The sequence below is a fragment of the Pteropus vampyrus genome, unplaced genomic scaffold (assembly GCF_000151845.1).
Source record: "Pteropus vampyrus isolate Shadow unplaced genomic scaffold, Pvam_2.0 Scaffold177, whole genome shotgun sequence".
Classification (NCBI taxonomy): Eukaryota; Metazoa; Chordata; class Mammalia; order Chiroptera; family Pteropodidae; genus Pteropus; species Pteropus vampyrus.
This window is the reverse complement of record NW_011888958.1, coordinates 1,172,449-1,298,005: the sequence shown is the minus strand read 5'-3', so window position 1 is coordinate 1,298,005 and position 125,557 is coordinate 1,172,449. Positions and strand designations below refer to the sequence as shown.

At 38.3% G+C, this 125,557-nt stretch overlaps 3 protein-coding genes across 8 annotated transcripts in view; 2 read left to right on the top strand and 1 right to left on the bottom strand.

The window, feature by feature from the left end:
- Positions 1-10,475: 10,475 nt before the first annotated feature.
- Positions 10,476-68,081, top strand: YLPM1 (YLP motif containing 1). Of its 5 annotated transcripts, none has more exons than XM_011370863.2 (21): positions 10,477-11,514; positions 21,309-21,542; positions 22,478-22,657; positions 23,385-24,379; positions 37,117-39,240; positions 42,147-42,267; positions 47,165-47,585; positions 47,698-47,790; positions 48,014-48,209; positions 48,691-48,809; positions 49,691-49,845; positions 52,286-52,348; positions 52,638-52,757; positions 52,993-53,169; positions 53,257-53,340; positions 53,617-53,700; positions 55,839-55,919; positions 59,035-59,086; positions 64,067-64,197; positions 67,162-67,344; positions 67,669-68,081. In XM_011370863.2, the coding sequence occupies exons 1-20, from the start codon at positions 10,642-10,644 to the stop codon at positions 67,306-67,308; spliced, it is 6,450 nt and encodes a 2,149-aa protein (XP_011369165.1). In that variant the 5' UTR covers positions 10,477-10,641; the 3' UTR covers positions 67,309-67,344; positions 67,669-68,081. The 5 variants fall into 5 exon arrangements, 3 of the variants coding, with proteins under 3 accessions (XP_011369165.1, XP_023392846.1, XP_023392847.1); XM_023537078.1 differs by having other exon boundaries at positions 49,682-49,845; XR_002782946.1 differs by lacking the exon at positions 59,035-59,086 and having other exon boundaries at positions 10,476-11,514; positions 49,682-49,845.
- Positions 68,082-86,966: 18,885 nt separating this feature from the next.
- On the bottom strand, positions 86,967-95,381 carry PROX2 (prospero homeobox 2). 2 transcript variants are annotated; one of them, XM_011370862.2, is made up of 4 exons: positions 93,935-95,381; positions 90,044-90,151; positions 88,791-88,985; positions 86,967-87,285 (listed from the first exon to the last, which is right to left on the bottom strand). In XM_011370862.2, exons 1-4 carry the CDS (start codon positions 95,255-95,257, stop codon positions 87,100-87,102), a joined length of 1,812 nt encoding a protein of 603 aa, XP_011369164.1. In that variant the 5' UTR covers positions 95,258-95,381; the 3' UTR covers positions 86,967-87,099. The 2 variants fall into 2 exon arrangements, with proteins under 2 accessions (XP_011369164.1, XP_023392848.1); XM_023537080.1 differs by lacking the exon at positions 90,044-90,151 and having other exon boundaries at positions 94,502-95,381.
- Positions 95,382-111,774: 16,393 nt separating this feature from the next.
- The window catches only part of DLST (dihydrolipoamide S-succinyltransferase), an 18,595-nt gene continuing 4,812 nt past the window's right edge, over positions 111,775-125,557 (top strand). Inside the window, exons 1-11 of the mRNA XM_011370861.2 lie at positions 111,775-111,910; positions 112,479-112,512; positions 115,141-115,189; positions 117,789-117,844; positions 117,993-118,067; positions 118,304-118,359; positions 118,861-118,972; positions 120,444-120,599; positions 120,971-121,047; positions 121,913-122,010; positions 125,247-125,377. Of these exons, the coding sequence (XP_011369163.1) occupies positions 111,848-111,910; positions 112,479-112,512; positions 115,141-115,189; positions 117,789-117,844; positions 117,993-118,067; positions 118,304-118,359; positions 118,861-118,972; positions 120,444-120,599; positions 120,971-121,047; positions 121,913-122,010; positions 125,247-125,377 (907 nt within the window). The 5' untranslated portion in view covers positions 111,775-111,847. The remainder of the gene's footprint in view (positions 111,911-112,478; positions 112,513-115,140; positions 115,190-117,788; positions 117,845-117,992; positions 118,068-118,303; positions 118,360-118,860; positions 118,973-120,443; positions 120,600-120,970; positions 121,048-121,912; positions 122,011-125,246; positions 125,378-125,557) is intronic.

Here is a 125,557-nt window from a genome sequence, read left to right as displayed (position 1 = left end):
TAAATTATACCTCAGTAAATTAAAAGAAAAGGCATGCAAAAGGATATGCTATTTAAATATGCAATATGGAAAATATTGAGGTTTTCTTTGTGGCCTAAGATGGTCAATTTCATGAAAGTTTCATGTATACTTGAAAAAAGTACATTCTCTGTTATCTGAGTATTATCAAGGCAAAAGTTTTTATATTTATTCCTAAGATCTATTTGATTGTTTAGGTCTTCTATATCCTTACTTTTTTATTTTTGACTTTGACCATGTCAGACTAAGGGAAATATATTAGTTTCTTAATATTAGTATATTTTGTCTATTTCTCTTTGCATTTCCAAGAGTTTCCACTTGATGAAAGTTACTACTGTGTTGTTTTGCCCATGGATACTCATAACCAATATATTTCTTGTGAATTGTAGCCTTTAGCATCATAATATACCCTTTTTTGCCTCATTTAATTTCTAAACCTTTGCCTATCCTTTTATTTTGAGCTGTTTTGAATTCCTTATCCCCAAAGTAAGGTGCCCTTGCCTGTTTTATCTTGTAGACAGTATTGCTAGAGACTAGACACTTCTATGTGTCCTTTTTTCTTTCCTTTTCTAAATGGGAGTGTTCACTGTGGTTGTCCTGTTCCTGTCCCACCACTCGTATATTTGGTATATGAGGACAGATAATTTGCCCTCTTGGTGCATAGGTCTCTAAAAAAAGGCCACACCTGATAGTGATACATATACCCTTTCCTGTAGAGACTGCTGTGCTTCACCTAGATATCCTGGACTTTGAGCATGATGTCATAACTGGATAGGACTTTGTGAGAATGTCTACATGGAGGAGGGTGTTGTATATACTTGGCCAGTGGCAAGGAAAGTGAAGTCAACATTTGGTAACTAGAGGAGTAGCTTGTAACAGTTGTTTATGCTGTTCACCAAATATTTCTGGCTCTCTATTTTATGGACTACTGGTAGAATTGCTCTTCCCCACCACCTTTGAAGTTAGGAGTGGCAATGTGAGTGAAGATAACATGTCATTTCTAGGCAGAATCTTTAAAAGTCATTGTGTGATTAGCAATGCTTCCTTTGCCCTGCCTTGACAATCATGAAAACATAGAGATGGAACCTTGCTTTGCCTGGATCCCACAGAACATCCCAGCCTAATGATGGGAACATTAAGGTGAATGATAAGCATTTGTTGGTTTTAAGCCACGGAGATTTGGGTTGGTTTTTTTTGTTTCTTTGTTTGCTTTTATTACTGTAGCATAACTTAGCCTATATCAACTGATAAAGTACATGTTTAAAAGTCTGGGTTAGAACAATTAGACAAGAAAAAGAAATGGCATTTAAATTGGAAAGAAGTAAAATTATTTCTGTTTATAGATGATATGATCTTATGTGTAAAAATCTCAAATCATTTTTTAAAACTATTACAACTCAACAATTTCAGCATAATTTCAGGATACCACAACACGGAAAAATTAATCAGATTTTAAAATACTGACAATGACCAATCCAAAAAAAAAAATTAAGAAAACAGTCCAGTTTACTATAAATCAAAAAGGATAAAATGCTTAGGCATAAAACCTAAGGAGATAAAAGACTTGTACACTGAAAATTACAAAACATTGCTAAAATCAAAGAAGATACAAAGAAATGGGAAGACATCCTGTGCTCGTAGTTAGGAAGACTTAGTATTGTTAAAATCCATGCTACCCAAAGATATCTACAGATTTAATGCAATCTCTGTCAAAATCCTAATGACATTTTTTTTGCAGAAATGGGAAAAAAAAAAATGCTAACATTTATGTGAACAGTCAAGGGATCCTGAGTAGCCAAAATAATCTTGAAAAAGGACAAAGTTGGAGGCCTCACATTTCCTGATTTCAAAACACACTACAAAGCAATAGTATCAAGACAGTGTTCTGACATAAGGCGTGTGTGTACCAATGGAACAGAATAAAGAGCCCAGAAATAAACCTTGTATATATTACCCAGTGATTTTCAACAAGGGTGCCAAGACTACGCAATAGGCAAAGGACAGTCTCTTCAACAAACGATATTGAGAAAACTGGATATCCACATGTAAAAGAATGAAGTCAGACTGTTACCTTATACCATATACAAAAATTAACTCAAACTGGATTAAAGACCTAAACGTAAGACCTAAAACCATAAAAGTAGAAGAAAACGGGGAAAACTTCAGGACCTTGGATTTGGCAACTTCTTTGGTATAACACCAAAAGCACAGTCAGCAAAGGCAAAAGTCAAATGGGAGGGCATCAAACTTAAAATTTTCTGTGCAACGAGAGAAACAACAGTGAAAAGGCAACCTATGGAATGGGAGAAAATATTTCGATATTATGTATCTGAAAAAGGATTAAAATCCAGAATTTATAAGGAACTTCTACAACTCAACAACAAAAAACCAAAAAATTCAATTTAAAAAATGGGCACAAGACTTGAATAGATGATTCTCTGAAGAAGATAAACAAATAGCTAACATGTACATAAAAAGATGCTCGGCATCACTTAAGAGAAATGCAAATCAAAACCATGAGATATCACCTCCCACCCTTTAGAATGGCCACTATCAAAAGAACAGAAAATAACAAGTGTTGGTGAGGATGTCCCAACATTCTATTAATTGGAACACTTGTGCACTGTTGGTGGGAATGTACACATAATGGTACAGCCACTGTGAAAAACAGTATGGTGGTTCCTCAAAAAATCAAAAACAATTACCATAGTATAGCAATCCCACCTCTGTGTACATGTCCAATAGAATTCAAAGCAGGGACTCAAAGATACTTGCACACACATGTTCATTACAGATTTATTCACAATAACCAAGAGGTGGAAGCAACCCAAATACCCACTGACAGCTGAATGAAGAAAATGTGAGATATACATAGACTGGAATATTATGCAGACTTAAAAAAAGAAGGAAGTCCTATCACATGCTACAATGTGGATAAACTTCAAGGACATCATGCTAAGTGAAATAAGCCCACAAAAGGACAAATACTGTATGATTCCACTCGTCTTAAAGTAGCTAAAATCAGAGAAAGTAGAAAGGTGGTAAATTTAATGTGATGGGCTTTTTACTATAACAAGAAGTACATAAAGCAATCAATGCATGGTGAGAAATTAAAGTTTAACTATCAAAAGAAGTCACATACCCTTTAAGAACTGATTTATTGCTATCTTGTGGGACTTGTAGACACAAGGCCTGTTGGCTTTCAGAGCTAGGTGTTTGGGGGACCCACCCCTGGTGCGGGAGCCTTAAAAGTTGGGGCAGTAGATTTGTAGTCCAAATCCTTGGCTCCTCAAGGAGAGCCTAAGAATTGAGGATTCTCTCTCAATTGTGGATTTAAGCTGAGGGAGAGGTTCATGATGAGAGTGTGTCTCAGCCTTTCCTACCCATTTTGAGGTATTTTCTCATTTCACCCAATGTATAGGGGTTACTCAGCTAGTTTTCAGATTTCTCAGGAAATTTGCTTTGTATGTAGCTGTACATTCTGTGTGTCTGTGGGAGGAGGGACATTCAGAAGCCTTCTATGTCATCATCTTGGTCCCTCACCTTGGGAAATATATGCTGAATGCCTAGGTATGAAGGGTCATAATATAGGTAGATGATAGATAGATGGATGATAGATGATAGATGATAGATAGATAGATAGATAGATAGATAGATAGATAGATAGATAGATAGATAGATAAATGATAGATGTGAAAGAAGAAAGGAGAGAATGTAGCAAAACATTAAGTGATGCGCCTAGGCGAAGGGCTTTAGGAGTGTTTTATTTGCTATTCTTACAACTTCCATAGACTTGGTATTTTTCAATATAAAAATTTGATGGAAAAATAAGTGAAACATACAATAGAGAGAAAAGATAACCAACAGCAAAGCGTCAAAAGATGGGATCTAGAGCATAAGGACAGGATAAACTTGGGACAGAAGAGCCACTCAAACTAGAGGATAGGAGCAAGAGTGGCTGCCAGTAAAGATGGATGTATGAGCACAAATTAAAGGAGTTTGTGCCTACTGGTCTCAACTCTGTGAAGTTGGAAGCAAGACCATGTATTGGGGGACAAGGCTTGGGGTAGTGGTGGAGAATTGAAATAGCTACTGTAGTGAGTGGGATAGGTCAGTGACTTATAATGTCAAAGTAATGCTGAGAACCTAGGCAAGATTGCAAAACCTAAATTATCAATGACACCAATGGCATGTTATGTGGTTTCTCCAGAACCTTTTGACAAAAGACAATGAATGGGTGGAATGATCTATAGTTGGTAATTTGCAGGGTAAATACAACAGTAGAACAAGGAATTGAGGATGAAAGCAAGAGAAATTGAGTTGATGTGACATAGATTCAGGAATTGATAGAAAAAGAATTGATAGAAAAGTGAAATCATGAGAGGCATGGTGAACTGGGGGAAGGAGATCAGTCAAAGGACTGAAAGCTCAAGAAGTTTGATGAACATATATACTAAAAATTATGAAATAGGAAAGTCATAGAAATAAAAGATTGAGATAGGTAATTGGAATAAGATATCAGAAGTGGAACTCTGCCAAAGATAAAGGCTGATGTTGCATTATGGGCACCAATCGTGGATAAGGATTTTGAATTTGACATGATGAAAGAACTTTGAGCCTAAGTTGTTCAGTGATTTTTCCATCTGTATACTGAACAGGAGCCTAGTATGAATAGCACATCCATAGGTCAATTCTAAGCGATTCCTTCCATATACACTGCCAAATTGGTACTTCATAATCAGCAAAGTTGACTACTGTTGATTGAGTCAAGGGTAGGGCACCTTACGCACAAACATCCAATCTGTAGATTGGCCAGGCGCTCATGAGGTAGACTGTCCAAAGGAAATAGATCCTATCTTTGGGGAATTTAGATATCAAGACATGGAGAGTTCAACAGCTGTAGCAAGAGCAGAAACCATACATAAAGAAAAGCAGGGGTGCACCTGACATGTGAATACCATGATGGCAGAGTCTTGTGATAGGAATTGATCAGGTACTTTCTAATCCTGAGAGAGTGACTGCTATGGGCCATCCAGTTCCTAGATGGGCCTTCGTATGCAGCCCTTCTTTTGGTGCCAAGTGGGGTTCCTGAGTTTCCATAGGACCAACCTGTATGTCTGAGATTCCTATTTCCATAAGTATCCTTAGAATATGTGTATCTCCATGTTTGTTAGGGTGCTTCCCATGCAAGTAGCAGAAATCCTAATAAGGAAATGCATCTCAAGTAATAAGAATTTCAAAAATAGTGCCCTTTTATGCACAGCACATTCAGGGCTGAAGCTCTATGTCCCTCTGTTCTGACCTCCCTCTGTTGCTTTTGTCATCAAAGCCCCCTCCCCCGCCCCCCAACCAATTTGGATATAAACAGCAACTGGAACAACATACTTCTTGTTCACAATCGTTGGAGAAAAAGAGGGCCTCTTCCCCAACCATGTAATAAAAATCCTCCCCTTCAATATGACCATGCCAACTTTTGGCAGATGCCAATGTTCAGATGGCCAAAGAAATGCCATGTCCTCATTAGGTTAAGATAGAATCTCTAAACCAATCAATGGCAAGGGGGATGATACTATTTAAGTCAATCTTAAATTAAGTGGGACCTACTCTTTGAGCTGAGTGTTTGAGGTGGAACTATACACGTTAGAGCTATGTTTTAGAGTATAGGAAGAGTGAACAGTAGTTTTTCTAAGTTTTTCTCAACTAACCCACTTTAATATTTCTCCATTCCTTTTTAATTTTCCCATATAGAATTTTGTAATACTTAGGACATTCAAAAGTATACATTTATATTAATATTTAAGTATATATTATGTGTTTTTAAATGTATACCTTTGTATGATATATATATGTATAATGTAAAATATTGCATAGAGTATATTTAAGGTATAAAGAATATTACCAAAATGAACACCCTTGCATCCATTATGTGACTTAGGAAAAAGAATGTTACCTATCACTTTGAATCTTTCTCTGTATACGGTAATCCTCTCTGATTACATTCTCTTCTCTCAACTCCACCCCACCTCTGAGGTCCTAGACTTTGTATGTCACCCTCCTGAGTTTCATTATAGTTTTACCCACTACTTGTATACCTTAACAATATGTTGGTAATGTGTATGTTTTTGAACTGCCTATAAATGAAATCATGCTATATATGATCTTTTATTGTGGTAAAGTATGCAAAACATAAAATTTATCATTTTAACTATTTTTAAGTGTACAGTTCAGTGGCATTAAGTACATTTGCAACCATCACCACTCACATCCAACTCAAATTTTTCTATTTTCCCAAACTGATTAAACAATACTCATTAAACAATAACTGCTGATTTCCCCCTTCCTCCAGCCCCTGTGAGTCATGATTCTACTTTTTGTCACCATAAATGTGACAACTCTAGGTACCTCACATAAATAGAATCATACAGTACTTATTTTTTAGGGGGACTGACTCATTTCATTTACCATAATGTTCAAGATTCATCCATGTTATAACATGTATTAGAATTTCCTTTCTTTTAAGGCTGAATAATATTCCAGTGTATGTATATACCATTTTGTTTATCCATTATTCTGGCGATGGACACTGGAGTTGTTTCGACATTCAGCTATTTGTGAATAATGCTGCTATGAACATGGGTACATCTTGTCAATTCTTTCTGGAATATTCCCAGTCTATATAGTCTTTTGCAACTAGCACAAAAAGCTGTTATGTTTGTGGTATTCATCCATGTTAATACGTATAGCTTTAGTTCACTCACCTAATTGCTGTGTATTTCATTGTGTGAATATTAAACAATTTGTTTTCCATTCTTGTATGTTGATCATTTAAGTTGTTTCTAATTTTTGCTACTACAAAAGGGTTGCATTTTTTTTCACTCTAGTCCAAGATATATACTTAGAAGTGAAATTGTGTCGTAAGGCATTGTGTATGTTCAATTATAACAGTAGCAAATTACTCTTTAAGTATACATTTGCACTCCCACCAACAGTGTATGAGAGTTTCTGTTGCTCCATAGTCTCACTAGAACTTGGTATTGTCGGTGTGGTAGTTACTGTCCATTGTCCCCAGCGTCCACTCTCCCTTCCTTCCTTTAATGGTAGATCTCATGTGTTTTAGCTGGGTTGCTCAGGTAGAAATTTTATTTCCCAGCCTTCCTTGCAGCAAAGCATTGCCATCCAACTAAGTTGTAGCCAAAGATGTAACAAAGTCATTTGTATCTCTTCTGGGTCAAGACCTTAAGGCATGTTCCTCTACAGGTCTGCTACCCTAACTCACTCTACCTCTCCACTGGTAAGATGCAGATTTAATGGGAGGAGCCAGAGCAGCCACCTTGAACTCAGAGATGGAAGCTTTATGTTGAAGATGACAGTTTTGGACTCTTTACCTCTGAACTGTTCTATGACTGAAAAATGAACTTTTGTTTAAGCCGCCGTACTCTAGTGTCTCATTGTTTTAGTAGCTTAGACTGCATCCTAATTAATGCATTTGTTCTTCAATTTTAAAGTCATTCCCAATGTACTCTTGCTCAGAAAGCCTATGTTTATTCTTTCAAGATTGTTTGGATGATGTTCTTTTTACATTTGGTCTATACTGCTACACTCCTTTTTATGCCCATGTCTTTGAGCATGTTTGCCTGGAAATGGTGGCCCTTCCTCAGGGTAGTGGGTATGTGTTGTTTTTGCTTGTCCACGTTCTCTCTTTCCTAACTGTACTCCCAGACTTTTTTCTCGGAGTGTTACGCTTTCCAAAATGATATGCAGCTCTCTTAGGATTTAGATCAGAGTGTCCAGCCTTTTCACTATAAAATGAGCTGAAGGGAGCACTAGCAGCTCCTTCTTCCAGATCTTTCCTCTCACCACCACATATATCTGAGAAGGCATTGGGTGACTGAAGGGAAAGAAAAAGAGTTGAACTTTGTTTTTTTACAGCAAGCTTTGATGGTAGAATAGCTCCTGCCTTATCTTTTTAAGTTTTAGCAGTTGCTATGGATAACTTCTAAAGAACTATAATGGATACAATCATCTTTAAGTTCCATGCTCTCCTAAACTGTGCAGCTGCATCAGGAATGTTTGGAAGGACAGACTTCATGCGATTGAAATTACTTATGAACACCTGTAGGTTTCTTTAAGCTAAAATGAGAACATGACTCTCAGCATAAGAACGTCCAAACCTGTAGAGAATTTTTATTTGAGCCCAAATGACAATGTGCTGGGAAGGAAGATCTCAAATGCTCCAGAGAATGACAGTTTTGCAATTTCTTTTATACATTTGGAATTAAGGAGGGAACTAAGGAAGATTACATGAAAGTGAGAGAAAGCAAGGTGCGGAAATCTCTGTGATTGGATTACAGGATAGTTAACAAGATTATGTGCTCTATTGAGGATGGTTATCCTGTTTCTGAAATTCATCTGAGTTGTTGCATGTAGTCATACATAGCTCATTCATTCTTATTGCTGTTTTGTATTCCATTGTATAAATATACCACAATTTGATTATCTATTCTAGTATAAGCGGGCATTTGGGTCGTTTTCCAGATTCAGCCATTAGAAATACTGCCGCTATGAACATTCTTGTACATGTCTTCTGGTGAACATATGTATGTATTTCTATTGGATATATGCCTAGGAGTGGAATTCCTGGGTCATAGGCCATGAATCTGTTCAGCTTTAGTAGATACTGCCAAATAGTATTTCCGAATGGCCACCCCAATTTACATTCCCAACAGCAGTGTATGAGAATTCCACTTATTCCACTCTTTAGCTTGCAGCTAGTTGCATAACTCTAATCTCTGCCTTAACCGTTACATGACATTCTCTCTGTTTGTCTATGTCTTCACATGGCCATCTTCTCATAAGGACACCAGTCATATAGGATTGGGGCCCACCCTACTCCAATATGACCTCATCGTAACTAATTACATCTGCAACAACCTATTTCCAAATAAGGTCACATTCAGAGGTACTGGGGGTTAGGACTTAAAAAATATATCTTTTAAAGAGTGGGGGTACACAATTCAACCCATAACAGATGCAATGGTAGTGGACATCTGTTCTTCAACTTTTCACCATTAAGTGTGATGTTTACTGTAGTTTTTTTAGTAGATACTCTGTAAGATTAAGGAAGTTCCCTTTTAGTTCTGATTTGCTAAGCTTTTTGAAAACCATGCGTGGATGATAAAATTTATCATATTCTTTTTCTGCATGAGAGATTACCCAATTTTCTCCTTTAGTTTTACCATAGGAAAATACATTTTTCATTTTTTCAAAACAATTTCAGTCAAAAATATTAAAAATACAAGTAACTGGGATTTCTGAATTTGGTAATGCTGTTTTTTGATCTGGGTGCTGGTTACACGATTGTGAAAATTCACTAAGCTGTACCCTTATGTGTAATTATATATACATATATATGTGTGTTATGCTTTGATAAAAAGGTAAAAGAAACAACTAAATTCCTACTTGAGAATGAGAAGCTCTTCTGAAGAATACTTAGATGTCCCATTTTGCCCTCACATCCACCTTTTAAGAGAGGTGAAGATCTGAGATGATAATATGGCAGCAAGGTCAAATTTTTAAGTGGTGCACAACTGACACATTGACACACTTAATATTTTCAGAGTTAGGTAATATTTTCATAATTCAGTGTGTTTCAGCTTTGTTTTCCAGTGATTCATTCAAGCCAAAGGAATTCGTATTTAGTATTATGCGGAGAGACTGTATTTTTTTCTAGGTCCTACTCTCTAGACAATCTTTACATCTGTTTTTTGATATCTTTGCTTTAGCTGAGATTCTCTGAGTTTTTATCTGAGTTACTCTAAAGAATTTCGTTTCTCTCCTTTTACAACTGCAGATGTTATTTTTCATATGCCTGCAGAAATTGGTATAGTCTTGCGTTCCGTCTTCAAAATACGTTTCCTCTCTTCATAGATTTGTTCCTAATTGGATTTTTTGTTTTAATTGAATTAAGTCTGTTCACTTAATTTGAAAAGAACTGATATCTTTACAATTTTTCTTCTTTTCATTCACACCATGGTAAACCTCTCCATTATTTCAAGTCTAATTTTACCCCACTAGGATATGACTTAGTATGGTTCTGCAGTTTTCTTTGTATAAATTCTACATATTTCTTATATTTCTTATTGGAGTTGTTTCTACTTGTTTCATCTTTTTCGTTGTTGTTGCGATTGTCGCTATTGTGAATGGAACCCCCCCCCCTTTTTTTTTCATTCAAAAATGAACCCGTGGAGTGATAGGATCTCGGCCACCCGTTTCAGCTATGAGACTCTATGGTTCCTCGGTTGTACGAGAGCGTTCTACTCGCACCTACATTATCCGAACCTGAAGGAAGATGGCAACCGAGAGTCACCAAGCACAGGGTCGCTCTATCTCGCCTTTGTTCTCCTCTCGGTGGCTACTGCGCAGGCGTAGTCGTCCCAGTACCAACCCCGCCTTCCCGGTCGCGGGCCCTGCTCGGTAGCGCCGGCGCACTGGCGCGCTCCGTTTACACGCTCCGGGGCCTGTAGGCGCCGCGAGTTCCGGCTGTCGCCGTCGCGGCCGCAGGTCCTAGAGGTCGGTTGCGGCGAGTAACGGCGCCGGGACGAGCCCTGCGCTTTCTTCTCCGATATGTACCCGAATTGGGGCCGATATGGCGGGAGCAGCCACTATCCGCCTCCGCCGGTCCCGCCGCCACCGCCGGTGGCGCTTCCTGAGGCCTCGCCCGGGCCTGGGTATTCGAGCTCGACGACTCCAGCGGCCCCCTCCTCCTCGGGCTTCATGAGCTTCCGCGAGCAGCACTTGGCGCAGCTCCAGCAGCTGCAGCAGATGCACCAGAAGCAAATGCAGTGCGTGCTCCAGCCCCATCACCTTCCTCCGCCCCCCCTGCCGCCCCCGCCGGTGATGCCGGGGGGCGGCTACGGGGACTGGCAGCCACCGCCGCCACCGATGCCCCCACCACCTGGACCGGCCCTCAGCTATCAGAAGCCGCAGCAGTACAAACACCAGATGCTCCACCACCAACGAGACGGGCCTCCTGGTTTGGTTCCCATGGAGCTGGATTCCCCCCCTGAATCTCCCCCTGTACCGCCCGGGTCCTATATGCCCCCGTCTCAATCTTACATGCCCCCACCTCAGCCGCCACCTTCGTACTACCCTCCGGCCTCGTCTCAGCCCTACTTGCCTCCCGCTCAGCCGTCCCCTTCTCAGTCCCCACCTTCTCAATCCTACCTGGCGCCTACCCCTTCTTATTCTTCCTCGTCTTCCTCCTCGCAGTCCTATTTGAGTCATTCCCAGTCTTACTTGCCCTCTTCTCAGGCATCTCCTTCCCGCCCTTCCCAGGGCCATTCTAAATCCCAACTACTAGCTCCTCCACCACCGTCCATCCCTTCTGGGAATAAGACAACTGTCCAGCAAGAGCCTTTGGAGAGTGGAGCCAAGAACAAGAATGCTGAACAGCATCAAGCTGCCCCTGAGCCAGATCCTTCTAAGATGACTCCACAGGTAAGAAAGCATCTACCTGAGCCGCATCTTTTTACCTAGAGGTCCCTAAGTCAGGTTTCAGGGCTTTAACCATTGCTTAGCCTAATTCCAGCACACCGTGACTAGCTAATTTATACTCCAAAGGATTGCGCAAGAGTCCCAGGTCTGACTTCCCAGCTTTTTCATGAGCTAAGTGGGGATTATTAAAAGAAAGTGTTTGAAGATATTTCTAGGCACTACAGAGTAGTGGGGTGGCTCAAGAGTTACTTCTCAGATATATCCCTTAGTTTCCTTTGACTAACCTCTCAGATTTTGTTGCTGTTGCAAAGGGCTTTGTTTTAACATTGTATTTTAAAACTAAACGTTCCATTGAAGAGGCAACATAAAAAAGAAGCTTCTGTAAGATCTGACACTTGAAATGCATGTAAACTTTAGGACCAGTTAGTTTCTTTAAAACATTTAGGGGCCACTGATAGCTGACAGCTTCTTCAATCAAATGAAGGATGGAAATACTGTTCTTATCAGGAGCATCCTAATCATGCTTATAGATGATATGCAATGCATAGGGGAGTCTACACATTTGACCCTTTTGGGAGTCTATTGGTCATTTAAGGAACTGACCGATACATGCTTTTCTCATATCAGTTAAAGATGTAAGACATGACCAGTTTGCTGCATTGTATTATTGGCATTCACTCCAGAGTAATAGCCTTGGAATTTGGCCAAGGTAAAAAAACAAAACAAACAAACAAACAAACAAAAACAAAAAAGCATGATATCTTTTCATTCATGAGAGCCATTTCTTTAAACTTCTGTTTGAAGCGATGCTTCCCACAGAATGGTCAAAGATTGATAGGATAGCAGTAATAAATGAATTCCTCCCTTAAAAAAGAAGATAGAACTAAAGTAGAATAAGTCATTTCTTATTATGATTTCTTAAAATATACTTTTAGCAATTACTAATCTACTTTAGATTCCCTAATGAAAAAAACAGAATCTTTTAATCTACAAACTTAGATTTACATATAAAAGATTTCCAAAAGATAGGGATGCAGTACTCTAATTTTACAGCAGTTTTGCATTAGAAATTAAGAACATAAGCAAGTTGTGTTAAATAAGCAAGATATTTATGTGGCACATCAGGAGAAAACACTTGAGATACTAGGGTAGAACAGTAGGATAAGTAATTCTGTTGGCTTATACCAAAGTACCATCCCACCAGATTGTTTTACCCAGATTCCTCTATTAGAATTTGCCTCCTTTTCCACCTCATTCTGAAATATCCAGTGCTTTTGTTGTCAAACACTTTCAGAATTAGTCCAAGCTAAAATATGACATTTGTATTTTCATCTTTACTGTACTGTTTTCCTGGTCTTTTAAAGACAAATGAATTGGTTTTGGGGGAGTGAGGGGCAATCAGACCTGTCCTTAATATAAATACCGTGAACACTGCTTTTGCTTGTCTGCTTTTACACCCTCATAGTGAACTTTTTTTCGTGCTTTGAGTATTCATTGCCTCCATTTCTTTGGTGGGAGCCCGAAAGAAAGTGAGAAAGAAAGTGGTAGAAGATGAGGCTTGAGAGGTGTGAATGGGCCAGATCAAGAATGGCCTTGTAAGTCTCAACACTCTTTTCTCCCTTATAGTTATATTGCTTTCAAACTTCTTTTCTCTCTTATAGTTGTGTATTGCTTTCAAGGCACATTTCAAATATTAGGGTCTCTATGAAGCCATGCTAAGCTCAGCCATCTGGCTTAGCTCTGTTTTTCAGATTGTAAGTCCCTTGCAGGCAGGGACTATTTCATTCATCTTTTTATCCCCTGTAGCACCTAGAACAATGCCTTGCAAATTGTAGGCTTTCCATAAAGGTTTGTTGATTAAAAGTAGTCATGTTCTGGTCTTAGGAAGCTTTGGTTTATTAGATGCTAAACATTTTCTTCATGCCAGTGCCAATCTCTGACAATCCTCTGCATATTTATTATTATTTGATTCATATTTTATTTTTGGAAAATGTCTTTTTAAATTTTTGTAGCGAAAGATTTTAAACATAACTGTAGTCCCCCCTATTTGCAGTTTCTCTTTTCTACGATTTCAGTTACCCGCAGTCAACCGTGGTTCAAAAATATTAAATGGAAAAATCCAGAAATGCACAATTTAGCGTGCTGTTCTGAGTGGCATGATGAAATCTTGCTCCATCCTGTTCTGTCTCACCTGGGACATGAACCATCCCTTTGTCCAGCTTATCCACACTGTGTCATCTACTCACCTGTTAGTCGTTAGTAGCCCTCTCGGTTACAAGGTCGACGGTTGCAGGGTTGTGCTAGTGTTCAGGTAACCTTATTTTAGTTAATAATGGCCCTAAACGCAAGAGTAATGTTGCTGGCAATTTGGATATGCCAAAAAGAAGCCATAAAGTGCTTCCTTCAAGTAAAAAGGTGAAAGGTTTCAACTTAATGAGGTTGCTAAGGTCTCCCTTAAGAATGTATCTTCTATCTGTAAAATTGTGAGGAAGGAAAAAAATTTGTGACAGTTGCCGAGATCACATTCCCATAACTTTTATTACAACAATCGTTATAATTGTTCTATTTTATTATTAGTTATTGTTAGTCTTTTCTAACCATGCCTAATTTATAAATTAACTATCATAGATATGTACATGTAGGAAAAAACATAGTATATACAGGATTTCGGTGCTATCTGCAGTTAAGGGCGTCCACTAGGGAGTCTTGGAACGTAGCTCCCATGGAAAGGGGGGACTACTGTACACTAAAGTAGAGAAATGCTATTCCCTTCATATACCCATCATTCAGATTCAACAGTTATCAAGATTTTGCCGTGTTTACTTCACCTAGTTCTTTTTTATTCCTGCTGACATATTTTAAAGTAAATATTAGATCTCGTGTTATTTCATGCCTACATTCTTAGACATCTTTTAAAAAAAGACCTGTTGTTAGGTAAATGTGTTGTAACACCTGACAAAATTAAGTTTCTTTGTATCATCTAATAACTAATCCATTCAGATTTCTCTTATTGTCTTAAACTGATGGAATTCAAAATAATTCCATGATATCCATGCTGAAATTTCCCAATGGATTCAATAATGTTTTGTTGGTTTGTTCAGATTAGGATCTAATATAGACATTTTGGAGCAGGATAATTCATTGTTATTGGGGATGTCCTGTATATTGTAGGATGCTTAGCAGTATCTCTGGCCTCTACCTACTAAATGCCAGTAGCAGCCCCCAGCTCTGACAACCAGAAATGTTTCCAGACATTGCCAGTAATCCCCCAAGGTGGCAAAATCACCTCAGTTGAGAACCCCTGATTTAGATCAGTCTCTCCTAATTTCTTTTTCTATACCATTGAACTTGATAAAAAATCTGTCAGTTGTCCTGTAGAACATCCCACATTCTCGATGTGTGTGCTGTCCCATGGTGTCATGTGACTTGTTCCTCTCTTCCATGTTTTTTGTAAACTAGAAGTTAACTCTGAAGCCTTCTTAGACTTAAGCTCACCTTTCTTTTGGCAAATGGACTTTATAACTTAGGTAGTGCTGTATACTTCAGTTGCATCCCTTCAGGAGGCACTCAGTGCCTGGTTGTCCCACTGTTAGAGGTGCCAAGATTGATCAGGGATGACAGTGTGGTCCCTCCACTGTAAAACTTCCCATCAATCTTGCATCTAATGTTTCATCTGGTGGTTCATCCATTGATGGTCTTTGCCTGAATAAATTATTTCTTTGTGAGAGGTTGCAACGTGGTGATTTTTTTCCTCGCATTTCTTCTACATTCATTATATGGAATTCCGTAAAGAAAACTTTCGCTCACGAACTAGGAGTATTTGATTAGAAATGCAATATAGCAGAGACAGGATAAATGCTTGATAGTCTTCCATTTAGTTTCTAGTTTTCAGAGTTAAGCATTGGTGATTTAATGGAATGTGTCTTTTTTCAAGAATTAAATTTTCTGAGTATTTAATGGACTGACTAGGTAAAGTACATACTAACCTTTTTTTGTGAATTGTGATTTTATTTATCCTTTTATTCTTAAAACTTATTTAGGAAAAGCTGTTGACTTTGATTATTTTTTAGTCATGTATTTAATGTTTATGTATTTATTGAGTAGCAGCTATTTGCCAAGTACTGTGGTTAGTACTGGAGATGTAATGGTGAACAAGATAGACATGGCACTTGCCTTCATTGACTTGTTCTCATGGAGGGGAAAAAGACATTTAATAAGGAAGGGAAGTACAAGGTGCTATGGGATTATAAAATAATCACTAGATTGTTTCATAAGGAATATATATTCATAGTGCCTTGCTCAGGGTCTAGCACATAGTAGGTGAAGAACAAATATTTTAAAAATGATTGATTATAGCTGAGTGTTCTAACCTAATTGAAGAGGGCTCCCTTTGTAAGTGATATTTAAGTGAAACCCAAAGAATGGGTAGAAACCACATAGAGCTCAAAGAATTAAGTTCATTAAGGCCTACTGAAAGTTCAGGGTGACAGTGGTGCTCACAGACCAGATCTGGAAGGGCCTATGTGGACTCTGTCTTGAAGGCACTAGGAAACCAGTGAAAGATTTTATATAGGCAAATGTGACATATTGGCATTTTTAAAAGCTCACTCTGCTTGCTGTGTGGAGAGTGGAATCAAAAGGAGCAAGAGTGATTTAGAGAGGATAGTTAATAAATAATCCAGGCAAGTGGTAATAGTGGCTTGGACTTAGATGGTGATCGTGGAGATGGAGAGAAGTGGAAAAACCAGAAGAATGTTTAGGTGCTAGACTCCAATTGGAGATTGAGTTACGGTAGTGGAGAGGGAGGCCTCGATGGTTCCTGGGTTTCTGGGATCAGCTGCTAGGTAGATGGAGGTCCCTTTTACAAACAAAATAGGAAAACCCAGAAGAGGAGGAAGAATAGGTCTGGAGATGAGGGGGAAATGGTGAGTTAAGTCGTAGACCTGCTGAGTTTCAAGTCCTGAGACATAAGAATCCAAATAGAGATGTCCAATTGGAAGTTAGATATAGGTGTGGAATCTAGAGGTGAGATGGGGGAAGATGTAATAGACTTGTGAGTCATTAGCATAAAAATAGTATTTGAAGGCACAGAAATAGATGAGGTCTCCCAAGGAGTGTGAAAGGTAAGAAGCGAGGTTAATGGACATTGAGCCTAGCCTTGCAGAATCACAGTCTCTAAGGGAACCAATGGAAGTAAAGCCAAATAGGTAGATGACAAATCAGGACAGTATAGTGGCACGCAGGTGAAGAGAAGACTGTTTCTAGGAGGAGGGAGTGGTCAGCTGTGTCACATACTGCTGAGAGGTCAAGCAAGATAAAGACTATGAGTTATCTTTTGCCTTTACTGACATGTAGATTATTGTTGACCTTGGCAGGAGCAGTTTCATAGTGACTGAAGCCATATTGCATTGATTTGAGGAGTGATGGAAGGTGAGGAAATGGGGATGGTGAGTATAGACAACTCTTTCAAGAGGTTTGACTGAAGGAGAGAGAGAATGAGGGTAGGAGTTTGAGGAAGGGGTAAAAATTTTTAAAATGAAAATCCAATACATTATTTTGCCAGGTTCTCTCCCTGACCTCCTTTACTTTGGGATATAAGACATAGTACATTTAGTGTTACAAGCATTTATAATAATCAACCAGGATATGAAAGGCTTCCAAAATTAATCTTTAAAACCTCTCTCTCTCTAGCACTCTCTTGCTTGCTTGCTCATGCTCTTTGGCGTGCATGCTCTCCCTCCCTCCCTCCTTCGCTCCCTTCTCTCTCTCGCCCTGCCTCACTCCCTCGCTCTCTGCTTCACTCTCCTTTATATTTCCTACTTTGAAAATTATTTAGTACCTAGAGCATAACTGTACCAGTAGCAGCAAGTGGTCAATAAATGCTTGATGAGTAAATTAGCACCTTTTTTGGTAATATTTGTGACAAATAGCTCTTATATCCTTACTTTTTAACTCCATTCTCTTTTTGAATGTGACATATGCTGTGATTTTCCTTGACCTGTGAACCAACATCCCACATGAGATGAAGTTGTCTCATATGATGGAACATTCAAAAGAACTGGGTCTTAGTTCAGCTTCATTAGCACGTCCAGGCAGATCTTATTCCTTTCTAAAATAAAGAGAAGAAATCACCCTTCTCATGGTCACTGAGGACCTTTTTGAATGATGTCATCATTATTTATTGTAGAGCTTCAAAAATGTACCGAAGCATAGTCCTGGGGTTGAGTTGGATCTGGTTTCTGCTTATTGGGTTCATATTAAATAGGTATTGACCTGTTACAGTAAACCAGCAAGAACTTGAGCTCCTAACATGGTTCTTAAACCTAGGCTAGGTCTAGGACAAAGATGGGAAGCATGAAAGTAAGGAAGGTGCAAATTGATAAAGAACCTAAGATCTGTATAGGCTTCATATCTATAGCCATTGGCTTCTAGTTTGTGACAGATACTTTGTATCTTTGTATTTTTAAGTGATGCTTTCAATGCAACTAAAAAAAAAAAATGGACACTTTTAACTTCTATTTGAAAGAGACTGAGTATTAACTTTTTTAAGCTGAAAAGTAAACCTGTTGCTATTTTCATTATTTTCCTAAAATAATAGAATAAAATTGAAAATGTTTTAATACTACATAATTGTTGATTGTTGTGGTCAGTGTACCTTTTTTTAATGTTGAATAGTAAAAGTAATTATATCTCAGGAGCTGATGATTATGCGTATCATAATTAAGAACAAAAAACCCGATCATAATTCATACTTCAAGATGGAGTTAATGAAAAGAAATTTATTCTTGCCAGTGGAATTAAGCAAGTTTCAGGTCATAGAAATGAGTGGTCTAGAAGGAAAGTCTTCAGTTGATCAGCAACCATTTAGCGATATCTTACTTTGATATAAGAAAAGCATTAGACCTCTCTCCCCCAAGAAAATTACATTCTGTGAGTGAAAAAACTAACAAAACACTATGTTAAGTGAGAAAGAAGTATATATCATTTATATTTTATACATCTATTTTCATGTGGAAAATTGGAGAGACGTATGCAAAAAGAATACAGGAAATTCTTGTTACCCAAAGATAATGAATCACAGTGAATACAAGTAAAATGAATCCATTTAACATAGCAACTAGAAGTTTATTGTAAAAAGTAAAAAATTTGATTTGGAACACAATCTTGAAAAACAAAGCTCAAAAATCAAGGAACAACTGAGTCTTAGATTGAACATAGAATGAAGTATAGATTAGGTTTCTGTACTATAATTTTTTTGACAAAATTATATGGCAACTTTATCATGTCTTATTTAGTTTTGGATATATGGAAAAAGTATTTTAGGAATTTATCAATTTTCCCAGGGTCTGTTTTTCAACCTTTGATATTCATAACATTCTCTGTTGCAGTTCCTATTATAAAAATTCTTTTAAAAAAAAATTATTTATTTTAGTTTCAAGTATACAGCACATTGGTTAGACATCTATACAGTTCATAAAACGATCCCCCCAATTGCTCCCTCCCTCCCCTGGCTCTCCATCCAGCCAACATATTAATGCTAACTGCATTCCCTATGCTGTGCTCCCTGTCCTTGTGAAAAATTCTTTTTGATTGTTAATTGGTAAGACTTCTGCTAGATCCTCAGCTTTTAGTAAGAGTTCCGAAGTTCTCCAATATCACTTTCATAAAACTCTGCTTCCTTATAATTGTAGTAGGAATATATGCTGTTGTTAATTATAGAAGTATATAGGGTGGTTCATTTGTGAGTATTTTAGTGTTATGACAACTTTTTTTTCCTTATGCAACCTTGTAACTGTGGAGGTTATATAGTGAATACTGGGATAATAACGATCCTGTAGTGTTTTCTGAGTGGCGAGATTTTTAAATTGATTTGAATTAATTAGCTATTGCTTATTTATGCAGTCAGTTTTCTTTATTTGAGGTATTTACGTCAGTTTTCTTTATTTGAGATATTTACGTCCTATAAAGTCACTGAGAATACTGCATTAGTGAACACTGAACTGTTGCTCTTAAGAGATATACAGGATTAGGTTCCTGTGAACCTTTGGTTACATTTTCAACCAATCAATACATAACCTTATTTTATATGTGTTTTTGTTTAAAGACACCTTATTTAATATATATCGTTGATTCATTAACATTAAACTCATAGCCAACAGCTATAACATATGCCCGAATGAAGCTTATCTAACATATTTTCTCTGTAAGGCACATCACAGCCTTCTGGTTTGTAGGAACACTAGACAGCACTTCAGCACTATGCTTGGGAGCCATTTTAAACAGCAAAATCGCCAACAAAAAGCACAGAAATGCAAAAAATATGGCCCTAACTAAACTGTGAAAAGGACACCAATTTACAGTATGAAAGCTAAACAGAAAGATGATCATGGCCATGTTCTGCTTCAGCTAGGAATGTGTAAGTTCGGCGACTCAAATTTTTCACTGCTTTATGCATGTCCAGAAATTAATGCCAAAGCTCCCAAGTATTGATTTTGGAGTAGAAATACATTTTAGCCAGTAGGCAAATTCACAAGTACAGAATCATGAATAATGAGGATTGGCTGTATTTTCTAATTTTTTTTCACATTAAACTTATTGTGACTCTTTTAAAGTGGAAGCACAAAAGAAGCTTCCAGAAAATTAAATTATAGTATAATTTGGAAGGCAGAGTGAGACTTAACATAAATAGGAAATATTTAAAATCATTATATTCTCATTTATTCGTACAGTAGTACCCCTTTATCTGCGGTTTTGCTTTCTGCCATTTGGTTACCTGTGACCAACCATAATCTGAAAATATTAAATGGAAAATTCCAGAAATAATTCTAAGTTTTAAATCTCATACTGTTCTGAGTGGCACGATGATATTTTGCACTGTCCTACACAGTCCTGCTCCGTCCTGCCCGGGGTGTAACTCATCCCTTTGTCTAGCATATCCATGGTGTGTACCCTACCCGTGCCATTTGTCACTTAGCGGCTGTCTTGGTTATCAGATCCCCTGTCATGATATTGCAGTACTTGTGTTCAAGCAACCTTATTTTACTTAATAATATCTCATTCACCTCACTTCATCTCATCATGTAGCCATTTTATCGTCTCACATCATCACAAGATGCGAGTACAGTACAATAAGATATTTTGAGAGAGAATCACATTCACATAACTTTTATTACAGCATATTGTTATAATGGTTTTGTTTTATTATTGTTGTTAATCTCTTATTGTGCCTAGTTTATAAATTAAACGATCACAGGCATGTACGTATAGGGGGGAAAATAACAGAGTAGGGTTTGGTACTATCCACGGTTTCAGGCATCCACTGGGGGTCTTGGAATGTATCTCCTATAGATAAGAGGGGATCGCTGTATGTACCTGGGTATAGCTAGACTAATGATACAACAGGTGTTTAAAAGAGAAAAGGCAGTGGGAATAGGTAGGACTATTTGGTTATATTCATTAATTACAAGACCCCTGTGGCTAAATCTGAACCAACTAAAGAAACGTTAAAAATAAGTGGCTATAAATTTATCAAAAAAGACTGCTCTCACCTCCAAAAGTATGTGTTTTCAAAATAGAGAAGTCTGTTGAATTATTATGTATGCTATGGTTTAATTTAAATGTATAAATTTGGGGAAGGAATTGAAAATCTTGCTTGTTTATTTGCCTTTCTCAGTCCACCTTTGCCTTCTCTTACATATAAACACATGAACACAGACACAAATGTAGCTCTCTGTAAACACCAAGTTGCAGCTCTAAGGATTGTCAAGTAAAATTTTTAAAAATGGTTTCTCTTGTAGGAACAGCAGCAGTACTGGTATCGACAGCACTTGCTTAGTTTGCAGCAGAGGACAAAAGTGCATTTGCCAGGACATAAAAAGGGTCCTGTCATAGCAAAGGATGCACCCAAGCCAGTAAAAGAAGTTACAGTACCTGCCACCAGTCAAGTACCAGAACCCTCTCCATCTGAGGAGCCCCCATTACCACCTCCTAATGAAGAGGTACCACCCCCTCTCCCACCTGAGGAATCCCAGGTAACCATAAAATTACTTAGTGTTTATTAAATTATTCAGCTTTTTAAAATGATTTATTTATATATACCTTTGTCACGAATGGATATATATTTTCATGTGTTTTTTTTAAGTACATATAAAATTCCATTTATGAACTGATCATATATATGCCTTATCAGGTTTAGAAAAGACATTTTTTTCATGGTTTAAGTGAGAGTGAAGAATTAGACAGTTTTGTAAATTGTGTTTCTAAGTACTAAAGGGATGCCAGGATATTTTCATATTGGCAGCACAGGGCAGTAGTTGAGAACTTCACCTTTCATTGTCAAATTGCCCAGGCTGTAGTCCAGGTACTGCCACATATGGTGGTTACTCTGAGCATGTTAGTTAACCATTCTGCGCTTCAATTTCCTCATCTGCAAAATGGTTTAGAGCATTAAATGTGATCATCCTTGCCTCTTAGTATACTGACTGGCACATCGAAGTTCTTACGTTGGTCCATAGGTCATTGTTCTCTCAAGAGCCTTATGGAAACTTTATTAAATCATAATAATTATACTGCAGTTAATTGGTGAAGTGACTAAGGCGAAAAAGAAAGATTTTTTTTTCATTGAGTGAAAAGGACAGTAACTATAGGTTGACGTTGTTGGAGAAATGGTTGTCTTATTAGGAACAGTGAGATTATTATTCCAGTGAAGATTATGGAATTTATAAACTCCTTTGTATTGGTATCCATGATTACAGTAAGAATAGAACTAGATATTGTATTTAAAGATGGGGTAGCTTTTCTCAATCAGCCAGACTTGCAGGGATTCTGGACTTTATAATACAATACAGTATAATACAATACAATATAATACAAGATATACTTGTAAAATAGTATAAAATATTCAGGTTTTTTATTAATTTGATTGCTGTTATGACTTAAATAAAAATGTATCCTCTTTTATCTTTAGTCTGAGGACCCAGAAGAAGATGCCAGGTTAAAACAATTGCAGGCTGCAGCAGCACACTGGCAGCAGCACCAGCAACATCGAGTTGGCTTCCAGTATCAGGGAATAATGCAGAAGCACACTCAGTTACAACAGATCCTACAACAGTACCAGCAGATTATACAGCAGCCACCACATATACAGGTAAGTGTTTTCTCAGCCAACACATGGGAAGTTGCCCTAAGACATTTAAAGGACTTATCATTCCTAAAAGAAAGAAAAGGTATCAAATATTGACAATTAGATGTTTCCCAAGGATTGCCCAAGTAGTTATATGTCATATAACCTGGGTGCTTGGGAAGTATGATATTAGTAAAATGCTCTTGGAAAGGGGCAGGAATAATAGAGTCTGCTTATTGTGTCAGCTCTGGCAGACACAAAGTTCTGTCGGTAAGGGATTTAAGAACTAGGAATTCTTATCCTGTAGCTTTAAGGTAACCTTTGTTTTGCCTGCAAACCGTTATGGTAACAGATAAGCAAAAATCCACCAAAAAAATCAAAGCAACCACCACGAAAAACCTAAGCAAATATACCACAAATGATGAAATGATTTAGATACTTGTATCTTTGAGGTATAACCTTATGTCTATATGTCTATAATAATAGATCATTTTTTACGTTCTTAAAATGATCTATAGTGATACTAAAATCTTGAAAAATACTTATGGCTGAGGTAGGTATTTGCTTTGGTGTGTGGTTGATTTTTCCACTCATTGATAATTTAACATAAATAAGTCAAAGGAAGAAAGAACGATCATCACTTCCGAAGCCTTTAGTGTTTTAATTTCCTGAGACTTCAATTGCCATTGATTCATTAATATTTTAACTTATATGAATATCTTGAAATAATTTTTATCACTTTATTTTGTAGACCATGTCTGTAGATATGCAACTGCGGCATTATGAGATGCAGCAGCAGCAGTTTCAACATCTCTACCAAGAATGGGAGCGAGAGTTTCAGCTGTGGGAGGAACAGCTCCATTCCTATCCTCATAAAGATCAGCTTCAGGAGTATGAGAAGCAGTGGAAAACGTGGCAGGGACATATGAAAGCCACTCAGACCTATCTCCAGGAGAAAGTCAATTCGTTTCAGAACATGAAGAACCAGTATATGGGGAACATGTCAATGCCACCTCCTTTTGTTCCGTATTCTCAGATGCCTCCACCTCTACCAACAATGCCCCCTCCAGTATTACCTCCATCATTGCCACCACCAGTGATGCCCCCTGCCCTCCCCGCTTCAGTGCCACCACCTGGCATGCCCCCACCTGTGATGCCACCTTCTCTCCCAACCTCTGTGCCCCCACCTGTGATGCCTCCATCTCTGTCTTCTACAGGGCCACCACCAGTTCTTCCCCCGCCCTCCCTCTCTTCTGTAGGGCCACCACCAGTTCTTCCCCCTCCATCTCTTTCTTCAACGGCACCCCCACCTGTCATGCCCCTCCCACCACTGTCTTCAGCCACACCTCCTCCAGGAATACCTCCCCCTGGGGTTCCACAAGGCATACCTCCTCAGTTAACAGCAGCCCCAGTTCCACCAGTCTCCAGTTCTCAGAGTTCACAAATTCCGGAGAAACCTAGACCAGCACTACTTCCCACTCCTGTGTCTTTTGGTTCAGCCCCACCCTCAACTTACCATCCTCCATTGCAATCAGCTATGGGCCCATCAGAACAAGGGAATTCTAAAGCTCCTTTGAGCAAGTCTGCTCTGCCATACAGTGCATACTCATCTGAGCAAGGACTTGTGGAGTCTTCTGCTGCTCCATCTCAGCCAATCACTGCAGTCAAGGACATGCCAGTGAGGCCAGGTGGACTGCTTCCAGATCCTCCTAGAAGCAGTTACATGGAAGGTCAAAAAGGGCCAAGGTAGGTCTGCCTCTTTTTTTTTTTTTTTTTTAAGTTTGGCCTTTTTGTTGATTTAGGCTGAATAGGCCTTGATAGTATAAAAAGCCTCATTTATACAATTTTTATATTTTCTTTGTACTTTTAATCTATGTACATTCCTGATTTACAATTAATGTTAGTATTGTTCACTTGTTAGATAGGCATAATGAAATCTAGAAATGGTAAACATGCCCCCATTTCCTTGATGTCACTGCTTTTATCCTATATGTAGAGATAATAGCGCAGGATGAATGTAATGTTTTAGAGTAATGCTTATCAATTTCTTATTGACTTTTCAGCTTCAAAAGTAACCTTTATTAAATTTGTCATTCTTGCTTTCTGTTTATTTGACAAATAACTGAATTGATAACTTCGCTTTGTTAGATAATATGCTAACTGTTGGAGATCAAGATGAATAAGCCGATGTTCTAGTGAAATAAGGCAATGAAATTTAGTGTAAGAGTAAATAGGACTTTTATCCATTTGTTCAGCAAATATTTATTAAGTTCCTGCTCTGTGTTTACTGCAGTGAATACAACAGAACTTATATCCTTTATATATTCCTCAATTTGGGAGACGTTTTTCTTTTGTCTAAACCACATTTTTATTGAGAAATGCACACAAAAATTTACTATTAGTTTCTAAGATTTTTTGTTTACCATTTAAAAAGTGATAAATTCATTTTTCTAAGTTTATAAAAGTATATTTTTCTCCCTAAGTTGACCTAAATGATAATTTTCCTACAGAAAAACATTTCAATCAGATTTTTTTCCAATTGGAAATTTTAATAGAAATACATACTTCTTATACAAAATTTAGACAGCACAAAAATATTGAAAAAAATAAAAGTCACCTAATTCCACTGGAGATTATTATCTGGATATAATAATTTTTTAAATGTATTATTAAAATGGGATTTTATTAAGTAAAAGTTTTATAACTTGCTTTTTCCACTTATCAGTACATTGATTAGTTTTTCATCTTAATGTCAGTGAATCTACATTATCATTTTAAATTTAAATCTGATTTCAACATTCAAGAACAAAATATATCTTTTATTTGTTCCCCAAGTTTATAATTCTGAAAACAATATGGCACAAAACTCCATCCAAAACCAAAGCTAATTAGAGGCAATTAACATGAATTCCTTTGGGCACTAGAAGCCTTGCCCTAGATTTTACATACATTCTTTCATGGAGTCTTCTCAACAACTGTAAATTTGGTGGGTTCATAGCCTACATTTACCCTTTACAAACTGGGGCTGAAACGATTGGGTAACTTGCTCAGGATTATGTCTCTGGGAGAGTAGAGCCTGAGTCTATACCCAACAGGAGCCGAGTCCAGAGAGTCCTCAGAGCAAAGTACTAGTTAAGTACTGTATTTAATGCCATTATTCAGTGATAGTCCTAGTGTAAAGTGATTACAAATACATTTGTAGCCTTTATTTATCTGGTATGTGTATCTTCTTGATTTGAATTCCTACTTAGTTCCTGGATTGGGCATTGCCTTTCAGATCTGGTGACTAATTTGCTATCAGAGAAATACATTTTTAACACCTCGTATTTTCTATCATATTAATGTTTCTCCCTTTTGCCTACCAAATCTTGACTTTGAAAATTTAGGACCTATTTTAAGTTTTTTTCTTGCCTAAAGGTACAGTTAATAACTTCAGTGCTGGAAGAATCTTAGCAGTTATCTAAGGCAATATCCCCTCTACAGCAACTTATATTTGTGTTGCATTTTAGTTTGTCATGTTACATCTACTACCTTATTTATTCCTCTCAGTGATCTCATGAGGTAAGTAGATAAGAGAAGCAGAGCTTTGGAGAGGTTATAAATAAATTGCCCCAAATGACATAGCTAGTGAATTGTTGAGATGGAGTTGGAATCCAAGGCCTTCTTATCTACTTATAAGTTCGTTGTACTTCCTGTGACAGGCATTTGATAGACTCTGCTTGAACATTGACAGTTTTCTAGAAAGTTTATTTCTTACATTGACCCTAGGTATGTTACTGTAACATCTACTTGTTGATTCTATATCTGCCTCTGTGGTATAACACGTAATGAATTATCCTGTCACTCCAGTATGTTCTTGCAGTTATTTCAAGATCACTCTCTTGGTCTCTTCAGTCTTGCCTTATCCAGTCTGTTCTACTATCACACAAACTCAGATTCCTTTCTTTTCACACTAACATTGCTTCTAGCCTCCTCCTGCTATATTGTTCACTGTCCTTTGAAGGGCCTTTGGTTCGTCAGTCTCCTTGAGCATAAACACTTACTTCAGATGCAGAGGACCATAGACCTATTACGAACTTGATTATAAATAGTATACTTGTGTAGCTGAATAAATTACCTTCTTTTGGTCAGCACTTCCACAGTATTGACTCATGTTGAGCTTAACATTAATTTGGCTTCCCAGGTCTTTTTCACATGAGCTGTTATTAGGCCAGTTCTCTTTCATTCTGAACTTGTGCGGTTGCTTTCTATTTTATTTTGTTTTTATTTTTCTAAGATTTTATCTTTACATTTCATCTAGTTAGGTTTGGGCCAACATTCTAGTCTACTGAAATCTTGATGAGTGTTGATTATATTGTTTTTTTTTTAAGTATGAGATATCCCTCCCCAGCTTTCTCACCTGCAACTTTGATAAAGATGGCTTTTTTATTTTTGTCATTAAATTGGATCCTGCTTACATTATCGACCTTGTTTTAAAAGCCTTTCTCCAATCTAGCTTATGTCATTGCCATTTCTATCACCCATCTACTTTTGCTCATTTCGCTCATTTGTAGTTTGTGACTATTGACCAGGAATAGTTCTTGTTTTCTCATGTGTAACTAGGTAAAAAAATATCAGTGGGAATCTGGTTAGTGAGTGAGAGACTGAGGTAAGAATAATCCGTACTGTTAAGGAAATTTGTGAATTTCCTTTATTAATTGAGTTCGGAGTTTGCTATAAACACATAATTGGTATGGTAAGCCCCTCTTGTTTTATTTTAAACAGAGCTGGGTAGAAAAACAAGAATTGAGAACTCAGGTAACTGACTTACCAATAACACTATAAAATTAAAAGAACTGTAAAGTACTTTGAGTTTTTGCAAAATCCAGATTTAGGCTGCTTTCTAAAAACCGAAAGTTTCTAAAAAGTCAAGTGATATAACTGCATCATGTGTAAATAGCATACCACATTGTTGAGCATGCAGTAGCTGTTTTGAAACTGTATATGTGTATGTATGTGTATCTTTGGACTCATGTCTTCTAGAAGACTTCCACTGCTCCAAAAAACTGTCATGTCAGTGGATATTGGTTTCCTGGGACCTTTAATTTTCAATAATAAAACGAACATTAAAGAGTAACATGTAGAGAGATGCACAATCATAAGTGTGCAGCTTAGTAAATTGGTAGACAAACCTGTGTTATCAAGGAATAGAAATTACTAGTGTCTGAGAAGTCCTCCTCATGTCCCTTCCCATTTTCTCTTCATTCCAAAGATAAGCACTATACTGATTTTTTATACTAGATTGTTTTGCCTATTTTTGAACTTTATATAAATGGAATCATACTGTATGTACTCTTTTGAGTTCAGCATCTTTCATTTGACATATTATTGTGGGATTCATTCATGTTGCGTGTAACTGTAGTTTGTTCATTCTCATTCCTATATAAGATTTTATTGTATGAATGTACTGCAATGTGTTTTTCCATTTTAATATTGATGGTCATTTAAGCTTTTTGGTTATTATAAAAAACATTGCTGTGTGTCTTTTGGTGCTGTCTGTGTCCCTTTAGATGCATACACACACATCTGTGTGTGCATGTATATGGTATTTAATTTTGTTTACATATATACCAAAGATCAGAATTGCTTGATCATGAGTATGTATATGATGTTTTGATCTTGTCAGTTTTCCAAAGTGGTTTCAGTTTATACTCTCACAAATAGTGTTTCTGTGTTCTAGTTTTTTTGCATCCTCACCAACACTTAGTTTTGTTAAACTTTTAAATTTTAGTTATTTTGGTGGATGTTTAGTGATATGGCTTTAATTTATATTTCCCTGATGATGAATGAGGTTGATTCCATTTGATTATTGTTCCATTGGATTTTGTCTTTCATGAAATGCTGATTCAAGTCTTTTCTCCATTTTTCTACTAAGTTACGGGTTTGTTTTTTGTTTTTGTTTTTGTTTTTTATTTATAGTTCTTTATATATACTAGGTATCAGTTTTTGTCCAGTATATGTCTAGATTGTCTTGGCTATATCTCACTCTATATCACTTTTTACTTTATCAGAAAAGCAGTCTTCACCATTTACCATCTAGGTCCAATGGACCCTTTTTATTTTTTAAATTATAAAGTAATTTTACAAAAAATTTACAGAAGTAAAAATAAAGGGATATTGAAAAACAAAACAAATTCTAATAAAAAATTTCAAAAACTCTTTGTGTCAAGTAAATTTTAGCACATAAACATCATAAAAGATGAAATAATTCTGTCATATTCTTTTAGCAAAGCAGAATGATCCAGGTTCTTGCCACAAAATATTATGTGAAGTCTTTCCTATTTAAAACTGTGGATGACAATACATTTTCTTTCTGTTTGAAGAGATATTTTGTTCACTCGTTGAATCTTAAATTTGAGAATATTGTCATCTGAAGACTCATAGTTGGAGATTTTTGCCTATATGATAAATTTCACATCTTTATTAGAGCATCGAGCGCTGCTGTCTGTATCTTTTGGTTCACTTAATAATTTTGGTTCAACCTTCTCTGTCACTTTTCTTTGTCATTATAGTCAGGAAGTGAAAATTTCTGAATTCTCGATTGTGCTGAAGGAAGCCTAAAAGCGTGCTGCAGTATTTTGGGTGATGCACGGGTACAGCAGTTTATTTCACCTTGGCTTCATCCTTCTAGGCAATTCTGTCATTCTTTCATGTCTTTGTATTTTAATCTTCTTTGGCATAGTTGGGGGAAATTGATAAGTAATGTTGAGTAATAATGAATTCTAGGATAGGGAAATTGCAAAATGTTTCAAGATATAGGGAAAAAAACGCGTAAGATCTTCTAATGTGTCTTAGATTTGCAAAAGGATCCAATGGAGCCATATGGTAACTTCAAGAAAATGCAAGTTTTAAAAAGTAAATTTTCTTTTTGTTCTTGGGAAGGCCTGTGGGAAAAAAGTCACGAAATAGCAATCCTTGCAAATAGAACTGTTAAAAAAAAAAAAAACTTGAAAACTAACTGGATTCAGTGAACCCTGATGAACCCCAAAGGCTAATGATGTCATTTGATTAATAGAAAATCTTAATTTTAATCTAGTAGTCCTATTTTTTGATCTTTTCCTTTATGATTACTATTCTTTTGTGTCCTGTTTAAGAAATCTTTAGATACACCAAAGCCATAAATAACATCCTGTTTTATCTTCTTTTATTGTTTTGCTTTTTATTTTGAAATCAATAAACCACGTAGAATTGCTTTTTGTTGTTGATGTGATATCAGGTAGGGGGTCAAGAGTCATTATTTTCCATATGGCTATCCAGTTGACTCCAGTACCATTTATTGAAAAAGTCACCCTTTCTTTACTACTTTATAGTGTCGTCTTCATCATAAGTCAAGTGTCTCTGTGTATGGATTTGTTTCTGGACTCTATTCCTTTGGTTTATTTGTCTATCCTTGCACCAGTGTCACACTTTTAGTTACTGTAGCTTTATAATAAATCTTGATATCTCTTAGTGTAAGTCCTCCAGTTCTGTGTTTATAGATCAGAGGTTGGCAGAGTTTCTGTGAAGGACAGTATGATAAATATTTTTAGGCTTTGTGGGTCATGTTTGGTCTCTGTCAAATATTTTTCTTCCTTTTCTATTTTTTTTTTTTTTAACTTTTAAAAATGTAAAAAAAGTCATTCTTAACTGGATTTGGCCCATGGGTCGTAGTTTGCTGACCCCTGATCCAGATTGTCTTGACAATTCTTAGTCCTTTCTATTTCCCATATGACTCTTAGAATCAGCTTGTCAATTTTAAAAACCTGCTAGAAGTTCGATGAGCATTATATAGAATCTACTGACCATTTTGAGAAAGAATTGACATCTCTATTACATCAAGGCTTCTGATTGGTCCCATTTACTTTTTGATTGGTCTTAGGATTGGAATTGTGGACTTCTTCCACTCTATAGCTAAGATTAGCAAGGGACTACGAACACTAGTTTTTCTTCACACTTCCATTTGTTATGGTTGTTCCTGTTTACAGTGTTTACTTCTCTTTGGGAATTTTAATTTTAGGATCTTGGTTATACGTATTAGAAAATAGACATTATTTCACATGAAAACCAAAAGGAAAAGAATTTGATCCCAGAATTTAATATCTCGGAATGCCCATGGTCTGTTCATTGGAGTATGTTTATGTAAATATTGTGATAATCAGATAATACCTTGTTTAAGGGAATTGTATTTCTGCGTACTTCTTAAGTCTTTGTACTCAATTTGGAGTATTTTTTATATAAAAATTTGAAGTTTTTATATCTGATTCTAATGGTTTCATACCTACCTAGTTTTAGAGTTTTTATTTTTTAGAGGTTTATGAAATACTGTATAAACAAAACTTTTCTGAACATATAAACACCAAATATATGTTTTTCTTTTCATCTAACCAATGTACAATGCATGTGTTTTTATGTGATTGTATTTAGTGAATATATTCTATGTTTATTTCAAATACATGCTTTTATGTTAAAACAGTTATAGTATTTTATTGTATTGATTGCTTATTTTTGTACATATTTTAACATGAGTATCTCTTAATATATTTATTCCAAAGGCCTAAAAATTCTTTACTTTTATAAATCAAAACTATTTTGATAGTCTTAAGATTTCATAAATTGTTGAACTTTGAAAATTTGAAAGTGTAGTAATGATAAATAATTGCCATTGATATGTAGTGTTGAAGGTATATTTCAATTGGTTTAACATTTTCTGTTCCCCAAAATAAAAATAAAATGATGACCCTTGGCTGTTGATCAGCAATTTAATCTGAAAGCAAAGCACCCTACCCTGTCATGGAAACCGTTACATTATATATTATACATGCAGGCATGAGGCTTGCAGAACCTTTCCCCCATGTTTTCTTCTTCCTTCTTATCTACACACATTTTAGTTTTCCTGTTTCCTTATCCTTTCCTTTGGCCTTTACATGTATTCTTCTCTTTGTCTGGAAACCCTTTCCTGTCGGTTTTTGCTTTCCTAATTCCTATTTTTCCTGCCCCTGGAATGGCACTTCAGTAATTACATGTTGAGATCCTTCAGTGAGTCAGACATTGGGGATACCTCGATGAGCAAGACCAACATGTCCCATATTTATTAGATTTAGTTCTAGTTATTGATTTACTTGTCTCAATCTTCCTATGGACTGTGAACTCCCTGAGGTCAGGTGTTGGTTTATTTCTAACACTAACACAGTACCTGACAATTAGTAGGTGTTCAATAAATGCTGCTTATGCCAAAATGTCTCAGTTATGGAGGAAATTCTCAAGGCATTCATAATTTAGGAAGGCAGTTCATTCATATTCAGAATTTGATTATAATACTAGATAATGTGTTGACAAAGATTCTTCCTGACTCTTGTACATTGTGGAGGACAAATCTTATCACTTACATGAACTAATAATTACTGAATTGAATACAAAGCAAATAAATGATTTTATGCAACTTTAATGATCTAAGAAGTTATTCCAGGCACTTTGAATTAATAAATACAACTTAAAGAAAAGGAACCAAACCATCACACGCTCTCAAACAGCGTACATTTTGCTCTTTATAAATGTGTGGTCTCCATCCTTAGCATTGCATTGTATGCTTTGACGAGTCTCTGGTCAGTTCCTTTTCCCTTCGCCCAACAATAGCTGTGCCAAGCCTTCACTATTGTGAATAGACCGTCTACCCTACTGCTTCTTTCTCTGTCTCGGCAAACATTTTTATTTCGCTTTATAGCTTTAACTTAGTTTAGCATCCTGCCTCACAGAGAAAATCAAGACTTTCAGACTCAGTAAAACTCACTTCTCACCCTTACTTTTTACCTTACCATCATCTTCTTACAGTCTCAGAAGAAACCTTTCTCCTGGTTAGGACTAATCCTCTCTCGGTGCCATTAAATTTTATGTTTTTATAAAAGCTATACATAATACATAGTTAAGAAAGAAAGAAAAACAGCTGTCCACTGCCCCAAGCCACCCTAGATGTGTTTCCTAATGACATCTTTTAATTCTTCAGCTGTTTCTTCATATCACTAAAGAATATAGTGCTACTTTCTTGACTTATATTTTTTAGATATTATATATTTACTTCCTGTTCTGATAAAAGTTTAGTTCTTATACTACTCTCTAACCCCATCTACCCAATATATCACTATATTTTGATAAATCAGTAAACAGTGTTTGATAAATCAGTACACTGTGGAGGTAAGCAGTGTACTATTATTATATTTTCTCTAGTGTAATAACTTTTTTCAGTTGTCTTCTTTCCAAAACTTTAAAATAATCCTTCAACCCCGGTTCCAAAAGCATTATCTCTCTTTCTCTTGAGATCTCTCTCCCAAATGCATGCATCCATCCTCTTGCTTTTTTCCTGAGCTGGTTGGCTGATAGGTTGCTTGGTTGCTTGGTTGTTCTCAAGATCTGGCTGTTGCTCCAGCATTTCCCTTGACTGTCCTCTTGGATTTGGATACACTGTTTATTGAATCTCATGGCTTCCCCGTAGTGCCTCCTTTACATGAGTGCATGCTCAAGTAACTTACTAAGAAATTGTGGGTTGCAGGTAAATTTTCTGAGTCCTTGCATGTCTGTAAATGCCTTTATTCTAACCTCACACTTGATTAATATTCGGACAGAGAATTTGAAGTTGAACATAATTATCCCTCAAGGTTTTAGGTCATTGTTCTATTTTCTTCTGTCACCTAGTGCAGCTGTTGTGCTGTTCTGATTCTTTTCCTTTTTAGGTGACTTCTCCCTGTTGCCAGAAACTATTTTTTATTCCTGGTATTCTAAAATTTCATAATGCTTTCTGTTTGTTTGTTTGTTTGTTTGTTTGTTTCAGTTTTGTTGTACTGGATACTGAGTGAGCTGGGCCCTTTCTGTCTGAGATTAGAGTCTCTTAACTCTGGGAAATTTTTTTGTGCTATTCTTTAATTTCTTGTTTTCTGTTTTTCTTTTTCTGGAACTCCTCATTAGTAGGATTTTGAACCTATTTTTCATTTCTCTTTTTATTGTACTTTCGATATACTTTTAATCATTTTATTGCATTTTTTGAGAATTAAAAAAATTTTACAGTTCTTCTGATTGTGGTGCTTTTTTGTATATAGCAAATTGTTCTCAATTTGTAGGTATAGATAGTATTTTTATGAATCTCTGAAGATACTAGTTTGTGGTGTTTTTTTCTTTTTAAGTTTTTTCTCTCTCTCTTTTTTAAATTATCTCTGTTTTCTCCAGATTCATGTCCTGTTTATCTTTGGTTTCTTTCTTTCATTTTGGTGACATTCCTCAAATACTAGTGATCCTTGGTTGTCCATTTATATTTAAGAGTGGGAGACGCTGACATCTGGTGGGGCAAGGGGCTTACCAAGTATCACCTATTGCTTTAGGTGATAGGGCAAAAAACTGCTAATGCTAGGAGACTCTCAAATTCAAGAATTTAGAGATATTCAGCTTAGGGAAAGGCTAGTTGATGGTTCTGAATATGGAATTTAATGTACGTATTTTTGACCCCAAGTCTTACTCTTGTCCTTCCCCAATATCCCTGGTATATAGGAATCCTAACCCTGTCTGAGTTCTGTGAACAACCACCTTCATTTTGATTCCGTCAACTTCTGCTACCAGCCCTCTAAACTGCAGCTTCTTACTACTCCAAATGTTACCACTTGTGTTTGTCTTTCAGAATTTATAAACAAAATTCTCATCCGCTGGTTGCCCGCTTTCTGTTTTTAGTGGATTTATATATTTTTAAATTACTTGTGATGACTCTATAAAGTGTTGACTTGCCTGGGCTGAAGTACATTTCCCAGAGTTCCCTTTAACCTTTCCTCATTAGGGCAGGTCACAAGGGAGATTTTTGCACCAAACATTCTAACCCCTTTTTTGTCTTTGGGGATGTCTTCATTCTTCTAGCTGGTTCATACTCCCTCTTTGATATTCTGTAACTTAAATTTTGAGATATTAAGTTAACTATTATTATATTAATATGTTAGATGATAAGGAAGAAAAATCAACCAAAAATATTTGACTAATACATATGTATATATTTCAGCATATATCAAATTTAAGAAAGAAATGCTCATAACTGTTACAGTCCTTACTTCTGCAGCTGGTCATGGAATCACAGTTATTTATAATTACCTTCTCTCACGACCCATTCCATATTCCCGTTATCTCAGCAAGCACCTCTCCTGGTCCTGGTTCCTTGCGTGGTTGGTGATCCAAATCTTCATTCTTGAAAGGTCTGGGCTATTTGCAGTCTTTCATGAATTGTATTATTGTAGTTTTCCATTGACTTTAATCGTAGGACATGGAAATCCTAAGAGGTTGTCCTAGAGGACCTCTTACATTCTAGACATACTCCTCCTTGCCCTCATCATGTAGTTATAACCCAGGTTCCCCTTGAAAGTCCGAGTCAATCAATCTCAGCCAGTTCAGTAACTCTCTTCTTTGTCTTTTGACTCAGAACCCAAGGTGGCCAGGTGGCGGTCTCAACTTAAGTTTAATAGAGTGATTGTTGTGTCCCTGATGGAAGCATTCTTCCCTTTGAAACTATGACTTCTAGACCAGCAAAGCCCAGTGTCACAGGGATAGGAAGTAAATATTTTGCTAAAGCTGAATTTATTATTTACTCTTCATTGATATCCTAAATAAATGAGAGAAAAACCCTTCAATTTATCATTAAGGGCACGAAAGTCATCACCATCTACTCAGTCGCCTAAGCCAGAAATGTTGGAATCATCCTAAATTTTTCTGTATCCATTGTCATTTAAATCCCACCTATTAGAAAATCCCATCCACTTTAGTTTCCTTCACATCTCTCGCTTTCACTCCCTCCTCTACAGCCTCGTATCGGTCACTGCCTTAGAACAAGCTTTACCTTCACTTACCCAAATTATAGAAAAGATCTACTATAACTTTTCCCAACTACCCATCTGTTACTTTTCTGCTAGAGCAGTCTTTTAAAAATCAGACAATATTTAGTGACTCTGAGTGCTTATAAGGTAATACCCAGCTCCTTACCTAGTTGAATTAATTCACAGCTTTAACAAGTTAGAAGTTTATTCTCTCACAGGACTTACGTGATGGCTCCACTGTGTCAGAAATCCAAGTTCCTTCTGATATGTTACTTCACTATCCCTTAGTAAGTTGCTATCATCACGATAACTTCACCATCATGTCAGAGCCAGCGTGAAAAAGGAGATGGTGAAGAGGAGGATGTGCCTTTCCTTTTAAGGGTACAACCCAGAAGGATATGTAAATCATTTTCACTCTCAGCCTACTGGCCAGAAGATGACTACAAGTTCTAGCTGTAAGAGAGTTTGGGAAAGAGTCTTTAGTCTGGCTCGACTTGTGTTCAGCTGAAGCAGAGAGGCTCAAACTGTAGAAAAGGGAGAATGGTTATTAGAAGAGTGCTAGTAGTATCTGCCACACAAGGCACCCAAGGCCTTCTGGACATTGACCCTTGCCTGCTTTTCCATTCCTCCTCCTTCCCCAGCTCTCCCCAGCTCTGTCTCCTCTCTGCTTCAGCCATGCTAAATTGTTTGCACTTCCAAACATGCTATGGTGGTATGTGTTTCTCTGCCTCTCCTCATATGTTTCCTTAGCCCTTGCTACCCACTGCCCTCATCTCCAACACACTCTGTTAGCCCGACCTGAGAGAATTTGCCTTTCAAACTTAATTTAAGCATCTTCTGTTGTATAAAGCCTTTATTGAGCAGCACTCCTCACCCTGGTAAAATAGACCATTCTTTTGTCTGCCCTTATTATATGCAGGTAGATTTTAGTCATTGCACTTTGTGGCACATATTTACATTTAGATCCTCTTTCTCCTCAATTGGAAACCCTTCGGGGACACAGATGACATTTTGTTCATATATCCCTTTGAAGTAGTGTAATACCTGACAGATGGGATGTACACTAGATATTTACTGAATGAGTGAGTGGGTCCATAGCAAAAACATCTCTGTCCAGACTTTAAAATGTCAAGCCACACTCTTAAGAGATGATATGACTGGCTGCTGGTTTTTTAAAACTTTTGTCGATTAAGATGATAATGCTACTTCCAACAATATTTATAATCCTATATTGTTAATTGTTTAGTTTTTAGTTATATTTTAATTCTAAAAGTACTCTCAGTTAGCTGTGGAATATATATTTTTTCCATTAAAATGAGTGGATTTTTCTGTCTACAAAGGCACAACATAATTGTTTTTTAACAATTCAGTATACCAGTGAGTTGCTGCAGGAGATGTGTCAAAGTGAATTAGGTGAAAGTGACATGATTTCCAAAGCCTGTCCTAAGACCTGCTGAGTACTGCCACCTTAACATATTGGTTCTAAGATATAGATATCTCAGGATTGTTTAATGACTGAAAGAGTCATTGTTGTAAACAGATTCTAAGGCAAGATTGCCTTAAATATTCTTACATGGAGAATTTTTTTTTCTGCTTTACTGTCTTGAGTAATATCTTTTGTTTTACTTGTAGATTTGATGGTCCTCGAAGATTTGAGGATTTAGGTTCAAGGTGTGAAGGACCGAGACCCAAAGGGCCTCGTTTTGAAGGAAATCGCCCCGATGGGCCAAGACCCAGATATGAAGGTCACCCAGCAGAGGGCACTAAAAGCAAATGGGGAATGATTCCCCGGGGGCCAGCATCTCAGTTTTATATTACCCCCAATACATCCCTAAGTCCTCGACAAAGTGGACCACAGTGGAAAGGCCCCAAACCATCTTTGGGACAGCAACATCAGCAGCAACCTAAGTCACAAGCAGAACCTCTTTCAGGAAACAAAGAACCATTAGCAGACACCAATAGTAACCAGCAGAAGAATTTTAAAATGCAATCAGCTGCATTATCCATTGGTGCAGATGTAAAGGATGCCAAGGCGGCTCAGTCAAATGAGAATCTAAGCGACTCTCAGCAAGAGCCACCTAAAAGCGAAGTCTCGGAAGGGCCCATAGAGCCTTCTAATTGGGACCAGAATTCTCAAAGTATGGAGACTCAAATGGACAAAGCCCAAGGTGTTACTCAGCCTGTATCCCTTGCAAATAAACCTGTACCCACTCAAACTACTTTTCCGTCAAAAACAGGGGGGATAGAGGGAGGAGCAATAGTAGCAACATCATCATCATTAACTTCAGATAATGATTTTAAACCTTTAGGTATTGGTCTGCCCCATTCAGGAAACAACCAAGATAAAGGGCTGCCTCGGCTAGATAACAGAGATAATAGGTTAGAAGGCAATCGAGGCAGCAGCTCATCTTACAGAGGTCCTGGGCAAAGCAGAATGGAAGACGCAAGGGATAAAGGAGGACTAGTAAATAGAGGTCGAGGCCAGGCAATCAGCCATGGCCCAGGGTTGGTCAAGCAAGAAGATTTTCGTGATAAGATGATGGGTAGAAGAGAAGACAGTCGAGAAAAGATGAGCAGAGGAGAAGGCAGTCGGGACAGAGGGTTGGTGAGGCCAGGAAGCAGTCGGGAGAAAGTGCCAGGTGGTCTGCAAGGTAGCCAGGACAGGGGTAGAGCTGGCAGCCGAGAAAGAGGACCACTTCGGAGGGCCGGCAGTCAGGAGAGAGGACCCCCTCGAAGGGCTGGGAGTAGGGAAAGAGTACCACCCCGAAGAGCTGGGAGCAGGGAGAGGGGACCACCTCGAGGGCCTGGAAGCCGGGAAAGAGGACTGGGAAGACCAGATTTTGGTCGTGACAGAGGCCCATTTAGACCAGAACCAGGAGATAGTGGGGAAAAAATGTATCCGTACCACCGAGATGAGCCTTCTAGGGCTCCATGGAACCATGGAGAAGAGAGAGGGCATGAAGAGTTCCCCTTAGATGGCAGAAATGCTCCAATGGAAAGAGAAAGACTTGATGACTGGGATAGAGAGAGATACTGGAGAGAATGTGAACATGACTATCAAGATGATACACTAGATCCATATAACAGGGAGGACAGGTTCTCAGCGCCACCATCTCGATCTCATGATGGAGATAGACGAGGCCCTTGGTGGGATGATTGGGAGAGAGATCAGGATATGGATGAGGACTACAACAGGGAAATGGACAGGGACTTGGACAGGGATGTGGATCGGATTGGAAGACCCATGGATATGTATGATAGAAATTTGGATAATGAGTGGGACAGAGATTATGGGAGACCACTGGATGAACAAGAATCACAGTTCCATGAACGGGATATTCCATCTCTTCCACCTTTACCACCCCTCCCACCTCTTCCACCTTTGGATAGATATCGGGATGATAGATGGAGAGAAGAAAGAAATCGAGACCATGGGTATGATCGAGATTTCCGTGATAGGGGTGAGTTGAGGATCCGAGAGTATCCAGAAAGAGGAGATACATGGCGGGAAAAGCGAGATTATATTCCCGACAGAATGGACTGGGAAAGAGAACGGTTGTCAGACAGATGGTACCCATCTGATGTGGATAGACATTCCCCCATTGCGGAACATATGCCCTCCTCACATCATTCTTCTGAAATGATGGGGTCGGATGCAAATTTAGACTCAGACCAAGGCCTTGGAGGGGTAATGGTTCTCAGTCAGAGGCAGCACGAAATCATTTTGAAAGCTGCACAAGAACTGAAAATGCTTCGGTAAGTTGACTACTTAAGATCATTTCTTTTAGTCAAAACCACGTTCAGACTGCTCTTTTTAAAGTGATGTGATATATTTGAATGGAATAATTTTAATTCAAGTTCTTATCACATAATTTTAACTTATATTTCTGATCATTCAGTGCTGTTTTGAGGTTAGGATGGATATTTAGGAACTGTTAATTATAAACTTTTGTCCTGAAATGTGAAAATTTGATAGCCATTCTTGGCTTTTATAGATGTGTTGCTGACATGCTATGCCTATGCATATTTCAAGTGTCAAACTTCAACTCTCAAATTTGGTACTCTGGATTTCAGATCTCATATTTAACATTTTTCTTTTTTTTCCCCAGGAGGCAGTTTGTTCTTTGGTATTAGATGTAATAAACTTCATATTCACTAATCTTTGAAATAACTTTAAAAGTGCTATAAGGACTTACTTATATTTTTTCTCTGTTGAAGCTAAAAATGGTTTACCTGGAAACATCCTCAGATTTGTCTAATCAGTGATACTTTTCTTTTGGGGATGTTTTATCTTTCATAACTACAAGCAGATATCTCTACTTGAGGATATTTACTTGTTTCTACATAATCAAGTATTTTCTTTGTGAGATGGAGAATAGAATTTGGATTTCTGGACTTACAATCAACTTACTAATGTATAGGTATCTATATAATGCTTCTCATGTAGTAGCAATAATAACAAAAGGTAACATTTATTGAATGCTTACTGTGTGCCAAGAACTGTACTAAATACTTTGTGTGTATTAATTCATTTCATCCTTAAACCAACTATATCCTGAGATAAAAATTTAGGAGTCATTGACAGATTGTAAGCTTTTTGAGCAATTTCTTAGAAATTAGCAGTGTTTTGAGAAAATAATTAATGGTTAGGTTTTGACATATTTTAATGTATTGTATTTCTTTCATTATTCAATTCTGGTCTATATTTGTGGATTATTCTAATTTATGTTACAATGAAAGCTTCATGACTAGAAAGGTATGATGAGGAAAATTACCTGTAGGAAAAGATGAAAGATCAGGTACCTCAGGCAGCAAACAGATTTCTGTGGTCTGTGGAAGATAAGCTCTATGAGGTTTGACTTTTCCAGATCACTGATGAAGAAGGTGTAGAAAGCATACCCTAGAGTATTTAACTACTATGCAATTTATGTTTAAATTATAGACACCTTTAATTTACTACTCCTGTGTGCTGGGCACTATGCTAATAACTTAGCAGATATTATCTCAATCCTCCTATCTCAAATTCTTATATCTCAAAGGCCTATAAAGTTAAGTTGTATTATCCTCACTTCACAAATGATACTAAGACTAAGAGAGGTTAAGTCCACTTGGCTAATAAGTGGCAAACTCAGAATTCAAACCCAGTTTGTCCAACTCTAAAATCTATTTTGTTTTTGGAGAAGACCAAACTGATTGGTGTTGATAAGCTGCCAAGGTTTCTTTCCTTTTCTTTTTAAAATTTCCTTTCCATCCATTATCGCTTTGCATAGAAATGCTCAATAAAAGGTGCTTCTTCATTATCCTATTTTAAAAAGCTCTTTCTTAGGCAACATAAACATAATTAAAATATATGAAGCGATAGATAAGAGTGGTCATAGTTGAATATAAGTAAGGTATGTTGTGTTGGTATTAAGGCATGATTTACACAAGGCAGAAAATAATATGTATTTTTATATACTTTTCCCTTATTTTGTGTCCATTTGGGTCACTACACTTTACAAAGTGTAGAGAGAAAATTGTTAAAGGTTTGAAGAGATTGTAGTAGATGTTACATGTGTTTAAGGTGCACATCTTAAGGAAAAGTAAAAGGAATTTATTTGACCAGAGATTTAAAGAAAAACTTGAAGAGTTAAGTAATTACTCTTTAGGAATATGAAGTGTTATTTTTAAAGGTATAGACCAACAGTTGTTCTTACCATATACAGCAGTAGTCATAAACTAAAATGCCCATAAGAAGCAGACAGGTAATAAAAATGAGTAAAAGTGGGCCAGTATAACTCTACTGAGTGTGGTGAGAATTGTGGCCAACTGCTTCATCTAAAATGGGCAGCCATTATTCTACTCTGCTGATTGCTGGCATGTGGGAATGTAGGCCATTGTTACCAAATCTCTTTAAAATTTGCATTTCTATATGAAATACTTTGCTTTGTACATAATGGCAGCTAATTCAGATTTTGTAAATTGATGTGAAAGCCAAATTAAAAAAAACTTTCTAGGCCATCTTTGGCCCATTGGCCACCATTTTGCAACCTCTAGTCTAAAGAGTATTGAATAAAAAAAAAAGTAACAAGAGACCTTTTGGTTGGATAAAAGAAAAACATGACAAGTAGATGAGATATTAGAATAGACTAATGAGGCAGGTTGTAGAGCCTGTCTTGTAGATCAGTTTATAATTATAGGTCATAGATGACTTATCAGCCAGCTACATAAAGGCAAGAGAGTGTTACCTTTATATTTTCTTTGTTGACTTATATTTTCCTCTGTTGAAGCTAAGAATGGTTTACCTGAAAGCATCCTCAGATTGGAGCTGCTTTGTGAGCACTTTAGAGCAGTGGTCTCCAACCTTTTTGGCCAGGGACTATGAGAATCTAATGCCTGATGATCTGAGGTGGAGCTGAGGCAGTGATGCTAGCGCTGGGGAGCAGCTGCAAATACAAATGAAGCTTCGTTTACTGGCCTGCTGCTCACCTCCTGCTGTGTGGCCTAGTTCCTGATAGGCCACAGACCAGTACCGGTCCACAGCCCAGGGATTAGGGACCCCTATTGTAGACAGTTTTGGAACAAGATTTTTAGGTCTCTTTTTTTGGATTCTATATTAATTGTAGTCATCTAGGAATGGAATAGACACACCTTACGTACAATGGCAATTTTGTTTGTTACAGGGAACAGAAAGAACAGCTTCAGAAGATGAAAGACTTTGGGTCTGAGCCACAGATGCCTGATCACCTCCCACCCCAAGATTCAAGATTGCAAAATACATCTTCAAGACCTGGACTGTATCCGGTATGGAAAATGTGTGCTCAGAAAATGAAATGATTTCTGCTTTGTATATTTGTTTGTTCTTTGATCTTATTGTATTACAATAAGTATAAATTTCCTCTACAAAATATATACATTTTGGAAAAATAGAAAGCTAATAGTAATTGACTTTTGAAAATCTTGCTAAATATGGTCAAAAGTGTGATAGAAATGCTTTTTCCCCCAGGTTTTGATAAGTACACCAAGCACACCTGAACTATATGGCTTCATGTTCACAAAATTGTAGAATTTTTCTAATAATCCTTTTTGTTCAAATAGTCCTGTGTTCCATCTGGGCAGTGCAAGGGCTCCCCATGAGCCCTGCTCAGGCGAGCCTCTAGTCTCTCTACCTCTTTAAGCTACTAGTCCTTCAGCGAGGGAAGGGATCGAACATCATGCCCCTGTTCAGGCAGTAAAGACGGGTGTTTCTGTTCAAGACTTTTAAGTTCTCCATTTGTTTTGCTTTTGTTTTGTTGTATTTTTTTTTTTTTAAGCCAGTGATGAGCTTTAAAAATGTTATCATGCAAATAACTTTATTTCAACACAGTGAGAGAAAAAAACACTTGAATCATTTCATCAAATAACTCTCTTCCTTCTCATTGTTCCCTTTCATCCTGGTCTAACACAACACTTATAGTTGTTGACAACACTGACCACCATGATGTTGAATCCCAAATCATATCTCCCAACCTATGTATGTATGCATCCATCTGCTACAGAGTTTCTCTCTGTGGGCGTGTCTCCTGTCAAGTTCAGGTCATTCAAAATGGAGCTCATTATCATCTTCCATTAAACTTGTTCTCCTCACCATCACCTAGTCACCCAAACTTGAAACCTGAAATGCAACCTGCCTCTTTCCTCTGTCCTATCCTTTTATATTCAGTCATTCAGTTGATGGATTTCACTACCTTTTAAATATTGTTCAAATATTCTAGCCTCTACTTCCTCACAACTTCAGTTCTAGCTTTCATTAGTTCTTACCTAGATTATTGCAGAAGTATCTTAATTCATCTCTCTCCATTGCATTCCCCTCTGATCTGTTCTCCGTTCTGTTGCCAGTGATTATTTTATTTTTTGAATCAAATTAGGTATAATTTACATATAATAACATACTCGTTTTCAGCCCACCTATTTTAAGCCTACAGTTTGAGTTTTGTCAAATGTATACAAAAAAGATTTAAAAATTGTGTTTGCTTTGGCAGCATATATACTAAAAATGGAACAAAAGATAAATTCCCAACACCCTGAAAAGTTCTCTCATACCCCTACGCTCCACTTTAGGCAGCATTGTTGTGACTTACAGCCGAAATGGACATTTTAAAACAAATCTCACCATGTCACGCCCTGGCTTTAAAACTTTTCAGTATTCCCCCATTGCTTTCAGGATAAAATCTAGATTCCTTTGCATGGCCTTTTATGTTCTTCCTGTGTTGGCCCGACCTCTGCTTATCCTTACTTTCTACTCCACTCGCTTACACTCCACTTTCCTTCCATATGGAGCTTTTTACCATTCTGTGAGTGTGCCAGGCTCTTCTCCATGCTTTTGCACATGCATGTAGTTCTCTAAACCTAGAGTTTCTTTTCTTTCTCTTCCTATTTCCTTCACCAACTAGGTAATTCTCATTCATCTTTTTGAACTCAGCTCTGTACCTTCTTTTCTACTTAAAAGTAAGATAGTTGCCCTCACACGTACCTCTGACATCTCATATGGCCCTCTGTCATAGCCCTTATCGTATGGTATTTTGATTGCTTTCTTGTCTGTTTTTCCTTCTAAACTTTAAAGCCCATAAAGGTAGGAATTATTATTTTTTTTTTATCTTTGTATCTCTTAACAAATTGTAGAAACTCTAGATTATAGATCTCCATTTTTGTTTTATTCACTTAACAAATCATAAATATGTTTCCATACTGCCACATGCTTTATTATTTTTGATGCATACTTTATTAAAACTATTCCATTTCTGTTAGGCTTTTGTTCCTAATCTTTCACTTTTATTAATAGTATAACTTTAATGGATGTCTTTGTGTTAAATTCTTATTTTAGATAACTTCTTAAAAGTAATATTAGACGCCCAAAGTGGGATACTTCAGTTAAAGAATAAGGACAGTTTTAATGATTCTTGTAATATAGCCAATAGCTCTCTGAAATAGTTGTATACATCTATCCTATAACCTTGCAAGCATTAGCTACTTAATATTTTTGGTAAATTTAATAGTTCTAATAAAATATTTTAATACGTATTTTTGATAATTAGTGAACATGAGTATTTTTCCACATTTGTTAGTTATAGTTCTTATAAAAATTCTGTTTTTGTTCTTTACCAGTGTATCTGTTTGACTCTTAAGGTTTTTCTTTCTAATTTGTATTATCCTTCATATAATGCAGATAATCCTTCCTAATATAGATACTATAGGAGTATTTTGTTTCATTTTGTTTTTTACAAATGTTTATGTAGTATGAAGAAAACACTTTGTGTTTTCTTTGTAGGCATAGTCTCAAGTGTTCTTAAGATATTTAAAACATGTCTGGATAGCTGTACTCCAGACATGATAGCTTTGTCCTATATATGCATTTTCTAAACAGTTTAAAATGGCATAACCTAAAATTTACTTTTAGATGATAGCCATTTGTCTTTAACTCTAGCCTGCAGTGGCCTCTAATTAAATTAGGTTTTTTTTTACATTTTAGCCAAATCTATTTTGATACTCAAAGAACACAACCTATATATGAATAAGTACATAAGTTATGTGTATTGTTGGCTTTCCATGGTCTAAAATAGCCGTTGATGAAGAGCAAACAAACCAGAAACAGTGAGCTCAGAGAAATGGATAATGAGTGTTTGAATCAGGCTTGCAAAAATTAAAATGAAATTTGACAATTTGGTTTCTATACTGAGTAGATAGGCCCTATTTGCCAAGAGGTTCTACTATCTTCTTAAAATACATTTCTGTTGACATTTGTTGATTGCTTTGGAAAAAGGAATGTAAACATTGGACACAACAGTGGCACTCCTGGGGAAGATTACTGGATGTCCCATTTGGTTTCTTTGTTTTATTGTTTCCTGGTGCTCATGTTGTATGTTGATACCAGCATTACCACAAATTGCTATTGTCAACCAGATAACTAAATAGAAATGAGGAGGCTAGCTAGAGTTTGTTTCTCCCACTGCAAATTTGCTATTTTTGCAGAGGAGGTAGGTCACCAGAGTGGGAAGATAGTTTATAGCAGAGGTTCTTAACTAAGTGATAAACACCAGATTTACTCATGTAGGGTTTGGTTTTGTTTTTCTTTTAAACTAATGCCAGTATTTCATGCACAGAAATTCAGTAGGTTTGGGGTGGGCCTGAGACATTTATATCTAAGTGGCTAGCATGCTAGTTTTTCTGGAAGAAGAAAGAGTGGTACATTGGGAGAGTGGGTTATAGTGTTGAGGCAGTTTTTTCCCTTTTTAACCACTAATTGAGGTACAGTTTATATACCATATAATTTGCCCATTTTAAGTATGTAATTCAATGATTTTTACTAAATTTACTAAGTTGTACAGCCATCACCAAATCTAGTTTTAGAACATTTTCATCACCCCAGAAAGATCCCTTGTGCCAATTTGCAGTTAATCCTCATTCCTACCCCAAATACTCAAAGCAACAACCAATCCACTTTCTGTCACTACAGATTTGCCTTTGTGAGCATTTCATTTAAATGAAATCATACAATATGTGGTCTTTAGTGTCTGGCTTCTTATACTTAGCTAATGTTTTCATTTCTTCTTATACTTAGCTAATGTTTCCATATTGTAGCATGAGTCAGTACTTCATTTCTTTTTATTGCCAAGTAATAATCTATTGTATAGCTATACTGTGTTGTGTTTATCCATTCACTAGTTGACAGACATTTGGATTATTGAATAATCCTGCTATGAATATTTGTGTGCAAGTCTTTGGGTGGGCGTGTTTTTCTTAGATAGATACATGGGAATGGAATTGCTGAGTTTATGGTATATTTATGTTTAACTTTTTGAGAAACTGTTAAACCATTTTCCATACTGCCTGCAGCATGTTACATCCGTGTTAGTAGTCTAAGAGGGTTCTTATTTCTCTACATCCTTGTTGTCATTTGTTATTATCTGTGTTATTAATTATAGCCATTCTACTAAGTATGAAATGATATCTCATTGTGGTTTAAATTTGCATTTCCCTAATTACTTATTATGTTGAGCATCTTTTCATATGCTTATAGGGTGTTCATATCTTCTTTGGAGAAATATCTATTCAAATCTTTTCTCATTTTTAAGTTGTCTTATTAAGTTTGTAAGAGTTTTTATATTCTGAATATAAGTCCTTTATCAGATATGTGATTTGCATATGTAGTTGACCCTTGAACAACTTGGGCATTGGGGGCACGAGTCCCACCCTCCAGCCTCCACCCCTATATAGTTAAAAATTCACATATAACTTTTAATTTCCCCAAAATTTAAGTTGTCCTTTGGTATCTTATGGGGGGTTGGGGATGGGGTGTTCTAGGACTCCCCATGGATACCAAAATCTCCGAATCTATAGATCAATTCATCTAGTCATCCACCCCACCCCCAACACACACACACACACTTGCACCTGTGGACTCCCAACTGCGGATCAAAAACAGTACAGACATCTGTTGGGAAAAAAATTCATGTGTAAGTGGATTTACACGGTTAACACCTGAGTTGCTCAAGGGCCAGGTATATTTTCTCCTTATGGTGTATTTTAAAGCACAAAAAGTTTTCAATTTTCAGTCCAGTTTATCATATTTTTCTTTTATGGATTGAGAACCAGATTTTCATTTTCACTGATGTGCAAAAACGGTGGTATCCTCATCCACTAAGCTATTTACTCTGTTCTCCAGCCTCCAGGGTCCTATAGACCACCCCCTCCTATGGGTAAACCACCAGGTTCAATTGTAAGACCCTCTGCTCCACCAGTAAGATCATCTGTTCCTGTGACCAGGCCGCCTATCCCAATACCACCACCACCACCCCCTCCTCCTCCACCTCCACCTCCTCCTCCAGTGATAAAGCCACAAACTTCAGGTATGGAACAGGAACGCTGGGATGAAGATTCATTCTATGGCCTCTGGGATACAAATGATGAACAAGGACTGAATTCGGAATTTAAATCAGAAACTGCAACAATTTCATCTGCTCCAGTGTTACCACCCCCACCTGTTCACCCTTCCATTCCCCCTCCCGGCCCAATGCCTATGGGTATGCCACCAATGTCCAAACCACCACCAGTGCAGCAGACTGTTGATTATGGCCATGGCCGAGGTAAGTAATGGTGGCAAGTTTGTATTTGGGATTCTAAAGGAATTGTTGGCTTCAGCTTTGCATTCCTTAAGCTTCACCCTTACAATGTTTTATCCCTGATTTTGTTTACCAGATATATCCACTAATAAAGTTGAACAGATACCCTACGGAGAGAGAATAACTCTGCGCCCAGATCCACTACCTGAGAGATCAACTTTTGAGACAGGTAAGAGTCCCAGAGAGATTAGTATTTTTAAACCTTTAGGGCTTAATTATTACCCGATTGCCTTCTGGGAAGATTATCTGGGCCTCCCTTTAATATAGCTAACAGATTTGTGAGTTGAAATTAGGGCAACTGTTTATACTAGTTCTAAAGTTAAATTTGTACTTTTTTGCCTTCATTTCAGAAAAAGGGATATAGTTCTTATTTTGTACTAATTGTTTTGTAGAGCATGCAGGCCAACGCGATCGTTATGATAGAGACAGAGACCGTGAGCCTTATTTTGATCGCCAGAGTAATGTCATGGCAGATCATCGAGATTTCAAGAGAGATCGGGAGGCACATAGGGACCGCGACCGGGATCGTGGTGTTATTGACTATGACCGGGATCGATTTGACAGAGAACGCCGACCTCGAGATGATAGGTATGCTATGAAAAACATCTTTGCCAGGTGTGCAAATTACCATATACTTAAGTTCAGCAAAAGTCGGTATATCTAAAGGAAGTTTAGTAAATGACATATTCTTCTCATGTGTATAACTTGGAGAGGGAAGAGCAGTTCTGGACCAATTTTCAGGAAACAGATGCTTGAATTTTGCCAGCTTGAATTCCAGAGCATTAAATGGGGGAAGGAGATAGCCAGAAAGGAAAGGAAATTGTATTGTCAATAAAGGTACAATCATTACTTAATTAGTAGGCAAACAATTTATTTTTGCAACTTGTGAACTCTTTAGATGTGTATATGCAAGGAAGATCTAAATGGAAAAGCAAAGTCAAAGTATGAATGTTAACTATGTATAGTAATTACTCATAGAGAAAATTAAGCAGATAATGGTGTTGCATTATATGATAAAGACCTCCAATTATTTTTTGTTTACCATATCGCTTACTGTTAAACCTTCTAGGACTCAGTCATATCGAGATAAAAAAGACCATTCCTCGTCCAGAAGAGGGGGATTTGATCGGCCATCTTATGACCGAAAGCCTGATCGACCCGCCTACGAAGGACCATCTGTGTTTGGAGGTAGAGCCTTATTAGCTGTAAGAGTGTGGAGAATTTAAACTGGAAATGCTTTCCGTTGCAGATGTGGATTTAAACTTTCAGAGTAAAATGACCTTATAGAGATGGCAGCATTGTCATCAAAAATAGAAATGTAATTAATTAATGAAGTAAAACAAATAGCTTTTTATATTATTAAAGAAATTTTGGAAAATAGAAACAAAGTCACTTATAATCCCACTACCCACTAAATCACAACTATTATAATTTTATATATTTCCTCTCATTCTCCACATATATATTAATGAAGTTGTAAATCAAAGTATAAACACAATTTATCATTCTTGTTCCCATTGATATTGTGCCATATATATTTTTCTATATGTAAACTTATTATATTAATGCTCTGTAATATTCTATTGAGTCAATAAAATATAAAACCCTTATTATTGGACATTTAAGTTGATTTTAGTTTTCTGCTACTCTAAATTACACTTAAACTAGAAACTCTTAGCTGTTGATAAGATCAAGCTTCCCTAAGTTTGTGACTCTTGTTCTTAAAACTGTAAAGTGGAAGTTACAGACAGACTATAAGTCATACTTGGAACTATCCAGCAAAGTATGTTATTCTTCTGTGTCCTGTTGCTTAACTTTTTTCCTAAATTTAATACAAACAAAGGTGAATTTAGTATTTTTTAAAACATCCTGTTTGCCTGACATCATACCTAAATCTTTTCATTTTCTTGATTTCAATAGATTTACATTACTTAAACTTTCTCTAATTAAGGTTAAAAGTGCCCCCAAATTATTATGAGTTATATTATCTTAGGATGTGTGGAGAGGGTTAAAAATTTTAAGTAATTATTATATAAAAAGTGATTTTTTTTCAACTGCTGGAATCCTAGGAGAACGAAGAACTTACCCAGAGGAGCGAATGCCCTTGCCAGCTCCTTCACTTAGCCACCAGCCACCTCCAGCCCCACGGGTTGAGAAGAAGCCCGAGTCTAAAAATGTGGATGATATTTTGAAACCACCTGGCCGAGAGAGCAGACCTGAGAGAGTGAGTACTATGCAGTTGACTAGTTTTCCTGCGAATCAGAAGCTGATAAGAAATCTTTTTAATATCCTGAACATTCTTCTGTAACATTCGGATTCAAAGCATCTTACCATCTCCAAATCATCATATAATCTCAATAATTACCTACCCTATAGAATCTAAGAAGTTAGAGCTTAGTTGCTTGGCAAAAAAGAAAATAATTCATAAGAGCTCAATTAATTGCATTTTGAAGAAGGGAAAAGTAGATTTAGTTTGTGGATCACAAAAGAGGGAAAATTAGACGCAATTAGCTTATACTTATTTTCCTAGTGACCTACAAATGTATACTTAAGTTTATCTTATATTGCAGAATAATTAGATTTCATTTCAATAAACTAATACTAGAGATTTCCATCAGATATTTTGACTTTACACACACACACACATATATATACACACACGCATACATATATATGTATATGTGTATGTATACACACACATACATATATATATGTATGTATATGTGTGTGTCATTTTAAAATCTATTTCATTTGTTATAAGTATAGCTAATCCAGCTTTTTTCTGTGGTTGCTGTTTGCATGGTATATCTTTTTCCATCTTTTTATTCTCAATCTGTTTGTGTCTTTGAATCTAAAGTATGTCTCCTATAGACAACATATGATTGGACTTTTTTTTTTTATGCAGTCTAACAATTTCTACCTTTTAATTGCATTCTTTAATTCATTCACATTTAATATAGTATTGATATAGCTTGACTAATTCCATTTTTGGATTGTTCAATTGAATAGAAACTGAATTGATTTTGCATATTGGTCTTATATCTGGAAAACTGCTGAATTCATTTATTCTAATAGATTTTTAGTAGATTCCGTAGGATTTTCTATATACAAGATAATGGTGGTTTTACTTCTTCTTTTCCGATCTAGATGCCTTTTATTTCTTTTTCTTGCCTAGTTGCCCTGGCTAGAACCTCCAGTATGGTGTTAAACAGATGTGATGAGAGTAGACATCCTTGTTGTATTCCTGATCTTAAAGAGAAAACTTTCAGTTTTTCACCATTAAGTGTGATATTAATTGTGGGTTTTCAATAGATGCCCTTTATCAGGTTGAGAAGGTTCCCTTTCATTCTGGTTTGTTGAATGTTTTCCTCATGAATGGATGTTGGATTTTGTTGAATGCTTTTTCTGTGTTGATAAGATTTTTGTTTTTTATTGTATTGCATATGATTTTATTCTGTTGTATGTGATTTTTATTTTTTATTCTCTGATATGATATATTACATTAATTGCTCTTCAGATGTTAATTTACATCCCTGGGATAAATCTACTTGGTCATGGTGTGTAATTCTTTTTACATATTGCTGGATTCAGTTTGCTATTATTTTGTTGAGAATTTTTGCATTCGTATTCATAAGAGATATTGGTAGTTTTCTTGTGATATCTTTGTTTTGGTATCTGGTATCTGCCTGATTTGAAATACTGGCCTCATAAAATGAGTTGGGAATTGTACCTTCCTCTTCTGTTTTTTTGGAAGAATTTGTGAAGAGTTGGTATTCTTCTTTAAATATTTGTTAAAATTCAGTGATGTAGCCGTCTCCACCTGGGCTTTTCTTTGTGGGTAGTTTTCACTTGTCATATAGGTCTATTCAAATTGTCTGTTTCTTCGTGGGTTTGCTTTAGTAGTCTCTGTCCTTCCAGGGATTTGTCCATTTCATCTAAGTTATCTAACTTATTGGCATACAGTAGTTTATCGTGTTTTGTTGTAAACCTTTTTTTATTTCTGTAAGATTGGCAGTCATATCCCCTATTTCATTTTCGATTCTAATAATTTGAGTTTTCTCTTTTTTTCTTGGTCAGTCTAGCTAAAGGTTTGTCAATTTTGTTATTCTTTTCAATGAACCAGCTTTTGGTTCCATTGATTTTCTTTATTGTTTTTCTGTTCTCTGTTTTACTTTTGCTCTAATGTTTATTATTACCTTCTTTCTGCTTGCTTTAGGTTTAGTTTGTTCTTTTTCCGGTATTGTAAGGCAGAAGGTTAGATTATCAATTTGAGATCTTTCTTTTTTGTTAGTATAGGCATTTTTTATAGCTGTAAAGTTCTTTGTAAGCACTGCTTTAGCTGCATCCCATAAGTTGTGGTATGTTGTATCTTCATTTTTATTTAACTAAAAGTATTTTCTGATTTTTCTTTTGATTTCTTCTTTGACCCATTTGTTATTTAGGAGTATGGTGTTTAATTTTTGAATTTCCCCAATTTTTTCTGACTGCTAATTTCTAATTTTATTTTATTGTGATCAGAGACATACTTTGTATCATTTCTATCCTTTCAAATTAAAGTTTGCCTCATGGCATATCATGTGGTCTATCCTAGAGAAAGATTGTTAACTATAAATTTTCACTGTAAAAAAAATCTTCCGAGTGATTATTTTTTCATTGTGTTTCAGATTGTTGTTATAATGAGAGGATTGCCTGGCAGTGGAAAGACACATGTTGCAAAACTTATTCGAGTGAGTATGGGAAAGCCAAAGAATCAGTTGCTTTTGTTAGCCCCTTGCCTTCTTAGCAAGCAGCAGGATACTGATAAATATATTTCCCATTCGATCCATTCTAGTTGACCCATGTGGTATGTGCTGTCATATAAATTTTGATATTTTTAGGTAAATATTTTTGCCTCTGCTTGATTTGAAACCACCAGAGGATTGCATATTACTTAACCAAGAGAAGGAACTTTAGTGTGAACATTTATTAATTTATTCCATAAATTCTCTTTTACTTTTTCGACTATATGATTCTTAGGATAAGGAGGTAGAATTTGGAGGACCTGCACCCAGAGTTCTAAGCCTGGATGACTATTTCATCACTGAAGTAGAAAAAGAAGAAAAAGATCCAGATTCTGGAAAGAAAGTGAAAAAGAAGGTATGGTATAATCTCAGATTACATCCTGATTCATTGATAGTAGTAAAAAGAAAACATGTTCAGAAAGAAATGTGGCTTTTTTAAAGACAAAGACTTCTCTCTTTTTCGAAGACAAACTTAGTACTCAGGTGTGAAGAAACTACTACAAAGTCATCTCTATCCAGATGCTAAGCAGGGAAGAAGTTTAACGTGAGTCTTTGCTTTTGCTAACCATATCTCTTTTGGGGGATCTTAGGTAATGGAATATGAATATGAAGCTGAGATGGAGGAGACCTATCGCACCAGCATGTTCAAAACTTTCAAAAAGACTCTGGATGATGGCTTTTTCCCCTTCATCATCCTGGATGCCATCAATGACAGAGTTCGACATTTTGATCAGTTTTGGAGTGCAGCAAAAACCAAGGGATTTGAGGTATAGACCTAAAATAATTTTAGAGTACTTTGCGTTATCATGAAAGTGCTGTATTTGTTTGAGTAATCATTATTCATTCTTTCTTAGGTGTATTTGGCTGAAATGAGTGCAGATAACCAGACTTGTGGCAAAAGAAATATTCATGGAAGAAAGCTTAAAGAAATAAATAAGGTGATTTTTGGAAATATAGAAGGTGTTCTAAATTTCATTTAGGATGTATCATCACTGTTGTGTAGAAGTTTTTGTTTATCCTCTTCACTTTCGCAATATCTTTTCTGTCCGCTTTAGTAAATGTTTCTCTTCCTTTGTATCTAAGTGAAAGAGGTGGCCTAGCTCTTCCTGGAGCTAGCCTGTTAGACTTCACAGTATTAGTTAACTTGTCTTGGATGCTCAATTGGTCTTTGAGTAGTTTCCAGAGATAGCTTGACCTCCTGAATCTCTCAATAGATGGCTGATCACTGGGAAGCTGCACCTCGTCACATGATGCGTCTGGACATTCGTTCTTTGCTTCAAGATGCTGCTATTGAAGAGGTGAGTGTCTTTTGCTCAGAGGCAGTGCAAAAGTGACCTTTTTTCACCTTTTTTACTTTGAAAAGTTTTTTAACTATGGAAAAGTTGAATGAATAGTATAAGAAAACCTGTACAAATTTTATCGAGATTTGCCAATTAATATTTGCCACATTTTTCTCTATACAATTTCCTCTCACTCCTCCTTTTCTTCCTCCTCCTCCTCATTATTATTACTACTATTATCACTATTTTTGTGGAACCATTTGAAAGTTAAGTTGCACCCCTAAATATTTCAATGGTATCCCAAGAACAAGAGCATTCTCTTACAAAACTAGAAGTCTCGATGATCAAATTCAGGACATTTAACATGGATAAAATGCTATATTAAGTAATGTAAATTTCCTGAATTATCTCATATACAGTCCATATTAAGATTTCACCAGTTATTCCCATAATGGTGCTTCATAGCAATTTTTAAAAATCCAGGATCCAGTCCTTTAATATAAAAAAGAGTTTTTCAGCCCTGTCATTGTCATGAGAGACACAGAATTTTTGAAGAGTAAAGCTGGTTGTTTCGTAGAACACCCCTCAGTTTGGGTTTGTCTAATGTTTCCACGTGATTAGTTTTAGGTTAAACATCAGCAAGAATACTAAATAAGTGATGTATCCTCAGTGCATCATATCAGGAGCCAAATTATGTCAATTTATTTTATTATTGGTGATTTTAAATGTTGATGACTTGGTTCAGATGGAATCCATCAAATTTTTCTACCTTTTTCTCTTTGTCATAAGTAATCTGTAGGGGAATACTTTGAAACTGTTAATTTCTGTTCCCCAACAAATTTTTATTCATAGATAATTCTTGCCTAAATTATTAATTTGGTGGAAGTAAATCTTTATCAAAAAGGAGAGTTTTCTCTTTTAATCAGTTGTGTACATCTGTTTTATTCGATCTCCTATGAATGAGAATTGTCTATATTCAGTATTGTCATTGTATTTTTATGTGTTTTTACCTCCTATGCCACTCCTCTACCCATTTTCTTTTGGCTTCTGTTCAAGCATTCTCCAGAGACCCTCACCAAAGATTTCCATGACAGTAGACAATTCTCACTTCTCCTGGGGCTTAATTTTATAGCCACATATGACAAATTGACCACCACCTTGAAAACATTTTTCTCTTGGCTTCTTTGAGTCCACTTCCCCTGGTTTTCTTCTGGCCTCTCTGGTCATTTCTTTTCTGTCTCCTTTGCCGACTTTTCCTGCTACCCAGTCCTTAAATGTTGGAGTTCTTTAGGGCTCTGTTTTTATTTTACACATTCTATATAGGTAATCAATCTTTCCGGTAGTTCAGATTGCCACTTATGTGCCCTTAATATTAAATTGTAAAGACTGGAATATATTTTATCAATATCTTAATAACAGCCATATCTGAGTGGAAGTGAGTCTATCATTTTCCAAATTCTCTACCCAAAAAGACTTATTACCCTGGTATACCTCAAACTCAACCTACCCAATATGTAATTCATCTAAACCTGTTCCTCTTCTAGTATTCTCTATTTTAATAAACAGACCTACCAATCACTTTCGTGCTGAAACTATGACTTTATGTTATCCTTGACTCTTTATTCTCCATTATACCAATACTCAACCAACCCTGTTGCTCCACTGGGAAGTCTATAAGTTTTTTCACTTTTACCTTATAAATACCTTTCTAATCCATCTGCTCTGTTTGCACTGCTACCATTCTGGACCAAGCTACTATCGCTGTACTTTTCACTATATCCTTTCTTACATTTTGAAATTTGAATCATATGTTTTACTTAATTGGAAACTTGCTAAAGATTTTAAAAAGAAATCCTAGCAATTCATAGGCATGCAAAACAGATAACCATCAACTTAGGACAGATCATTATACTTCATAGGAAATTATAAAGATAGATATCCCAGGAAAATGAAAGGCAGGAATATTATTCTGTCTATTATCAGTTATGTTTCAAAGTTTAGGGTATTAAAAATTACTTAGTATGTAACAATGAGTCTGTGCTGTCTTGCTTTGGGCTACCATGGTCATTTCAGATCTCAATGAGGGATTCAACATTCTCCTAAATGTTAAATCAATCTTTTTTTTTTCTTTTTTTGTGGTTATTGGGGTGGTGTAGGTAGAGATGGAAGATTTTGATGCAAATATCGAAGAACAGAAGGAAGAAAAGAAAGATGCAGAAGAAGAGGAAAACGAACTGGTAGGAGACAGACCAACCACTTTGAACAAAGTGTCTCTTTATTAAAGTTCTTAGGGGTTTAAATTCAGATCTGTGGTCAGGTTTATTACGGTTGATATGCACCTTAATGGTAAAAGTTTCCGTAATTATCTTAAAGGAGACTTTTGGATACTTTTTATTTTTCCCCTGACCAAAAGAACCCTCTACTGTGTTATAAGAAAATTTTGAGAATGCTAAGCAACTTAACCTTGTACTCACTCATCTATTTGTGGATGACTTTAGGGGGGAGTCTACTTTTTAAGAAAATCAATTACATATGAAAGAGCATTCTTACATTCCAACAGGTTTGTGGCACAGCCTACCCAACATATGCATAATTGTCTCTTTGCTACAAGATTTCAAAATTGAGTTTCTGTCAATTGAGGCAGAAGAACTTATTGAATGAGGAGGCGGAGGGTTGCCACAGACTGCTGGATTTGTTCTTCTGCATTTTATTCTTTTAACTGATGGGGAAAATGATTCGATGTGTAGACAGTGCATTTTGCTTAAGCTGATTAGAGGCTTATGTAGTGTGGGTTCAAAGTTGCCCTGTACCTACTCTAAATACTTTCGATCACACCTCTTAGAGATGTTTGCCTTCTCCCGTCATTCATGAATATGTGACTTATATTTATGTTGCTTTTCAGTGTTTGCTAAATGAGGTTCAAAAATTAACAATTCCTGGGAATAGTGTTGCTTTTTAAATTCAAAATATTATTTGGTTTATTTAATATTTCAGCCTTTGCTAAAGCTGCTTCTCATATTTTGAAAATGTACAGATGGAGAACCCTGATTCTTACCCCCACTAGAGAATACAGACTCTTTAAGGAGTGGTCCTATTAAACCCATGTGTGATATAGAGGACTGTGGATAGAAACTGTGTTTATACAGAGATGGTGTTATCCTCTACATTCCTAGATTTCCTATGTGGATTAAAAAATAAGCTTGAAAGTTAATGGCATTTGAGTCTCAGTATGGTTTTTTTTTCATTACACAAAGTATTTTTCTTAATTAGGTTGTATTTTGACATATGTGATGTAAGATGTAGGCAGTAAATTCACTTAAAGGTCCACGCTGTTCTGATGTGGCTACTTGCAGCGTGTGTACAGAAAGTGACCATGTGAGAAGTCTATAATGTTAGGTCTTTGAAGATCCGTCTTCTTTTGTGGAGATTTCAATTCAGGATTTGGTTCATAATATCTGACTTGCTTAGGTAGAGATCAAAACTTAGAACTCTTAATTGAATGTACTATTATTTTTAAAAGTAAAACACACCGTAATACTATATTTTTACATCAGAAACATGGCAAGGAAGCCTTAGAACTCTACCCTGCTGGACTATCTCTTGTATTTCCAAGTGGCTTAACATTTTAAGCAGTGAGAAGATGATGTAGTTTTAAGTAACAACAGAGTGTTTCCAGCAAGAGGATGTTAATATACTCATTTTGCTTATATTTGTTTTAAAACTTCTCTTAACCCATTCAAAAATACAAAATCCAGATCTTCTACTATTGGGTTCTATTCCAAGAGTAAAAGATTCTTGGAGAATTTTAACCAAAGGGTTAAGAGCAAGTCTCGTGTCATTCAGACCATTTTAATGCAATTCTCAGTAAACTTTGCATTTTCTACTCTGTGCTGATTAGTACAGCTGGGTGAAAGTCAAACTTCTTGGTTAAGAGAATACTTTTTGGGGATCATCGATTTTATATTTTGCCTTCATTAGTGCTTCAGTGAACCTAGTAGCTACGTCTCAGAATTTATAATTATTCTAGTGATGCTTAAGGTTTTCAGATGATTTTTGAGGTATAACTTGTACAAATTTCATCGATACTTAACTTTTAGCACCATCACTTCAACATAGCTTTGTCTTGGTTTGTTCTCAAAATCTATTTGAAAAAAATGGTATAACTTATAATTTAAAATACTACCTAATGAGGTGAAATTGAATTATTAGTCTGGCTTAAAAACTAGAAACGTGTAAGACCTGTAGGTTTCCAGGAAGAATGATGATGCTCTAGTAAACCTACACAGAAGCTATTGTCATGAAATGTTCAACATACTTTCCAACTTACCTGTGTGTCAGTATATTCTATGAACTTGAACATTCCTAATAGTAGAGGGATACATTGATACTTAAAAGAAGATGCTGACATCTTTGAAGAACCTGTTCTACATAATAAGTCCTAGTATTAAAGTTCCTTATGTTAGGGTCTAAATAGAGACTAGAATCCAGATGAAGAGGGGAAGCATCGTAAATTAACATGGAAAAAACATATACTTGCCAGGTGAATAAACTGAAAGGATTACTATGTAGTTAAATAGGTACATTGGGAAATTTGGAAAGCTTACAGGACTTTGTTTGAAATAAACTACCCAGTTATTTTATTACATAAGATATAAATTGCCTGTGGAGATTTCTTGTTTTTCATGTAATAGGAAAATGTAATTTTAAAAGATATCAGAAATAATAATCAGTTTCCAACTAATGGAAAAGAAATGTTCTGAAATTGATTCATTAAAATTAGTCTTTATAAGATCTAACTGGTAAATGAATTGAGTCATTTTAAAATGAAGTTGAACTTCATAGTTGTGTTCAGTGATACCAAGTTTTCTCCTTTCTTTTGAATATTTACAATTACGCTGCACTATAAAGTAACTTTCGAAAAACATTCTTTGGACCTCATGGCTACTATCACTTGAGAATAGCAGTTGAATTAGAAAATAACCTAGTATTATAAATCCTCTGCTATCTGAATAATATTAATGTTAGCACAGTAACCACCATACATTCTTACCATATTTACTATACAGCTGTTGTTCAGGCTGCAGTTGTGTGTCTTGAACTGTAGCTGCCTCCAAGCGCCTTCATGATACTATACTGAAGTGACAACTCTGAAATCTGGGCAGTGAAGTTTGGTGAATTTGGTAATTCAGTTTCTTCAAAGATAATGAGACTATGTTTTCCCTAAAGATATATTTATAGCTAGCGAGTGGAAACTGAATCCATTCCCAGTTTTAATGCTTTTCCAATTCAAAAGTGATATGCATGTATGTGTCTTTTTCTAACCCTTCGAGCTTCTCTCTGTGTACGATTTAGGGTTACATTCCGAAAAGCAAATGGGAGATGGACACATCTGAGGCAAAGCTAGGTGGGTATTTCCTTTTTCCTGTTTTTATATGTGATACCTGATGGTAAATGGTCATAGATCTTTCTGCTGTAAGAAGAACAAATTTCCCACAATTTCAGCTTAAATCAAGATTTTTGGCCTACCTTATTTACATTCTCAGTCTATTTTGCTAGCTTTCAGGTTAACTAGTTATATCTTGTGACAGAGTGAAAGGAGAGTATTTTTAAAAACTACCTTCAGTACCATTTAAAGTTTTTAGAGTAAGCAGAAATATGTGATAGATTTAGTAATAAAATACCATCACTTCTGAAATCCATTCTTTGATATTAATCAGAAATGTTGGTGCCGATGAGATTTCTGCTTTTCTAAAAGAATATTTAACTGCAGTTCAAAGTAGAACCATATTGTGAATATTTTGGGTAGTAATAGTAATCATAATAATAAATATTGAAACTTAAAAATTAATTAAAAGGCAGTTATTTTCCTCGTAAAATAAATTAGAGTTTCTACATAGGAGGTGGTAGTTATATAATTAAGATTTTTGAGGAGCCTGCTTTATAAGATTCCATTTATTTTTCCTTCACCTTGCCCTTAGTGCCACATTATAAGATAAACTGGTTAAAATGATTATGTAAATAAAAATTTGGAGTTGCTTACTGTGAGGTTCTCTATCAAGCAGAAAATCATACATGTCCAATGGATTTTCCTCTAATATTTTATGGTAATACTGCACAACATTTTTTCAGTTTCTTTGTTTTTCCCTCACTTAAAGCCATTTAATATGTGGGTTTAGATGTATTAATAAATCTAGGGGAATACGATAAGGACTTTTTGAGAAGATTGACCTTCCCAATGTATGAAGTATGGCTGTCAGTCTCTGCATTTCTCTTTCTGGTACTATGCTGTATTATTTCAGAACCGAAGTACACATCTAAGTGTCTTAAATTTATAGAATAAATTTGAGTCATTAGCTGCTTTACTGTTTGGGACACACTGTGTTTCTGACATCAGAGGTGTGAATTTTATACATAGTCACATAGGCTGTGCCTTTGATTTTCCCCAGCTGATCGTGTTGGCAATTGATATTGACTGGGTCCTATGTTAAAAGATAGTTCCATAGACTGTAGTATACTATATTATTGGGACAAGTGCTTTGTTGTAAAGTCTAGAATTTTTTTCTAATGTGTGTCATGTGAAAATTAAATGTTACTGACATATTTTTCTACTAGTCTTCCCTCTGTGGGAAATCTTAATAACCAATTATCTCCTTCCTTAAACTTTTAAAGCCTTTATAAGTACTTAAATGCAATTAAGTATATAGGAAAATAATAATCACAACGTATTTTTAATAGTAATGCTTTAGGTCTGCTTGTTTTGACATTAGATTAAGAATGTTTGAAGTTTTGTACTTTTAAGATAACCTGAAAGATCATGTCCTCTTCTAATTCTCTGAATAATGATTATCTTTTGGGGCAAAGAGAGATGGATTATAAAGAGACAAAGGGACTGTAAAAGTGATAAATATTTTAGCTAAACATATAACCACAGGCCTTATATAATATATGATTTAGGATAATGCTTTTTTAAACTTGAGCCAGTCTATTTTCTATTTTTCTTTCTAATTTTTAAAGAGAAAGGGAAGTGGAATTTAGTTATGATTGTTCAAGAAAATATGCTATTAATCTTGGTATTGGTTTCTGGGAAAAATTCTGGCCTCTCTACCATTTGCTTCTCAGAAAATGCATTTTAGAATTCCATCCATTTTAAAGACAGAATGTTACACAATGAATTCCAGAAATGGGTTTGTTAAGTAAACCATTTCAATGAAAGGCACTAAGGATCTAGTAATGAATCTAGAAAATAAATTCTAACATGTTTGCAATTGGACCTTTGTTTATTTTTAATGAATGACACTGACGTTTTGTATAATGACTTGCATCTTGCACCACTTTGTTATCTTGAGAGCTAATTCACCTGTGGAGAAGAGCAAACTGAGTGTGAGCATTATTAAAAGTGCTTGCTTCTTTGAGATTGGTCCATGGAGCCAACTGAGAAGAGAATTCTTCTCTAAAATAGGATCATCATCTGAGAATTAGCTTATTTATGCCTTCCTTATTATAACAAATTCAGCAGATTTGATTACCAGCTACATTTTATTTTTCTGGGTACTTTACCACCACTAAGTTACTCTTGGTAACATGGTTATGCTGGATAGAAACATTAAGCCTTAGCAGTGGCATACATTGAGCCAGAAGAGCTGAATCTGTTACTGAGGAATTTGGATTCACAAATGAGTCTGCCAATGAGAAAATACTCACTTACTTATAATCTTTCAAGGAGCGAGTTAAATCTCATTGCAGATTCTTAATCTGTGTTCATTAAGTACAGTATACAATTCAGCCTATATTTGAGTGTTAAATCAGAAGTGCAGCAGTTTACAAAATATTCACAACTGGCCTGAGCTACATCTTTCATGGGTGTCATGGAGTTTTTGAAGACTTCTGCCTGTGACCCCCTCTTCAGTCACATCTGACTGGGATCCAAGCACCCTAATACAGGGATCCAGCTGGGATCCAAGCACCCTAATACAGGGGTGGGTGTTATATGCTGCATCAGATGCTGAGATTCAGCATCGAAACTACTTATGACATGATTCAGGTTTCTCCATATCAAGTCCTTTTGTTTCTCATCTCTATCATTTGTCTCTGCTTATGAGTTATTGTATATTGGCCTTCTACATGTCAGGAAGTTTCATCTCTTCACAGTCGAAATGCAGTTATTGCTTACATGAGCACATAACCCTTGTATATTCACTAGGAACAAATTTTCAGAAACACCATTTATCTTTAGAAAATATATAAATGAATCTAAAAAAAATTTTCTGTTGTGATATAATAATATCTACTGTTCTGAAGATCTGTTGACTGTCCAAATTGGGTGTTTAAACCTTCATCTTCATCTTAAAACTTCATCTTTGAAACTCAGACTTCTGAAAACCATTAGTATGAGTGTATTGGACACCAGTCTTCTTCTGTAACTAACACCCCTGGTTCCTCTTCCTTCACCTTATGCCATACATCTGTGTGTTTGGGTTTCCAGGATGCCATGTGGAAGAGGTATGAACTTTCTTCAACCCCAGGAAGGAAACTAAGCATGCGTGCACAATAAAGTTTCAAATTAAACATTGTAAACAGGGGTGTTCAGACTAGAAATACATGCTCTTCTGAACTTCCGTGTTGCAAATATGGGACGCCTGGTCTGTAATTCCTGTCATATACCCAATGTATGAGGAAAAGTTCTTGCAGTTTTCACACTGTCCTTCTGCATTGCTGCCTGGCCATCCTCTAATCTTGGAATTGAAATATGAAAAAGTTTTTGAAGTGTGTTAATGTCAAAGTTGATCTTATTAGTTGGGAAATCCTCTGAAGTTTATTTAATAAGTGTATTGGACCTTCCTACTCTTCAATAATACTGTACACTGTCGAACTGAGAACAGTTTTATTGTTTATGGGACTTCGTTGGTTTACTAATACTACATCCTATGTCCCTGTACAGTCAAGGGCGTCTCTTCTTTAAGATCCTGTATAATATGGCCTGTCATATACATGTAGATAGAGGCATTTGGTACAGCATGTGATTTACAGAGGAGATCAGGAAACTGTTTCTGTTGAACTCATCCTTGTTAAAATTTTTCCAAAGTGATATGATAAAAATTTCTTGAGTTTTGTAAAGTATTGTAGTTTGCCTTGCTGATTTTTCAATAATACCACTTTTGTGGGGGAGGGGTTTAGGAAATAAAAGCTTTGCCAAGTATGCAAAATCTTACTGGTTTTTGTAGCCTGTATGGTATGGTACAATTAATTAGTTGTGTGTGAAACTTTTGCATTTGAAACATAAACTCACCCTCTCTCCTCCCACTGCTTCCATTGTACTTTTCATAGTAAGTTCTCTCTAACTTGGTATCTCAAAGATTTCTATTATATATACTCTGCACCCTTTATGGAGTTCAATGAAATGTGGTTATTGTTTTTCTGAAGTTTTCAGGGTTTTCCTTTATTGACTTGCTTAATAATAGTGCGTTCGTATAACTACAGATGATTCAAAAGTGTGGTGCTTCCATGTAACTAAAAATATCTATCATAATATTTCACATGTAGAATTCAAAATCAGTATTAACAACTAATAAAAAAAAGACCACACATTTTCATTTCGTGTTCTTCTTGAAGACACCTAAACTCATATCTCATAATTTCTGAATCAACAATCCCTGTTCATTTCATTGATTACACTGTGGGGCCCTTGGAAAGTTTAGCCCTCTCAGATTGAGGATTCAGAAAGAAAATTCAAATCTGATCACTTTGGCTGACTAGCCCTTAGCCTTAGAATGGTCAACATCACATCATAGTATAACAAAGAAAGTGACGATTTATATAATCACCTTACTCATAAACATTAAGTCATGGTGAATCTTCTCACGGAAGTCTAAATCCCAAGAAACTGTTAATCTAAAACCCTTTAAAACATTAGTTTGGCTCATTAAGTTTTTTGTGCTACCTGCTTTTCATATAACACAGTATCACATGTGATTGCAGATCAAGTGGGTGCTGTTAATATTGTGTTAAAGAAAGAAAGTGATGGAAGAAATTAATTTTAGAAAAACCCAACTCTGCATTTTCCTTCAGAACATGAGAGCAGAAATGTTGTGATTTGGGGGGTGGAGGACAAGGAGACCGGGAGAGAAGTGCCTTTTCTTACTCTGCCTGTATTTGTTACTTAAACCAACATCATAATGGCTGCCAGTATGAACACCAAATAAACAATGGAAATTGCACAGAACTTGATGTATCTCAGCCAAGAAGATAGTTTGGATCTGCAAGTGATGCTGCTCTCAAAAATGTGGATGTGCCCTCTGACAGTGTTCCAGCCTTCTTTCCCTTGTTTGTGTGTTGTGTGTAAACTCACACTCTTCCTTAATGCTGCGGCTCTGTGTTTGTCCCTCAGACAAGTTGGATGGCTTGAGAACTGGTACTAAAAGGAAACGTGACTGGGAGGCAATTGCCAGCAGAATGGAAGATTATCTTCAGCTCCCTGATGATTATGATACTCGTGCTTCTGAGCCTGGGAAGAAGAGGGTAAGAGACTTTTGTCAATAACTGCCAAAAGATGAAGGGTCTATTTAGGCATCTGGTTTTAGAAAGTTATAGACAGTCATGCGAATGCTATTTTTCGAGCAATTTAGTTTATATTATATCATATTACGCATCAGAAAAATGAGTCAAACCTCACAAATTATCAGATCAAAATGTACAAATAACTTAAAAATGGAGAACAGCCTCACATGGCTAGTATGTAGTTTGAAGTAGTTTGAAGTAGTTTGAAGTAGCCGCTTGTGCCATTCTGTCATGGGGCAAAAGAGCCAGGTGCAGAGTAGAATGTTAAAGGGAATCTGTGGGACTTCTTCATGAATTAATGTAGAGGGTCCAGGAGTGGATAGAATCTTCAGGGTTCTGGCCATAAGCACTCTATGTATTTGGTGAGTTAGAGAAAACTGGGGAGTCGTAGATTTGAGAGTGAAAAAGTTTAGTGAGGGATCAAATAAGTCAGAAATGATACTAGGACTCAGGACTCAAATTTAGAAGTTCAGATAAAAGTAAATGTTTCAAGAAGTAAAGAATTGTCCATTGTTAAATGATACAGAGAAGACAAGTAAATTGGGAGCAGAGAAGTAGCTATTGGATTTGGCAACACGAAGTTCATTGATGACTGATCAACAATCAGTCAAGTTTTCTTAGAGAGTTGGACAGAAGCCAGTTTGAGCTGATTGAAAGAGAAATGAGAAATGAAGAAGTATAGACAGCAAATGTAGACAACTTTTTGAAGAAGTTTTGCTATGAAAGGAAACAGAGAAATTAAGTTGGATAGGTCATATTCTGTAAAAGTATAGTATATATTCTATACTTTTGTTCTAAAACCAAATAAAGCAAAAGGGACCATATTATATATGATCTGCATAAGCCTTTCCAGCTAATCTGTCTTGAGGTTTCTATATAACTATATACAGATCTACTTAAATGGCTTCCTAGCGTGCCATTGTTTGTACAATTAGTTATTTATCCAGTCCCTTATTGGTGGATAATTACACTGTTTTCATTTTATTGCTAATATCACTACTGTGGTGAAAGTCATGGTGTATATGTTTTGGCATCTTTTGAAAGTGATATATATCCCTAAGGTGGATTTTTAGCACTAAAGCTGCAAGCTCATAGAATATGATTTATCATTTCTGACAGATATTGTGAGATTGCTTTCCAGAAAGGTTACATCTATTTATACACCCACATGTAAGTAAATGCCTATTTTTCCACACTTGCCCCCACAGTGCTGTTATCAGGCTTTTTTTTAACTTTTGACAATCTGATGGGTGGAAAAAAGTTATCTCATTTTGTATTTCTTTGATTAAGGTTGAGGTTGTGTATCATTTATCTTTATACATCATTGCTTTTTTATGAATTTCCTCAGTACTTTACTAGAAAAAGAATAAGAGAATAAAAATGCCAGTAAACTTTGTTACAGTGGATACCATTACAGAGAACTCCAGGTTTCAAAGGTCTTTCAAATATTTCACAGTCCCTGGGCCTACCTTTGTGTGGCTTGCAGGGGTGGGAAAGGGAGATCTGATAAGTGGCCTTTTTTATGTGCCCAGCTCCACCCAAGGACTACTTGTACTGATACCTCCATTCCGGTGTTAAGGTTCAGGCAGCAGTAGAAAAGCTTTTCCTTAGGAATAATATTTTGGTGTAGTTCTAGTAATAATGAATACTCTCAAATGAGAAATATTTTGCTCTAGTTTATTTTTAGTTAAGTAACTGTCACCTTCAATAAGGAGTATGTGATCTCATGTAATTTACTTGGTAAATTGGATGAGCAAGGACATTTGAGCTGTGCACATCCTAGTTCTTTAAAGTGGCTCTACTTTAACTCTCCTCCCTTGCCTCTCACTCTCATTTCAAATAGTTTTTAACTCCCAAACCACTCACCAAAATCAACATCTGAGCACCAGGAGATGCTACAGGTGGCAAGGAATGCAGAATTCATTGCCCATTCCTTTCCTGGGTTCTCTTGATTTCTATAACTCACCTTTTTACAAATACCAGGTGGGTTTGTGGGATTAACTTCCACTATAAAAAAAGGTCATTCTTAGAGTTAATCCAATTAGAATTTTACTAAAATGGTTAGGTTTTAAAATATAATTTATTTATTTTTTTTAAGTTTCACTTGCTTAGTGGGCTCTAAAATGGTAGCTCAAATGGACTTTTGTGTTTCTTTGATGACTATGGAAGGTAAATATTTTCCTTTTTTTATTTGCTGAACTCAGTTATTTTAGAAATATTTTTAGTGACAGTGGACAAAATATACGTATCTCAGACCTTTCAGTGTTAGTCAGAATTTTTCTATACTATAACATTTCTTTTTACAGTTTTAAATAAATGGCAAAAAAAAAAATGAGATTGCAAATCTCAATAACAGAACCTCTAGAAAGATAAAGAGCGACACTGTCATTTACAGAGCCATTTCTGGCTAAAATTTGTTATTCTGTAGGCACTGCCCAAGTGGTGCCGCAGGAGGTTTAGGGGCCAGATTCAGGGGGACCTGTGTGCTTGGATTTTATTCTATAGATAGGGGAAGAATTTAAAGCAGATGAGAGTCACAACTGTATATTTTAGAGCGATCACTCTGGCAGAATGGATTGGAAGAAGTGCGAATACAGATAGGAAGAGGTTAGTGTTTTTCTAAGCACTGAACTAAAAAAGAGGTCACTGAACTAAAAAAGAATGACAGAAGAGATGGAGTGGACAGAGCCAAGCTGAGAGGTGAACTGTTTGGGAGCCGGAGTGGTTAATACTTTGTGGTTGACTGGAGAGTTTTCTTTCTGTAACTTAAGTTTTCTTTCTATACCTTTCTCCCAGTTAATTTTTAATGTTTTAAACTCCTAGTTTCATATTAGATATTCTACCCCTTAGACTGTCCAGAGAGAGAAGAGGCCCTATGCATATTTATGTTCCCTAAAGCCCAGCCTAATACTTTGTTCTTTTTAGGTGAGATGGGCAGACCTGGAAGAAAAGAAGGATGCAGATAGGAAAAGGGCCATAGGTTTTGTGGTCGGACAGACTGATTGGGAGAAGATCACAGATGAAAGTGGTCACCTGGCTGAAAAAGCCCTCAATCGAACCAAATATATATGAGACTTAGTTTTTGAACGGAGTCATTGTTCCTCTAAGGTAAGGGTACATAGTCATATTAATAACCTGCTGTGTGGTTGTTTTGAAAGGTTTGAGATAAAGAAGACAGCATGCTTTGTTAAAAATGCTTCGCTTTCTGTATATTTTCTGGTTCTAAAAGAGTAAGTGTATGCTAGTTGTCAATATTTACAATACAGAGTATTGGAAAAGGAAGCAATTTTCTGCATCCTGACTCACTTTAAAAAATATAAGACTTGAGAAAAGCGTGGATTCTGTAGATTTTGCAAAGGAGTGGAGTGATGAGATAGATACTAAGGTCTGCCTGTTTTTTCCTGGTGTGACAGCCTTTTCTTTTCTTTCCAGGTGGTTCGCTTTGAGGTGATCTGAAGCCAAGGCCTCATGGAACTTCGTTGTGTGTCACCTTGCTTCCACGTTTCAGTTTTTGTTTTATTTCTACTGCTTTAGTTTTTTAAAGTTCTCCAGTGTCCCCCAAGAGGTATTAGAATCTTGCTGTACCTAAGCAAGACCTTAATTTTTTTTAAAACTATTTTGGGGAGGGAGGGGGTAATAGCTTAACTGCTGAAGCCAGGTGGGGATCTGCTGGAGGATTCCAACAAAATATTTTCTCCACTGTACAATGTCACGGACTATCTCTATCATTATTGCTTTGTGGCTGTTTTTGTTTTTTACTGTATGTAACTGGTAGCTGATTGTACTAGGATTAAAAACAATAAACTTTCACGATAAAGCCGATGAGATTCATGGGCTATACAGCATGGGCCCCTTTCTCTTTTCTTAATTTTATTTTTATTGTTTTTTTAATATGGTGTGTTCTAATTACATGCTAGCCGTATATCCCCAAACATCTTTCCCATTGAATATTATGTAGCTCAATGATTTCATAACATATGTTGTAACACAAGGCTCAGTGATGTTCAAAACACTCATCTTTATTTTATTACTGATTTCTTTCTCTGTTTTTGTATCTTAAAGACTAGTAGAGACAATTTCAAATATTCATCACTTCCCTGGAGCACATCTGTTCTGTAACATGATGTTTTTGTGTTTTATTTTCTTGATCTCCCCTCTTTTCTTCTCTCTCTTTTTCCCTTCCTCTTTTTACTTTCTCCTTTCATGCTGTTATGTTTTGATTTTTCCCTGCTTTGACTTTGATTCCTGATGGGCAGAACTAATGTACTCCATGGAACTCAGAAGCTTATTGCCTTACTGCTGAACTTGAATTGTTGATTTTTTAATCAAGGTTGCAGGGAAGGAGTATGGAGATGGAGAGCCCTCTGGCAGGTAGCCTGTAAGCCTGTCCAGTCTTCAGGTTCTTGCCAGATTGCTCATGATCGGAAAGCATGGCCTTCTACACAGATTTCCTCTCATGTGGATAGTACCAGGCGGAACCTAGAAACGTACAGAGCTAAAACCCAAATATCATTCCTATTTAAAAACAGAAAAGGAGCTCTTTTCCCATTTTCATTCTGCAAAGAAAAAAAAGTCATTTTCTAGCATGAGAAGACAGAGAAGAACCTTCTTCCTCAAGCACCATTTCTACTTCGTAATCCAGCTCAGCCAGTTGTATATTTCACAAGAGCCTTGAATATTTTGAAATGTGCTGTGTGTACCGAGATAATATTTATTAGCATTTGAATAATACCACTTTGGGTTCAAGAACTTGAAAATATAGCACTGAAAACTAATTTAATGGGAAATCCTGACAACTTCCTGTACTTTTATCCTCCCTGAAATTCTAAATGTTTACACATAAGAGACTTTAAGTTAATTAACAAGTCGATATTGAAATGTAAGAGGCTTTAAGTTCATTAACAAGTCGATATTGGATTTACAATTTGCTACATTCAGTAACTTCCCATGTTTATAGTATTTAACAAGCTAATTTGGTTGTTTATTGGCCAACAGTTTACTTCCATGTACCAGTCTTTCTCAGTGCCTTTATTGTGTTAAGTGAAAGTACATCACAAGGTAGCCAATAGAATTATTGTTTGTAAAAAGACCTACTTACTTGTTACTGAATCTACAGAATGTCTGTGCTCATCAAAAACAAAATTTCCAGAATGTGTTCTCTAGTTCAGAAGAAAATGAAGGCATATATGTTCTTATAGAGGATGTTTTACTTCAGTCTTTCTAACCTTTTTATATTCTGACTGGCAGTGTTCAGAATGCCAATTGAAATAAGAAGTGATAATCAACCATGAATCACTTTAAACCCGTCATGTTTTTGCCTTGCAGCCATGGCTCTGTGTCTTTGATCTTCTATCAAGAGGGGCTAGGGAATAGTGTACTGAATCAGAAATGGCCTCTGCCAATTTTTGGAAGATATGGATTAACATGGCCTTAGGAGATGGACTTAGAATGTTGCCTACTTTAAGAAATTGGTATAAAACATAATCTCAATGGAAGAAGGTTAATGAAATAAAGATTAGGCACCAAAAGAAAAGAAATAGAGACTGTCAATTGATATTTGACTTTGCTAGTCTGATATGAGACTCTTAAGAAATTCTTGAATTTGCATTATCACTAGAAGTAGAATAGAAAGTTCAAGGGTATTTTGGAGAAAATTGGTGTGGGTAGAAAATGCCTCGATAGCACAGATGTTTTAAATTTGTTAAGAGATGTCTTCAGAATACAGAAGACCAAACGGGTTCCATTTATTTGCTATCATTTTATTATTATTTTATTAACACTGTTTTCCTTATCTCAGAAAGTTGTTTGGTATGTGTTTGAAATTTTTTATTTTAATCATAAGTTTATTTAAACTTTCGTAGTGTCTTGTGTCTTAATGGAAAATTAAGAGACTTTCCCCCAAATTTGATTTGGGGGAAAGTCTCTGATATCTTTAACATTTCAGTTCTTTTAAACTATATGTAAAACCTCTTACTTCAGTGATTCAGCTCTATTTGTAAACTCCCTGTGCAAGTACCTTGGTAGATGAGATGCAGAAATTTTTCTATTTGGGAATCATTTATTTACAGTTAAGTTGGCATAGTCAAAATATGTTGTGACTGATTACGGAGATCAAAACTGTCAGTAATACACAGTAGTCTGTTGACCTTTCTTTGATTCACATAATTTTCTAGAAATTTGAATTTGATTCAGATATCAGTGATTCAGAAGTTTATTGACAAAGATAAAATCTTGAATTTTCTAGATAGATTTCTTTCCCTAGTGAATGAATTCTGATTGTTGATTGGGCAAACCAAAGTAAGTATTATCTCATCTGGAGACCAAGTATGAAACTCTGAGTTGGAGTGACTAAAACTTTCAACCTAGGTTGTTTTTTTTACTTTGGAGGCCCCTCAGCTTTTTGTTAAGTATTTTATCCTGCTAGCTCTGCAAGTTACAGGTATTTTGATAATAATAGGTGTCTAGAGCCTCGTTTATTGCTAGGACTATAAAAGAAACAGGTTGTCAGCTACAAAGAGACCATATAGCTGTTTCAGATGGATTTTAGAGTTTAGAGCTTCCAAAACTGAGTTGAATTTTACTAAGCCACAGTATTTTTAGTATTGACAGACCCTAGTACAAGTTCATGTTCCTCTCTTAGCAGCTATATGACCTTAAGCAAATCATTTAACCTATCTGAGCTTTAGTTTCCTCATCTATAAAGCAAAATAACAAAACTTACCTATTAAAGGTTGCTGTGAGGAATAAATTGAGGTAATGCTTATAAGCTGTTTGGACAGTTCCAAGCACATAGTAAAAGCCCGAAGATTGGTAGCTGTCATCGTCGTCGTCATTACTTTTTGACTTGTTCTCATGTGCTTTTGAAATTGGAAATTTTTACTTGAAGATAATTGTTACCTTTTATAGTCAGCTACTATAGACTGAGCTGTGCTGTATGAAATAGTGCAGTGTGAGGGTTAGAAGAGTAATAATTTAGAAGCATTTTCAGGTAAACAAACCGATTTTCAGAACCAGTATGGAGGCTTAAGGAGGCTTAGGTGCAAAGGTTGACTAATAAGCACCAGGAGGGGATGCATAGTAACAGAAGGCAGTTGCCAGACCACAGGTGCAAACAAAGGTGAAGGCACTGAAGCTTTGATTTGCCTTAATTTTCACATATTTAAAATGAAAATAATAGTTTTATAAATAAGTAATACATTCATTCATATGGTATAAAATTCAGAAGGTGCAAAAATATATATATTAAAAGACTCCGTTCCATCCAAACCCTCAGCCTCCCACTATCCAATCTATAGAGGTAACTACTGTTGTCAGCTTTCTTTTGTGTCCTTTCATAAAAATTCTGTGGATAAGCATTAGGTATTAGCATTTTTGTTTTGGTTTACCTAATCGGTAGAGTGCTTGCTACACATACTACCTGGTTTTTATTTTTCTTTTTAATAATATGTCTTCAGAGGTCATTCAGGTCGTACATAGAACATTGCTATTCTCATTGGCCCCTCCCCCTTCTCTTTTTCTGTACCCCTCTCCTCCTCTTCTCTTTCCTCTAATTTTTCCAAAGTTACCTTCTTATTTTAAAGAACTTTACTGAAAAGTTTTAGACATTGCTCTACCAAAATTTCTTTTCATGTCATGGAATATATTCTGTGTGGGTGTATCTCTATTCAGTTGTATCATGTTTGTACATTTGTGTATCCACCCCCATCTTTTTCCCCCGCCCCAACTCCTATCTCTAACCCTTCGCAACCAGTAATCTGTTCTCCATTTCTATAATTTAAAGAATGTTATATAAATGAAATCGTATACTATGTAACCTTTTGTAATTGGCTTTTTTCCCTTGGCCTAATTCCCTTGACATCCATTCAAGTTGCTAGATATATCCATTGTTTGTTCCTTTTTATTGCTCAGTAGTATTCCCATTCTGTTTTAGCTGTAGAATGTTATTGTATGTCTTTGCTATAATTTACCAGGTCTGTACTGATGAGTAGTCATGCTGTCTCTTACTCTTATCTTATAAATTGTGAATTTCGTATATCTCATCACTCTGCCCCTTCCTATACTTGCATAATTTCTAGCAGTGAAGGAACACTACTGATGGCATCCTTTACACAGACATCCGCAGATGGTGACAGGCGCTTAAGAACCAGCACAGTACAGCGGTGAACTGTCGAGAGATGACAGTAATGAAATGACAAAGGCAGGTATTCTTTCCAGGTAAATCCTGAATGATAGGACTCTGACAAAGAAAAGAACCATGGTGTGTCTTAGAGGGTTAGAGTGGCCAGAGGCTAATGGTTCCCTGGTCCACACATGACTGAGAATTAAAATAATCTTAGGCACTGGCCTCTGTACCAGAATATTTATGCACCTGCACCTCAGTGACTGATCTGACCTCAGTTCTTGGGCTCCATTGCCTTCACATTAGACCATAGTCAAGGAACATTCTTGTGACTGGGGCGGAGCTTCTGCAGTTGTGGACAGCCCTCTGCCTGCCAGCAGGATCTTGCATCCATGATCCTATGAAAAACTTATAGATTTTAGTTCACTATATAGAGAAAGACTTGACTTTGAGTCTTCTACATAAGAAGCTTGAACTTTCTACTAAATACTCACCTTCTTGGTTTTGACCTTATTGATCTAGACTACAGATCCCTCTCATGATATTTGAAGAATTGAAATAATCTCTTCCACCATAATGTAAAACCACACTCTCAGACCTGTTACTTCTGACAGTGAATTCCTGTTTCTTGACTAGGAATGTCTAATGTATATTTCTTTTACAGCATCTACCTCAGTGCATGGCTCACATATCTGTAGAGTGAATAAATAGAGGGGATGTCTGCTATGTGTATGGCAGTGGTCACACACTCCTTCAGAGTCGGATGGGTAACAAATAAGGCAGAGGGTGGCGACTGTGGCAAACTGGAAAACAAGGTAGGTCTGATTAAAGAGAGGCAGCACCTGCTCGGCCGTAGCAGATTGTGGCCATGTAGGAATGTGGGTCTTGTGTTGCCAGTTTTTCAGTTTTCCAGAAAAGTGAAAAGTGGATTTTTATGTGAGATCTTCAGTGTTTCAGCACTGGGAACTTTTGTTTTTGTTTCCTGTTTTGTTCATTGTTTTTTCTTAAGTGCTTTGGCCCACACGGCCTGCCTGCCATTTCAGACCTGATGGCTGCCAGTTTGGAACTCTTGATATTTAGAGAAGAGGTTGGAGAGAACTTAGAGTAGAGAAAATCATTCACATGTTGCTATTCGGATACCTTCTGGATATAGTTTTGTTTTCTGTAACTTGTAATTTCTTATGTAACGTAACCAGCACAGTCTGCTTTAGCGCCAGTGACAAGCACGTTACCTACTTCACTTGGAAGTTCCGCATTACCCATCTTATTAAGGACAAACTCATCAACTTGGCAATGAAGTCTGTCAATAACATGATCCCAAATACATCTCCAGCTTCCTCTTCCACTGTTCTTACCATGTGTATACTACACTGCAGGCTCACTGTATAACTTAGGGTTTCCTCAGCACTCCCTACAGTTTCCTGTTTTACTGCCTGTTATCTCACCCTTCAGAAATTGTAAGTATCTTAAGGCCGAACTCACCTGCTACCTTCCCCCTGAAGCTTCTCTTGATCTTCTTTCTTGCTCCCTCTTCCCAGTTCTCTCAGGGCTTTGCTTGTATTTGTCCTATGATCTTAAATTTGCCTTTCTAGTAGAGTAACTTATATACCTGACTATTCTTTCTTCCCCGCCCCTTCCCACTCTCAAATGCAAGCTCCTAGAGGGTAAGAACTATGTTTTACTCACCTTCAATTGTTTTAACACCTAATATGCAATACCTATTATGTATAGTTGGTGCTCAGCAAACGTTTAGAATTGATAGTGTGGTAAATTTTAAATATAAAATTAATTCATATAGGTCAATATATGTGTAATTCACAAAACTCTAATTCTTGTGTTTGCTCTTTCACTGCTTCTGTATCTTCTTGTTTGTGATATATCCATAAGTATTATATAAACAAGGCATCACAAATTCAAATGCCTGCTGAGAGAATTGGCCAGTAGTTTCATAATGGCACGTTAAGTTATATTCTTTCATCAGAAATAGACTTGTAGAAATATTCTTTGTTTTCATGGAAAAAATATCCTCTTTTTGGGGGGGGAGAGGGGACACTTGACAATCTGTATATCTTTAGTTTTCTCATTTTTGATAGAGAGGTATAAATATAAGTATTAATTTTCTTTTTAACTCGACTGTGAGAAAAAACAACAGTGGAAGCAGAGTGGTAACGGCAGCTGACTCAGCCTCAAGATTAGGGAGCAGCAGAGCATGGTGGAGACTGGGATAATGCAGAGTGCTTGCCATATCTCAGGGAGACAATTCTTCAGCCAGTGGTTGCCATGAAGCAAGGTAGACCCAGTGTTACCAGATGAAGAGAAAGTAGAAGTCTGGATTTTTATGTGGAATAGTCTTCAAAATACTATGGGGACAATATAGTAGAGGCAAAACAAATCACATCTGGAGGCCACATATTACCTATAGGCCATCATTTTGGGAGTCTGGCATATACCATAAAGGCTGGTAACAATTCTGAAAGACAATTATTGCAAAGGAATAATCACAATATAGGAGAGGAAACATCAAGTTATATAGATTGTATGTAAATATTTTGACTGGCACCTTTTAACTGACATTTTGGAATGAGCAATTCTGTTTTCACTGAGCCAGATGGCAAAACATATAATGTTATAAAGTTGAATTATCAGTGGGTTTGTTTTGGTTCGCTGCTTGCTTTCACATGGAAGCATATATATTACCCCTGTCCTTGGTTGACATCCTTCCAGTGCCTCCATTTATCAAGATGCAGGTAAGCAACTTGTGTGTGCTCAAGTAAATAGTGGTCACACACCTATCCCAGAGAAAGAAGACAGCGAGAATTCCCTTTGGTTAAGTGGAGCAGCTGAGCAGCCATACAATGCGAATTTGACCAGAATATTCTGCTCTTGACTCTTCATTGCTTTCTACTAATTTCCACTGGGGAAAGAGGATGCATGTCATTAGAGCTTCTTTGTTGGCACCTGCCAGTGTCAAGGTGGGTATCCTTTTGCTATGTTTGATTTCTTAAAGTATGTTTTTAGGCATTACCTTTTCCAAATTTATTTCAGCCATAAAATATGAATTCATTCTTGTTATTTAAAAAATTAAAATATTACAGATAATATTTTTAAAAACCCATTGAGCAAGAAACACCTTAAAAACTTAGACGTAATTACCGTTATCATTTTGGAATGTGAGTTTCCAAACCTTTTTCTGTGCATTTATAAACATACATGTGTGCCTATAAGGATATAGGTCTACTGGTTTTTACATGACTGATATTTTGGACAAGTTCTGTAGACTCACTATGTATGTATAGGCACACAGTTATGTATATAAATATGTGTATTTATATACATGCATGTGTGTGTATATATTACATGGCACATATATTTACATACATACATGTGTGTGTATATATTCCATGATATGTATATAACAGATTATTTCCCCTCATTTGTGACAGTTTTCTACTGTCATAACAATGTTGCATTGAACATCCTTGTAAATGTTTTGGGCGTATTTTCAAATTTTCTGGGGAAAATACAGAATCAAATTACTGGGCCATAGGGAAACAACTTTCCCTTTTATGTCCTCCTAATAATTATGTGTGTTTTAGAGTCCTAACTTAATACCCAAGGTATCAAAAGTTTTTTTCTTTTATTTTAAAATTACAGTTTTATATACAGCTCTCATTTGAATTCTGCTCTTTGAATCAATTTGGAATTGAAATGAATAAGCAAAATAGGTTCTAAGTAGTAGCCGTAGTTCAAAATTAATAAACTTTTGGGAATAGGTGCTGTGTTTTAGTAGTGGGGACATTAAATTGCCAATTGAGAAGATAATTTCCCTTAATCATGAAGTTTTTTTTTCAAATCTTTGCTTCCTTTGGAATTCTGACAACTGGATCCACAACTACTATGAAAATATTTTCTCACATCACACATCTTTAATACTAATTTGAATAATTGTGAAAAACATAGATTTTAATCCTGCACCCTTGCTTTTCAAAAAATTAATGAAATCTTGAATATCCAGTTTTCTCGAGAGGATCTGGTTCATTTATTTAAGTATTAAAACTTTTATTAAGGAATATTCTTTACACAAATTACTAATATCAAATGAAAGAGGCAACATCACTATAGAGCCCATGGATATTTAAATGATAATCAAGGAACACTATGAACAACTCTTTGCCCACAAATTTGATAACCTAGATGGAATAAACCAGTTACTTGAAAGACACAATCTGCTAAAACTCACACAAGGAAAAATAGACAATATGAATAGGCCTTTATCTAGTAAAGAAATTGAATCAATAATTATTAACCTAAAAGAGAGAGCACTAGGTCCAGATGGGTTCACTGGAATTTTACCAAACATTTAAGAAAGAAATTGTACCAGTTCTCTATGATCTCTTCCAGAAGATAGAAGCAGAGGGAATCCTTCCTAACTTGTACTATAAGGGCAGCATTATCCTAATATTAAAACCAAAGACATTACAAGAAAACTACAGACTATAGATCTCTCAAGAACAAAAATGCAAAAATTCTCAAAATACTAGCAAATCAAATGCAACAATGTATAAAAATTATACACCATGATAAGTGGGATTTATCCCGGGTATAGAAGGCTAGTTCAACATTCAAAAATTAATGTAACCCATTACATCAGGCTAAAGTAGAAAAATCACATGATCATAAAGGTAGAAGAAGCATTTGACAAAATTCAACACCCGTTCATGCTAAAAACTTTCAGTAAACTAGGAATAGAGGGAAACTTCCTTAATAAGAATATCTACAACTAATATATTTATCATTCTTAATAGTAAAAATCTTGAAGCTTCCCTACTAAGATCAGGAAGAAGGCGTAGATGTTCCCCCTTTTACCACTGCCTTTTAACGTTGTATGAGAAGTCTTCACTAATACAATAAGATAAGTAGAAGAAATGGTATACATGTTGGGAGGGGAGAAACAAAACTGTTTGTTCACAGAAGACAAGATTGTCTATGTAGAAAATTCAAAAGAATCAACAATCTCCTGGAACTAATAAGCAGTTGTAGCAAGGTTAATATATAAGTCAGTCACTTTCCAACATACCAGCAATAAATAAGTGTAATAATAAGATACTGTAATAAAAATTATGTGAATGTAGCCTCTCAAAATATTGTACTGTAATTACCCTTCTTGTAATGATGTGAGATGGTACAATGTCTACAAGATGAAATGAAGTGAATGGCGCACAATATAAAATGTATGAATTGTCGATTTCTGGAACTTTCTATTTATTTTTGGAGTACAGTTGACTGCTAGTAACTGAAACTATGAGTAACCGAAACTGTAAAGCAAAACCAGGGTAAAGGGGGCTACTGTACTTAGGTATACAACTAACAAGATATGTACAAGATCTATATGAGAAAAACTACAAACTCTGATGAAAGAAATCAGAGAACTAAATAAATACAAAGTTAGCCTGTGTTCATGGATAGGGAGACCCAATATTGTCAAGATGTCAGTTCTCCCCAAATTGATCTGTACATTCAATGCAGTCCTAATCAAAATCCCAGCAAGTATTTTTGTGGATGTCAACGAACTTGTTGTAAAGTTTACACTTATATATGGAGAAGCAAAAGACACAGAAAAGCCAACACAGTATTGACGGAGAAGAACAAAAATGAAGGACTGACTCTACCCGACTTCAAGACCTAGAGAACTACAGTAATCAGGACAGTGTGGTATTGGTGAAAGAATAGACAAAAATAAATAAATGAAATGGAATTGAGAGCCCCACATAGACCCACATGAATATAATCACCTGATTTTTGGCAAAGAAGCAAAGACAATACAATGGAGCAAAGACAGTATTTTCAACAAATAGTGCTGGAACAACTGGACATCAATGTGCAAATAAGTAAATCTAAACACAGACCTTACACCCTTTACAAAATAACTCAAAATGGATCACAGACTTAAATTTAAAACACAAAACTCTAAAACTCCTAGAAGATAACTTTGGTGAAAATCTAGATGACCTTGGGTTTGGCAATGACTTTTTAAATCAGCAAAGGCACAACGCATGAGAGAAAAAATTGACAAGTTGGACTTCATGCAAATTAAAAATTCTGCTCTATGAAAGGTACTGTTAAGAGGAAAAAAAAGACAAGCCACAGACTGGGAGAAAATATTTGTAAAACACGTATCTGATAAAGAACTATTATCCAAAACATACAAAGAACTCTTAAAACTCAACAATAAGGAAAGGATCCAATTTAAAAATGGGCCCAAGACCTTAACAGACACCTCACCAAAGATTACAGATGACAAATAAGTATATGAAAGATGCTTCACATTATATGCCTTCAGGAAAATGCAAACTAAAGCAACAAACTATACACCTACTAGAATGACCAAAATTCAGAACACTGACAATATCGAATGCTGGAAAAGATGTGGAGCTACAGAAACTCTCATTCATTGCTTTTGGGAATGCAAAATGGTGTAGCCACTTTAGAAGACATTTTGGCAGTTTCTTCTAAAAGTGAACATATTCTTATTATACAACCCAGCAATCACTCTCCTTGCATCTACACAAAGGAGTTGAAAACTCTCACCACAGAATAACCTGCACATAGATGTTTATAGCAGCTCTATTTATAATTGCCAAAATTTGGAAGCAACCAAGACGTTCTTCAGAAGGTGAATGAATAAATAAACTGTGGTGCATCCAAACAATGGAATATTATTCAGCACTAAAAAGAAATGAGCCATCAAGCCATCAAAAGATGTGGAGGAAACAAATATATATTACTGAATGAAAGAAGGCAGTCTGAAAAGGCTACACACCATATGATTCCAACTATATGACATTCTGCAAAAGTAAAACTATGGAGACAGTAGACTAATGGTTGGTAGGGGTTAGTGGAAAGGGAGGGAGTTTTAGGGCAGTGAAACTATTCCATATGGTACTGTAATGGTAGATACATGTCATTATACCCTTGTCCAAACCCATAAAATGTACACCAAAAGTGAGCTCTATTGAAGACTGTGGATGTTGAGTGATGCTGATGTGTCATTTAGGTTTATCACTTGTAACAAATGTGCCACTCTGATGGGGATGTTGGTGATGGGGGAGGCTCTGCTTGTATAGAGGCAGAGAGTATGTGGGAAGCTCTGTACTTTCTGCTCAGTTTTGCTGTAAACCCAAAATGGCCATAAAAAATAAAATATTTTAAAAAACAAAAAGAATATACTTTGAGTATGTTCTGTTTTTTCTACATGAGCCTACTGCTTTCACTGGATGTGGGTCTGAATGTCAGTAGGGCCTCTATAAGATCTGGAGAGCATTCCCAAAGTTTATTGTCAAGGAAGAGTAGTATTGTCAGGCAATGGAGGCCTAACTCCAGAATTGGTAATGTTCTACTTGAGTAATTGCTTAGATTCATAAGTACTCAAACATATGATTACTATATCCTTTATGTATATATTTTTGGAAGAATGATGAAATATGAAAAGTGCTCCATGTGAAGAGTTGTGTGCTGAAGCAGTAGTTATCAAACTTTGCATGTAAGAATTACCTGGTATGCTGTTAAAACTCCCCATGCTCAGGCTACACCTCATAGCAATGAAATCAGAATCTAGAGGTGTGGGACTTGGGCATCAGTAATTTTTAAAGCTCACCAGGTAGTTCAATGTGCAGCCAAGTTTGAGGATCAGTAGGCCAAAGGAGATTTTAAATTTATTTCATCTCCATCTGAAGAAGGGTTTATTAAGCACAGTTTCCCAAAGCCCTGGTCTGTTAGTAACTTTGCAGGTATGAAAGATATTGGAGGTATTGGAAGGATAATTGTTAATAACAAACTCCTTACGTACAAAATAAAATCCAGCTAGCCTGAAAGAGTTAATGCAGTTTTCAAAGGTGCTTGATAGCCAAGGAACAACTCAGGCACAGGGAGAATCTGGCTTACTGGGAGCAAATAAAGCCAAGATTTAAAATGTCATTTAATCTAAAACATGTATTTGCCCCTGGGCCTGAAAACAAGCCAAGACCTTGGCAGTTGTGGTAAAGGTTCCTAACAATACATAGAAATGAGTTGTGATACAATGTGATTTAAACTTTAAAGCTTAGAGGAGAAATTTGATTTGTGGAGGATTTTGTAGATGGGAGAAGAGAAGTGCCGTAGGAAAGTAGGACAGATGATTTTTCTGTGACTTCTTTCTGGTTCCCAGGAAAGCAGAACGGGCTGATAGCTCTGATCATCTATGTACTCAAAACAAAACAAATCCTAACAAAATGAAAATTGCTATCAAAAAGATACAATGTACCTTATTAAATTAATTTGCTATGGTATTTCAGATAATTAACTATTTGTGGTTTGAAGTGTCCTTATAGAAGCATTCTAATCTGTGGTGGTGTGGACTTCTATTTGCTTCTTCCTTAGAGGACATCACTCCTTCAATAGAACTCTTTCTCAAAGATTCTGATTCTATGTGGTTTTTTTTTTCTTTTTTAAACTTTTAATTTTGACATAACTATAGATTCATAGGAATTTGCAAAAAAAAAAAAATGTGCAGAGAAGTCCTCATGCATCCCTCACCCAGCCTTCCCTACGGTAATAGTCACGTATCAAAACTAAGAAATTGAAATCAAAACCAAGTTATATATCAAAACCAGGGCTTATTTAGATATCACTTAAGTCTGTGTGTGTAGTTCTGTGCAATTTTATCATGTGTAACCAGTACCACAATCAAGATACAGTACTCTACAGGGGGTTTTGAAGAACTGTTAAGGGGATATGAAATGAGTCACTTTGCTTGCAGTCCCAACACCAGTTTGAGTTCAGTACTTTGTAATGTTGGGGACTGCCACTCAGAGGAGTAAGTAGCATAGCTTTTGCTGCACAAAGTGGTTTTTAAGTCTTCTTTTTTTCATGAGATCCTCATTAAAAGTACCTTTTTAATGACCGTGTTTTGAGGAGGTAAATCATGGTCACTGTTTGAAGGAAGTTTAATAAGTATATATATCCCAACACATAAAAGTCTGTTATTGAACTTTATTTTGCGGGGCAGATCCACCAATTCTGGCATAATAGCAATGGACTGAATGCTAGGAAGTTCTGCTAAGTTTTAGAACATCTGAGACTTGCTCAATAAATAGTGCATCTATCTAGTTCCTCAAACAGTAAGACTGTCAACTTCTCAGAGAAATGCCTTGCTGTGTTTAAAGTGAGTAGGCATAATTCTATAATAAAGAAATAGAACCAGTTGCTTAATAGCATATTCTAGACATTGTCAACATTAAACTCTGCCTCACTTATTTTTTTAGGTAATTACTGTCTTCAGAGCTTAAGGATACATAATCATATCTACTGTTCACATGGCGTGAGAATTTTAATTATCATTGCACATAATATATAAAAACTAAGATGCTTAGGAATGTAAGTCCAATGTTATTAAGATTTCTGGCCCTAGGATTTGCTGATAAATCTGCAATCTAGCAAAACTGTATGTGTGTTCTTTTAAACTACCTGCACCCCACTGTCTTCCTTAGAAACTTTATTTCTGGCACTTTTTGGCAAGAGTTCTATAGGAGAGAAGAGTTCTGGAGTTGTTCAGGTTGGTTCAGAGTCGGTAAGCTCGGCCCTGATGACGGCATGGGGTATGTGATGAGAAACAAAGTGTTTAAACACCAAGATAGTAATCTTGAGCAAAAGCAGCTTTGGGGTATTTATAAAGGATACTTTCTGCCAGATGTACTAGTAGATTTTTGTTGTTGTTGTTGTTGTTGTTGTTGTTGTTAGGGATTTAATATAATGAGAATTCAGCAAAGCATCAGATTGGTGATCCCATTGGCTCATAAAGCCTGATTTGAAAAAGTCAATTTATTTAGAAACAGTAGTCAAAAACCATTTAGAGTCTTAAGTATTCTGAAAAAGGATAATCACAAATCCACATTCATGAAAGAGCCGAGGAGGACCATATTAACATTAATGATTATAAAAACCAGAGAAAGAGGCCAAATTGTTTTCAATAAAAAAGTAAACTTTATCTTTATGGAAATGAAATCCTGAACGTTGTTTTTAAATGTTAGGGAGGGAAAACCAGGGTTGTGTCAGTATGCTCCCCTTCCACACCCACCTAATCAGGAAAGCAACACACCAGCCTCTTTTAACAAGTGGAACAACTGCGAAGATGTTTTGACAAAAACAGGTCAATGTTTTAGCAACCAACTAACATAACAGTAGTTATGTCACGTGTCAAGTAAACACATCAACATAGAATGATTATAAAGGGTAAATGAAGGAATGCATAAAGAGTTTATAGCACAAGGCCTTTTTTTTTTTTTAAGCTGGATGGATGTTCTCTCTCAAAACATTTACATATCAGTTTAAAGCTTAAGTTTTATATGGTCATCACAGGTATTAGTGCATGTAACTTCATGGTTATAGTAAAAATGAAATTCAGAATGTTTTATAATAGTAATGTCATACATCAGTGCCATTTTTAAGATAATAAATTAATTTGCACTGTAAAGCAATACAAATTCATGACTTTGCTAACAGTTTATGACTGGTGAGTCATTATATAGCTAACATTTACTGAGCACATACTGTGTACTAGGAATGTGTGGGAATTTCACATGTATTATTCTGTCTAAACCTTAGAACAGTACTGTGAGGTAGGTACTGTTTTATTATCTCCATTTTATAGATGGGAAAGCTGAGGCCAGGAAAGTAACTTGCGGAGATCCGTAGAGGTTAGGTGCTTGAACCAGGATGAAAGCATGCTCTCCAGAGCTCATGCTCTTAACCACGGTACCCAGGAAAGGTGTTGGTTGCCGTGAGCAAAGTGAAGGTAGGAGTCCATCAGATTAGGTCACTGAGGATAAAATGGGGGAAGGGTGAGGGTAAAAATAACATTCTTCCTAAGGCTAAATTTCCAGGCCAGAAGCAGTTTTCAGGAAATAAGAGTCACAGCTGCAGAAATCAGTTTAGGGAGAGAAAATGGTTTTTCTAAGGGACATGACATTTGTTTGAAGGGTTACTCTGGAGAATTTGGAGATGGCAAAACAAGAGTTTGTGAGTGTGAAGGGATGAGATTGTGAGAAACAAAATAACCCCAAAAGACTTGGCGAAAGAGAAGGCAGACTCCTCAGTGAGTAGATGGACATGTGAAACTAGTGAGGTTTGGGATGGATGTGCCTCCACTGTTTTCATTGTCTATCCCTGCCCTCAACATTTCCTCAGACATTCCCTTCCTCCTCTAGAGGCTAACATCTGGGGCAGGGGGCAGGGGTGCTAATATGACTGAGCATTCAGTTCCTGGGCACTTGGTTACACTATTTAGATTTATGTAGTCTGAAAGAGCTTCTTGGTCTATAGGAATTGTCTACCCCTTGAAATTACTCTTTTCATGAGTTATCTTTTTTCCACAGGTGAGAGCTTAATATACATGCAGTGTAGGTACCATGATCTGCTTCAGAGATGTAGCATGCGTTATTAATACTCTTGAATGGGTATTCAGAGCTCATTCTTTCCATTGAGTATTGTATATACTTAAATCTCATCAAGAATATTTTTATACTCTCAAGTATATTTGCCATATTTTCACAAGCTTATCCCCTCCCCAAAAAGCATCAAGCCCTGAAGCAGATGTTAAGAATTGTGGAGCACTTTTCAAATCTAAATATACATAATTTAATCATCAATCTAATGGAACTATAGCTTATATTAGCCAATGTGTTCTTTATCTCTTTCCCACCCATCACTCTTACTTCATTATATTTTCTGATTTTTCTCAGTCCTGAGAAAATGATCTTCTGTTATGTGCAATCTATGCAAATGCCTAATAGTTTATATAAAAACATCAGAAGGTTTTTAAACTTTCTGTTTTCCTTTGAATGCATGCATCATCGAACTATTTGATCTACTTACAGAGCAAAGGGTTGAAACTATAGAGAAAAGAGCTAGAATCAAAGATTATGAAAATTAAAACTATATAGGACTTTATCTAGGAAACGCTACCAGAAGTATAGCTTATTTTATAAGGATTTTTTAAAAATATTTTTCAAAGGCACAGGTAAAATTATCTTGTGGAAATCTTATTTAAAAATTTTTTTTCTGAGGATTCTATATTTTGTCATTGAAAACAAAGACAGTTTTTTAAAAAGTGAAACTGTGCATCTAAATATAGTGATGTGGCTGTGTTTATTAAAGAGCACTATTATGCTTTGCCTTTCCTCCGATGGAGTTGGTTCAGGCACCCTTGTATGCCCAGGAGATGCCTGTGGCCTCTTCACTGGGTAAATCCAGTTTGGAACTGTGTATACTATATGAAACCACATTTGAAATAAGGTTCTTAATAAACCTTTTCCTGCATGGAATGCCAGTTACCTGCCTGCTCTTAATCGATAATTGGGCATTGACACCTCAATAGTGCCATCATCATAAACCACAGTCCAGGCCCTACTGTCCACCAGGAAGTATTCGACCAGACTCTGAACATGTCTCATGTGGGAAGAGAATAATGCCCATGTATACCTTAGTGGAAAGAATGACGAGACTTTGGCAATGCTGGGACTGCTAAAAGAACAATAACTAGCTCAGCTGACACTCAGGATGTGTTCCCAACAGAAAACGAGGTATACTTGGTAGAAACAGAAAAATATAATAAAACAGACTTCTTCTGGCAGAGCATATATATTTATACATTCTTCTGTGTTTAGCTCAGTGGTTAGAGAACAGTTCCTGGAAAGACTGCAGGACACAAATGTTTTCAATTTGAGTTTGTACATTTCATCTAATTGGTCCCTGGGACAAGGTTCACTGCCTTGGAGGTGGCTTGGCTCAGTCTTTAAAACACACACTAATGAATTTCAGGTTTGGGACAGAAAACGGCTGCTCTGTATCAGACAATCTTGTAAACTTGGAATTGTTTCTCATGAATGTCTTAAATAGCTATGTAATATCACTCTGGATAGTGCGTTCTTCTGCTGTCTCCAAACACAGATAACTGATTGCCCTTGCTCAGGGTACTCAGTGCTTGCCTACTTTTTAAAACTTAGATTTGGCAGATTCTTTCACTTTCGTAAGGGAAACATTGTGGGAGAAAATAGGGCAAAGATCATCTGAGTACAATTGGATGTATCGAAGGACATGTAAAAACAACCATAGAAGATTGGTTTGGGTTAAGTATGTTTTTGATTTTTTTTTCTCAGCCATTTGAAGAGAAAATTCAAAAGAGAGTCATCTCTCATACCTTTTCATGTTGATAAATTTAACAATAGTTTAGGGACTTTATTTCATCTGATCCAGCCCACCTGAAAAGTCAAGGAAGTGTGGTAGGTGAACATGGAAACTTGTTTTTGTAGATGGGAAAGAAGTAAGCTAATGAAGTCACAGACACCCCTTAATCAGAACGGCAGAGCCTGAGCTGTGTGCCCACCCCAGGTTGCACACCCTTGGCCGGGCTTCCAAAGACGATTCTGACTAGCTTTGATTCAACTGTTGATGTAGACGCATCAGTTTGACAGATATCTCGCCTGTCTCCTGAGATTATATCACAATTTATATTAGGCCAGAAGGGGGGAAAATGTTGATTTCATGAATTCCTTTATCTGTGAAAAATTGACCATGGACTGTCATTTCCTTATGGAATGGGAGAATGTGATGCTGTATTTGTTCCAGTTGTGTCATTCATCGTCTGTGAGGCTATGCACAGACTGTGCAAGTCTCCCGTCTGGGCCAGATGATCTCCAAAGGCCCTTTCTAGCTTCCACATTCTGAAGTGCAGCTACTTCTGCGCAAAAGAGGCTAGGGCCTCAATTTCATTGGTCAGCTAGAGACTCTGGGTAGTCCAGCTGATAAATTCTTCCACCAGACGAATGTCCTGCAGAAAGTTTGTATTTGGCTTGCTGGAATGATTAGTGAAAATCACTCCTCAGTGAAAATCACCCCCCAGCAGTTGTCAGGTGGCAGTGCCCCATCAGTGCTGGATGCTTACTGGGGACGGTGGCCTGTTTAAGATCATGACAAGCAGCATGAGGTGGTCAGGATACAGTCTGGTATCAGAAGGCCTTGGGTTCTTCCAAACTTCTGCCTACCCTTACCAACACAAACGCCTTAGCCTTGTACTTTGGTGAGTTATTTCACTGTTCTAAAACTTCTATTTGGTTATTTTTTAAAATGAAGATAACATCTACTTTTCAGGGTAAAAGCTTAAAGATAATATATTTGAAAGTGTCTAATAAATAGGTGGTGCTTGATAAATTGGTAACTACAGCCAGGAATTTGTAAAAACAAAACAAAACAAAACAAAACAAAAAAACGAGAGAGAGATAACCTTATCAGAAAGCCAAGGGGGAGAAAACTAACATTTGCAGTAGTGGGGGACATTTCACAGAACTTAAGGACGTTATCTTTTAATCTTTACAGCCTCGTTTTACAGATGCAGAGAATACCTGCACATTCCCAGGGTCACAACGCTCGGAAACAGTAGAGATTTAAGTATTCTGATTCCAAAAACCTTGTTTTCCTTTTACAATACACTACCAACACACCATTACACTTCGTTGATATATTTTTATAGTTAAAGTTAAACTTTGATGATTCTAGAAAAGGAAATAAATGATATTAAATGGTAGTAGTACCTATTGGCGGGGGCGGGGCGGGCGGTTGTCCTTATGCTCTTTTTATACGACCATAGCTATACTGACTGCCATTTAAGACAAACCCAGGAAATCCTAGCCAGTAGCTCCTCACTTTGAGGGATTTTAATTCCGAAACAGCTCCTGGGGATAGCTGGAAGATTTAAATATCTCTGGGATGTCGCTGTCCAGTTTGGAAATAATTTTATAAATGGGTTTCTTCCAGGAAGGATCTGAGTCTTTCCCCGTGGAGACAGCCCTGAAGAATTCCTGTAACGTCAAGCTGGCAATTTCCAAGAAGCAATCTGGGACCTGTATTTCCAAAGAGACCCACGAGAAAGAGAAGACATGAGTCTGTGGAGCACTGGCGCCATGCACACCTCACTGCCTCATGCGGCCTGTTCCTTGGGTGGTGGGCTGATAAAGAGCATCCCTGCTCTACTGGCCCCTGATTTTTGCAGCCCTAGGAATCCTCTGTTCCCCTATCGAATACAAACCTTAAAATGATGGTACCAGTGATACAGACCTGGGAGAAAGCATATCAGGGACACTCCCTTCATAGCAGGAGTCGATTCCACTAATGGGTGACATTTTTAGTAAGTAAATGGGAAACTCTGAAATTAAATCTGTAGTTCAAAAGAGGTTTTTAACATTTTTTCCCTTCGTGCCTAATGTGGAAAAGAGTGCCCCCAAATTTATGACTGTTGTTCCTCATCCCACCATCTTTTGGGGCTGGATCCAAAGGACTTGGAATCATTCCTGCTTCCAAATCCAACCATGAGGCTGAGGGGAACTAAAGACTATGTTCTGGGACCTTGCCCAGACTGGCACAATAATTGCCGTGGCATCCCACAGGTCCTCCAGATCCAGGATGGCCTGGGCTTACCACCATTGCAGGCCAGATGACCGCCCCTACATGGAAAGATACAGCAGTGCTGCCCCTCCTACACATCCAGACCCCACAAGCCCCAGAAAGGAGGCATGGTCCGTTTTCCCCACGTAGGCTTAGGTTTCCAGACACATTCTGATGGAGTGTCTGACCAGTGGATGTCAGCAGTTCTTCTCTTTCTTGGAGATATCAGTAAACTGCTCACCGTGATCACAAGTGAGAAAGTCAAGCAGAGGGAAGTGTAGTCGGCGGCCAGACATACCCGGCACCTGCAGAACAAGATGCCAGGCTGACAGCTGTCAGCTGCACACAAGGAAACACGTGCCTGGATGAGGAGTTTTCTCCCATGATACGTAGAACACTTGCTCACCCTTTACTAATGCTTTACCTCTAAGGTGCCACTAGTGTGCCTTCATAGAGAGCCCCCAAAGGACTGAGAAGCTTGAATATTGTTTGTATTTCCAGAAAGGATTTGAGGTGACTTGCCATGGAAGGCCCGTGAATAAGACTGTTCAAGTGAGAATAAAGAACCAAATGAACAGGAATCGTTGTAAAGAAAACTTAGCCCAAGACTGGGCTATAACTGAGCTCAGCATTTAGCCTTAGGCCTTCTGGCATTAAGGCCAAAAGGTCAACAACCTATGTAACTTGGTAATCACAGAGTATTAAGTCTAGAATTACATAACATCTGGCAGACCTCTGCTTAAGTTTCAGAATGAAGAATGGCTGAATATTCAGTTTGTGGTGTATGCCTATTGCCTAAGAGATGCTCAGGCTGTAATCTTTGTGGATGGTACAGAGATTGGCCCCAGGCTGCCCTGGCTCTTGGGGACTTAAGGTCAGAAACAGAAGAGGGTCTTTTCTAAAACTCCAATCGCAAAGGGAACGCACTCATCAGACCTCATGGGACCTGAGTAAATGGTCTTACCTCAAAGTCATTTCCCTTGTTATAGTGCATATTGAGAGCTCGAAAAAGTTCTGAGTCACGGAGAACCACCAGCATTTTGGGATTTGTGACACCATCTGAAATCGCTTGCCGGGCAAATTTCTCCATCTGGATGTAATAGAACTCACGGAAGTTGCTGAACCACTTGATCATCTGGGAGGTAATGCAGCGGTTGAACTGTGCAAATATGGGGGTCCATCAAGTCAGACATTTACCATAAGGTGCTCTGAGTTAGAACTGTCAGCTTCCAGTTCAACATAGAGGTTAATGAGAATGGCTTCAACCAACATTAAAAAGGGCTTCCTTTGAAAAGCCATGGCTATTTTCTAAGCCTATTTAGTTATTCACAGAAAAATCTGAATTAGCTATATAGTGCCCATTAGAAAATAAATGTTTTTTGATATGCCAGATTTATGAAGGTATTTCACCCATGAAAAGCTTGCCATGGTGTCTAAGTGTAACTTTGGGAAAGTCAAGGCCAGTGTGTGCTACCAGCCTCTGCTGCACCCAGGAAGACTGCATGGTAGCCCTGGAGCCTTCTGCTGGGTAAAGAGCCAAGGGAAGGGGTGAGGGTGTAGATCAGAGAGCAATTTATCAGCAACTTAAAGTTGCAGAATGAATCTAAATCACAGCTTTGTTCAGGGATCAACCAAGCAACTGCATATGAGGGAAAGACCTGGAAAATGCAAAGAAATGATATAGATTCAAAGCATTAACAACCCTAACCCAACACCTAGGGTAAAGGAGGCCTTCAGAATCTTTATGGGAACAGGCAAGGTCTGGTTCCAGCCACAGAGCTCGATTTTCCTTATTGTAACGCTTGATCTGTATGTACTTTCACTCCATTTGAAACACAGCAATTTGAATGTCAATTTGACGGTGTCCAACTGTATATAGTCTCTTTCTTTTTCATAGTGTCCCCAGCAAAGATAAATACTAGGCCAAAGATGCCATTTACTAACATTTCTTTCTCCCTTCCTTTTCCTTCCCTATGTATTTCTGGGTATTGCTACAGCACAAACCCTTAAACATTTAAATGTCTAACCTTCCCAGACCAAAGTTATTCATGATTATTTAGGCAGAGTCTCAGCCCAGAACGGGAAATTGCACCAATTCCACCAATATAAGGGGAGCTGAGGCGCACGCATGATGACCTAGGATTTGCCTCACACTGGGCAAAACCCACTGCCACTTGGGAATTTTGCAGAGGCTGAAACTCAGTGGAAATATTTTACCTGTACATCAGGGAAATAAGCCTTCAGAAGGCTGGAGCTGGGGTAGCGTGTGAAGAAAAACATGAGTTTGGCCTTCTTCAGGTGACTAGGATTTAGACCCTCCTGGATTTATCCCAGTGTCAAGGAAAATTAATATCAGTTTATCAAATAATTTGATCAAATTATCCAAACAGTGAATTGTTCTGTTTCTTATGGTTTTTATTTTATTTTATTCCAGTTGAATGGTATATTTGCTTTATTTTTGTGTCTCTAGCCAGTCTGATCAGATAAGCTTTTTTTTTTTTTTTCTGGATGCTAAATACCATATATATATATAGTACAGTTGCAGAATGTAAAAACAATTTTGACCTGTAAAAGTTCTATGGCATATATGATATCAAATACAGTTCGTTGTACTTTGTGTGTGCTTTTAGGAGGATGAGAAGAGATGGCAGCTCTATCCCAGATAAATCATTTCAAACCCCAAACAGAGATTTACTTCCTCTGTCTGCCTCAGTGTCCTCATCTGTAAAACGAGAAGAGCCAACGTGGCGGTCCCCATTCTGGCTCTCATAGCTGCCTTTGCAGTGTTTAAGCCAACAAGCATTTAACCAGACCGAGTCCCAGGTCACAATTCGCTTTGGCTCAAGAAAGTTGAACTGCTGCTTTGCACCTGCTCTTTTTTTGCCTGGCAGAACTTTTCTCTCACCCTTCCTCTCTCAACTCAGACGCCTCCTCCTCTGTGAAGCCTTTGCTTGCCGAATTAGGCCTTCCTTATCCTGGGCTACCAGGGCTCTTTGTACAAACCTCTGTTGTAGCAAGAACCTTATTGGAATTTTACTGCATGTTTGTCTCCCCATTTAGACTGTGAGCTCCTCGAGGGCAAGGACTTTATCTTTTCATCTTTATATTCCACATGCCTAGCCCAGTGCTAGGAACATAGTAGGTGCTCAATAAATGTTTGTTAGATAAAGGAATGACTGAATGCTTAAATGGTCGACCTTAATCCATACATAAATATGGAAATCGTATTCCAATCCATACCTCAGTCTGGGAACAGATCTCGTCCCCTTTAACAGGAGCAGGGAGCCGTGGTATGATTGCTTTGCCACCAGGGTGGGAGAAAATAAATATTTTTACACAAGAACACGTAGCATTGCTAGGGACAGTCCTGGGGCTGGGTGACAAGCTTTACACAGGGTAAGTAACCTTGGAGCTTGCGTCTGAGGGGTGTAGCTTCAGGACAAGTAAGACTTCTCAGTAAGATATCTCAGTTTAGCCAAAGGAAACCAACTAATTACACTTATAGCTGGCCCAGGCACCTACGCTGCTACCTGGAAGACCCCTGCCCCCTGCCTCATCGGCCCTACTTCTTATCCTTCTTATAGATTCATGAATGCTGCGGAAAGAACCCTGGATTTGGGAGTCCAAAGATCCAGTTTCAGATGCTGATTTTGCCACCTATTAGCTGTGTGATTTGGGGCAAGCCACTTACCCTCTCTGGGCCATTTTTAAATATGGACTGTAGTGGCTGAAACCTGTGCTTGGCAGTCAGATTGGGGGTTTGAATACTGGTTCTGCCTGTGTCTGTCTTGTAACTTTGGGCAATTTAGTTCACTTCTCTCTCCCTGCCTCTCAGATGCTTGATCTAGAGTGGATGCTTGAGGATTGTGACATACATAATATAGGCCACAATCTCTTATCTGAAACACTGGGCCAAATGGGGTTCAGATTTCAGAATTTCTGTTATTTTATAAAGGTGATATGGTACACGTGCCATATGTTAGTTAACACCTGCAGCAGAGGCTGTGGTAGCAGTCTGTAATCTAACACATTAATATTTCCACAGAAAAATGGGTGACTGTACTAAGTGGGTTAGTCTATAAATAGCCTCCAATCAATGCAAGCCAGGTTTTACCACCACCACCAAAAAAAAAATTAAAAAAAAAAAAAAAAGAGCTCCCATCAGCCTTAGGAAAAAGAAATCATAGGGATTTTGAGAGCTTTTTGAGTTTCAGAACGTGACTAAGTGGTAGTGGACGTGTACATGTGACCTGCTGGTAGCAGTACCTGCCACAGAAAAAGTGCACAGCAAATGCTGCCCTCATCATCATACCTGCTTCGCCTGTGTTCACAAGGATGTCACGTGAATGTAAAAGTACTTTTATACTTCAAAGTATCTTGCTCATAGGTGGCTTTCATGGCCCACAGGAATAAATTTCTAATGCTGGAATGTAGGCAGCAGGAATGAGGAAATAGTTGTGGGGCAGGATGCTGCCTGGAGGTCCCAAATCATTCCAACAGTAGCAGAGTACCTCACTGTGCAGCCAGGCTCAGTGGATGGGCCCTGAAACCTCCAGAAGCTCTCTGAGTCCCATCCCCATTTCACAGGATAGGGCCAGGCACACGGATGCCTAAGATCAGCATGACCCTCCCAAGGGTAGTATAGCAGAGAATCTTTGGAGACTGTGTTCTTGAGGTTCTTCTACCACTGCCTGACTTTAACAGGGAGCCTTAACCAGTGGCATCTCAACAAAGGCCCAGAGAGGGAGCCTTTCTTACATAGAAAAGAAAATCAGCCTGACAAGAAAATCTATTTATGCTGATATCTCCATACCTCCCAAAAGATTCCCTGCTGCGAGGAGGCAGTGGTGGCAGGTGAGGTGTTCCTAGCATTGGCTTTATAGCCGCTCGCTGCCTGCCCAGAAAGCTCCTAGCGGCGCCTGAGCTTTGGGCTGTTTTTAATGCCTGTGGCCAGCAGGGGGCGCTCATAGCAGTTAGGACACAAGAGCTGGCCTCGGTGTGGCGGTGAGTGGGTCCCACCTGCTCCTGCCACCCTTCCTACAGCTTGCCAGACAGAGGGCACGACTGTTCACCCCACAGACACAGCGCCCTCTAGAAACTTAGTTCAAGGCTGCCCATGAGAGGCAGCAGCATGAGCTCAGCTCGCTATAAAAGCAACATTCAAAATGTGTTGTCAGGAACTTTAGTCCTCAAGATGCTTGTTAGAAGAAAGTTCTTTGGTCATGAGTTTGGGGTTGCATACATGCTCCTCTTAGAGCTTCACTTTGGACTTCAGCATGTTAAAGGCTCTGAGAAGTCCTGGAGCAAAGAAACTAACCCAGTATTTACCCAAGCTGCTTTTTTTTTTCTTCTTAATTCAACAGCTACTAATACCTTGAGGGAGTGTTACTCCGAGAAACATTATTTAAGAGAGCAGGGTCTGCCTAAGGGTGGCAAAGATGATGCTGTAAGATCCCAGACCCCTGCAACTTGGCCTTACCCACAGGGGCCTCCTTTCCCTCTCGGCTGTGGTTCAGAGCTGTTCCTTAAACTGAAGTCTTCTTACCCCTTCCAGCCACCTCGGCTCTAGTCCCTGGGGAAAATGTTCCCTTCTATATCTGCCTCATATCTTTCCTGTGAATTATCTAGACAATGAAGGCCTTTTGCCTATAGAGCCAAAAGATTGGGGTGCGGGGAGCATGTCTCAGATGAGGTCATTCCTTTGACCCTCTCTGCCCGGGTATATGGGCAGCTGGTGACCAACTTATAAAATTCTTCCTTCCACCGGGTATTTGTCATCTTTTTGAAGCCCATTCGAGTTTAAAAACAAAACCTTTTCAGACCCAAAGGAGTATAAGTCAGTAGTGGTAGAATCTGTTGTGTCACAGAGAAGATAAATGAACCTTTTTCTCCAGCATCCTTAAATCCCAGAATCGTGACTACTTTCTCAGGAACCTCATCTCTGTGAACCACAGGGAAGGAAGACACAGAGGCACATTAAGAAGACCATGGAGGAAGCAAAGCTACTCCCTATGCCATGCAGGTATTTGTCTCTACCTCCCCTTGTCTTCCAGATTTCCTGTTTCTCTGGGCTGTGGCAACAGAACTTCAATTACTAGTAAAGGATATGTGAACTGAAGAAAAAGGAAGTACATCAGCGGCGGCCTGCAGGCCGCGGTGCTCCATCTTCACTGAGGGAAGAAGGGACAGTCTTTCCAAACAGGTGGAAGTGAAGGGCAAGGGATGCTGCTCCTGGCTCAAAACCGACGGTCGCGGTTTGACAGCTCCCCAAGGTCGCAGGGCAGACTCTGCAGAGGAGTGACTTTGAGAAGGTGAGTCCTGGGGAAGATTGCCGCTCCAGAGACCACAAGGTCCCTGATCCAGCAGCTGGCCAAGAATCTGATTTTCCTGGACATGGGAAGGCACAGCCAAGGGACAGTTTTCTGGGGGACCTTGATAGGATTTGGGGATCATCCTCGGAGAGGTAGGGTACCTAGGAGAATCTGGAGGCTTGGCCAGTGATAAGTTTCCCAGTAAGACCCCAGCCTGGGCCTGGGCCCTCCTGGGCAAGGCGGCCAGAGGAAGTGGATCTTTATAGGCACTTCCCTCAGGTGAAGTCTCAATTCTACTCTCTGGCACCAGCCCCTGGAAACTTCTGCCCCGCTGAGTCAGGTGGCCTTGTGGATCCAATAGTACCTTTTGTAATATTGAGTCCACAGCCTGGGACACTGCCCCAATCAATTCTTTCCTCAGAATCTCCAGCAAAGCTCGTGTTCCAGAAGGAAGGAACATGGGCTCTTCAGGCTGGTATTCAACCTCAGACACCTCTCTGGGGTATTTTTCCACCCCAGAGAGGTCTCCACCGGACCTCTGGTGGTGGTCACTATCCACAGCCCAGGGCCTGGACCCATAGCCATTCCTCTGCTTTACATTGTGAGGACCCCATCCCTTCTCAGGGCTTCCTGGACCCTGAGCTGTGTCCCTGGGCTCGGCAGCCTGAAGGATGTGCTCTTGCAGATGTCTTAGTTGTTGCTTCAGCAGCTGAAGCTGTTCTTTCATGTGAGGGGCCCCCTTCCTGCTGCCGTGGTTCCCAGCAGGGCCTGGCTTCAGGGGGTTTTGCTGCATGGGAAGGCTCTGCTTCCTCTTCCGTTCCCGGGTCTTCTCTGGGCAGCAGGGACCGTCCCTGGCTCGGGTGTTGCCTGGCACCAGAGGATTAGGGGAGAGGCACATGCCTCGGATGATGGTCTCTACTCTGGCCCTCTTTGCCTGGACGTGTTCATCCCAAAACCAATCAGGGTCAGTGAGGCTGGAGCTGGGGACCTGGCTCCAGGGAAAGAATGAGTCTCTGCCCTGCTCACGAGGGGGTGGGCTTCTCCCACCTCCCACACAGGATTCTGCTGGGCGGGAGCAGGCCCGGGATGGAGAAGAAAGCACGCTGGAGTTTGGATCCATCTCCTGGCTCCACAGTCACTTGCTCAGAGACTGTGGGGTTACTCAGGGCTCTGTGAGGGAACCCCTCCTCCTAACGTCCTCAGCTGGAGGTGCAGTAGAAATGAGCGGGGTCAAGTGTTCAGCCTCTGGGATGCCCAGGCTTACAAACCTCCTGGGCTGACTCTGAAATGAGAGACAGGAAGGACATGGTACACGTGACTTTGAGCCATGCTTTTCAAACTTAAACGTGTAAACTGACCTTGTTAAAAAGCAGAATTGGATTCAGCAGGTCCGGGGCGGGGCAGAGATTCTGCGTTTCTAATCAGCTCCCAGGTGCCCTGGTGCTGCTGGTTAGGACCAAACTTTGAGGAGATTCCCAAGAGCAATCCCCCAGGAAGAAAGTTCTCTCCTGCCAGGGCATAGATAGCAATAACGTAAGAATGATAATAAAAATGACAATCGCATCTAACTGCATAACTGGCATTATGCCAAGAACTTTACATTTTTTACCTAATTATGAAAATTCCGTGAGGATGTTGTCATTCTTACTTTACAGATAAGGAAACAGGCTCAGAGACGTTAAGAAGTCACCTCCCGAAGTCATACAGCCTGTAAGTGGCAGGCTGGAGTCAAAACCAGATTTGTTAGATTCAGCGGAACTTTCTTAGTGACTGCCTGCACAGAATCACCCCTCACTTGTTAAAAACAGCAAAGTCAGTAGTAGGTCCCACCAGCCCTGCTGAATCTGATTCCCTCTGTGCTCCACCAGGAAACCTGCATTTGAAACGAGCAAACCAGAATTTTAGAACCAGCTGCTCAGCTCAGTTTAGGCATTCATCTGCATTCATCGTTCGACATTGAACAACTATTTATTAAGCATCTACTATGCATCAGGACTTCATCTGGGCACTTAAAGGGACAGTGGTGAACAAGACCAGTAGAATTCCGCTCTTATGGAGCTGGCTGTCTAGCAGAGAAAGAGAGAATAAACAAGCTTCTTTTCAGGTCAGGATACCTGCCATGAAGAAAAAGCACAACAGGTGTTGGAAACTGAAGGTATGGGGAGAAGTAGGGAGCTATTTTAGAAAAGGCTGCCTGAAGCTGTTTTGTTTTCAAAGTATCAAAATATACTGTGCTTTAACCAGGAGGCTTCTGATAGCAGGTATAAGGTACATCCAGTTTACGAAATATTTGTACACGTTACCTCATTGCACCTCACACCACACGAGAGTCAGTGTTATTCTCCCATTTAGCAGTCTAGGAAACAGGCTCAGCGAGGCCGCGAGCAGCTCTCAGTTACTGAGATTCAAGAAATCTAACTGTGGGCAGTGAAAACACAACGCTACATGTATGTATATATATGTGCATATATATATATACATATGTTTTTGCTTTACTGCTAAATTATACACCTGAAACTTACTGAATTTCATTAGCCAATGTCACCATAATAATAACAAATAAAATATATATATATATAAATAAATAAAATACAAGAGATTCTGGGGGGAAAAAAGGATTCTAAGTCTTTTGACATAACTGCACTTTAGCTAGCTTCCTGAAGATGAAAAATCCTGCATAAGAGATTGACTTAGCTGTCTCTTAAGCACACTCTTCCTTTCCTAGAAGAAGTAAATTAATTTTTTTCTCTACGAATTTCCATTCTCCTTTGCTTCTCTTGCACAAAGGCTGGCAGGTGGGAGTTTGCTTTCTTCTTCCCACTTTCACCCTAAAGCTTACTTGGTATTCTCTACCTCAGGCAAATCTCAGCTCTTCTGTAGCCAGTGGGTCCTCGACTGTAGATGTGGCTACTTCTACCTGGAGCCTCCTGGTGATTAGCCAGAGACACCCAACATAAGCTCCGCATGAGCAATGTCACTCTAAGCGCCAGCGCCGAGGGTGGGAGGCAGTGACAGCTACAGTGCCATCATGGGGAAAATACCACTGAACGAAGGCTAGGTTCTCTGGTCAGAATAATTAGAAGATTCTAGCTTTGAATAAGACATTTTTAAGTTACTAAAATAAAAATAAATGACTTGCCAAATTAACTTAAAATATTTATTATCGCCAAGTTTATACCAACGGTTTAGGTGGTTTACCGCCTCTTGGAGAGAGAAACATTTCATAACTTCCTGTGATCATTTTACGAAAAATATATAGTATATATAATTTTAAAATCACATAATATTTTAAAATTACTTTAAAATCAGACCTTATCTGATAAGCATATTTGGATTGTTAAGCATGCATTAGCTGCTTTCTCATAATGATAACTAACTGGCAGAATTGATATTTTAACCAAGAAGAATGGTACAACAATAATACAGACTATAGATATTTTCATGTAAGTAGCTTCCAAAAAAAAGAGGGATTGGTTATGGTTATTCTAGCTGCTTAGTGAACATTTCTTGCTTAGACTCAACATTTCCAAACCCAAACCCTGTAGCTTCTCCTCGGCCTCTCCTCTCACCCTACCTATATCTCATTCAAGCTGGAAGCTGGGGAATCTCTCTGACTCCTGCCCAACTCCTCATCCTCAACACTGCTTTGGGCACCATAGCTAGTAAATTTATGGCCAAAGTGGTTCTGCACTACATTCCATCCTGCCTTTCCCATTACATTTTCCTGATTCAGGGTCTCATCAGTTCTCACCTGGACAATCCCAACCTCATGACCGGTCTCCCATCCTTTAACCTCTCCTAACTCTGGTCCTTCTTCTACAGTCATTCATGAAAACAAACATGGATCGAGTGCTAACAACAGACAAATACCCTCTGCCATGTGGAACAAACATTCATGCAAAGGGGGACAAATGTAATAACTTACTAAGTAATAATGAAAGGCCATTACTCTGAGATAAATGAGGACCCAATGGAGTATTATAAGCCAATATGACCTGACTTAGTTTTCAAAGGATCGTTTTTTTACTGGTTGAAGAATAGACTGGGGAGCGGGGGAGCGAGGCTTGGAACAAGGAGACTACTTAGGAGGCTCTTGCAATAATCTAGATGATGATAATCTAGATGAGATGACTTGGACCAGGGTGGTAGCATGGAAATGGAAAGTTGTGTCAGATCCTGGATATACGTTGAAGTTGGGGCCGAAGGGATTTGCTAACAGATCGGATGTGGGGCTCAAGAGAAGAAGTATCACTGATGATGACTGTATTTGGCCTGAGCTATTGGAAGGATGGCATTGCATGAACTGAGAAGGGGAAGACTGCAGAAGGAGCAGGTTTAGGGAGGAATATCGGGAGCTCAGTCTAGGACATGTTAAATTTGAGGTAATGATTAGACATCTAAGTGGAGATGTTGAAAAAGCAGTTGTATAAGTAAACCTGAGGTTCAGTGTGAGATCTGGGCTAGAAATATAAAACTGGGGGTCGTCAATATGTGGATGGATGGACTCACCAAGGAGTGAATGTAGACAGAGAGGAGGAGAGGGCCGAGGTCTAAGTCCTGGGACATGATGACATGAAGAGGCTGGGGACAGAATGGAGTCGATCAGGAAAATGGAAAGAGAAATCAGGGAGGTAGGAAGGAGCCTAGGGGTGTGCAAGGCCCTGGGAGCCAAGTGAAGAAAGTGTTTCTAGGAATGGGGAGAGGTCAAGTCACATAAGGGTTGTGAATTGGCCCTGTGAGTTAGCAATGTGGAGTCATCTGGGATCTTGATCAGAGCAGTTTGGGTGGAGTGGAGGGAGGAAAAGTCCAATTAGAGTGGATTTCAGGGAGAGGACAAGAGATATCGGTGACATGGACTATGATAACTCTTTCGAGGAGTTTTGTAAAGAAGACAGAAATGGGACTGTGGCTAGAAGAAATGGAGCCAAGAGAGGGTTTCTATTGAGGAATAACAGCATATTTTCGGGCTGATAGCAATGATGCCCTAGAAAAATAAAATCTGTTAATGTAGGCAAGATGGGGAGAATTTCCGGAGCCTTGTCTTTGGGTAGAAAGGAGAGGACAAGATGGAGTGCACATGTGCAGGCATTGGCTTCAGCGAGAACCCTCAGTCCACCCATGGGAGCAGGAAGGGAGGCAGTGCCTATGGTCAGGTGCTGGCAGCAGGGCAGATGCGGTGATGGGAGTCGGTGGAAGTTCCCTTTTGTTTCAACTTTCTCAGTGACATTGGCATTGGCATTAATTTTCTATAATGTATGTCTGTTTATGCCCCTTCATGAAACCAAAGTCTTTGCTAGCTTCCTGTTGACACTAAGCTCCTTGTAAACATGGTCTTAATCTAATGCCTCTGGAGCCACTACCCTCAACACACAGCTATGGTTTTTTTTCTTCAATTACAGTTGGCATACAGTATTATATTAGTTTCAAGTGTACAACATAGTGATCAGACATCTGTGTAACTTATAAAGTGATCACCCTGATAGGTCTAGTACCCATTTGACACCATACATAGTTATTACAATATTATTGACTATATTCCCTATGCTGTACTTTACATCCCCATGACTATTTTATAAATGACAATTGTATTTCTTAATCCCTTTCACTGTTTGCATCCCCCCAACCCCCTCCCATCTGGTGACTGTAGACACTCACCCGTGTTGAGCTCTCCTGAAGATGAAAAATCCTGCATAAGAGATTGACTTAGCTGTCTCTTAAGCACACTCTTCCTTTCCTAGAAGAAGTAAATTAATTTTTTTCTCTACGAATTTCCATTCTCCTTTGCTTCTCTTGCACAAAGGCTGGCAGGTGGGAGTTTGCTTTCTTCTTCCCACTTTCACCCTAAAGCTTACTTGGTATTCTCTACCTCAGGCAAATCTCAGCTCTTCTGTAGCCAGTGGGTCCTCGACTGTAGATGTGGCTACTTCTACCTGGAGCCTCCTGGTGATTAGCCAGAGACACCCAACATAAGCTCCGCATGAGCAATGTCACTCTAAGCGCCAGCGCCGAGGGTGGGAGGCAGTGACAGCTACAGTGCCATCATGGGGAAAATACCACTCAACGAAGGCTAGGTTCTCTGGTCAGAATAATTAGAAGATTCTAGCTTTGAATAAGACATTTTTAAGTTACTAAAATAAAAATAAATGACTTGCCAAATTAACTTAAAAAATTTATTATCGCCAAGTTTATACCAACGGTTTAGGTGGTTTACCGCCTCTTGGAGAGAGAAACATTTCATAACTTCCTGTGATCATTTTACGACAAATATATAGTATATATAATTTTAAAATCACATAATATTTTAAAATTACTTTAAAATCAGACCTTATCTGATAAGCATATTTGGATTGTTAAGCATGCATTAGCTGCTTTCTCATAATGATAACTAACTGGCAGAATTGATATTTTAACCAAGAAGAATGGTACAACAATAATACAGACTATAGATATTTTCATGTAAGTAGCTTCCAAAAAAAAGAGGGATTGGTTATGGTTATTCTAGCTGCTTAGTGAACATTTCTTGCTTAGACTCAACATTTCCAAACCCAAACCCTGTAGCTTCTCCTCGGCCTCTCCTCTCACCCTACCTATATCTCATTCAAGCTGGAAGCTGGGGAATCTCTCTGACTCCTGCCCAACTCCTCATCCTCAACACTGCTTTGGGCACCATAGCTAGTAAATTTATGGCCAAAGTGGTTCTGCACTACATTCCATCCTGCCTTTCCCATTACATTTTCCTGATTCAGGGTCTCATCAGTTCTCACCTGGACAATCCCAACCTCATGACCGGTCTCCCATCCTTTAACCTCTCCTAACTCTGGTCCTTCTTCTACAGTCATTCATGAAAACAAACATGGATCGAGTGCTAACAACAGACAAATACCCTCTGCCATGTGGAACAAACATTCATGCAAAGGGGGACAAATGTAATAACTTACTAAGTAATAATGAAAGGCCATTACTCTGAGATAAATGAGGACCCAATGGAGTATTATAAGCCAATATGACCTGACTTAGTTTTCAAAGGATCGTTTTTTTACTGGTTGAAGAATAGACTGGGGAGCGGGGGAGCGAGGCTTGGAACAAGGAGACTACTTAGGAGGCTCTTGCAATAATCTAGATGATGATAATCTAGATGAGATGACTTGGACCAGGGTGGTAGCATGGAAATGGAAAGTTGTGTCAGATCCTGGATATACGTTGAAGTTGGGGCCGAAGGGATTTGCTAACAGATCGGATGTGGGGCTCAAGAGAAGAAGTATCACTGATGATGACTGTATTTGGCCTGAGCTATTGGAAGGATGGCATTGCATGAACTGAGAAGGGGAAGACTGCAGAAGGAGCAGGTTTAGGGAGGAATATCGGGAGCTCAGTCTAGGACATGTTAAATTTGAGGTAATGATTAGACATCTAAGTGGAGATGTTGAAAAAGCAGTTGTATAAGTAAACCTGAGGTTCAGTGTGAGATCTGGGCTAGAAATATAAAACTGGGGGTCGTCAATATGTGGATGGATGGACTCACCAAGGAGTGAATGTAGACAGAGAGGAGGAGAGGGCCGAGGTCTAAGTCCTGGGACATGATGACATGAAGAGGCTGGGGACAGAATGGAGTCGATCAGGAAAATGGAAAGAGAAATCAGGGAGGTAGGAAGGAGCCTAGGGGTGTGCAAGGCCCTGGGAGCCAAGTGAAGAAAGTGTTTCTAGGAATGGGGAGAGGTCAAGTCACATAAGGGTTGTGAATTGGCCCTGTGAGTTAGCAATGTGGAGTCATCTGGGATCTTGATCAGAGCAGTTTGGGTGGAGTGGAGGGAGGAAAAGTCCAATTAGAGTGGATTTCAGGGAGAGGACAAGAGATATCGGTGACATGGACTATGATAACTCTTTCGAGGAGTTTTGTAAAGAAGACAGAAATGGGACTGTGGCTAGAAGAAATGGAGCCAAGAGAGGGTTTCTATTGAGGAATAACAGCATATTTTCGGGCTGATAGCAATGATGCCATAGAAAAATAAAATCTGTTAATGTAGGCAAGATGGGGAGAATTTCCGGAGCCTTGTCTTTGGGTAGAAAGGAGAGGACAAGATGGAGTGCACATGTGCAGGCATTGGCTTCAGCGAGAACCCTCAGTCCACCCATGGGAGCAGGAAGGGAGGCAGTGCCTATGGTCAGGTGCTGGCAGCAGGGCAGATGCGGTGATGGGAGTCGGTGGAAGTTCCCTTTTGTTTCAACTTTCTCAGTGACATTGGCATTGGCATTAATTTTCTATAATGTATGTCTGTTTATGCCCCTTCATGAAACCAAAGTCTTTGCTAGCTTCCTGTTGACGCTAAGGCTCAGCTGTCTCAGCTCCTTGTAAACATGGTCTTAATCTAATGCCTCTGGAGCCACTACCCTCAACACACACCTATGGTTTTTTTTCTTCAATTACAGTTGGCATACAGTATTATATTAGTTTCAAGTGTACAACATAGTGATCAGACATCTGTGTAACTTATAAAGTGATCACCCTGATAGGCCTAGTACCCATTTGACACCATACATAGTTATTACAATATTATTGACTATATTCCTTATGCTGTACTTTACATCCCCATGACTATTTTATAAATGACAATTGTATTTCTTAATCCCTTTCACTGTTTGCATCCCCCCAACCCCCTCCCATCTGGTGACTGTAGACACTCACCTGTGTTGAGCTCTCCTGGGCTTTGTGTTCCCTAAACAGGCCAAACTCCTGCATGCCACATGTCTTTACATTTAGTGCTCCCTCTGCTTGAAGGGCCTTCTTTCCACTTTCACATCTGAACAAACCCCGACTCCTCTTCTAAAATCCAACTGAAATGTCAGCACCTCTCTGAAGCAATCAGTGTGTCTCCCGCTTTAGACTGCGAGCTCCCTCTGTGTCTCCAAGTAGTGCGTTACTGCCAACTGCCAACTGTCACCAAATAGATATTCGCTGACTCAGTTGAATAAATTGTTCTGTAAGCACTTCATTTAGACTGATATTTTTCTCTTCAGAGGTACTTTATTTCAGATTCCTCTAGGACCTACATGGAACAAAATCTATACATAGAGAAGAGAGAGACTATATATATATACACAGAACCACAAACTACGCCAAATTTCCCTTGTAGGTATCTTAGGTATGGTTTCTGAGGTCCCATGCAGTCTGTGTGCTCCAGAAGGCAGAACCACTCGGGTAATAGATGAGGCTTAGTATGTTTAATGAAGCAACAAACAGCAGGAAAATCCTGAGGCCAGAATCTGAAAATCCAGCTAGACTCCACTGTGGTTGGGTGCCCTGATGTCTACGTGCATTCCTGCAGGACAATCGTGGAAATTCTGCATCTGGGCAGCTGAGAAACAGGAAACCTCTGTGCCGGGGCCAGCGTTCAGCCAAGAGCCCTTATCTGGGTGTGGTGTCAGGCAGCAATGCTTTCTGTTTGAAAACTAACTAGCAGCACTCTCACATTCACTGATAGACTAGCAAGTGTCACAACCCTAATGAAAATAGCCTTACTGCTTTTCTTAGATTATGAAAGTATTACAGGATTGTTTTACTTCCTAAATATAGAAATGTATTAAGAGGAAAAGAAAGACACATATAATGCTGCCTTCCAGAAAAAAAATCAGTTAACATTTTGGTGTTCATCATTTTTTTCCAAAATTTTTCCTCCGTGTACAGATAAATGTACATGATTTCTCATAATTATATAAATTGTTGAAAAATAAAAATGGAATTATATATACATAGTTTTATAGCTTCTCTTTTTGCCTTTACCGTCAATGAAAATCAATCTATAGCAACACTGTGAAAGTTGATGATATTCCATTGCATGGAGGTACCATAATTTATTTAGTAAATTCCTTTTTTATAGACAGATTTGTTCCTACGTTATTATTATTATAGCAGTAGAGCGACATCGTACGAAGGTTGAGAGTGTGGACCTGAGTCAGACTGCCTAGATTTGACTCCTTAGAGCTACTTATTAGCTTTGTGACCTCTGTGTACCTTAGCTTCCTCATCAATAAAATGGGAATAACTATAATACCTACAGTTATCATAAGGTTTTTGTAGGTGATCCAATGAGTTAACATATGTTATTTTTTAGAACAGTTTCTGGCACATAGTAAATTGCTGATAAGTGTTAGCTATTGTTATTATTAGTAAAATTGAGATGAACGCTCCTACCTATATCTGTGAGAATTTATCCTATTATTTTCTTAAGATACATTTCTAGGAGTGGAAATTCTGGGTCAAAGACTAGACATACATTAAACTTTTATACTTGTTGCCCAGCTTCCCTTGAGAAACGTACTGGGAGTGGAGATAAGGGACTGACAGAGAACTTAAAATTTTTACTCTGTGTATTTCTGTATTAATTTAAATTTTTGTAAGAATGTATTCATGCATTATTTGTATATATATTTTTATGCATATTTTTAAATAGCCCATTTTCTCTTTTACCAACATATCTGTAAAAGAACACGTATCTCATTTTCATCAACATTAGGCGTCGTCAGTCTCTTAAATCTTTGCCAATATGATGGGCGACAATGTTATCTCATTATCTGCATTTCTTTGATTCTCAGTAATCTTGCTCATTTTTTCATATATTTTGAGGGAAATATTTATGTGGTATATATTATAAAATTTAAAAATATTTAACCATTCGAGTTCATGATTCTACATCTAAGAAGTAAAATCAAGAAAATATGCTATATCTAAAGATTTATGTCAAAAATAATCATCCTAGTATTAATTATAAGAGTAGAGATTGGTGAAATAAATTATAAAGTATGGTATTATCTACATGATGCTATATTATGCAGCCATTTGTAAAAAGTCGTGTTTAAGAAGAGTTTACAGAATATTCTTTTATAATAAGTGGGGGGAGATAAAATTACATATTAAAAATACAAAGAAAAAAAGGTGAGAAAGAAATATATTAAAATGTAAGCAATAGTTCTTTATGAGTCATGGAATCATGCATAACTCCTCTCTCTTCTTTTTACTTTTTTGTATTTTTCATATTTTCTCTGGGTATATTTTTACTTTTCTAATTAAAGAAAAGGCAACCCTTGTCTTCAGTAATTAAAAACTTGTATTTATGGGGAGGCTATGCATACGTGGGGGCAAGGGAATATGGAAATTTGTACATTCTTCTTAATTTTGCCATGAATCTAAAACCGCTCTAAAAAATGAAGTCTGTTAAAACAAACAAACAAAGATTGCATTTTCTCTCATTGAGTCTTTCTCAAAAATACATTCCTAGGGACCAGACATAAAAAGCCCCACTGGAGAAGCAAATTTATCTGCAGACATGAGTACAGAATACAGAACTCGTGAGATAACTGCAAAGTTATATAGGATTTTACAGCTAGAAAGCATAACATGAGGGTGAGGTTGAATTTCAAGTAAGTAATAGACAAAAGAAAGAGCTGTGTGTCTGTCTCCTTTTATCCGAAGTGTTAGAAACCATGGGTGTGAGCTCAAAAGACAGCCAGTGTCTGGGGCGTTATCAGCTGCACAGATCATCCCCCTTGTCCCTCCAGTCTTTGCCCTCCCTCCAGATCTTCCAAAGCCCTGCCAAAGGGGACAAAGGGGAAGGGCTGCCCATGGGGCTGGCTGAGGTGAATCTAGCAGCTCCCCATCTGTGGCATGTCCACATTTAGGAAACAGCAAACACCTCTGACACTCGAGCAGGGCCACTGGGGAACCAACCAATAAAGCAAAGCGAGCTATAGGGAGTCCTTAGATAAATGGCATCAAGCAAAGCCCGAGAGATGCTAACTCTTTCTCATCACTGTCATTCATGCTCGATCCAGATTTATACAAGAAAGTCTATTGTTATTTCCTTGATAAAGTTCCTGCCAAGTTTTTATTGGGAAAGTTTAGTTTCTCTTTGCAGGATTTTGTTCATTAGTTTCTTAGACTCAGTTGGGTTCCAACTGGACCAGACTTGTTTCTAGTAGATAACTACCCACATTATTGTTGGAGAAATAGGGAGGAAAATGCCTTGTCCTGAAACAGCCTCTCCTAAGCAGGTGGCACGGGATCTAAGGGTCCACCATTGGTGATTCATAATAGCGATCACTTAATTACACATTTATATCCAAATACATTTTTGTCTGATCACACACAGAATTCCTGAAGAGCCTCCCATCAAGTACTTACCAGGCTCGGCAAACTTTAGCTGCTAATGTAAGACTTGTTCAGGGAGGCACATCTCAAGGTCAGACAGCATTTTTATGTTTTACTAAGGTGTTTTCATATACAACCTCATCTCTGTTTCATTCTCTAAGATGCGGCAACTGGGCGCCCCCTGCATAACCTCACATAGACCATCCATCTCTGGTCCATCCCTGAGCGGCTCTCCCTATTGCAGTGACTGATGGTAGAAATGAGAGAGAAGGTCAGACCGTTGGCTCAGGCCACACAGCCCTATCCATCGACAGACAGAGGCACAACCAAGTCAGAAGCCCTAGTGGTCTGCGTCCCTGGTGCCCATGAACCACCAAATGATCCACTGGGTGTTGGACCTGGGTAGGACTCCCTAGCTCTTATGTGAACTTACACAAGTAACTCTGCCTCTTTTCCCTCTCAGTTTTTTTCTCTGTAAAATGGGGTTGATAATAGTGGCATCTCCTAGGGTTGTGATGAGGATCACATGTGATCCCCTTAGGGCTGGTCTGGGAGGGCCCACGGCCAGGGACCTAGAGCTAAAAGGGGCTTAGAGATCACTTGGTATGTGGATGGTTTCCAGAATTTTTGATTTTAACTATTAATAAAATAAAATAAAATAGAATATTTGGACCAGAGTGAGCAGGTAAGGGCATAAAAAATTAGCATACAAAAGACTACAACCTACTATTGTTTTTACCTCATAAAAGAAAAGAATCTTAACCACCCTGCTTAAAAAAAAGGAAGGAGGGCATAATATCCAAATAAATTTAGCTTTGTAAAAAACTCTAAATATTGTCTTTTCTGAAAACCAATGAAAACATCACAGACCAGTGTTAGGGAATCTCAGATCTTCACGCCATGCCCTTGCTTTATGGATGGGGCAACCGAAAGCCAAAAGGTGAAGTGACATGCCCAAGGTCACAGTGGCTCCAATGTCTCATTGCTATCTAGGAAAACACATGCCTGGACATAAGAGATCTTTTCATGTGGCTGAGACAGGTGCCCTGGGCTGGGACTTAGGAAATCTGAGCTCTACTTACTCCCAGCCATTTGCCCTCAAGCCATACTTTCTGCCTTTTCTGCTTTTCTCAAATAGGGATGATACTTGCCCCCTCACTCAAGACAGGCTTGAGAACCTAATGCAAGAAGAGCTTCAAAAGTGCTCTGGAGATGCATACCAGGGTGTTTAGGAGTGAGATGGCTCCATGGCTGTAATTGAAAGTATTTCAGGCAACAAAAATAAATGAAACAAAAATGGCAACATATTAACAATTGTTACATCTTGGTGATATTACATCTAGGTGACAACATATAGATGGGTATTTAGAAACTGCTATTCTCTCCACTTTTCTACATACTTGAACATTTTCATAATAAACGTTTCATCATTTTTAAAAAGTGCTCTGGCAAGGCGAATGGAAGGGATGGTGTTACTCACGGAGACGATGCCCTCAGTGATGTCCAAGTCCTTGGCTCTGAGGCCAGGTGGGGCCCACCAGTCTGGGAGATGGAGCAGTCCACTCTTCACCAGCCTTGGGCACACAGAGTCATGGCCAGGAAGTGATTTTGGTTTCCCTGCTTCCTCCCCAGGCAGTCCTGGCACCTGTGGCTGGGCAAGGGAAGCCTCCTGCACCTTCTCAGGGCAAGGCACCATCTAACAGACCTAGCTCTGCTGCAGACGCCAGCACTGGGGATAGAGAGGGCTGCCTACCACAGCCAACCGGTGTGGGGGACTTATGAATATGCAGATAGAGGCTGGAGCTGGTTGGCTGCCCCCCTGCCATGTTCCACCCCCTCCCCAACTCAGATGCCCAGAAAAGCCAACTCAGAGAGGACCTTCCTGAAATGCCATCTCTCTGTCTTTGCCTAAAGATCTTCATAGCCTCTTGAAAATTTGGGGACTGGATTACCCATCTTCTCTCATTGCACTGGCCTCCGGCAAGTAGCTCCTAACCTTTGCCTCCAAATTCCCCAGCAAGGCAGCTACGAAGTGAACATCTTTCTTCCTGTATCCTCCTGAGGATACTGAAACCAAACCAGCACCAAAACATGGCATCTCAGCTCAGCAGGAAAGAAAGGCTGCATGGCTTCTCCCTCCAGCAGAGGCTGTTTGCTAGACCCAAAGCCCCTATTCCTGTCAGAGCTGGGAAGAACTCACTGGCCAAATCATCTACCCCCAAACATCACTCAAATTTTGCCATCTTCTTCAATTTGGGAAGTGGAGTGAATGTTGCTAATACAGCAATGAAAATCAATGAACTACAGCTCAACTAAACATGGATAAATCCTCAAAACATAATGCTGAGTAAAAGAAAGTCACAGAATGATACAGCCACTATGATTCCATTTATGTTACTTTTAAAAATAGGCGAAACAATGTCTAGATTTTCATTGAGTATGCACTTATTCATTATTTTCAATTACACCTGAATGAAGAGATAGACTGATAGATAGAATCTAGGTATTATGAGTAATACAAAATGAATATAGGGTATAGTGTCTATTTTAAGGAGCCCAGAAATGGAAGGACAGGCTACAGCCCCATCTACCATCTGGTCAGTAATCTTTAAAAATATATAAGCAAGGATGTGAGTGTATAGTTCAGACCACACATGATATTGGGGAATTTGGGGTAAGGGAAGAGAATGCTGTGTGTATTATTTAAGGTGAGCTGCCCACTCTGTCGTGTTTTTCATAAACTGAGCCATTTATTCTTTCTAGAAACAAAATTTTTTCTTACATTATTTTGAAAGTAAGTAAGTACATGTTTTCCTCAATTTAAAAAATAGGCAAAGCCAAGTACAGTTTAGGACACATGTATTGAAGTTTCAGTGAAAGTGAGGGGATGATTAATCCATAATTCAGTACGGCAGCGGTTAACTTTGGGAGGATCGGCAAGGAGGACCACTTAGGGCTTTTCCATTCCTTAAACTCAGTGGTGAGTTTATTCCTTTTATTATTTTTCTTTACACATATGCTTATACACCCTTTTGAATGCTTATTTTACAATATGCATCCTTTGAACCCTGCCACAATGTATAAATAAACTCCTGTCCCAATAGATGATGTTATGTCCTGGGAGGCTCTAAATACAGAAGAGAGTGCAAGCTTATTGGGTTGTACGTTGGACTCAACGGAAGCTCATAGGTGAATCTCAGGGAAATCATTTCAACCTTTATCCTCTGAGAGGGATTTTGCATGCTACTGTGCATGTTGTAACATCTAAGATTAACCTGGGTGATCACTGAAACTCCAGGAGAAATGCTTTGCTATATCATCCAGACTTGAGCTTCTAACCCTTGCATAAGAATCTCACAAATTAATTACATAAAACTGAAAAAAATCAAGTAGCTATTTAAGAAATATTAACAGCAACCCCTGCAAGGGATTGCCATAACTCTCGATTATTGTTCTTAGACTCTTTAGCTGGGTCCAACAGTGTCCTAAACAGGGCAGTACTTAGTCATTCCACTAAGTACTGTTGTATTTATTGAGTACCTACAGAATACCAGGCACTGTGCTCTATGCAGAGGATCCAGGAAAATAGAAGAAGACCTTGGAGATGTTGCTGGTTTGGTTCTGGACCGCTGCAATAAAATGAGTATCATAATAAAGCTAGTTGTCATCTTTTTGCTGGTGGAAGAGGGTCTTGCCTTCAATTTGTAAAAAAAAAATCTGTAAATTACAATAAAATTAAGTGCGATAAAACGAGGTATGCCTGTAGAGAGTCATCTCTTTCCTACAGCCGCTTTGCTCAATTCATGAGACAGACAGGTCAATAAGACATTACAATGTAATGTAGAGATATACACACAATGCTTTGGAAACACAGAAAAGTTAGGTGTTAACTCTGCCCAAGGGGATTAGGAAGGGATTCAAATGAGGATGATGATTAGGAATCCCTAGGTAAATAAGATTTGAGAACAACTCACACAAATATTTAAAGGAGTGAGAAGCTCATTGGGTCTATGGCCTGTAGTGCAGTAGGGCTAAAGCTCAGCACTTGTGAGAACTGGGGTGGGGAAGGGGAGAAGGTCACAATATAGCCCAAGGCCAGGTTAAGAGGCCTCTAGTCAAACTGAGGAGTTTGGACTTTATCCTACCAATAGGGAGGAGCAATTGACTTTAAGCAGAAGAATTCAGGATTAGATTTGCATTTCAGAAGGATCTTTGACATAGGTGTGGAGGACGGGTTAGTGAAAGTGAATGGAGGCCCAAGGCTGATTAAGAGGTTTTTAAAATAATCCAGGTAAAGGATGCTGAGGACTTGATGGGAGGCAGCAGGACAAGAATGTTCTATTTCTAGTTAGGGCTTCTGCCCACCCCTCCAGAATTCCAGTGGAAGTGCTTTCAGAGTTTGGGTGAGCGAAGGCACGGTAAAGGTCCCAAGGACCAGGCAAGATAACTCACCTAAAGAAATGAACATGAGTAGGAACAAGTGGCTTGCTCATTCATTCTTAATTTAGCCAGAAACTTATAGAAAACCTTTTCTATTAGGAAGGTGGGCTATAAAGGTGAACCCCCAGCGGCCCAGGGATTTAAGGAGAGAGGAAACTAAAGAGAGGAAGTGTGTGCTATGTACTTTCACGTTGAAGGTAGTGACAAAATGGTCTGCCCAAAAGCTGAGAGGCCGAAATTCAGCCCACAAATATTTATTGCCCATCTAACCTATGCCAATCTCTGTTCTAGGTACTGGGGATACAACAGTCAATAAGACAGACAAGGTCCTTAATCTCATGGAGTTTATATTCTAGGAGTAGAATGACAAATGAACAGCCTCCCAAATGCACAAGATGTATGGAGAAAAATTAGCCTGGCTGGAGAGTTTGAGTAGGGACTGGGGAAGATTAGGAGATGTCTTGCAGAATTAAGGCTATTTGAAGATCTTCTAGGTAAAGGGCAATGGGAGCCCTTTAGAGCAGGGGTTCCCCAAGCCCCCTGGCCCACAGTACCCCATCAATGGCCTGTTAGAAATGGGGGCGGAGGGGGGGGGCACAGCAGGAGGTGAACAGCCAGCCAGCCAGCCAACAAAGCTTCATCTGTATTTGCAGCAGCTGCTCAGAGCTAGCCTTACTGCATCAGCTCCACCTCAGATCATCAAGCATTAGATTCTCATAGGAGCACCAGGCCCTGATTTAGAGGATCCTTGGCGGTTTTGTTTCCTTGTTCAGGGGTTAGGAAGGTAGAGAAGTGACTATTGCTTTTTTTATATTTGAGGAACTTGAGGCTCAAGGAGACAATGTCATTTGCCCAAGGCCACACAAGTGTAAGACCGGGCAGGCATGTCTGAGTAACAGGCTCAAAGATCACCCACCCAACAGCTGTGGGTTTCCCCGCTCCTACCGCGGGGCTGAGGCTCGGGCTGCTCGCCCGCCCATGGGTTCCCCTCTCCCGCCAGTGGTTCGCCCGAACACCCCTCCCCGCCGGCGGGTGCTGCGGCCCGCCCCACTTCCGGTCGTTGCCGGGCCCTATATCCGGTGTCCGCCCGCCCTCGGCTCCGCCGCCGCCACTGCAGCCGCTACCGTGATGCTGTCTCGGTCCCGCTGCGTGTCCCGGGCATTCAGCCGCTCGCTCTCCGCTTTCCAGAAGGTACGGTGCGGTCTGGCCAGGCCAGGGCGGCTGAGAAACCCGCCGGTGGACAGACGAACAGCCCGGGGGCGTGGGTAGGGGCGCGGCGGGCTGGCCAGGCCAGGCACCAAGGGCACCGGGACGCGGAGGCCGCGGGCTGGGTGGCCCATGGCCGCCGTTGCCCTCAGGGCCGTTTTGCGGAGCTCAGCGGCCCTTCGGATTCCCGGGGCAGCCGGCGCCCGGTCTCCCGTTGTACCCCACCCTCCGCGCCCGAGCTGAAGAGCCGTCCAGAGCCGCGCCCGCCCCGACACGAGACTCAGTTTGAGAGGAGGTGCTGTGGAGTCCCCCAACGGAATACGAGGGCCCGTCCCCTCTCTTTTAAAGTCAGTGAGTGTCAGTCCTGTTGGGAAGTTGAGGTGTTTGGCAGGCTCAGTGTGCTGACAGAGAGCCCTGGCTGTTGCATTTTCCTTTTGGAGTCACGAGATTCACCTGTCACCAGCACCTGGTCAGCTTTGAGTCTGTACTTAAAAAGCTGTTTCTTTCCTCCATTCATCTTGGGTGACGTCGATAATATCTTCTTTCTCAACAGGGGAACTGCCCTCTAGGGAGACGTTCCCTGCCTGGTAAGTTCTGCCCTTGCTGTCACCTAAAATGTTCTCCGGGGCAGAGCAGTATGTGAGGAAATCCGGGTGCCTATGTTTCTCCATGCAATGTTTAGATAGGAGTGAAACAAAATGCTTATTTAGTGATAACAGCCATCATTTATTCATTTAGCACGTAGTTACTAAGTAAGTATCTACTGGGTGTCAGGCACTATTGAATGCACTATAGGTACTCTCTAGGGTTCTAGCAATGGGCAGTTTTTGCCCTCCTGGAGCTTACAGTCTGGTGGGAAAGACAAAGTGTGAATTGCTAAGCAAATAAACCATCACAAATTTTGGTTAAATGCTGAGAAGGAAACAAATGAAGGTGGACAGAAGAGTTCTCTTTAGTAAAGGTGACCTGGAGGATGTGACAGAAGCCATCCCAGTGAAAAACAGAAGGAAAGGGAATAGCATATACAAAGTCTCCAAGGAATGAAAGAGCTTGGCAGTGTTTTGGAACTGGGGGGAGAAAAAGTGATTTGACCAGAGCATTTTGGTTAAGGGGATAGAGTGGCATGAGCTAGAAGGTGGTGTCGAGACTACAGGAAGGATTTAGATTTTATCCCAATAATACTTTTTTATGCCTGGAATAAATATTTGTTCAATGAGTCGATTTTATTGTAGGATTTCTGAGTGCTTTCTATGCATTTTTCAGTTAATCATCAAGAAACAGTACAAGGAGTATTCTGTTTTACGTATGCAGAACCCAAGGCTAAGAGAGGTTAAGTGCCTGGACCAAAGTCACTCAACCTTGGTCAAGCCAGTTCTGTTTGACTTCACAGCCTGAATTCTTAAATCCACCATGTTATCATTAACTCATGTACTCAACAGATCATTTACTGAGTTCTTACTACCTGTCAGGCACTGTGCTAGGCAACAGAAATACAGAGGGTCTCTATCAAGGATATTACGTTCTAGCTGGAGAGAGAGCAAATATACATTTATACACAGGACATAATTACATTGTGATTACTACAGAGAAGAAATGCAGGGTGTAGTGAGAGGGTAGGATGATGTAGCCCAGCTTGGGAGGTGGAGAGTGCAGTGGGAATGTCAGTAAAGGCTTCCATGAAGAAGTGACATTTAAGGCAGGATGTGATACATGGGAGTTGGCCAAGAGCACGATATTCCAGGCAAAATGAGTTGTTTGTGCAAAGGTTTTCAGGCAAGAAGGTGCTTGACTGGTCATAGAAATAGAAAGGAAGCCTGTCTGGCTGGAAAGGTAGGGAGGTCTGGACAGGATAGGAATGTGTAAAGTTTTTGGACTTTATCCTAAGAGTCATGAGAACATAGGCGCCTTAGCACAGTGTTAACTTATAGAGGACTCACAATAATAAATAGATTTTTAACTGAGAATCCTGAAAAATGTCAGTAAACATTTTCTCCAAAATGTCAGTAAACATTTTCTCCATTTTCTCCAGAACAATGGAAAAAACCTTGTACTTGAGGTTTTGCATTGAGGCTTAGGGCTTTACCTTGGGCTAATAACATAACCTCCAGAAGCCCTACTTATATATGAAATGGAACTAATGGCAGATGGTCTTTCCACTTCAGGGAGTGGTGAGACACAAAAATCAAAATGAAGTCATTTTGTGAAAGCTTTTTATAAACCCTAAAGCGCTATACAAATGAACTTGCTGTAGGATGAACTCTAAGTTGGAATCAGGGTTCTAAAAATCAGCATGGGTTGTTGCTCTTCTAGCTCAAAGACATGCTATCCTAGGGATTTGTATTCCAGAGTCATTGGCTGCTAGACATAGGTGACTTACTTGACTCTGAAACCCTGAGGATGTTTTTGGGAAGGTGGGCACAAGAGAGGTCTGTCTCCCATTTGGTGTCTTCTGAGCCCATGGTTCATAAAGACTTCTTAATAGATCTAAAAAAAAAAATAAGATATATGAAAGAATATATTCAGGCGAGGCAGCTGTAGTAATTGTCAGCTGGGGAAGTCCCTATTTTGATGAGGACTGTGGGCAGAAAGGGGCTCCCACCTGTTGAGTGTCATCAGCATGAAAGACCTCATTAAACTGAAAGGAGGGATGATTTGCTCAGCCCTAGGACAAGCTGGAGAGCCTGGGCCTAAAGTCGCCCAGTCTTTGCTACTAGGATTCAGGCAATAAGACTTCCAGCTTAGTGCATTTTAGGTAATCAGGGAAACAAACCCAGACCAAACATTCCCACTGGCCCATGGCTTCTCTCAGATTATGCTGTGTGTATCACAGGATAAGCCATCATCTGTCTTTCTCAGACTTCAATTGTATTTGAAGACTTGGAGAGTAGAGACATTATGAAAACATGTAGGGATAAAGTTGATAAATTTCAAGGTAAATAAGATTATAAAACTGCTTCAGGCTATGCCCTTACAGTTCTTCCCTTTCCTCCTCAAGCACGTACCCACTCTCAACCCCACATACCTGTTGTTCTCTACTATTATGATTACTTTGGTGGAAAAGTTTGAGAAGCAGAGTTCTGAGTGATTATTATATTGTTGCCTGTAGTTGATCCTGCTCTGTCTCAGAGTTAGGGGGTGAACAGACTTTTCTATTCCCAGCAGGTATCCTGTATAAAATAAGAGTTGTTGGTTGAGAGTTGTTTTGTTTCTTCCAGGGGTCTCCTTATGTCAGGGACCGGGTTACCCTGACAGCAGGAAGATTGTGTAAGTATCACTGGGAGCACAGATAATGAGGCTACGGGGTATTTAAGACACCAGTTCTATAGTTGACCATTTGCTTTCTTCACTGGCTTCCAAGGCTGGAAATCAAGGTGTTTATTTTGAGTCCCTAGACCTAACCTTGATGTTAACTTATAATATGTGATGTATCTTGAGCTTCCGCCCCATGTCAAGTGGTGGACCAGGAGTGTACCTGTCTTCAGATGTTTAGATTATAATGAAAGTGAAGTTCCAACACTTTTTTTATGGGAATAGATATAGAAGGGCGCCTTAAATATTCTGGTTGGATACAAGTGCAGCTGAAGGACTGGAGGTTACACTTACTGTGGAGATTGAGAGCATCCTCTTGGTGTAACAATTATTCATTTTAGAAACAGTAAAAAGCAAAAGACTAGTCAGTTGAGTCCTGGGACTCTGACTAGTTTGGAGGGAATGCTATTATTGCATAATGCCAAGTTTGGAGAAAAGGCCACCCATGTGTGTTTCAGATTAACTTCTGCTTATGAATATTGCTTAATGCTACTTTACCTTCCAAGTATTTTCAAGGTGGCAGTAAGAGGATGCTCTCTAGTTACCTATTAAACAGCTATCAAACTACTTTCTCTGCAGGGAAGATCTTCAAAATGAAAATTTGTTAGTTGCTGCTTCACTGTGCATCACAATGGGATTTTTTTTTTTTTTTTTAAGAAATAATGCACTCAGTACTAGAAGTGTAAATTACTTATTTCTGGAGGGCAATTTGGCTTTCAGAAGTCCTTGAACTGTATGTACCTTTTGATCTAGCAATTTCATTTCTAGGAATCCATACTGTAGAAGTCCTGGTATACTTAGATTTCTCTTAGAATGGCCAAACTACAAGAATTGGTTAAACTATGCCATATTAATGTGTTCACACTATGATAAGTAAGAAAAAGCAGGTTATAAAATGATTCCATTTTCTACTGTCTGGTATAATCCCATTATAAATTTCCAAATATTCTACAGTGAACACCTAATATTTTTATAATCGAAAAAAATAGAGATTCCTAATGTGCTACTCATCTGCAATTTCATTGAAAATTGGAGCAACCACAAGTCTCTGCAATAAATACAACAAATAACTATTTGAAATAGTTAATTTGAACTAAATTAACTAATAGTTAATTTAATCAGAACAACAAATAACTTTCAAATAACTATTTGAAAGTATTTTTTTAAAATCCTAAACTTTGAAGAATAAGATTACACATTAGATTAGGCTGTCACCCTCATAACTCTTTTTGTGTTCTGTATTTTTTCTGTGAATAAGGTACCCACTTTATTTGAAAAACCTTTTATCGTAAAACTTCTTGGTCTTATGTTTTTAATAGGTTATGCATTTACATAGTTCAAAGGTAAAAAGTGTCCATGCGAAGATTTTATTCTTGTCCTCCAGCACCACCAACTTCCTATTCCCAGAGGCAGCCAGGGCACCAGGTTTTTGACTGTCCTTATAGAGCAGTCTCTGCGTTATACATTACCCATTGGTTCTTGCCCACGAGCATGTACTTATACATAGTTATACATTTTACACGGAAACTTTGTGTTTTATATTTTTTAACATAATTTTTTTCTTGATTCTGCACAGACCTTATAGTTATTTCGACATTATAAAAGCAAAAACACCAAACGGCAACTTAAATCTTTTACTTTCCTATTTTAAAGGTGCTTGGTGTAGAATATTCAAACGGTCCTGAAGTGTGGAAAGTGAAAGTCCTTTTCAGTCCATATCACTCTCCCAAAATGTATATATATGTAACAGATAACCAAAGATTGTGTGTGTGTGTGTGTGTGTGTGTATGTGTGTGTATTATATCTGCTCTCCTCCCTCTCTTGAGGTAACTACTGTTAATGCACACAGACAACCTTTCTCCGATTTACATTGTTTAGATTTAGTGCCACATCAAAAAAATATCTTGATCTTTTGAGATTCCTCTTGAATAAGTCCAAAGTGGACTGATGTGCTGCCTCGTAGCAAGAGAACAGACTAGGAAATACCATATGAGTTTTTTGGTAGAGTTCCCCACCCCTCGTACCTTGTTTTACTTACTAGTTAACTGTCCTGTCTTGCTTCCTCATCTGATCTAAATCAATAATCCTACTGTCAGAAATTCCATTGTATGTGACGCAATGGCATGTACCCAAAGGGCATGCAATTTATCTTACTTGGATTTAGTTTTTTTTGTTGTTGTTTTAAAAACCTATTAGGAAGCTAAGTCTTTTTGGTGACTGTGCAAAAGGGCCAAGATGCTATCTTTTTCTTTGGAGAACCAAGTGTAAGTCTATTTTGTGAGAGCTGGTATTTCATTGCAGAATAGGGTCCTGGACTCACACAAGGAGCTCACTATTTAGGACACCCAGGGCATCCAGGCTCTGCTCTAGACCTGAGTTAGAATCTTTGAGGATGGAGTCTGGACAAGTATGTTTTGAAAAACTTTCCCCAGGTGACACTGGTGGACACCCCTGGTTGAGAAACACTGATTAAAGGGAAGGTAATCCATAGTGCCTATCTAGACTGTGAGTGGCTCACCTGCTAAAGGAGTTTACTTTTATGTTTCTTTTGTAGCATTAACAACAGTAGTGTCTTCACCATTCGCTTCTTCAGAACTACAGCTGTGTGCAGTAAGTACTGATAGCTCCCTGCCTTCTTGGGAATGCAGTTTAAATGGCAAGAGCAACAATTTACTGAGTTTAATTAAAGAAGAAATGTAAAAGGAAAAATATGGACTTTCTTGTCCATATGTGATTTTCTTTTTTGCTTTTTTCCTAGAGGATGATGTTATTACAGTCAAAACCCCAGCGTTTGCAGAATCTGTCACAGAGGGGGATGTTAGGTGGGAGAAAGGTAAGATTTAGTGCCCTCTCACTTCTTAAGTTTAAATACTTTATAAAAGTCCCCTCTACCATCACCACCTCCATGATAATCAGTGGAACCTGTGCCTCCACCATTTTTTTTTTTTTTTAACCGTTCAGCGTACTTTCTCCTGACCCTATAGGAAAGGGGTCTTGTAACACCTGCTAAAAAGGATTTTGTGGCTACTGGAAGCTTCTCTAACAGGTAACCTTTGACTGTCTTTTCAGCTGTTGGAGACACAGTTGCAGAAGATGAAGTGGTCTGTGAGATTGAAACTGACAAGGTAGGCTTGTTCTATATTAGTGCCAATTTTTCTTGGTTTCTTAACCTAATGAAAGAAACAGAGAGTTAATCGTTGTTTAAAGATAATTTTTAACTGGCTTTAACCTCAGTTGTAGAAATGTTGGAATAGCTCATTAAAAAGAAAATAAAGCTTTAAACATTTCATTTTAGAGTGTTCTAGGTATATGTACTATATACTTTCGTAGTTTTGTAGCTCTTTTTGTGTGTGCATGAGCTGTTTCCAGTTGCTTTTAATGTTTCACTTAGAAACACATTAACTTAATATTGCTTTCATGTTTTTGAGAAAGGACAGAAAGAATGACTCTACAATAGCATTGACTTGTCATTACTCCTACTCTGAAAATGTGGCCTTGGCATTTCTCTATGCAGTCTTGTAATCTATGTTGCAGCTCTTATGACTCATGTTTGAGATGCTATACAATTAATTTTCTAATGCTGAGTAAAAATTTAGATTCTTTCTCCATCTCTTGTCCCTTTTCAGACATCTGTGCAGGTTCCATCACCAGCAAATGGCGTAATTGAAGCTCTTTTGGTGCCTGATGGGGGGAAAGTAGAAGGAGGCACTCCTCTGTTCACACTCAGGAAAACTGGCGGTAAAGAAATTCTTGTCAAGGTCTTCAGTGTTACTCCTTGGAATTGGGGCTGAGCATAATGTACTAATTCCTTGATACCTCAAAGACAGTTTGGCATTCCAGTTACCCTTAGTTGAAGGAACAAGAAAGGTGATATTTATATAGTGTGAACTTTAAATGTCAAGTTCTAGAAAAGAGTATTAAACCTCATAATACTCTGTTCTTTCCATGTATGTTTCTTATGCTGGACCTTAAAGATATAATAGACATGAAAAAGATTCTAAAGACAGTGATTTTTTTTCTTCCCAATCCTGCATCAGAATCACACGGGGGCTTTAAAAGTAATACAAATGCTGAGACTCCATGGCCCAGGGATTCTGATATATTAAATCTAGGGTTACCAGATTCTGGTTACGTATCATAGCTTTTCTTTGCTTTTAATGCTCTACAGGTGATTCTGATACACAGCTAAGGCTGAGAGCCGCTGTTCTAAAGTGAAAAGCAGCAATATTTCCTGGTGTCTATTATGGAGAATTCAGTGTAGTTTTTTCACATCTATTCTCATAACATTTCTAGGAAGATTTTTCTCTTGGGAAGAAATGAGAAATAAGGAAATGAATTTGTACTGGACCTTAGAGTCAATATTAAGGATTAGAAAAGAAAACAATTTTTTCTGATTCTTAAATGCTGTAACTACTAAAGTTTATTTCTTTCTCATTGTTAAAATATGTAGCAGAGATGGTAGATTGCATCATTGAGATTGGCCAGGGCAGCGTAGAAGCCCAGAATGGAAAGAATGTGCAGTAGAGGCTAGGGAATAAGATCGATTCTTCAGTTGAAGAATTCCATCTTCTGATAATTTATTCCTCAAAATAAGGTCTTCTAATTTAAATATAAAACCATTTACAATGTCTAGATGGGTAAAATGAAAATAAACATCTAATTTAAAGTTGAGAGTTTATTACTTGACCGCCCTCACAACCTCCTGCTAGAGTCATCTAGATGAAATGCTTTGAACTCTTAAGTGTAAATGAGCCCTTAATTATTTAAACTTTTATTTTTTAACATGGTGTTAAAATAGAAGATGAGACTGTCAGTAGTACCATAACTAGAAATATGTTAATCTATATGTTTGAACATCTTAAATTGCCTGAGCTGCTTTTGCTTGGAAGTTTACATTTTCTTGGGCTTGGGAGCTGTTTTGAAAGTATTTGCTGAATTTGATGATTAATAAATACTTGTAAAATCAGGAAGGCAGCTGAGTTAAGTTAATTAACTGATGTAGACCATCTAGGAGCCGTGGAGAATAGACTAATAGTGCCTTATATCATTGTGTATATCTCATAGTGCCTTGCATATATAGAAAATATCCAGTGCGCATTGTTAATTGATTGGAGATCGAGCTTTTGCTGCTAAATTCTGCTTAGTGTCTGTGATGGTTGCCTTCCATTCCAGACAGTGCCAGTAGCATCTTATTTTCTTTTTTTTCCAGCTGCTCCTGCTAAGGCAAAGCCAGCCGAAGCCCCCGCTGCCGCAGCCCCCAAAGCAGAGCCTGTAGCATCGGCAGTTCCTCCTCCCCCTGCAGCATCTATACCCACTCAGATGCCCCCGGTGCCCTCGCCCTCACAACCTCCTGCTAGCAAACCGGGTAAGCCTCCAACTCCCATGTGTCCTTATGTGGGAGGAACATCTCATCTAATGTCGCATTCCCTCACAGAGCAAAGTCTGAGACTGATGGCTCTGAACAGGCTCTACTCTCTGCTTTGTAGAAAGAATTCTAGACTTTGTATCAGCGCACTTGGGTTTGCATCCCAGCTTTCTGTTTATAGCTGTATGACTTTTGGCTGGTTACTTAACTACTCAGAGTAAATTGTTCATTTGTAATTTGGGAGTGGTACAGATATATCTCAGAATATCTTGATAATTAAGTGACAGAACAGTATGAAAGCACTGGCACAAACTCAATAAATGTTTCTCTCATTTTCTGATGCAGCTGTATTCCCCCCTCTTTGTTTTCAGTGTCTGCAGTAAAACCCACTGCTGCTCGTCCAGTAGCTGAGCCAGAAGTTGGCAAAGGTCTCCGTTCAGAACATCGGGTAAGCCTCTGAGGACCACTTCCAGGAAAGAGGCAGAGAGGTAGTATTGAGAAGTGTGGGTATGGTGGTCCCGACTTTTGAATGGCTGGCTGCTTGTTCTCCTGGCCTTGACAGGAAAACTGAGTTTGGGAAGTGACTTGTTCATAGTCATGAATGGTCAGATGATGAGACTTAACCTGAGTGAACACTTGTCCAGTGGGTTTTCCCACTATGTTATGCCACCACTGAAATGCTTTAAGTGAGTAAAATATTTGCAGGGATGGTAGCTTAGTAACACACCCCCTCCCTCCCACAATAATACACACTTCGGAGAGGTGGTTTAGTGAGTTCTATTCCTATACTTCCGGGATACTTAGCTGAGGGCTACCCAGTAGCAGTAGTTGTCAGAGGCAGACATAAAACCTCAAGGAAGTATGGTCAAGAGTGTGGGTTCCTCTGTCTGAGAATACCTCCTAAAAATACGATAGCCTCAAAAGCTTATTGCTTGTGAGTTTCCATTCCACAAATAGCTATTCTCATGCGAGTCATTATCACCAGAAATTGTCCTTTCTATAATGATTCCTGGTCTATACCACATTCTTCCTTTTCATAAGTTGGTTTTGTTTTTCAAATCAGACCATTTCTTGGGCCTCCATTCTTGGTCAAACTTTAGGCACATCTGAGTGAGTAGTTTCTGTCTATTTTCTTGTTCTCGATCAAAAGAACAAGTCTGCAGGAGAGAGGAAGCCTGAGACTCTCGTTGTACGTAGATATTAATAGTCCTTTATCATCCACTCCTGGCAGGTAGGTACATCCTTGAACTAAATGGGGGAGTGCTTGATCCAGAGACCCAGAGTGTCAATACTTATCGCACTTTCACTTTCAGGAGAAAATGAATAGGATGCGGCAGCGCATTGCTCAGCGTCTGAAGGAGGCCCAGAACACATGTGCAATGCTGACAACTTTCAATGAGATTGACATGAGGTGAGAGTTCTAGTCCTCTTATTTCCAGGCCCCTTTTTTTAAAGAACACTTAAATTTGCCCCAGTCCCCATCTAATGCTGATTTCAAAATTTACTTAACAGGGAAGAGGTACTGCTTCGTTCTGCTTATTGACTTAAACAGTGGCCCACTGGTTTCGTTCTCTCATTGACTGCTAATACTATGCCTGCCTCCTCTGTGACTTAAACTCTGTGAGTTGCCAAGTTGAGCTAGGGCAACCAGGGCTTATGCCGAGGTCTACCCCTTAGAATGGAGAACCACTTGACAGAATTCCCAGAGCCAGCGCACCATACCGTTTCTTTCTCACAGGGACTGCTCTTTATGCTCCTTAAACAACTCAGAATTGTGTCAGTGAAAAGGCATAGGTTTGTTACACCTTTCACCTTTCCCAGCTTTGATAATGAAATGGAAAACAAGTTGTGTTTTTAAAAAAAAATTTAGAATAGTAACCAAAGGGGCTAATGTAGTACAGTGGGTCCGCGAATAATGTTGTTTTGTTCAACATCATATTGTTATAACATTAATGAGATGTTGTAGGAACTTAACTCTTATTTATATCAATTAGCCTGTGGTAAGATTGGTTTCTTTATACATCATTTTGCTTAAAGTCATAGAGCCTGTCAACGGTGTTAAGTGAGGACTTACTGTATAACCATTTCTGTAGCAAGCTAATTGTTGACTCACCTATTTTCTTTAAGATTTTGATATTTACAAGTATTAGCACTATAGGGAAGAGAATGAAGTTAAATTTAACAAGTATTTTTTGAATGCTTACTGTGTTCAAGGTACCATGCTGCATTTGAGGGGGGTACAAAGATGAATGAAAAGAGCCCCTTAGCTTCTAGAGCTTACTGTCTGGTGTGGATAAACACAGAGTAAAATCTAGAAAAATATTTATCAGAAGGGTCCAAAGAGTGTGAAGTGAAGAGAATGAGATCATTTGTTTTTGGGGCGGGGCAGAAGAAGGGAGGGTGTGGTCAGGAAAGATTTTTCTGGAGGAAAGAGATTTTTAATAGGCCTTAAAAAACGACTGGCATTTTGACACAGGTAACATTGTGGGGAAAGGTCATTCCAGACGATGCTAACAATGTGGATTTGACACAGACGAGAAAATACAAGACACGTTTGAGAAATATTTGCTATGAGGAATATGTGTAGGAAGGAATAGTTGAGAAAGTTGGATCCGTAGTTCAGAATATTTTGAATAACAGGGATAAGAGTTGATGTTTAATTCAGGGGGTAAATCATCAAGTCTTCAGGTCATTTCTTTGCTGCTTTTTGTCCTAAGTGTTTAGTCTGATAATCTGTTTTTCATTAAAGAAATTTGTTTTCCTTTGGAAGGGATCTGAGAAGTATAGAGAAAGGAATGGTTTATTGACAGTGTGCTGTGGCATTGTTCAGAGTAGGGCTCTGTGACCTGTTTCAGTAGACGTCATCCATTCTGTTTTCGAAGCTTCCTAAAAAGACTTGATGTCATTCAAAACAAAGATTTCTCTCCTGTCCATAGCATATAGGGTAGGACCTTGACTAATGAATCACAAAGACTGCAGCTTAGGTTTCAATGCATTAGGGCCAAATTGTACACAAATTGAATTGGACTTTGAAATTCTACCCAATTTCTTAAGACGAAACATGTAAATATTTGTTGCCTTGAAAGATGCAGTTGGCCCAACAGCTTTGATTGGAAGGTGGGAGTAATAGTTGGATCTCCTTTCAGCAGCTAATCGAGGTGTCACTTAACGATAGCCTGGGGTCTTGCTGCAGTCAGTAATCTGGTTTCCATCGAGTGCCCTTTGGGTCTTGTGCTGAGCTAACCCATAAGGGGCCTTTCTGAGACCTTCTCCTCTCCCCTGTTGTCCCAGCCTCTGCCTCCAAGGGCATAGCTCTGAAATAGAAACTACTTAATGACCAGACAATAGCATTTGGGCAGGTTTGAGAGCAGAGATGTTTATCACTTCTCTTTCCCTCTTCTGCAGCTCTTGTGTCTTGGGAACCAGTAATGTCTTTAGGGTGGTAATCCTAGCACTAAATAAGGTTAGACTCAGGAAAACAAACATTTAAACCCAATCAGTCCCCCTAGGAAAACTTCCTTTTTCAAAAACAAAAGGTCTGAAGAGGGGAGTTAAAGTTATACCATCTTATCTTTCATGTTAATGTTGAATTAGGCCATTATAGGGAGAAAGGGAGAACTGAGCATTTGGGCCTGAGATAAAGTTAAATTCGATTTCCATCACGGACCTGTATTCCGATAAATACTGAAGTTCCAGCAGCAAAATAATGGGAAAGCCATTTCCCACTAACTGCAGTACCTATTTGGTATATATGTAGAAAAACTAGTCCTGAAGGAACAAAGGCTATTGCAGAGGCTTCTCAGAAGGCTCTTCTGCTCATACTTTAAAAGCTTAGGTCCATACATGGTCACTTTTCTAAATACCAAGGAAACCATGTCCATTAAACTGATCTTCAGGGCAAGAGCTATGTCTTTATTGTCTTTGTATCTTGGTGCCCATCATTGACCCTCACATGCAGTAGGTGCTAGCATCTTTTTAAAGGGAACAGTTGGAAGTAACTACTAACTCTGGGAGATGAATTAATCTACTATCTTTCCCATGAGCCTAAATGAACACTGGGTTATATACCTTTCTGTCTATAGTCATAACTGCTTTTGCTCACTTGGAGCCCATACACCTGTGGAGTGTTTTGGGGTTTGTCTTCACCAATTAAGAGACAGAAACGTCACAAGGAAGTCATAATCAGGTTTCATGGTTTTTTGGAAATAATTCTAATAAGATATAAAAAGAATATTACTTTGTAGACTTTGTTTATGCATATAAATTTTCTCAGGGTAGATAGCTCATGATTTTTAGTATAGCTAGAAATCACTTTCTCATCCAGGGCAAGGATGCTGGTGTGCTTTGTGATCTCTTGTTTATGTTCTCTGTCACTGAAATCTGTGACTTCTGGAATTTGAGGGAGCCCTCTAAAGGACTCAAGCCACCTTCAAGACAGATTGGACCTGGCTCTTTTGTATTCAGGTTTTATAATGAAACAAGGATATTACATTGACCTCTAGTGGACTATTTCAAAACTTGAACTTATGGTACACGGTGAGGGGGAAAAAATGCTTACTCAATTGTGTACATGGAGTTAGAAGCCGGTATGAAAGTCCAATCAAGGCTTCATTTGTGGTCAGTTTGTTTTGTAATGTGTTTTTGCAGTAACATCCAAGAGATGAGGGCCCGGCACAAAGATGCTTTTCTGAAGAAACATAACCTCAAACTGGGCTTCATGTCAGCATTTGTGAAGGCCTCAGCCTTTGCCTTGCAGGAGCAGCCTGTTGTAAATGCAGGTGAGTTTGTGGTGGCCAGCATCACAGAGGTCCTGGGAGGTATGGGAACACAGACCTGTTCCCACACACACAGACACAAAAGATGGGAGTCAACAGGCTTTTTATTTCATACCTGTGGAAACATTTCCCAGGGATTTCTTGATTCACCTTTCTGAAATAGTATCATAATTACTTTGTCCC

Bases quoted from the DNA above. Each gene is read 5' to 3' on its own strand.
- YLPM1 (XM_023537078.1), top strand. From the start codon at position 10,642: ATGTACCCGAATTGGGGCCGATATGGCGGGAGCAGCCACTATCCGCCT. The intron at 22,658-23,384 runs GTAAGTGTTTTC...TTTATTTTGTAG, and splicing joins AGCAGCCACCACATATACAG to ACCATGTCTGTAGATATGCA. The intron at 47,586-47,697 runs GTAAGTAATGGT...TTTGTTTACCAG, and splicing joins TGATTATGGCCATGGCCGAG to ATATATCCACTAATAAAGTT.
- PROX2 (XM_011370862.2), bottom strand. From the start codon at position 95,257: ATGGATCCAAACTCCAGCGTGCTTTCTTCTCCATCCCGGGCCTGCTCC. The intron at 90,152-93,934 runs ATATCCTTTACT...ACACTGGGATAA, and splicing joins TTCCTTTTTCTTCAGTTCAC to ATCCAGGAGGGTCTAAATCC. The intron at 88,986-90,043 runs GTAAAATATTTC...ATATTTGCACAG, and splicing joins CTTATTTCCCTGATGTACAG to TTCAACCGCTGCATTACCTC.